The sequence below is a fragment of the Ostrinia nubilalis genome, chromosome 10 (assembly GCF_963855985.1).
Source record: "Ostrinia nubilalis chromosome 10, ilOstNubi1.1, whole genome shotgun sequence".
NCBI lineage: Eukaryota > Metazoa > Arthropoda > Insecta > Lepidoptera > Crambidae > Ostrinia > Ostrinia nubilalis.
In genome coordinates, this window is record NC_087097.1 from 11,087,018 (window position 1) to 11,219,657 (window position 132,640).

Sequence of the window (132,640 nt, forward strand, 5' to 3'; positions counted from 1 at the left end):
AGATTTCCTGTATTACATATTGAATGATTCTATTTGTCAGAATTATAGATACCGTAAACGATGATGAAAATTAATTTGACTCACGGAATTTCTTGTGGGTGATTTTTTTGTAAAATATGCATTGTAAAGTCAATTGTATTTTTTTTTTTAGTTTTGGGACAAACTTCCTAACTTATAATATACAAAACATCTTAGTAGTAACCCTTACTACTAAGATGTTTTGTATATTATTATGATATAATAAAAAGTAAAAAAACTAAAACCCAACTACGACAAAAAACGACGCTGAGGCAGTAGTCACACGTTACATATACCTACCTACCGTAGCACTTTGACAACGTGTGACTGCGGTTTTCCAAACATGAAAATTACTATGCAACTACATTAGCAACTTTGTTCAGTTCAGTATTCTAAAAATCTTGTTTTATACTTTTTCAGCGCCGTTTTTTGTCGTACCTAGTTGGGTTTTAGTTTTTTTACTTTTTATTATTTGTACTATTTTGGTGTTAAAGTGTAGGTATTTGTGGCGCATAATATTAACAAAAGTTAAATTGATGAACTAATAAGTAGTAAAGAAGCTATGAACGAAAATATGTGAATTATATGCAATCAGCCCATGAATACAGGTAAAGTCACAAGCAAATGCTAGTAATATATATATATATATATATATTCAAAATGTTCAAGTAAAGCGCTTTCAAATGATACCAAACACGGCATATTTATTTTCATGTTTGGAAAGGCGTAGTCACACGTTACATATACCTACCTACCGTAGCACTTTAACAACGTGTGACTGCGGTTTTCCAAACATGAAAATTACTATGCAACTACATTAGCAACTTTGTTCAGTTCAGTATTCTAAAAATCTTGTTTTATACTTTTTCAGCGTCGATTTTTGTCGTAGTTGGGTTTTTGGTACTAATATTAGGTTATAAGTGGTTTAGGAAAGACATGTTGCTATAAAGTGTTACATGCCTAAGGATATTAATGACCTATATGTTAATTAACCGGGACGTTAGTTGTCCTTAATAAACAACTTAAGATTTAAGATAGAAATCCCTCGTTTAGTACAATGACGTACAGCATTCCAACCGAATTTTCCTCAATAATGGGAAGCACGCATTTGTCAATTATTTAATGCTTATTACATTGTTTTGAATTTATTCGCAGATATTTCTATTACGTGTACTATTTATATTTCGTGTGGCTATAAAACGCATTTACAATAGGTACATTTAAGTACTCGTAGATATTGTCTACCTACATACAAGAGTGTAACTAGGTTAATTAATTTTTAAATGTTTTTAAGAGAGCTATGTCTCAAAAAAGGTTTCTTTTCCTGTCATATACATGGACTCTCGTAAACATGGAACATGATATGGCTGAAAACTAATGTTCACTTTAAATCATTTTTATGTAGCTTAGTATGCATAGAGCACTTCCCAGTATACTGTTTACATTGTTGTAAAGGACGAAATCTATAATTAAGTAGTTTAAAGTCATTGAACAAATAACAGGCGATAAATGCAAAGCATACACGGCAGCCCTCTTTGGCAATACAGGTAGGCACACGTGCAGCGTTAAACAACCTCTAAAACCATTAAGGTATATAACTCCTAATGTAGAGACCCACAATAGCACCACTTTGCAGCCAGTTAAGGCATTTCATTATAGCAAACATCAGAATATAAACGATTATCATAGTTTGGCGTGTTATGAAGTTTCTCTACATGTAAGTATCAAGCCATTATCTAGTTATGATTGAATTAATAAAGTCCATAATATTGCGGATAATGATTTTGAAAAGTGATTTTATTAAAGAGAAACCAAGGAGGATAAACGTACTTTCGCAGCAGTGAAGACTGAATGCATAGACTGGTTTTGGAAGGCTAAAATACTAGCACCTACTAAGTGCCTTAACCAGCAATGCCTCAATGTCATCCAAATAAACTAGCAAACTACAAACACCTGCTTCAGAAGTTTTGATTCCCCTAGGAGTATCACCTCATGCATACAGTAGCGGTAAAGGTACGCGACATTACCGGTGAGACTCCCTTAAGAAGAGTTACTTGTCTTTTAGACTCTCAAAAATCAATATTTTGTATAGACACTTAGACCTTTCATGAGACCTGCATTTTCACGAAATATAATCTGATGTCTCGTGTGAAGGCATACTTAAATTAGACGTATCATGATATCGCTGTGAACTAACTCTTTCGATTTGAGAAGTGAGTGCACTCGAGGTAAGATTATTGCAACTATAGCACTCTTAAAGAACAAAGTCACATAACACTTGATAGCAGTACATGGTGTCAGCTGAAAAGGAAGCGTACGTGTCTCGCTGCGCAGGCGCCGACGTGACTTTGACCCACGATCTGATGCCGTGCCGCAATTGTTTATGACACGACTAAGAAAGGCACACTCGCTACAGTGGCAACCTTTTAATTTAATTTTATTTATTTGGCTCGAAGGACCCTATTTTTAAAGTTTTCTAGAAGTTATGTAAAATAAAACAGGTTTTCTGGCAAGCTTTGTTTCCTTGAGCTTTCAATTATTATTTTCTCGGATAATCCTGGACACTGTGGTTTAGGAAATCATGTTACAGTAATGGGCGCCATCTATCTTTCTTTTTCTTTCTTTCTAATTTTACACGTTTTTTAATACACAATGTCTACATTATGTAGGTATATTATTAGTTTAATAACTCAGTATTTTCATTATCCCTTATTTATACAAGTTGTAGTTTACTATGACTAAAGGTAAACGACTTTCTCGTTTGCGTAAATAAATTAAGGAAAACCGCTGACTGTACTTGGAACGTTCTGCAAGAAAGGATTTTTTCCTGGCGGCTTGGTGACTGGAATTGAACCGCCACCGGTGCAGACTGAGAAGATGGTGAATTGTCTGCACGTGAAAAAGAGGTTGTCCGGCTTGCAGAAATTTATATAAGTTACCGTTCCTTGTGTGAAATTAGAAAATGTAAATAAAACAGCTCCCTCTCAATTGACACGGTTTATTTTTATCACGTATGCTCGTATATAGTTAACAATTACGATATTATAATAACTACTGTAATAGTGCCAATCTCAAGGGATTCAGGGTCGTTAATTAGGTTCGGTTTGGTGAATATTATTGCCACTACAAATTTCTTAAAACTCAGCCTAAATATTAAAAGACTCTAATAGTTAAGATAACTGCACGATGTCCGGTCGGAAAGACTCCTACTTGAAGGATGGAAAAGTGGGTACCTTGGAAGCCATGCGGTTATAAGCCGTTACCCTGAACGTTCCTCTCTTCTTCCGGGGTCCAACGGGTCTCGCACACTTTTAGGCTCCAAGCAGCGTCCTCCACGGCCTCAAGCGCGCAGTGCCAGATGAAGCTCTTGCATCTCTTCGACAGGTAAGCGTTCAAACTCTTGCAGAGACAGAGGTTTGATGACAAGGAGGAAATGCGAAGAGATCAGCAGTTTAGAAAGGACAAATATTTGATACGAAATGAAGAGAAATTAAAATATATGAAATATCAACATGTAAAATATGAAATCTATGAAATCCCGCATGAAGGCTGTTCACTAATTTGAGCTTCGCTCGCAGCCCTCAGCAACCCAATACCCTCATCCGAATAGAATTTAGGGAATCTCTGAAAGAAACGATCACATGAAATAACCACGTACTGGAATACGAAAAATATCAATCACGAAAAATAAATAAATTCTCCGACGGGAACTTACCTCATGTGTGTTATTTTTATTTATTCATCAAGAAATTATCGTGGATGCATTTTGCACCACCCGATTTGAAATAAAAGGAATTACATTCCCGAAAATAATCAAATTGCGGTTGCGCACGATCGACAAATTCCTAAGTCATTTGACAGCTCCACTGACAGCCGCTCTGTCATAGACATCGCGATACGTTTCGTTTCGCCGTTTGAAAAAGTAAATACTGTACTAATAAAACCATGATGAAAACAATTTCCAGAACACTGAAAATATTCTATTTGAAAAATAGAATAATCAATATAAAAACACTAGGAAATGTTTCATCAAAGTATATTTCAATTAACTGAGCAAAAAGCGCCATCTATTGCAAATTAATTCTAAATCACGCCAATAGATGTCGCTAGTGGTATCCAAAATCAGAATATTGAGAAGAAATATTAATTTGTGAAAAAACAGCAAACGGCAACGTTACAATACCCTCCCCCCTAGACATTCGCACGGAGAAAGAATCTGAGCTGCCCTCAGCGAACTACAAACTGAAAAAGAGAAAAAAAAATGTATCTTTACACCAGAAAGACCCCCAAAAAGTCCAATTGAGAAAAAAAACTAACTTACTAACTATAACTAAACTTTCACAAAAGCAATACCAAACCAAAATAATCCATCTACCAGGACTGATGTTCTACCAGCCAAAAAAAATCTCTCCTGTCCGAGCATCCAAAATTCCCCATAAAGTCCCAACTGTGAACCAGTGGTACTCGATTTCCCCAGTAAAGTAGAACTTGACATGCAATTCTACTCGTTCTTTTTCCAAAACGTTGTTAGGCTATTTCGGCCATAACTAACATTATTTGCTAAAATAAAATAAAAATGCCTGGGTTATAAACCGCAGAACAAAACGTCGCTGATCACAATATAATTGGACGTCATCGCAACAAAACACAACCACAGGGAATAGTGCTCAAAACACATGGAAACAAAAATCTGGACTATAAAGTCACAGAGAAAAAAACACGAGGCAAGTATACAGCAGATACTTGTCCACTCGAAAAAAGAAAAATAAATCGCATACCCTAAATGGGGCGATCACAAAAAAAAACTAACCTAAAGGTTTCCCTAAAAGGGAAAAGTAGCCTTGGCGTCATTGTTGGTAGAATACCAAACAACACTTGTGAAACAAGTCCTACGGCTGAGAACCCTGGCAAAAAAAACTATTCGGCGAACTGAGGGTGAAAACAAAAGACAAGGATTAAACCTTGATGTCCTTGATATGCCAAGTACCGAGAGGCTTGCCATTGTGAGCAATTAATTCGTAAACAAGCGGAGATAGTACCTTCTTGACAATGCACTTCTCGTACTTTGGGGCAAGCTTGGTAGCCTTGAACTTCTCAGCGTCACTCTGAATGTACGTTTTGCGCCACACCTCCTGACCCTCTGAAAGTTTGACGTTACGTCTTCTGAGGTTGTAGTACTTGGTGTTCGTAGCGTGGGCCTTCAGCAAATGCGAACGTACCTTCTCGAACACTTCCTTCAAGACGCCAAACTCCCCTGCATAGTCTTCTCTTGGCATAGCAACTTCATACTCGCAGTCGTCCGTTTGCTTATAAAAGGAGCCATTTATTATAGGTTCTCTGCCATGAACCAAAAAGAACGGTGTAAATCCGGTAGATTCGTTCACAGCACTGTTAAGTGCGAACTGAATCTTAAACAAATTGAGATCCCAGGTTCTATGATCTTCTTTCACGTACGAAGATACGGCAGTCATTACTGTTTTGTTATACCTTTCGACCAAGTTTATCTGTGGCGTGTATCTAGGACCGTAATGTACACGAGGGACGTTATATTTCTCCAACAGGCTACGAAACTCCGATCCCGTAAATTGAACCCCATTGTCGGTAATTACGGTTTCAGGAATTCCATGAGCCAGGAGAACATAGTTCTCGAACGCCTTTGCCACAGCTGCGCTAGTCGCGCGTCTCAAGGGAAATAGCATTGTATATTTTGAAAAACAGCAAGTGACCACTAACAGATGAATGTAACCTGATCGGGATCTAGGCAAAGGTCCGACTAAGTCTATCGACAAAGCTTGAAACGGTCTGAAACATTGCTTAGGCTGACCCATGAGTCCAGGTGTCAAGGTAGTCTTGTGTTTGTACGCGGAACAAGTTGTGCAATTTTTTACGAAGTCCATGACGTCGCGGTACATCCCCGGCCAATAATACCTCAGGCTCAATCTTCGGTGTGTTTTGAATACACCAAAGTGTGCTGAAGTCGGAGGTTCGTGGTTTTCGGCGATGACTGCTTTCCTCTTGGACTTGGACACAACTTCTTTCCAGTCAAACTCCTGTGTCAGGGTATATTTACCTTTACTAAGCCTGTACAGTTTCCCATTTTCAATGCGATAGTTGGGGTAGTTCTTTGGATAAGCCGTGCAACCATGTATCACTTTATTATACCACTCGTCATCAACGTCTACTGAAACTGAGGTATCTATAGCATCTACATTCAATAAACGCGAGAGAGCGTCTGGGACAACATTATCCTTCCCCCTACGATGCTCGATAGTAAAATTGTATTGGGACAGACGACATCCCCAACGAGCTAAACGACCTGTCGGGTTCTCTAAGTTCATGAACCATTTAAGGGAAGCATGATCCGTAATAACCTTAAATGGTCTGGTGCCTAGGTACGGTTCAAATTTCTCTACCGCAAAAACTACCGCTAGTGCTTCCCTTTCGGTTGCACTGTAGTTACGTTCATTCTTATTAAGTGATCTACTAATATATGCAATAGGATGGTCATTCCCGTCTACTGTCTGGGTTAGCATACCACCTATGCCGTAACTTGACGCATCGCAATGAACAGAAAAGGGCTTCTCAAAATCTGGGCATGCTAAAACTGGAGCAGAGACCAAACAATTTTTTAAAGATTCAAAAGCCTCTTGTGCAGCTGGGTTCCACAAAAATTTAGTCTTAGTACTGGTGAGGGCATTCAAAGGCGCAGCAATGGATGCAAAATTCCGGATGAACCGACGGTACCAAGAACAAGTGCCAATAAACATTTTAACCTCTTTCGAAGTTTTTGGTACCGGGAAATCAAGAATTGCACGCACTTTGTCTGGGTCTGTCCTCAAACCATACTCATCAACGATGTACCCTAAATATTTCAGCGACTGTCTAAAAAATTTACTTTTTTCGAAGTTAATCGTCAAATTTGCACTTTGGATACGTTGGTGCAGTCGCTGTAGTAATAATAAGTGCGTATTGAAATCCTCTGCAACTATTATGACGTCATCAACGTAACAAAAGATCATTCCCTTAGTTATGTCACTACAAAAGGGCGTTCCGAACAACATGTCCATTAATCTTTGCTGACGAGCAGGTGCTCCGCAAAGACCAAATGGCATTACCTTAAATTTGAACAAGCCTCTCCCTGGAACAGTGAAACTAGTTTTCTCTTGTGACTGTTCGTCTAATTTAATTTGCCAGAAACTAGATTTAAAATCCACAGAACTGATGTACTTAGCATTTCTAAGGCTGTCTAAAATTTGAGGTATGTACGGGATAGCGTAAGCATCACCTTTAGTGACTGCATTAAGTTTACGGCAGTCTAAACAAAATCGCCATGAACCGTCAGATTTAGGAACCATAAGTACGGGATTATTCCACGGACTTTCACTAGGTGTAATAACATCTAGCTCCAGCATCTTATCTACCTCCTTATGTAACTCCTTAGATTTCTCAGGTGACATGGGATATGGCCTACACTTAATCGGTGAAGCTTCGCCTGTGTTTATTGTGTGCTCAATAAGATCCGTCCTACCTAAGCCCTTGCTTTCAAAAGAAACACTATGAAACTGTTTGATCATCCTGTCTGCCAATTCACGTTGTTCCAAGTTTAAGTTTTCAAAAGATTGAATAAAATTAATAGGCTTGTCAATGTTAGCTGAAGTTTTAATAAAATTTTTAGGTGCCTCTACGTAACAAATATTTTGAAAAATCTCTGGCATTAATTTAAAATTTTTCCAAAAGTCTACTCCTAAAATGACATCAGAGACAATTGAAGGAATGACATAAAATGTAATTACCTTTGTGACGTCCTTAAATGTAATAGGTAATGTGATGGTTCCTATAGTGCTACAGAAAGACCCATCAGCAACAGTAACCGTTGATGCACACGACTCATCCAAAGAGTAACCCAGATCAATGAAACGTTGGTGTGCTCCGTTACCAATAATTGAAATTGCAGCTCCAGAATCCAATAATCCGCAAACAGTCATGTCTAAAATGTTCACGTTCAAATATGGCCGAACATCATTTATATTAGGTTTAAACAAAACCGAAGTAACGTTGTTGTTTTTGAAATAAGAATCAACAATGTCTAACCATTGTTTATTTTCAGAAGGTTCGACATCTTCTGAAATAACATCACTTCGGTTACCTGCTAGTTTTTTGAATTGGTAGCACTTTTACACTTAGCACAATTTTTAGTAGTGTACCCTACTTCACCACACTTAAAACATAGCAACCGTTTATCCGTACAGTATTTTGTACTATGTGTATTTGCCTTACACTTCAAACACAATAGTTTTTTGTTAGAAGTTGGTTTACTGTCAGAAAAGGGTGGTTGTGTGACAGCAGTAACAGGCTTTGGTGATTTACCCTTGTAAGTGTACTCCGGATTCATACACGGCTGTTTAGATGGTTCATTGAAGGTACTAGTTTGCTGACGTCTTACTTCAATTTTACGACATTTATCTTTGAGGTCAGCAACAGTGTCGAAGTCGTGTAAAGCTAACAATTCAGCATAGATAGGCCTAATATTATGTAACAAGATCTCAATCTTATCTTGTTCAGAAAATGGCCGTTTCAAACGCGAAAACATTCCATTCATGATAGCAAAATAAATGTGGGTAGGTTCATCCTGACCTTGTGTACGAGAACGAATTTCTCCTATCAACCTATAGTCATAATCTGCAGGTGCAAACTCCTCAACCAATAATTCACTTAGTTCCTTCCACGACGAGACCTGATCTTTGACACCTCTATACCATAAAAGTGTTTGATCATGGAAAAAACAAAACGCCGACTTAAATAAAACACTATCAGAAACACCAAAAGCTGTCGCGCGTTCATTAACTAATTCCAAAAAGGAATGCACACTGGAATCAACTGAAAACTTTATGTTCCAATTTAAAACATTTACCTTCGATGACTGGTCCACAACAACAGTTTCCCTACAATCGTCTGAGTATAAATTGGAACTAGATTCACCATCTGATTTGTTTGTGACGAAGCCTTCTAAAACTGAAAAGCACAAGTTCAACTTCTGTTTTAAGCTAGCATGAATAGCTGCGTCAACAGATTCCTTACACGCTGCTAGCCTATCCAGTCGGTGAAGCAAGTGGCAATACAAAGCCTTCGAACGAGTCAGCTGATACCGCTCCTTAGTCTTCTTGAAATTATCTAAGTGTGATTGTAATTCCTTTAACTTGCCAGAAATATTGGGCAATTCCACACTAGGTTTAAGTTCTTCATCAATAATTTCCTCAGGACTAAACTCAGAACACAATGACTTAAGTTGTTTTTTCATTTTGGGAACTGTATCTTCCGGAGACTCAGATCGAACAGTTATCTCATAAATAAGTTCGTCGCGTAATAATGAATGGTAGTAAACCGTTTTGGTATCCATTGTAAAAAGCTATGTGTAAAATAAACTAAGTGGCAAAAATATTATTTAAAAATTTTTGAATGAAAATGAATTTAAATTGTCAAATTTGTTGAGAATGGCACCTTACAAGATTGGATAAAACCTCTCACTTATGTTCTAAAACACACAATAACAACAATAATGTTATTGTTTAAAAAAAATACAAGTAATAAACAAGTATGTAAATAATTACCAAAAAAAAACAATGTACTAGGTAACTTCAAATTAATGTTATATGTCCGCAGTGACACAAAGGAAATTGTTACCTTAGTACAAAATAACAGGTAAATAGGTACTTTGTTATCCTATTACATAAACTAATTTTAAATTTCAACAAAAGTGTTTGTCCTTGAAAAATTAATTAAAATTAAAGTAAGTAACGGGTTATATGTTTACATAAAGAAACACAAAAGCAGTGTAGGTATACTAAATTGATAACCTAACAATAAAAATGTTACTTACTTGTCCCAACTATAAAACAAGTTTCAACTCAACAAAATAACCAAACATTATGTAGTTCCTCATAAATAAGAGTAAGTACGCTCTGTTATAAATAGGTTATAAGTTTATGTTGTTAACAAAATGTGGGCCACAAAAATAAAATACAGGACAAACACAACACACAACATGAGAAATTCCCTAATTACAATAATAAAATAACTAAATAAAAGTGTATGAGAGGATAGTCAGCAAACAATGTCGCTTCTTTTATTAACCATCCACCCATAAACCTTTTACAAAAAGGGTGGCAATAATAAACACCAAAGAGGGGCGCCACTGCAAGAAAGGATTTTTTCCTGGCGGCTTGGTGACTGGAATTGAACCGCCACCGGTGCAGACTGAGAAGATGGTGAATTGTCTGCACGTGAAAAAGAGGTTGTCCGGCTTGCAGAAATTTATATAAGTTACCGTTCCTTGTGTGAAATTAGAAAATGTAAATAAAACAGCTCCCTCTCAATTGACACGGTTTATTTTTATCACGTATGCTCGTATATAGTTAACAATTACGATATTATAATAACTACTGTAATAGTGCCAATCTCAAGGGATTCAGGGTCGTTAATTAGGTTCGGTTTGGTGAATATTATTGCCACTACAAATTTCTTAAAACTCAGCCTAAATATTAAAAGACTCTAATAGTTAAGATAACTGCACGATGTCCGGTCGGAAAGACTCCTACTTGAAGGATGGAAAAGTGGGTACCTTGGAAGCCATGCGGTTATAAGCCGTTACCCTGAACGTTCCTCTCTTCTTCCGGGGTCCAACGGGTCTCGCACACTTTTAGGCTCCAAGCAGCGTCCTCCACGGCCTCAAGCGCGCAGTGCCAGATGAAGCTCTTGCATCTCTTCGACAGGTAAGCGTTCAAACTCTTGCAGAGACAGAGGTTTGATGACAAGGAGGAAATGCGAAGAGATCAGCAGTTTAGAAAGGACAAATATTTGATACGAAATGAAGAGAAATTAAAATATATGAAATATCAACATGTAAAATATGAAATCTATGAAATCCCGCATGAAGGCTGTTCACTAATTTGAGCTTCGCTCGCAGCCCTCAGCAACCCAATACCCTCATCCGAATAGAATTTAGGGAATCTCTGAAAGAAACGATCACATGAAATAACCACGTACTGGAATACGAAAAATATCAATCACGAAAAATAAATAAATTCTCCGACGGGAACTTACCTCATGTGTGTTATTTTTATTTATTCATCAAGAAATTATCGTGGATGCATTTTGCACCACCCGATTTGAAATAAAAGGAATTACATTCCCGAAAATAATCAAATTGCGGTTGCGCACGATCGACAAATTCCTAAGTCATTTGACAGCTCCACTGACAGCCGCTCTGTCATAGACATCGCGATACGTTTCGTTTCGCCGTTTGAAAAAGTAAATACTGTACTAATAAAACCATGATGAAAACAATTTCCAGAACACTGAAAATATTCTATTTGAAAAATAGAATAATCAATATAAAAACACTAGGAAATGTTTCATCAAAGTATATTTCAATTAACTGAGCAAAAAGCGCCATCTATTGCAAATTAATTCTAAATCACGCCAATAGATGTCGCTAGTGGTATCCAAAATCAGAATATTGAGAAGAAATATTAATTTGTGAAAAAACAGCAAACGGCAACGTTACAGTTCCCACTGAGTGGATATTGGGAGAAACCTGGCTACTGTATCTAAAAACGTGACATGTCTACATAGACAAGGTGTAACAAAACAACCTTTTACGTTGAAACATGTTTCTAGAAGAACTTTTAAATAAAAATCGTAAAGAAACCAAACTGAGATCCTCCCCTCCTTTTAAAAAGGTTCGATTTAGCATTTTATAGATATAGAGCCTTCCTATAAAATTTATTTCAATCTGCAGTTCTGCACTGAATGTACTATTGTGCATTATCGACAATTTTATGATACCAAATTATACTTAACAATATGTTTTTTATTTAGTTACTAGCGGCCGTCCGCGACCTCGTACGCGTGGATCCTGTTTTACCCCTCTTAGGGGTGGAGTTTCGTAAAATCCGTTCTTAGCGGATGTCTATACTGTATACCTACCTGCCAAATTTAAAGTTGTAGGTGTGTTTCTGAGATTTCGTGATGAGTGACTGAGTCAGTGACTTTTCGCTTTTATATTATAAAAATATTTTAATAAATATTTAGTAGTTATGAGCGAAATATGCATCTAAACAACATTATTATTTCCATCCAAGCGGAGTAATGTAAAATGACATCCTGTAATTATTATGAATAAGTTATTTATCGTGAACCGTTGAGGAATGCTGTCATTGAACCTCCACTGTATCTGATTACTTATAAAACCATCGTAATTACTTATTAGTTAGGGATTACCGGGAATATCATAAAAAGCTATTATAAAAAAAACTGAAGTTTCCTTAACGTCTCGTCCCTGCAGGTGCAGTTCGTCATTAGTTCATCACAATATTGTCACAAATAATTCCATAGTTTTCTCTTCTGCAGTGTTCAAAAAGTTTCACTCACCGAAATCCGGTGAGTAATTTGGAATGTAGCAAGCAACGTATGAAAACCACAACTCTTACATACTTATGCCGAAAAGTGATTTAATTTTATGATTTAAATGTTATGTACATGTATCATATGGTTTCCAATTAGTCATTTGACCAAAAGCTCCCGCCCTATATTGCCTACGAGTTCATCAAGCTTTGGAATAAAAATCTTATGATCAACTTAAATCAAATCCTTATACTCATATTTTTTAAACTATGCAAGATTGCAATTGCAAGACAAATACACTAGGCCTACTACGCACTGTGAGCAAAGCTGTAAGCATAATGCACAAGAATTAAGTTAAATAAAAACAACACACCATCACATCCGAAACATTTCTCCCAAGTCATCGAGAGTCGGTAGTTTAAAATAAATCACTAATAACGTTTTTAATGTGCTCAAACGCGGTTTCTGTCAGCGTTCGCTAATTTCTGCGCCTGCGCTGACCTACATGCTGCTACCGTTACGTCGTGGTGACTAACACTTGGGCCGGGGGTCAACATTTTTTGCCGCGTCATTCACCTTTGAGGTCGAAGCGGATTTTTTGATATCAATCAATACGTGTTAAAGACAATGGAGGAGATGATCTTGAGTAGTACATTAATAAGGACATAACCTGCTCTACATTAGTTTTTCAAGGTTACCATTTCATAGTAAAATGGAAAATATCAAATCTGTGACGAGCAATTAGTTAGGTACGAGTATGTCCCACGATAGCTTTAATGCATTATATTAGATATACTTAAAATACTACAGTGTAAACGTTGATGCAGATGTAACACACATATTTTTATGTTGTCTGAGGTCCGAGGAGATGGCGACTTTTTTTGAAATATTTTTGAATAAAGCCCGATTGTTTGATACAGTCATATAATAAAAGAGAGTAGGGGAGACCGGGTATGGTTGTCTCACGGGTTGGTTGTCACAGCGGTCGTATCGGAAAACGGAACGATCGAATGATAGAATTGAACGGCGTCTCTGGAGTGTGGGAGCAGCACCTAGCCCCAGGGAGGTACTCCATACCCGGTCTTCCTCAGTTCAGTAAAAGTCTATAGATCAATAATTTTCAGCAATGGAAGTCATTGAGATCTCGACTGAAAAAAAAAACTGACAAAATCATTATCTATCTAAAAGAGAACTTGGCTTGAAGTAATAAAGAACAAATATCATTTTAATGCATCTCCCACATGTGTTCGGTCCTCGCGTGTTTCAATGTCAAAGCTAGCCTAATTGGTGCGTTAATTACATGATCGTTTTTGTTCATTTGGATATTGCGTGTAGACTGTAGACATCTCAAAAATATTATTATTTAATTAAATAAGTAGCCATTTTATGCTATTGGGTAAGCTTTACCATTATGTACACTTTTATTTTTCCGAAAAAAAAATGAAATCCGCTTTATTTTGACGGTTTTTGTTTAAACTCAACGAGGAAGCTCTTCGCCTGCATCTTAATCTATGATCAGGCCGAAGGTGAAAGCAAGCTTCGTCCGAAATCCTCAACACAGAGGAACTATCGGACTGACAGAACACAATAATACTGATAACATTGTTGCTATGGCTCAGACTTAGGCAAGATGGCAGATGGTAGTACAAGCCCTACCACCAACCAAACTTAATATGAATCTAATGACTGTTTTTATGAATTGACGTTTGTAGTTTGTACAGTGCGCCTCCTTAAATGGGGACACAGGATGAAGACTGTAAAACAACAGTTACTCGACGCACTTTTCGTAACCTTACCGTTGAGTACTTTGTCTCTTCAATCATCTGATTTGTGAGACAATGCCACTCAATATTCTTAACCTAACTGTAGCGACGCGTATCGATCTTTTCGATCATGGAGAACGGAAAATCACAAGCCTTCATAGTACATACATAACTTTTTATATTGGAACAGAAACACATAATAAACTCGTCATTTCACCCACTCTTTAATGTTTCATTACTGCATATTATTTCTACTTTAGTTCCTAGTGTAATAAACCGAACTTGAAGCCAACAGTAACGACTGATGTCTTAATGATGACATTCCCCATGCATCAAATTGGGAACCATAATCTCTCAAAAACAGCCCAACGCGTATCCCGTTGGACCCTACCTGACCCTACTGACGGATATCGCAACTTTTTTCCCGATGTCCGATGGGGGACTAATGGTGAGGGACAACGGGAATACTCACTAAACTCCAACGGTCGATAAGACTCTATGGTTTTTCCATTCACAAGGTCATAATACCATGATCGTGTAATCGAATCCTACGCACTCACGCGTGATTAGAGATTTATTTAGGCAAGTGACTAGTCAATTTTCCTTTTGGCTAGACAGACAATATTTTTGTGGGTGAACCTTACATTTATTTCTAGTATCACGCGAGATATTGCTAATTTCTTTGATCTGAAATGCTTCGTACATATTTGGTAATTTCAACAGGCCATTAGCTAATTGGTTGATGATCACAACTATCAGCTTAGCAGTGGTGGCGGGTTTGAGTCTCGCACAGTACATGGGTTCGTTAACGTTAGTAATCTGTTAATTCAGCGTTTTTTAACGTTATAATTGACCTCAACTACATCCTATTAGCCGTGATGGCAAGCGGGTTACTCATACTTATCGATTAGTAGGCTAAGTCCATAAGCCTCTTAGCCGCGAAAAGCAAAGTTATGGCAAATGCTGGTGACATAAAGACGAATTTTCTTCTGGTTTACACAAGGAAAAGAAAATGTTGATTAAATTGTAAAGCTACAGGAGCAAATCTCCCATTTCAAATTCTATAAAAGTGAAAATCAAATCAGTAACTTTTCGTAGCTAGGTGAATTTGGTTGATCATCATCATCATTTCAGCCACAGGACGTCCACTGCTGAACATAGGCCTCCACCAATGATTTCCACATCGCCCGGTTGGTAGCGGCCTGCATCCAGCGCTTTCCTGCTTGCTACCTTTAGTTTAGGAGGTCGTCGGCTTGGTAATTTACCAAAAAATATTTTTATAATTAAGTAGTGGAGGAAGATATTATGTACCTACGACGTACCATCCATCTAAGAGTGTGGGTGATTGACTATCTAAACTGAAATAGATTTTATTATTTGCATTATGATTTATAGTGACACTAGTGATAAAGCTTATTTACACTTGTGGGACAATACGCACCATTTATTACTACTGTATAAGTTTTCCTCATTGCCTCTTTCTTGAAGAAGCTAAACAAACATTTTTTTATGTTGAAAAACCTAGTCACGACTAATTGACATAAATGATGGAAAAACTGTATTCACTAATTGAAGTAGATGCAATACTGGAGTCATATGGGTCATTTAACAATCGAGGCGGCGTTTCCACATCTCTGACACTAACTCATGAGATCCAGCCCATATCATCCATCATGGTCTAGACAGCTAAATTAGACCTAATTGTAAGATCTCACGTTGCTTTATATTTTAAAACCCAGCATTCTTTATGCAGTTTGCTTATTCAGACTCTGATGTAGCATTTTGTTTAAGTGCTAATTTTATTAATTATAGAGTCACAATAGAGGTTTCTATAATAGTTTGATGCAGGTTTAATTGATAGTGCAGATAAATAAGGATACCCTCGTAACTCTTTGTAAGCTTTTTATAATTAAAAAAAAGTTTTTCAGCCACTTCATATTATTATTATTATAAGATATAACGTTAACACTTTACATGAGTGGTTTAAATCTATTCAACATTGGATAAAAACTTGCCGCCAGTAACATAACCGACTGAAGCTGGGAGGCATCTCTGAAAGGTCACCAACCCAACGGGAGCTCTTTGAGGTATTGATAGGGATGTCTGGTTATATTTCATCAAATTCCTTCACAAATTTTGTTATGGTTAACACCATCAAATTACCATCGTCAACGACTCTTCCATCTTCCGGCTCCCGTATTTCCGTATATCACGAGTATTAGGTAGTACGTTGTAACTATATGATGTAAAATTGCATATTCTTAAGCCTTTTTTTTATCCATTTTACAGCAAAAAATACCTGTGTTTTATTGTACGACTCCAACACCAAACTAAGTTCTAGGTTGTAACTTGGACCTTAAAGTAACTTTTTATTACATCTATTGTGTGTTGTGTTGTGACAGCCTTTTGTATCAAAAGTGCACCGCACAAAAGGAGCCCTGCATCATAAACAAAATGATACTACATAAAACCGATCATGCGGTATATCCTGCGGTGCATCGCGATGATTTTATCGACCCACAATTTAATTAAGACAATCGTTTATTAGCTGCATACTCCGTTATAAAACCTTTCAATTTCATTTCTCCGATGAAAGGTTGAATCACTGCAGTAATGTGGAACGCTTGGAGATATAGTAATTAATAATTGACATTACATCGCGTTATCAATGTGCAGGATGCGCCCGGGTCGACGTTCTGACGGCCGAAACTAATTGTTACAAATTGTACTGCATTATCAACTATTTATTATACAGAAAATATTGGTAGAGTCGGTCGTGGCATAATTAAACAGATTCAGAGATTGTGATTTAAAAACAAATGAGATATGGCTGGAGAGGTATTGCTCCAAGTCGAACTTCAAAAGTTCAAATTGTAAAACTACACTAAATACCTAGGTAACATTAATTTGGGAATATTAGTAAGTAATTTGTGTCGAAATGTTGAACTAAGAGATAGGGCTATTCTTTATTATCGGTTACTTTTATAGCAAGCTGTTAGGTACTCCGATATTCCTCAACCCAAGACCTCCTCGAGGAATAAGAATTGTTCCATAACGTTTTTAGAAAATTAATTTTTTTAACCAGCGCGGTTTTAGTAATTACTTAGGCCGGATGGTATCTGTTATTTGGCTGTAATTTCAGATCTTATTCTCATGTCAGTTTAGAGAAATTAATTTATTCAGTGAGCGGTAAACTATAGCGTCTACAGTCCAAAGTTTAAATAAAAGGCTACTTGTAACTAAAAAAATCTTCTTAGTTCAATGTCCTTTAAACTTTAATTCGTTGTTTTTGAATAATTATGGGAAAGGAAAATTGTTATAGCAAGTCAAAGCATAGGAAGTGGGTACTACGTTTTTCACTTAACCCAGATCCGGTGCCAGCAAAACAATGGTGTTGTAATTGTAATCCACTCCTCGGTAGGCGTGTACGTTTTTTATTTATTAGATGCGTATGTAAATAATTTAAATAACGGCTTTTGCTGTCTGAACACGCAAAATATTACTTATACCTACCTCCAAATATTATCAGACATCTTAAAGTTAAATATAAATGGTTAAAGAGGATAATAATATACGAGTAACAGACGTGTCATGGATGTAACTGTATGTATATTGATTGTCAAAAGTAGGTACTATGTAAGTAAAGTTCAAGTTTACAGTTCAACAAAGTGACCTCAGTAGGTAAACCAGACCCTTTATAAACAATTAAGATACAATAAGACACGTGTAAATGAGTCTACGCTAGTAAAAACTTCTGAGGTGGTATTTCTAGGTAAATTAACCACAACACTTAATGCCCCATTAGTACAGTTTTTTTATCATCGTGATTCATGGGAGACCGCCGCAGCGACGTCAATGATCGGCACCCAATGACTGTTATTATGAGAATACTTTGTAGGTCGCTTCCTTTCCTTTACGCTAACTGAGTAATACATACGCCAAACGTATATGCGTGTGTAACTTTGAGTTAGTGTGTAAGTAATTTTCATGCTTACAGGACTGGTTTCAATGCTGAAAATCCTGTAAACAAGGTTTACAGCTAGATACAAATAAAGTAAAGACAATAAGAGGAAAATGGTGTCTCGTAAATCGGTTTCGAGCCGAATTCCGAACTTGTCCTAACTAAACAAATTGACAATATATAATGTAAATATTTGTTCGTCCAATTTACTCGTAGGTAAATCACAGTGATTGATAGAACCTGTGTCTTTTCAGTCACCTAAAAAAGTGCATCAAAACGTGAATTTACAGTAATGAATCTCCGCCTTTTCAGTCAGCAAAAAAAAGAAAAAGCACACACCTACCTACTTTCACAATGCTCGTATATTAATAATAACTAAATGACCACTTAAAAGCTTGAACTTACGTATGTTGAGAACTACTAAATTAATTACTGGGAACATAAAAGCTTGTCGTCTTGACCATAAAAAGGGGTTGGACGACACGATATGTGAATATTGCACCGATGATACAGACTAATTTTATACCTATAGACTCCACTACTCGCGAAAGTGTAGCAAAACTTTGTTATGTAGGTATAAGACGTCGCTTGGACCAATGTAGCCAATCAACTATGAGGTTTCGTAGAGCCAAACACCTAGGTACTGACTGAAATCAGGCAAATGGTGGCTTCAAAGTTTGACATCAAGCTTTTGGCCATGAAGTGGAACATATCATAAGTTACCAAAATTTATTATTTTATCTAATGTGCTGTGATATCCTGATGATATCATTATTCACGGGCAGATAGGTGATTCAATTGGTTTAATCGGTGACAAACGCTAGAAACACATAAAAATATTTTTTTCACATCATCTGTAGTAGGGGTTGGTGACAAATGTATTTTTTTTTATGCATAACAAGGCAGGTATTTGACTACAATCGCACCTGATGTATCGTATTCTACTCTGCCGTCACCACACGGCTATTTTTTTCACAAATAAGTCATATTATTAAAAAATATGAAATAGGTATCTACACCATGTATTTAATTTACTTACGTTAAAAATTTGTGGATAGAAAACTATTCAAGTTAAAACAAATGGGGTGTCTCTTGTGCTGTGCTTGTGGTCTGTGGCACATGATCACCCAATAAGAAATTGACAAATACATATTAACCTCAGTTAGCATCCATTTGTCGAAGGCCGTGTTGCAGGTAATTGTGTAATGAAAACGGATGGCAGAAAACACAGCAGGATATTTTTTATCAATATACTGTATAACTCAGATTTTTTCATAAATTAAAGTTCTTCTTAAGTAAAAGGCAAAGTCAAAAAACACTCAGAGCGAACAGACACAGGATGTAATCCAAAAAGTTAGAGATATTTAGTAAATTAAGCTGTGTAAAAGTGTGCAAATAGGCTTTCAAAATGTGAAAGCCTATCTGCAGAAAATATGAGCTTTTAATAAATATTTTCTAAAAGCTAATAATTACTATATAACTAATTATTTCAGTTTTTTTTTATTCAAGTTAACTCGTAGGGCTGCACGAAGTGAACTAGTTATTAGAATCGGTGCACATTTCTTGAAATGTCACGCGACATTTATTTCTCACAAAATACTGACCTACAAAATCATGTAAAGTACCTCCCATTAAGTTCCTTTCCCCCTAATTTTATTGACGCGTTTGTGACTCACTGGAAAAACCGGATCGACCTGTAAAGTAACTCATTTTGCACTCAAAGTTATGTAAACAAATGTTACTATTAAATGAGTATTAAATGTGTCATTTTCGATAGGTACTGTACGAGTAGTATTACTACAACAATATTGATCAGACTATGTATTTAAAAATAACGGCTTTTTTAATCATTAGTTTTAAAATATTTCAATGAAAACACAAACGTACTTAATGATACTTACGATTAGGCAAAACGTTACAACAAGTAGGTACTTACATAGCTAAATACATGTTTCGACAGTAGGATGTAAGATAGCCAGTTCCTCTGTGGTTGAGGATTCCGGGTGAAGCTCGCTTCCATCTTCGGCCCGTTCATCGCTTTCCATCAGGTAAAGGCAGGCAAAGAGCTTCCTCGTTGTGAATAAAAAAGATTTAAAATAAAAAAAACATCAGTCAATCATAATTAAAGGAAAAGTAATTTGAAAAAGAGATCGCGTCACCAACACAAAAAGGGCCTTGTGTCCTTGTGACTATTTTTCAATTTACACGTGTTTATTTTACTATGTGTCTACATTATAGTAATTAATTACTACGCCTAACAAATTAATAATGTGATAAACATATGTGTCACACTTGTACTAAGTAAATAAACAATACAAAAAGCTTCCTGAATGAATTGGAACCGATCAACGATTAAGGAAAAGTCGTTTGCTTTATTTTTTTACCTGTTACAATAATAGGCGAGAAATCCCGGTGCGTAGAATTTCAGGATAATGTGCATCTTGCATCTTCAGTTATTATAAGAAATTGTTATTTATGTAATACGTAGGTCCCTCTATTCAGTCGCGGAAAACTGAATGAAATCTGAGTGGAGTCTAGGATTATTGTCACTAATTTACTTATCGATTTTCCTTATGAAAACATTTATTTACTTAAGTACTGAGAACAAAAAAAACCTAATGATGAATAAAAAAAACCGGCTTTACTTTTTTAACTTTAGTTGAAGTTAGTTTGTGCTTTACATTAAAGTCACACGGGTGCCAAGCCATGCTACGCCGCCACTGGTTCACAAATGCAGTCGGAGGCATCAATTACATATCACCAACAAAATAATTAGTCATTGATGCCTCCGACTGCATTTGTGAACACTAAGTCGTCTTGTTTTTATCTTTTTAGTTAATTTTTACGCAGTTGGGTTTTTTGACTACGAAAAGCTACAACTACCTACTCAATGCGGGACAATGCTGTATCGCAAGGTGTCCACACAGCATTGTCCAGCCAACCTCGCTTTCTAGGTATCAAATAAGTACATGAACAAAAAAATTGGATTACTTACGTCAAATATCATTCGTCACACCATAGACTGAATCAAATGTATTGTCTTGACCTATAGCCAAATACAGACCACTAAGGCAGAGTTGCAGCATCTTACTTTAACTTTAACAAACGTCAAAAATCTGTCAAACCCCATACAAAAAACACCGGTTATCGTTAAAGCTACCGTTAAAGTTAAGTGGTGCAACTCAGCCTAAGTCAAATGGGAATGAGCCTTACGCTAATGTTCGCCAGGCCTTATTCAACCTGGCGCCTTCCAGCGCATCTGCATTCAGCGTGCGCACGCGCGCGGGAGGAAGTGGCACGCAGCATGACAGTTAGCTTTTACTTGGCAACCACCACGACACGACACGACACGACCTGACCACATGCATTTTCTGTATTCAGTTTTTGACTATTCTACAGTGGTTTTATTGTTTTAGTGGCAATTAAATAATTTTATTATACTCGTATGTAGTTATACTACAAAATATCCTACATATTAATATTTGTTCTCATTCGTAGTGGCTGAAAATTACCTTCTGAATAGGTACAAGACTAACGCCCGTATTCACAAACGATGCTTGCTAAAGTGAAGTAGCAAACCGAACGCACAGCCTTGAATAGAGCCCTGTGATTGGTTCGCAGGTCACCCTGTGAGACCTCATAGTAATGTTTGTGATGCGTTACCACATAAATAATACATAAGTCTAGTAGATAAGTTAATTTCTGTAACACATTTGTTTGTAATTCCTAAAATAAATAAATAAATACGGGCATAAGATTTTTTAAAGTTACAGTTGGTATTTAATTTTAGGAAACTATATTCATTTTATAGCTGTGGTCGTCTGATGAATTCGAATTTATTTATGTAACGTCAATATGACGATATAATCTAGTCTGTAAAAATGTTTACCCTTTTTTCTGCAGGTGGATAAATAGAATGCTTTTGTTTAGAGCTAAGAAACAATTTCTAGGCTTATAAGATAAAATTTCGACATCCCGTCATAAGCCCGGCTAGCTCAGTCGGTAGAGCATGAGACTCTTAATCTCAGGGTCGTGGGTTCGAGCCCCACGTTGGGCGCAAACTCTTTTTGATTTTTTTCTCGTCAATATAAAATATAACATTACTTTTTTCTTATTATTTTTTATCTTGTGCGTAAATTAATTAAGGTTATTATGAAAAAGCTTTCGTCTGGAGTAACCAAATAGACTACACCGAGAATCTTTAAGCACCTAATAAACAACACGTAGGTACCTAATTAAATTATTTTAATTTCCAAATTGTCATGTAACTCCCACCTACTTACTTACTTGTTTACAATATTCTTTTATTTATAAATTATTTTATTATTGAATTTATTGGCCTTCTCTCGAATCTTTTCAGGAACTTTGTTTCGTGTCTCACTTCCTATAAGATCGGTTGGGGAAAATCTTTTTGTACTTTCTTCCTAGAAAAAAATAATAGCAATTATTAGTACCTACATGTATTTTATCATTATACATACATATTAGAAGAGTCATGCAGGATGTTGGTTCAACTTGCACTTGTCAATTTTTATTTATTGATACAATCAATAACATACCTACGGGTGCATGTGTCATTTCACTGACTCATCTCCGACAATGTCTGCCCGCTTTTATAAGTTATCTAATAAAAATGATAATAGAAATTATTGAACTTAAAATAATACACGAGTACTGACAGATAGTATAACTATAGGTTTACCTACATCTACTTAGGACCTACTCGTATTATTATTCCTACATTATGTAAAAATTACATTCAGGATTTGATGCCCGATTTACCAACTATTGTAAATAACTGTAAATAAATCAATAGAGACTCTTGTGAATCGTTAATAAGTAAGTAGATATCGGGAATAGGTAAATTAATTACCTTTCAAAGGAGTTCCATGCTTATTTATTCCTCCCTAAATTTTCGCCTAAGAATTCCAGGGAAACTTTCATTAAGTAAGACACCCGTAAATAAAACTAATCATGGCAGCATGTGAACTTACTTAAATGTCTGAAACTAATTTTCAGCGTCTTAATTAGGTACTCGTAAGTACTCGTAAAAGACTCTTAAAGTGTACACGGTATTAATTCTACCAAACAGAAACTTTACATTAATAACCCAATTAATAACCCATCAAGTTTAAAACGGACTTTTTCTGTGCAAACACTCCATTGTTATGGCTGGACTGGCGCCATCCCCTAATCCACACCCACACAACAAGCCTTGTTCATTTTGAATCTTCAAGTCATGGTCCTTTCTTCTGCAAGTAAACTTTGCAAGCGTCCTTTTTTCAAGTTTCTGAAACAAAACAAACCTTATAAGAGTCTATTATGAAATATGCATGAAAAAAAATACGAAATTAAGTTTCAATCACAAAATAACATTCCCGATAGGCTTTATTTTTACTAGGGTTCAAACCAAACTAAAAATAGCTTTATTTTGTCAAAAATATGCCTTTTTGTAGCAGTTGATGTCCTTTTACTGAAGTCTATGCGAAGCATATTCCTTTAGCTATGAACCTGGACCAAAGGGATTACAATCGACTCCCCAATTGGTTTAGTTGCAACAAACCAGAATTCTCCACATGTAACCCGGTCTATAGCTGGGTCGCAAACTAGCTTTGATCGCCTGATCAATCAAATTGTGCCGGTATTGGCTTAGGCTGAGTTGCACCACCTAACTTTGACCGTAACTTTGATGTTACCTAACCAGTGTTTTTTTGTATGGAGTTTGACAGATTTTTGACGTTTGTCAAAATTAAAGTAAGTAAGATAAATTAGTGCAACCCAGCCTAAGAAAAACAGCTTGCTTGGTAGGTAAAGCGGGCAATCACTACCGCGGGAAAATTATTTGTAAATACGTAGACCCTTTTCAGGGCACTTATGCACATTGAGCACAATATCCCGTTAACAACCAATAAATTAATTTAAAACTAAAGAGAACTGCAAAATTAAACTTATCAAATAAATTACTGCTGCCATCTAGTAAGTAATTTGTGAACCTTGTACTCTTGCAAGTTTCTATTTCGAGCATGCTAGTTGACCAGTTGATAGTACCAATAGCTTTCTATAGATGGCGTTATCATACATTCAAAAATTCCATGTAAACGCTAACTTATTTTTAAAAGAAGCCAAGATAAACTCATATTAATTGTAAAAAAATTTTTTCATTGAAGAAAAACAACCTTAATAACCGATTGTATTATCTATTATGCTTATTGCTGCCCCTACTATATGTCGGTAAAATTATTAAATTATTTAACAAACTTCCAGAATATATAAAAACTGAACCAAATGTTAAACGCTTCTCTAAAGCCCTTAGGCACTATTTAATATCCAAATGTTTTTATTCAATTAATGAATACCTAACAATAGACCATAAAAAATAATATAGTAACCAACTACCTACTATAGTCAATTAGTTATCAACCTTGATCCTACTTAGATTGTAGTTATCTTATAAGTTGTTTAATAATAATATTACTTATTATAGTTAATGAATATTAATACCATTAATGTTTAAATAGCCACCTACTCTATTGCGATACCACTCAGGTAACTAAGTTTTTAAGCTCCTGTATATTATGTAATTTACACCATTACAAATTGTCACTTAGTAAGCAATAAATATTTTGAATTTGAATTTGAATTTGTTTTATAATTTCGACCTCCCTCATATAGCCGAAATAGCTCAGTTGGGAGAGCGTTAGACTGAAGATCTAAAGGTCCCCGGTTCAATCCCGGGTTTCGGCAATCTATCTTTTTGCCAATTTAATTTTGTTAAAATTTATTCGAATGACCTTTCAGTCATTTGATCTTGTATTAGAATTTAATAATAACCTAAATCATTTTCGATAACTGGTAATGTTCAGCATTTCAAGTGCTTACTGAACTACATAATGAAATGACCGATTATTTTAATAAAAATGCTCACCATGCGTCAATTTGTGCAGTCTAAGATAATCGAAACAAATTGAAGTCCACCTACCCTCTCTAATGTTTGAAAATGGTATAAAAAACGGGGAAATTCTAGATAAAAAGAATCAAAAAGTTTCATGCATCGGCCGGGAATCGAACCCGGGCCGCCCGCGTGGCAGGCGAGCATTCTACCACTGAACCACCGATGCTTATGATTAATGTTTGAAAATACTGCACAGTTCCTAACACCTACTTTGTTTTTCTATCAGGCATGACAATAATTACACTGCACAACAGCATTTCTGATGATTGGGTTATGTTACATGATATTAGTCCAATTTTCAACCGACTTCAAAAAAAGGAGGAGGTTCTCAATTCGACCCGTATGTTTTTTTTTTTTTTTCTATGTTTGTTACGCGATAACTCCGCCAATTATGAACCGATTTGGACAAATCTTTTTTCGGCGTATAGGTAATACCTCAAGGGTGGTCCCATTTAAATTTAATAATAAAAAAAACAACCCCCAAGGGTGGAAAATTGGGGATGAACTTTTTTATACGCAATATCTCCGCCGATTATAAACCAATTTGAACGATTATTTTTTTGTTGAATAGGTATTATCAAAAGGGCGGTTTCATGCGAATTTGAAGAAAATATTTCACCCCCAAGGGTGGAAAATTGGGGATGAACTTTTTTATACGCAATATCTCCGCCGATTATGAACCAATTTGAACGATTATTTTTTTGTTGAATAGGTATTATTTGTGTTCACGCATTTGAAGTCGGTTTTATTTTTTTTTAAAGTTATTAATAACGAATTCAAATCTGTGATTGAAATGTCGGTATCAGCTCTGTTTAAAAAAAATATGACACTTGGGTGTTTTTGTAATAAAACACTCTTTTTTTAGAGATGATCCTATTTTATGAAGTTGTTAAGTTGTAAAAACTTTCTTTTATTTGACTTCCTTGCTGAAGCTGAAGGCAGACAGCTCTTCTGAATGCTTCAACAGCAGTCAGCCATCATGTGTGCATTCCAGTGGCCCTGATAGCGTCCCTCTATCGTACGAAGGCCCTGGTGGATTTGCTCGCCATGTTCTTCACTTAGATCCTTAAGAGTTGTGAGAAAATTGTTCAGGTGATTGCGAAGAGAGTGTAATTTGATGTTTATTTACATCCTACCAAAAAAACATGTTTATAAGTGACTCATACGTTGTTCGATGTGTAAGAATAGTAAGATTTTTTCGGATTTTCCAAAAATAAAATTAATATGCCAAAATAACTCATTCCATGTCTTTTCTGAAGACTTGAAGATCCTAAATCTCTGAAACGATCGTTTAAACCATCTTGGCTACATGGTTTTGAAATTTTCGGGTCACCATCAAAGTCTCTACCACAGTGCCAGTTTTCACCTCAAAATCCTCCTGTGAAGTATCAGTATGAGGTTCAAGTGACTTCTTAGGGTTGAAAAGACATCTAAATGCCAAACGTATGCAAGGAATTACCATTTAGTTCAATTTTTTTTGGTTAATATCATTTCTGTTCAAAAATAAAAATAACAGTCGTCGCGATGGTTCAAGGGTTCCTTTCAGATAATAGCGGTTTCGTACCTAAATCTACACATATTATTATTTGTTCACAAACGTAAAAACTCAACGCATCTTTTCCACGCCTTTTGCGGAATTCAAGGCTTATCTTTCATTTCCACTGGGTCCCCAAACTAATTTTTGTAAGCCAATTTTTCGAACTTGGTCACATTTAAACGGATTATTTAAACATATCCTCTGCGCAAATGAAACAAAATTGATTAAGATCATTCACACAAACACTTCTTAATGCTACCATATTAAATTATACAAAGAAATCATAGTATTTTTTGAACTGTCGGCGAATTAAGACTGAAATTTAACAATTTTTGAGTGAAAGCTATAACACGCAAACAAGAGCTGCTACAAAAAAATGGACGGCAGATTCAGAATCAGCGACGTCAAATTAGTAAACATCATGTAATGAAAGTCAATCATCAGCCAAAAGTTGCAATTTTGTTGTGCAGTGTTATTAATAATGGCTAAATACATTTTAAAAACTAATAAATAACATTGCTGAAAGTAATGACTATAATAATTAAGAACAGCAAAGATTTTTAGTGACGTAAGCAGTAAATAATATGTACAGTAGGTACCTACATATTACATAGTATCCCATGCAATATAAGTTATTTGTATGAAACTTATTTTTCAAATCAATTACAGCTTTTATGTTGCTACATAAAATTCATTTATTTGCAAATAGGCTTTTAAAAAGCGCTTTTATTATTACATATAGGTATAGGTAATAACTTATTATTATTATTTGAAAATATATGTTTTTAATTATAGTACTAATTATACTCTCGGGTATCTGACACGAATGGTGAATGCCCTTAGAATTGATAAGCTTAGCTAATAATATGAGTATCGAATAAATATTGTGATTAGAGACTGTGAAAAACAAATAAGTGGATTTTTTCCCTTTACTCGTATATGTATGTATGCTGTATAAATGTTACTGCAGCGTCTACGTCAAAGTGTATTTGATTAAAGGCAATTGACCTCTTTATTATCATCATCTTTTATTCCAGCATAGGTTTTATTTTAAGAGTAAAACGATCCAGCATTTTAAAATTAGAGGGTACGGACGTTGGCACGACAAGTTTAACAGTGGCGTCTTATGCAGTTGTTTTGTTATAGCTTCTTTTATCCAACAAAAATTAATTAATTGTACCTACTTGCTTGAATATCTTGCTCTTGTTTCTATTACCACAGATAATAGTTAGTCCTCAGATCATAGTATAATCTGAGGGTTAGTCTATGTTATAAATTGCTACGAAAAAATGTCGTAGTAAACTTTATCTCTTGTACGACATCAACGTCATCTCAAGAACAAAATATTACTTAATACTTGAAATATTTTTTCGCGACATTTGGATGGTATTAAGCTTAAAGAATAACATATCTGTTTTTGTGTAAAATATAACCTATTTAAATATAACAGGAAAATTTATTAGATTTTAAAAACCTATCATTATTCCCTGAACTTGTAATTTGTCACTTAGTTAGAAACCTATTGCATAAGATTATCCATTTATAACTAAAATATGTTTAGACAGTATTAAATTTGACTTTTAAAAGGGAATGTCGAGTACGCCGTGTAATTGTAACAAAGCCGTATTAAACTCATTCATACGAATCTGCTACTTTTCTCAATAGGATCGTAACCCGGCATCAATGCTTTGGTCATTGTGGTCAATGTCATCCGTGTCATTTGGGACAAAGCGTGAGACAAGGTCAGAATGTCAGAGGTCAGCTCAGCAGGCCGAGTCCTCATTGTGAGAGTTTACTTATAAATAATGCATTAAAATGAAGTCTGCGCCAATATAGGAACAAATAACAGGAATGACATTAGAGACTGAATGTTCCAACTATTTACTAAGGGCTGATTATTCAATCGTCGGATAACTTTCATCTAAATAATAAAATTAACATTTTGACATATTTCCCATACTGAAACTGTCAATTTTGCCAAACTTATTCTTCATTTAAAAGTTATCCGATAATTGAAAAATCAGCCCTAAGACAGTTAAATATTATGTTTGAGAAGATTTGATCACACTTCATTTATGAAACTGACCTCTTACTTTATCAAAATTATATTAAACAGAGCAATTATTAAGAAAGTCAAATTTTAATTAGGTAATTTAATTTCACCAAAGAAAAGCTGAGCTTTCATAAAACACAATTTTGTCTGTATGTTTTTTTCACGTAGCGCGTAGGTACCTACCTACTGTAATCTGTCGTAAGAAAATTCTTCCTTAAATTATAAAAATAACCTCGATATGAAACAAACATGATGTACAGCAAAATATAATTCATTTAACAATGTAGGTAGGGTGGGTAGTCGAACAGTGAACCAACCAGATACGCTGAACTGAACCACCGCCATATTTCAAAAAGTATGACGTTGCCAGTTCCACCGAACGAGTCACTACGTGTCTCGTGGATGCCCTTACCCTCTCCCGTAGTGCGCCGGCGACTGTGGCTAAGGTGTGAAGTGTGGCTGCGAATTCTTTGTTTCTCGACGACAAAAGATCGTTTTTTTAGTTATGCTTTACGATTTTTGTATATTTTGCTATTTATATTAAGTACGAAATCTATTTGGTATCAAAATTATTGTAGTTTTATCTGTATAATGAGCACATTCCGTGATGACCATTCCGCGGACTTCTTATTGTTTGTGAACTCATAAGTTGAATAGTGTATGTTTTGAACAGTGAACCAGGTTTTCAAAGTACACAGTGAACCGGTTGACTGTTTTTTTATTTAACCACCACAAACGGTTGATTAATCACCTAAAGGCTTTAAGAGGCAATTTTCAGTTATTTTTGTTTAAAGAAGGATTTTTCTTTTCAATTGTGTCTTGTGTTATTTTTGAGTTCTGTGATTTTTTAAATGAAGACTGTTTGTTTACCACCAAAAAGGTTGATTATTGATTACTTGAAGGCTTTATTAGACAATGTTTAGTTATTATTGTTAAAAGAAGCATTTTTCTTTTCATTTGGGTTTTGTGTGAGTTTCTTTGTTATTTTTGGATTCTGTGATTTTTTATGAAGACTGTTTGTTGAAATAATCATTTTATTTCCATTTGATTTTTGTGTTGTAAAAATAAAAGCTGATTATCTAAAATTATGTTGTTTATTTTCCAAAATCATAATTTTTACTCGTAATTAACTTTATGGTTCACTGTTGAAAATATGGGTGGTTCAGTGAAAACTACCCGTAGTACACAGGGAGCCAAATTTCATTTTTTTTTAAAACCTAATTTAAGTTACCTTTTTATTGCTGAGGCTAATTTTAAGCCTAAAAATTAGAAACCTTATTAAATTACCTGACTGATAAGACCATAATGACATTTCTAGCTTCATTTTCCAGCTAATTAGAGCATTTAGAAAAAAGGCCGGTTCACTGTTCAACGATGCACCCTATATCCATTGTTTCTTATAACTTACTTATTAATTTTTCAATCATTTTTATACCGATATAATTGTTTATTTGACGTAAGTATAAAATTATGAGCCATACTTAGGTGATAGTTAAACTTCATTAAGTACCTAGATACTTGTTAAGGATATCGGTAAGTTGGTCTATTCCACTTTGATCACCTGGCTTTGATCACCCAGGTGATCAAAGTGGACTTCCTTCCAGCGACAATGTCGACAGTGTCCTTTGATCACCCACGGATAAAATGTCCTGGGTGATCAAAGTGGACTCCAGTTAAATTATTATTTTAGTTCCCTTTCTTATCCGTGGGTGATCAAAGGACACTAAATTGTCGCTGGAAGTCCAGTTTGATCACCTGGGTGATCAAAGCCAGGTGATCAAAGTGGAATAGACCGGTAAGTTAAGTAGGTACTTACATAACGTACGAGGTAGATGACTATAATAAATAAATGACTGCTGTTATTCACACCTATTCAATTGCAATTAATACCCAAACGCAAACAGATATTAATTATAATCAGTGTATTACAGTGATTTTGTAACAATCATTATAATTGGGTGAATGAGGTATGTGACACAGTTTTATTTTTTAAATAGGTAGGTAGTAATTAACATTAAATAAAAAAAAATTAACATTAAATGACGTTCGTTATTATTATTATTTTTTATTAAGTACTACATAAAATCTCGATTTCCTTTTTTTACTCGTATAGTTTCAATCTAGTTGTGATGCCTCATGCAAACTATCAAACTTTTCGGGACAAATTTTAATTTTAGTCAAAATGAGCTACATATTACTTGTCAATTTTTAATTTAATTATACTTAGTGCATTCTTCTATAATAGTAAATTAATTTAGTGTGATACATAAATAAGGCTTTATACGAGAAGGTACATAATAATCATGATAAAATATTGCTTATTGTACAGCAGTTGTTTATTATGACACCTTAATGGGTATTAATTTATAGTTTTAAATTACGTGTCGAAAACTTTGATTATAAAATATTTCCTGTCATCGCTAGTAGAACATTATTTATAAAGAGCTATTAGAAGTTAGATAGCCGTTTACAATTTTATAAGTTTATTTTTTTAACAGAAGCATTCTGAAGCAAATAAATAATACAAACATACCCTAAACTACATGAAAGTCAATTCTTTATGACTATTTATTCTATTTTCCGTTACGCATGAAATATTTTAGCTGAAATTTCAAAACCTTCATAAATAAACATGATGGCATACCTACTGTAAATATTCAGAAATTGTTCAAACAAAACAGAAAGGTGTTGTCACAAGGCATTGAAATAACCATGTCAGATGTTAGTATGTCTTTAGGATTTAAGTATATTACAAGGTCCAAGTACAATAGAAAATAAGAGCTGAATAGAATGGGATAGATTTCATATTCTTACACATATTTCATATTCTTACTAAGATAACTTAATACCTTTCAACACTTCACTTACTCCCTTATCACAAAAAATTAAACGCGCGTTGAACACTAGTTTAAATTGGCATTTAGTAGGAAAATGACATTTTAAACAAGTGTTTAACAGATGTTTAACTTTTTTTGTGATAAAACCTTTTGGCTCTTATATACGAACATCATCATCATCATCTTTATTTCAGCCACAGGACGTCCACTGCTGAACAGGGGCCTCCCCCAAATACGAGCATATTTTGTATGCTACGTTTCTGTAATTTCATGTAATTGTCTTAAAAAATTAAATGAAAATAGAATAAATAGTAGGAAAATTGTCAAAGGAAAATCGGTGTCGAGCACCTGGCGGATATGCGTAATGCGTAAATGGGCATTCGCAATAGTACAGAATAATAGTAGGTACTAGAAACAATAGTTCAAGCTCGATAGTGGAGTGTAATAATTATTTATTCACCAAACTGGGAAATTTAAAATTTTGTTAATACAAAAAAGCATGTGATAGACAGAATTCCATAAGCTCTAACCCAAAATTAGTTTATGTAGAGTCGTAAAATGTTTATATTTTCTTAATACATTTTAAGTACCTACATTATAGGTATAAGCACACGAACACAAGTACACAAAGTAAATTCGCAAATTAAAGACAAATCGTATTTGGTATTACTGGTATTACCTACCTCTTTTAAAGACTTTGCGGACTGCATCTAATTTTCACATACCTACTAAATCCAACAACTCAGTTCTTCACAGTTGAAATGTTTTCCTTAAAATTACCAATGCTCACTGCCTTAATATTATCCAACTCCTTTATTGTTTCCTTAAATTAATTGACTAATTACTTAATTGAATAATGCGGATGTCAAATACTCTACCAAATCGTTTTAATTATGACGTGTTAGCATCATTGTTTTTCTGACATAATCGGTTACCTACCCACTTGTTTTTATCGCTGCACTGCAGCGGTGCAATGCAATCACGCCTTCGCTAGAAAGTGAATATTATACCCGACCACGCACAATTGTGTCTCTATCAAAGCGAGAATTACATGGCTTTGTGCGTGCTTAGATTTGGTTGGATTATGCCGGTGCGTTCCGATCATTGACAAGGATTTTTTTACATCCACCAGTCCGCCGACGCGTCTGGCGGAGACCGCGCTTGCGTTCTATTCTTAAATTTCGCGCCAAAACAATCGAGCATCGTATTGTATTTCAAATTGTACGTCTTATTTCTTGTCATTTTTATTGTAGCCCTATTTTAATTAACTTTAATGAAAATTATAGTCTTTGTTTATAAATGAGTCGGTGAATTAAGTGAGTGACAAAATACTCGTTACTCTACAGGAAACTATTTACCTAAAGTAAGTAAACATCGAAAATACGATTTAAGGTTTTTTTTACTTTCGCACTTCCTAATTATTTCTATATTCCATTCACATCAAATAACAGGACAAAGTGTTGAATCTTTATCATTGTTTGTTATTCTGACATAATAATGAATTCATCAGCAATATAAAACTTCTGTGACTCGTTCACTATCGTCAACACACGTTACGATAAGCGTAAGATTAAAATGAAGCAGTGACCCCTATTTGCCGTTAACGTTATTACTACTAATCATCAATCAACGATATTGTTTTAAACACCATGGTAACTACAAAATTAGTAACATAAAGAATTTTTATTGTAATTTGAAACAATAGCCCGATACAAAATGACAACAAAATTAATGTCAACAAAAACTTCATGAAGTTTGTGTCACGTTACGAAATGAGAGATGATTATGTTTTTTTACACAGAAATGTTTTAAAATATAACTTTTTGACCCCAATTCAATCTAAGTAGGAAAACAATGGGAAAGCGTCCTGAAAACCTGAAACTTATCGAAAATGAAAGTTCAGGTAATATTAATATTTAACGGCGGAAAGGAAACATCTTGTTTTACTATGAAATTTGGCATAAAATATGAGCATTAAGTATTTTATTTATGCCGATGTTTCACAATGTCTTTATTTGAATTAATTTTTAAAAGTAGTTTAGGCTTAATTAGATTAAAAAAAAAATATCACTCAACGCTTTTTAGCTCAGTAAGTATTTACTAAGCTCTTTACATAAAACTACACCACAACAGGCGCACCTTTCCCAACGAACATTTTCCAACTAACTAAAAAATGGTAATATTCCTCATTATATCCCTAATACTAGGGTTTGCGTAAATTCTGAATAGTTCGCAGATAGTCTAGATTTCACATGATTTATAGCTATTGCAGAACTTCCACATGCCCATGTCACTGATAAAATTGCAACCACGTGCTTGCCGGGATTCCTGCCAATCCCGGCATGCCGACTGCATTCCTTTAGCTTCAATGGGTATATAATCAAATGCATTATTGCAATGCTTAATAGGTGTTCACTAAAGTCTGTGAAAAAGTTTATACACGTAAAGCTAACGTCAGGAAAAAAGAAGCTTGGAGAGTTAGGTAAATACTACGCATATATTTTTAATATAAGATGTAATTAACAAATGGATGGTCAAATTCTATTCAAATTATTTGTTTGCAAATCATCTAATACATTTTTAAATAGGTATCCAATTTACTTCCATGCCTTTGCTTTTCTTAGTTCATCTTAAACTGTTCTATAATTAAGGAGCCCTTTCCTTCCACATTTATCTTATTTTATTTGTTCAGGATTGTTAATGTTAAAATTTAATTAAACTCATTAAGACATAACACTAACGTAGGAGTAAATTACTTATAAGGAAGTTCATATAATATTGAATTATGAAATAGTTACTGTATATGGACGACAGCACATCAAGGTAAACTGTTGAACCTTATGTAGTTCTATTACGAACTGTTTTGTAACAAAAATGTCTAGTTATATTGACTGTAGTTTAACTGAAGTTACGCGATACTTTATTTAATCTGTTATGCCCGATGTGTTAGTACTATAAAAACATTGTAAACCACATTACAGGATAATGTAACTTAGCTACCAAAGAATACTAAGTAGACGAAGCACTAGGCAAAGTGAGTGGTCATAGATTCATCCGTGACCTGGGTAAATTGAATCTAGAAATACACAATGTAAACTGAACGTATGAACTTTCATCCAGCTAATAATAGTTGAAATTATAAGTTAATTTGATAGAAAAATTGTGTAGTCAGGAAACAAACATAAACCGTCATAACTTTTATTTTAGATCTGTCATGATTTTTCTCTTTATGATACATTTAATGACGTATCTTGACTTTACATGAAATGTTGTTAAATATACCTACTTACTTTTACCTACTCCATTTACTTCTGGTAAATTCAAAAGAGTCGGATCTCCTGAAGGACCTCGACATGAGAGACTAAATGACCTGATGATACTCTCCCGCATATCCTTGTTCAATTAATTTTGTAACTGAAATATAAAATTCTGATAAACTACGGCTTAGTATAAACCTGTAAACAGAAGTAAAAGATTCATTTATTTTTGTTGACTTTACACATGCTAACATTTCATGTCCACTGCATATAATGTTTGGTCATAGTGCTCGTAAACCACATTAAAGCCTGATAAAGGCTGGAAGTGTGCGTGAACAAATATAAACTTCCAAACACAGGGCTGGCTCTGGAAAAAGTGAAAAACTGAATTCCAGTAGTGTAACATTTGGACGTTCAAATTCTGGTATTACTTATTGGAGAAAATTCCGATGTTTCCAAATACCAAAATTCCTTAGGATCGATAGCGCGAATATTAATACCTTAAATGGTACCTTCCACAGTCATAGGTAATATGATGATCACTTAACTACATGAAACATAGTAGAGTTTATTGATAAAATACTCTTTAGGGGAGACCAAGGAGAGTTGTGACAGAGGAGAGTTTAGCGAGCTAGTTGGTACCAGTGCGTGGGTCTCGAGTCTCGAGCTAACAATCAAAAGAAATACAAAATTGAATCGACACAATCCGGCCGTATCTGATGTAAACTAATCTCTTCCAGACAACTCAAGAAAAATCAGAAAATACAGTTCATTTTAGTACTTACTTACGCACAAACAATAGACTGTTGCAAATGTCCAGTAATCATTCTTCATCTCAGTCCATCCCTGTTGTCCGCATGGCCGGCATGGGTACGCCGTGTTTACCTTTGCCAAACTGGGTCGCACTTTGTTTCCCTAAAACACGTCAAAGAGTCAGTTTCCTTGTCAGCGCTCGCGATGCGTGACCACTCCGATAAAACGTACCCATTTTCATGATTTAACGCACAAATATTAATTATTAATTTAGCGAAACTGTAACGGTGAACCTTTACGTAGCATGCTAACAGAACGAAGCCAGCAATTAATAAACGTAGCTGAAACTAAACAATTGATTACGGTAGGTAACGTTTTAGGCAAATGACGTCCATTGCTGGACAAAGGCCTCCCCCAATAGTGGGTACCTTTCCCACTTTAATTTCCACATTGTCAATAGATAATAAAATTTTTTTCGCAATAAATGCAATTCCATACAATTTGTTCATAACAATTTATACCTATTCTAAAAAGTTAGTAAACACTTTCTCGTATTAGCATAATCAAACAGTCATTATATTATTTACGAACATTAATTATTTTTATTTATTACTTTTATGCAGATCTTTATTTTCTGATAATTATCCAGTTCGAGTCTCTACAAAGTCACATTTTAAATTATTCAAAGACTGATCAAAACATTAACAGTACTCATACAATAAGTTCATTAAGGCGAAGATAATTTTATGTGTTTACAATGACATAAAAACATCTTAGTGTGTTTGTTCTTAACTAGGTAATTATGAATCCATACTAATATTATAAATGGCAAAGTAACTCTGTCTGTTCGTCTGTCTGTTCGTCTGTCTGTCTGTCACGCTTTCACGTCAAAACTACTGAACCGATTTGAATGAAATTTGGTACACATATAGTCTAGAGCCTGAGAAAGGACATGGGCTACTTTTTATTGCTAAATAGGGTTTTAAGGGGTTGAAAAGGGGGATGAAATGTTGTATGAACCGATTTGAATGAAATTGTGTACACAGATAGTCTAGAGCCTGATAAAGGACATAGGCTTTGTTTTTAATGCGTAAAAAGGGTTGTAAGGGGTTGAAAAGAGGGATGAAAGGATGTATGAACCGATTTGAATGAAATTTGGTACACAGATAGTACAGAGTCTGAGAAAGGACATAAGCTATTTTTAATGCGAAAATGCGGTTGTAAGGGGTTAAAAGGGGGATGAAAGGTTAAATGAACCAATTAGAATCTTGAAACTTATTTTTCAGGCTGTTGATTAAATATAAATAAATATTGCCTTTAAAATTTGAAAAAATGTCACCCTCAAGGGGTTAATAAAAATAAGGGATGAAAGTTTGAGTGGAAAATCCTCATTTTTGAAGATAGTACGATGAAACTTTTTTCAATTTTTTTCCGATGGGGATACTCCCGATGTGATCCCATTGTCACCAAGTCAAGTCTGATGATGGGATCCTAGGGAAATCGCGGCAAATTGGGGAAATTTGTATGCTTGAGTGTTCTTACTCTAAAGGTTCGACCAAACCAACGCGCCATCGCCATCGCACACGCGGGCTGCACGCGTTGGTTTGGTCGAACCTTTAATTACGCATACGAATATTGATTTTTACCGCTGCAAATTCACTCACTCACTGTGAAATTAGTACTTACCTACTTGCAGATAATCTTTTCAACTTCAATCCCTGATCATCGTATGTGAGTACCTACCTACATGTGATATTATTTTTGTCTCTACTTATCCTACTTTTTTTATCTTTTTTTAAAAGGTTAAGACATCAAAGCTTAGTGATCACATTTAGTAATTTATCTGCAGGATGAACCTAACATTGTCTAGTTTCTTACCAAAGAAAGGAAATACTTAATAACCACACGTAATTAAGGCAATTGGTCTAATGAGACATTTCATTAGGTCCAGTTAACTGTTTAACTAGTTTAAAACCACACAAAGGGCCGACTAGGCTTCTTAGACCTTTGTGCTAAATTTTAACCGTTGCACTCGTTCAGAACAAAATTTTGACTTAATGAATTTTTAAAATACAGTTACTAGGTTAAGTGGTGCGCGTTTACCTTAATGTACTTTAATTGCAAACAATTTTCTTAACTAAAGCAATGTGTTCCAGTTGAAAATTAGTTTATAATATTTCCATTTGCGCCTATTTCTAACACTTAGCTATTATTTTAACATTATCAACCATAAGCAGTCCACTGCTGGAGATGGTGGCAAAAAAAGGTGACATTTTATCCTTTCGCACTTCGCCTCCTGAAAAAATGGCTAAGCCATTAAAGATATTAATTTATAATATTCTACCCATGTAATATTAATTAGGTAGTAAATAGCAGGAGTACCTAATATGAAATCGTAAAAAAGTGTTTTTAGAATTACACCTAAAATTATTTGATATTTAGTACTTCCTAATTGTTTTAAATAGTTAATTTTAACATGGATTGAAGTACGAATTTTTACAATTAGAATTTTAGATTCACGCGTGATAGTCTCAGAGCGGTCACACAACCAAACCGCATGAATATTCATAAATTGTTTGAAAAAGCGTAATAATAATGTTTGGACACGGAATTCACAGGTAAATGATATCTTGATCGTGCCGGCAAACAACCAAACGTTGTGACCTGGGATTGTGCCTATTCATGATTTGCTGCGAGTCTGATCGGACGATAAGTCCACTAAATGATGCCGCACCAGACCGCACTCGTACACTTCACGTCAAAATGAAATACTTAAGTACTTATCCGTGCCTTGTGTATCCGGCACAACAAGAAAAAATAATTGATATATCCATTTTTATTGGCAGGTGCGTATTATTAAAATAGAAATACATGCTCAAACTTGCAAATCAATTCAAGTGGCTAATGACTATGTATGCTCATAACTGGGACTTTTAAACCCATCCAGATTTTAATGTTTCGAGTGTATTATTACTTCCTGTGATATCATGTTGTAGCCAAGGCAAATCTAGTTTCATTGAAATCAATTTAACGCGTTATGCATCCTATTTAATCAATTATTCATAATGCGGGTATTACGTCCGATCCCAATTAGACAATGGATTTAGAAAACGGATATAAATAACTAGAACCTGCTATATAACAATCTTAATAACAACCATTTCATTTGAGTATGATTGATACCGTCAACAGCCGTCATGCATGCGTCAAGCAGAATTTACGCTTCATTCTCCAATTAATGCTATATTAAATGCCTAAGCAGTCCAATGGCCTAAACTAAACCTTAAAAAAATGTTTGCTATAGATAGCAATAATATCAAATGAAAATAATCCAACGGTCTTAGAAGTCCCACAAAGACTAGGTCCGCTCTATTTAGTATGAGGATATGAAATATTTCACTTCGACTACTAGATTAATTTGTAATTTATTTATTAATTTGAACACCAACAAGGTTACATTGTAGCATACACAAGAAAAACTTACAAACAAATAGGAGAAAGCAGCAGAAAGAGGCTTTAAATTGAAAAATAAAATAAGACGATAATTCCTGGTCCGCGATAAATTTATTCGATCGTCAGATTTTATATTAATTCAATCTAACGGTTAACACTTCTATTTGCGACTGCACCTCACGAGATCACCGATAAAGCATTCCTCAGGGCACAATGCGTGTATTCAACAGTAGGATGGAAGGATTGAGAATTTTAATAGGCGTGCAGATTACACCAAAGAACAGAATGCACCATTAACAATGTTATGCATTAACTTTGTACTACGTGTCATGGTCAAATCGTTACAAAATTGTACGAGTAATTCCGTAATTTTGATATTTTCTAGGGTATGAAGAAGTTGGTAAGCTTCACTTATAGTCTTTACTAAATACCTACTTAATTGCTGATTGACTTTTAATAATATTGCATATGAATCAAAGCTTTTAATACAAAATACTTTTCATTCGTCATTCTAAAGATAAAAATTACATCATAAACACACGCAGAGGCAAACGATGGCGGTGACCTTTTGATAGCTATTCGAGTTCCTTTTCTTAATCGACTTTTTTATGCTATAAGGCTAATGAACTTATTAGAAGGTTACCTCTTGGCCTGGAGTAACCCGTGGCAAAAACAAATGACCACCAGCTGGCCAAGCTTTTTAGTCAATTTATCACAACTTAGATTATAGTCCTGAGAATTGTCCCTGCGACGACCAAACCTCTCAAACGTGGAAGCACCTATTAACACAATGTCCCCGATTTGTAATACAACGACAAAATCGCGAAATTACTTCCTCCATGCTCAATGTCGAACCATACAATCTTACAGATTTAATTAAAAAAGAAGAGACCATCAAAAGCTTTCAAAAATTCATCACCTATATTGTAAATCACCTAAAAGAATTCAACAAATAGAAATGTAATCCAACTTATATCCAAAAAATAGCACACCGTCTTGCAACTGGAGTAATCCAATAGCACCTTTTGCAAGGCATAACAAATGATCATTTATAAAATAAAAAAAAAGTAAACTATGCAAAAAACATTACAACATTACCTACATTACATAAAAGCTCTCTTTTCCAGAAGAGAGCTTTTACAAGTACCTATCGTACCTAAGTGCATTCCAATTAAACAAGAATTAATATGTAGGTACTGTAAAGGAAATATATGATGGATTTGAAAAAGCTACTTGTTAGACTAATTACATATTCTACGTGATACTAGACTTGCCTAACGTGTTGTTCGCTGTTAAGTCACATAGCTGTATCCATGTTAACTTAAACCTATTAATTTAAATTTGCAAACAGTTCTGCCAACAGGAAAAATGTTATCACGATACAGGTGAAGTTCCTTAACATCCTTATTTACAAAATGTGTTGAAACAATATAATTGCACTGATAAACATTGTAATCGATACGATCCTAATTATATTCGGGGCAAAAGCCCATGACTCATTACTGTAGCTTATTTTAGATTTTCAACAATTACATTAATTTAATACAAATTAAGCTTTAACATTGGTTATCGATTAAGGAAATAGATTAGTGCTATTAACAGACCAACGCTAAAATAATTCACATAAGAATCATAAGATATTAAATATGATAAAGGTGCTGAAACCGATGATCATTTTGCAAAATAATCTTTCTTTTCACGAACGAAACCAGATAAAAGATTGTACCTAAGCAAGAAAGTAATCACAGAGCAAAATGGATAAACCCATTGAAGTGGTAGGTATCTTTAAGGACATACCAAGTGGTACAGCATACATCCAAAATATAAATTTATCATCACATGACCAATCCTGTCTACTGGACGCGGTAATCGGCGCGCCAGTATCTAGACAAATACTTACTTATTTTTGTTTTAAGTACTTAGATAAGTATTTGGTTTGGCTACACATGCCATCTAGGAATAAATATATATAGGTCTAAACTAATTCATCTAAAAATATTTTTATAGGGATGATCAATTGAGAATTATTGATTGATAATGTAAGCTTCAATTTTTGACCGGGTTTTCAAAACGAATCTTTAGGAAAAGGTTCTCAATTAATACTTATTATTTTATTACTCGCATCTGAATAAAATGTTACTTTTAATGCATTAATACAAAATAAAATTACACAACACTAATGAAACTATAAATACTTACCTAAGCTTTCAGGAATAATCGAATCAGTTTCCCTGAAACCATACCGTTATTACGACGCGTACCTACTACTTACCCTAATTTATTGAAAACGAAGTGAACAGTTGAATTTTCATTAATTAATATTTCATACTTCAATTTTTATTATTAGTTAATTAACAAAGGTAACATAATAATACAGTTATGCTGCAGATGTTTTTTGTCGGAAGGATTATTAATTATTTAATTGCACTTAGTTACATTTCACTTCATATTTACTTATTTCAATCAGTTAACAAATTATTTTTAAACTTAGAAGGTGACTGAATGTTTTACTTAAAGTATTTGTAAGTAAAATTGACTTTTAAAATGTTTGGAAAAGTATAAAGTGCCCAATTTTAAGTGTGATTAAACATGATTATAAAACGTTATCCGTTATAGTTTTCCTTATAAATCGTTTTAAATTTTAACGATGGATCAACAGGCTTTAATAAGAAGTCTAAGCTGTAAAAACACATGCCGGAATACTTCTGGATTTCAGGTAAAAAATCCAAAAATGTTGATTTGTTTGGTCAATTATTTAAATTAAATTTTACAATTTTAACACCGCTTTGTTGTCTGTTCACGCTAGCTGGTTTTGTAATATCGCAAAATGCTTAGTTACAATAGGAACCATAAAATCTGTGCGCACGATCTGCCAGTGTCGACGCATCATCAACTGTTACACAATGACGTCATGATTTTAATATTTTAACTTATTTTGTGTTTTTCATACTTGTGTCAGACAGACACAGAAAATGCATAAGCGATTGAGTGAGTATCATATTGAAAGGACATGATTAAAATTGGTTCTTAACACTATTTTCATGAAGTTTTTGAAAGTTGATTTCAAGCTAGCAAAAGACTAGGTAGTATCCTGCACTTTATTATTTACTAGCGGCCGCCCGCGACATCGTACGCGTGGATCCCGTTTTACCCCCTTCATCTATCTTACGCGGTTTAGATTTTTTCATACAAATGTTTTTTCCCGCTAACTCCCGTTCCCGTGGGAATTTTGCAACATCCTGTTGTAACTAAGCTTTGAGTTTACTAAGGTACCTGCATGCCAAATTTCAAGCGTCTAACTTAAGCGGTTTAGATTTTTCATACAAATGTTTTTTCCCGCTAACTCCCGTTCCCGTGGGAATTTTGCAATATCCTGTTGTAACTAAGCTTTAAGTTTACTAAGGTACCTGCATGCCAAATTTCAAGCGTCTAACTTAAGCAGTTTAGATTTTTCATACAAAAGGATTTTCCCGCTAATTCCCGTGCCCGTGGGAATTCCTAAGTATCCTATAACCTGCCCAGGAGTACGAAGAATAATTGTACCAAGTTTCGTTAAAATCCGTCAAGTAGTTTTTGTTTCTATAAGGAACAGACAGACAGACAGACAGACAGACAGACAGACAGACAGACAAAAATTTTACTGATTGCATTTTTGGCATCAGTATCGATCACTAATCACCCCCTGATAGTTATTTTGAAAATATATTTCATGTACAGAATTGACCTCTCTACAGATTTATTATAAGTATAGATAGATTATTTCATTTGATGCTTTTCTTGGTCCAGGGTTATCCCCAATTATATTTTTATTATGTCTATTTACTTATTTGTATTTTTCCCGGAAATTCATACATACATACATTTCTTTCACTCTCCAATGTAGGTACACAACATACTGCTTCCGTAGTGCCAGTGTCACAGTGATTAATTTATTAGTTCGGAAAGTAGGTAGGTATATCAATTGTACATTAATGTAATACATCGATTGTTAATATAAACACAGTTAATATAATGCAATACAGGTAGTGCAAATTGGTTAAAAATAGCCAATACTAACTGTTAAAGTACTTGTCAAGTGCCCACCCCAGAAAATCGTAGAGACATAGGTATATCTGTACATAATAAAAATTTGTGATACTAATTGCTGCTTCACGCCAGGGTCCGGTCCCCCCTGAACAATAATCCTGGATACGTCAATGGAAGAAGCGCAATAAACTCATCTACTATTTGATTGTCAGTCTGTTTTTCAAAGATATACTAAGCTAAGCGGACGTCATTATTTTATTTTGCGTGTGTGCATAAGTTATTATTTGAAAAATAAATAATTATTAATTAATTTCTCTATCTTGACTTAATAGTTCAATTTATCATCTATTTCACCTCTTTTCAACCGACTTCAAAAAAGGAGGAGGTTCTCAATTCGACCCGTATGTTTTTTTTTTTTTTTTTTTCTATATTTGTTACGCGATAACTCCGCCAATTATGAACCGATTTGAACAAATCTTTTTTCTGCGTATAGGTAATACCTCAAGGGTGGTCCCATTTAAATTTAATAATAGAAAAAACAATCCCCAAGGGTGGAAAATTGGGGATGAACTTTTTTATACGCAATATCTCCGCCGATTATAAATCAATTTGAACGATTATTTTTTTGTTGAATAGGTATTATCAAAAGGGTGGTTTCATGCGAATTTGAAGAAAATATTTCACCCCCAAGGGTGGAAAATTGGGGATGAACTTTTTTATACGCAATATTTTCAATTTTTAGTTTTTTTTTGTGTTCACGCATTTGAAGTCGGTTTTATTTTTTTTAAAAGTTAATTATGTTCTGTAGCCTCTATGTGATGCTAAAGGAACATCAAATCTATTCCTATACTAATCTGAAATCCATCAATATTTATTTAACGCTACGAAGCTCACAAAAAAAAACAGATTTAGTAACGCAATTTAATATGTTTAATGTGCCTGTAGATCTTCAAAACAAAACGAGGAAATTTTTGCTGTGACCTCGAGATTGTTAGCTCGTTAGGATATCTTAGGTTATTAAGAGTCAAAACGCCGGCCGTAAACTTGATGTTTAAAACCTGTATCCCGAGTGCAATTTCGACACTCTTTTGCCAAGTATGTTGATTTATATGTATCAGTGAGTCCGTCGGAATCCGACGCAGAATTTTGATCAGTGCATTCTATAGCTTTGTTTACCGCATGCGCTAGAAAGCACGTTTTGTAACAACTCACCAATGCGTACGATTTACATAGCCATTATGTAGTGCATATTTTTAGCGTAACATTATGGTAACATAATACTTTATTATTATGTTAACGGGTTAACAGTTCGCGCACGATGGGTTAAAGTGGCCGTTTGTGTAGGTACCTTTATGTAATGTCGTGTACTATGTACAATACTTAAGAATACTAAGAACCTGTGCAAAGAAGCAATAGATAGATACCTAAATGAATAGATTTCATATCACTTTGCACATCAGAACTGTACTATACCACTCATGACTGCCTACTACTTTGTTGGTTTACCTAATATGAATTTCAATAGCAAGGTTGGAAACTGGAATAGGTAATTTAAATCTGATAGAAGGTAATACACCACACTAAATACAAGTTAGCCTAAGAGTAGGCGCACACCGTTGATTTTTCGTCGGCCGATAGTTTAGTCGGGCAGTTGATCAGTATGGGAGTGCGCACACTACGCCGATTCGATTTGGCCGATTCTTCATACAAATTAAAATCGGGCACAACTATCGGCCAACTAAAAATCAACGGTGTGCGCCTACTCTAAATGTAGTGATCATCGTAGCCCTGATACACCTCCGTCAGGATCATTGGTAGATTTTGGCACACTAAAATACCTAAACAAAAAACAACGATGACCAAGGGCTAAATAAATATAGGCATTAGGATCTCAAGAATACCCCCATGGGTAGTCGCGAAGTATTTAGGACTACTTAACTATCGATCGAATGGGTGATGAATTTTATTATGAGAAGTACCAACCTGGATGGAAGCAGCGCAGGATCGGTCATTGTAGAATCCTTGGACGAGGCCTTTGTCGTGGACGTTATTCCACTGAAACGATCGAACTATCGCGTTTCATCCTTTTCTTCTGATTTGTCATCAATGTAGTTTCCAATTTTCCACTCACGATCGAAAGTACTTTACACATCGGTACCTTGACCGCTGTTCCATATCGCGCTGCAGAGCACAAAAAGTAAAGCATCAGTTTTTCAACGCTAACGATTTTTCAGTACAACAACATATTAGATAATTAGTTAATTATATGATTTAGTAGAAACAATAGAGGCTAAGTTGTTAAAAAAATTGGGCTACTTGGATTTTTTTTGGTTTTTAAATAAGCTGATTTGTGTGAGCTCTACATTGATTATTTTTCTAATGCTTAGTTGTGAATGATGTATGCTGCTTACTTATTTTATTTGTCACATTAATGAGTATCTTTGATTCCTACAATAAGACTTGTTACTAGCAACTAAGTAAGTGTCACTTTCTTGCTTCACGAGCCGATCATCTTTCATAACATTATGAAACACGAGTGATGGAAAACATAATCCTCATTAAGATGGGAATGAGTCCGTGATTGAATGAATCGATCACCCAAGTTAAAAAACAGCACATGCGATATTAAGCTGACACGTCCGCCTTGGACGCATCTTAAATAGGTTTCACTGGCATAATTTACACTTGTACACACATCATTTTGTTAAACACATGGCTCAAGCGAGTCAGGAATATTCTTTCTTACTAATTGCTAATTTATTGTATTCGTGTCTTACAATCTTGTAGGTCAATTGACTTTAGAATTGTAGATTAAAGGAAAAGGATGTAGCATGTAGGTCCTTAAAGTTATTTCTATTGTTTTTAACTTGGAAAAGGCTCTATCTAGCGTTGAAATCCTCTACATATACCAAGAAATTTAGTGTAGGTATTCGATTATGATTACGAGTAGGTATCGGTTAAGATTCACGACCTAAAGTGGTTTTAAATACTATCAGATACCGAATTAATGATTTCTTTCGTAGCTGATGTATACCCGAGTATCAAGTTATAATAAGTAGGTATGAACTTTTTTTTTTTTTTTTTTATGTGATAGGAGGCAAACGAGCAGACGGATCACCTGATGGTAAGTGATTACCGTCGCCCATAGACACCCGCAGACCCAGGGGCGTTACAGGTGCGTTGCCGGCCTTTAAGGTAAAGATACGCTCTCCTCTTGAAAGCTTGCAGGTCGTATCCGTCCGGAAACACCGCAGTCGACAGTCCATTCCACAGTTTGGTTGTACGGGGCAGGAAGTTTCTAGAGAAACGTACTGTTGTGGACTGCCAACCATCTAAGTGATGGGGGTGGAAGTGCTGTCGGGTAGATCGGTGGCGAAAAGTGGCGGCAGGAATAAGTCCGGATAATTCTTCGGAGCACTCCCCGTGATAAATGCGATAGAAGATGCACAGTGAGGATACATCTCTACGCAGTGCCAAGGGGTCAAGCCGATCCGAAATGTCCTGGCAGTCAACGATTCGAGCTGCTCTCCGTTCAATGCGGTCCAGAGGGAGAAGCTGGTACTGGGGCGCACCTGCCCAAATATGAGAACTGTATTCCATATGAGGCCGAACCTGCGCCTTGTAAAGTTGCAGACGATGGGCTGGAGTGAAATACCGTCTCGATCTATTGAGCACACCAAGCTTCTTCGAGGCTAATTTAGCCTTACCCTCTAAATGACCACGGAACTGGACTTCGCTCGATATGTCGACACCAAGGATTCCGATATTGGCTGAGGCAGTTAGGGGAGTGCTCTCGAAACAGCGGGATACGACAAACGGCAACCTTTTGGCGGTGAACGCGCAAACTTGTGTCTTTGTAGGGTTAAATTGGACCAAATTGCGTCGACCCCAGTCTGAGACCTCCTTCAAGGAGGTTTCAATTTCGGACACAAGTTTGTTACGGCTCTCAATGACGTTCTCCCGAGAGATATTTGCGCGGCCGGTATAAGCGGCATCAACCGTGCTGTCATCCGCATAGCAATGAATGCCGCTAATTTGCAGCATATCATTGATATGCAGAAGGAAGAGCGTAGCCGATAGCACACAGCCTTGGGGGACACCAGCATTCACAGACATAGAGTCTGAGCATTTGCTGTCGACAACGACCTTAATGCTTCTGTCTGCTAAAAAGCTGGCGACCCATCCGCATAATTTCTCGGGAAGCCCATAGGAAGGGAGCTTCGAAATAAGCGCTTTGTGCCAAACCCGATCGAAGGCCTTCGCCATGTCCAAACTGACCGCCAATGCTTCCCCCTTAGTCTCGATCGCCTGTGCCCAACAATGTGTCAAGTAGACCAGAAGATCACCAGCCGAGCGACCTCCACGGAAACCGTACTGTCGGTCACTTAGTAAATAAATGAACATCTCTTGACTTACTTGACTTATGGTCCTATGTCCCCTAGATGGGGCAGAGGGCGTCCACAACAGTCCTCCATCTCGTTCGGTCTTGAGCTTCTCGCTTGATCTCGCTCCAGGTCTTGCCGATCTTCTTCGCCTCGTCCGCTACAGTGCGCCGCCAAGTTTGCCTGGGTCGACCACGTTTGCGTTTTCCTTGGGGATTCCAATCCAGAGCCTGCTTAGGGATGTGATCGGGGTCCCTTCGGAGAGTGTGGCCAATCCAGTTCCACTTGCGGCGCTTGATCTGCTGGTCGATCGGAATTTCGTGGCAGCGTTCCAATAGCTCGACGTTGGAGATTTTCTCGGGCCAGTATATGCCCAGAATTCGGCGAAGGCAGCGGTTGATGAAGACCTGCAGCTGGTGCGAGATAACCTTGGTGACCTTCCACGTTTCACACCCATAGAGCAGAACGGATTTAACGTTAGACCCGATTATTTTGATCTTGACCCTTCGGGTCAATTTCCGTGACTGCCATATGGGGCGAAGTTGTGCGAAGGTAGCTCTGGCCTTGGCAATGCGCGAAGTGATGTCCATCAGAAATGAACATCTCTTAATCCTTCATAATTTGTCCACAGACAATGCTACGGCTATCCCCACTGCTGCTCGTCTTGGGGACCGTTGTAACCTTAGTATGTGCCATAGTCCCCGTGACCACCAACGAGAATGGCATCCAACCGGTGGTCAAACGGATCAACAAGCACGTCGGGGGTGCGCTCTACCCCCGCGCTACGGAGACCAGGGACCTGAGGACCTTGGACGGGATATGGAACTTCAGGAGGTCCCCGCCAAACCCACTGTATGGGTACTTGAACGGGTGGCAGGAGCAGGATTTGTTTAAGGTTAGTATTTTAGAAAAGTTATCTTACTTTCACATCTGCGTAGTTTGTTGTCCCAAAACGTTGCAACATTTAAAACTCGTAGTCTGTATAACACAACAAAAAACTAAAACTACTTAGCGATTTTTACTGTGCCTATTTTAATCATCGTTGATTTAGTTAAAAATGTCGGCACTAAAAGTATGTGAATTAGGAACTTCCGGTGTTTGAAACATTAATTAAAACAATAATAGTACTTGAGTCTTCAATTGGGATCTGACGTAGTTTAGATGAAACAATTTTACAATTGAAATATAATCTCTCATTTTCCGTGTTTTAGAACTTTGTTCAGTAAAACTAATATTGTAACAGATTATCTACGATGGCCCAGTTAACTTGACACCTCATTTGTGTTAAAATAATTTAGCACCTATTATCTCATTTACCTACTCTAGTTGACCAAACAACTGGAACCAAAAGCGTTTGAATTTTAATTATTTTGTGTAATTAATAGATTAATTGTGGTAATAAGATGCTGTAATCTTAGTTGCTCTACCTACTTCCCTCATCATATTTTTATGGCTTTTATAGAGCAAAGGTAACTGCAATTACAGATTATCTAGATTAATAGTGAAAGGAAAGCATGTAGACACGCTAAAAAAGCAATAATTATGTAGCAATTTAAATAAATCAATAATACACATTTTACATGCAACAAACGATATTAATAGAATAAATAAAGGATCCTTGTAGTCCAGATGTTATGGTTAGTGTAAATAAAAACGATAAATAGCCAAGATCACCTTCAAAGATCCCGGGTCCGATTCTTAGTGGGACAATACTTTCTGTTCGTTTGTCTTGTTCTAAGTCGGCTTGGTTACCACCATCTGTCGTTTGTGGTGGATTCCGGGTGAACTTCATACATTGGGCCTGCCTGATTATTACTCTCCATTAAGTGCGATGCAGGCCAAGAGCTGCCCCGTTCTGGGTAAAAAAAGTTAGTCACTTACAAACTTCATTTATATTTCAGACAGGCCCAGTCATCCCGATGCCAGTGCCATCGTCTTACAACGACGTAGGGGAAGACGCGTCGTTGCGTGACCACCAGGGGGTGGTGTGGTACGACCGACGGTTCTTCGTGCCCCGGGGCTGGACTGACCAGCGGGTCTGGCTGAGGTTCAGCAGCGTGCACTATAACGCCAAAGTGGTAAGTTGCATAACTGAAAAAAAGGAGCCTAAATTGGTAAAAATGAGGGGTACGAAGTTTTCGATAAAATAGCTACTTAGCTGAGATTCATCCGAAAATTTTTGTCACCTTGAAGGTAAAAAACTTTCTCAGTAAAAAAACTACTTATATTGAAGTCCTAATATAAAAAAACATCGGGCACCACACCTGTTCGATGTCTTTTATTTTTAGCTTGTAAAAAATAAACACGGATTTATCGTTATTAATTTGAAATGAAACGAGTTTGTCCAGTCAATGTTTTTTGTTATTAATATTTAGATTTCTTCCAAAACTAGTATTTCTTGGCAGTTTTATAAAACAGAAATCGTGTTGTCAGCTTTTCGATCCTCATCATCATCATCATTTCTGCCATGGGACGTCCAACTGCTGAACATAGGCCTCCCCCAATGATAACCGGTTGGTAGCGCCCTTCCAATCCTCACTAAGAAATAATTAGTTGATCATGTTTGTATTAAACTGAGCTCTTGTTTGGACAAGAGTCAATTACTTAGTAACTGGTTACTAAGTAGTTGATAATGTGTATTAATTAGACTGGGGATACTGCAGTATCCCATGAGATGATGTCCAATTTCATGTCCAATTACTATACCCACCTGTTGATCATGTATATTAGACTGGGATGATGTCCAATTACTTTACTGGGTCGATAGTACCTATTCATAGAAATGCAAACGAGTTAGTTTAAGGAAATGGAACTAGGTTTAAGTATCAAGTTACACTCCAATAATGTTTGCGACGAAGGGCGTCGAACCTCGAGGTGTCCAGTGGGACAGTCGCAATTGCTTGATTGTCGCGGCCTATTTCCGCACTCGTAGCACTTTATATGGGTACAGAAGTATCATGGTGCAGGTCATGATGGTACTTCAGAAAATTGTTATTGAAGATACCTAACAAATCAATTTCCTAGTCTACTCGTAGTAGAGCTTTATCTGCAATCTATCTCACCATATTTGAAAACAACTTGTACTCTAATTAATATAGTTCTAGGAGTCTGTAAATCACGTACCTACTGTTTTATTTTTCTCTCATTCAAACATCAATACCAAAAATTAAAAACAATTCCGAGTTTCCAGAATGGGTTCTTTCGTTCATTTCAGCCAAATGACGTCTCTGCTGGACAAGTAAAGAAGTGTATGTACAAACATTTTAACCTCTTTAAATATTTGTAGACACTCAAATTATCATCAACTAACAAAGCAATTATGCATGTCAATACTCACAGCTACAATCATAAGCTGTGCAATAAATAGGCAGTACCTATACAGCGTCAGTCTAGTGCAATTGCATAGGCTAAGGGGCGAAGCGCTGACCTCGTGCAGTCGTGTTACCCAATGTTACTATCCACAGCCTATACAGCTCACATAATGACCAATAATCATACCGACCGAATCATATTTATTGGCTATTAATATTGTTTGATTATATTCAACACGTTTTAAGTGTGTAAAGGAATACTCGTATTATCGGAACTTGTTTTCTGCTGTGATACAGCAAACATGGCTCTTCCAATATTATTATCGATTTGAAGAATAATAATATTGTGTTACCTAGGTATATCATTGCATTTTAAGTGCATGGTAAATAAAGTTTTTTACTAAATGAAGAAGCATTAAGTAAGTCTTCACTTTACGCGTTTGCATTAGGTATACCGTCTTTTCTTCTGAAATCAAATTGGTATGTTATTCAAATTAAACTTTAAAAAATAGACCCAGTTTCGAAAATACCGAGTTAACCAAGATTTATAGGAGTAGGGAGGGGGAGTACCTCTTTATAATACTTGCATACTCAAGAACTTTTAACTTCTTGTAAATAGGTAGATATATGTAGTTAGTAGGTATGTAAGTAATGCTACACCTAGTTAACCTACATAGATTTCATGCTTAACATTTAGCTAAGTAAGTAGGTGTGTCACGTTTTTAAGCTAGCCATTACTTTGGCAAATAAGCCTACAATCTATGATGGTTTTATCGGCTTTAAGACGTGGGGTATTGGTGCTAAATACATAGAAATGTTTAGTACATTTAGATAGCCTCACGCTGTGGTAGATAAACTTAGAAGTTTCGAAACCGAATGTGGAATTGCAAACTGCAAAGATAAACTAACTATTCGATGTCACGTCAGCTACAGTGAAGATTACATAAACTTAAGTTGAAAAAATCGAAATGCCTTAGGTGGGAATCAAACCCACGATCCCACACGACCCATCGCTTACCGCGACTATTCTGATCATCTGAGCTACTTAGACATTGGGAAAACCCACCGTTCAAATGTAATACACTGTTACTGCCAAGGTTGTATCACCAATGCTGGATAGTACGAGTACTAGTGTGCCCTGGAAAGGGCCTGTGCACTGAATAAAATATTTGAATTTGAAGTAGTTACTTAGAGATAAAATAGAATAGATAGGTTTGGATAGTTAGAATAGAATAGATAGGTTCCGTTCCCACCTCAGCTCAGGCAATTCCTTTTTCTTTTTCAAGTTATTAAATGTAACTCTTAACGCTAAAGATTTTAATAACATTGTTTCAGTTTGTCAACGGCATGGAGGTGGCTTCCCACGAGATTGGCCACTTGCCTTTCGAGGCCGAGATCACAGACTTCGTCAGCCTGAACTCAAGCAACCTTCTCACTGTGGTGGTGGATAATCTGCTCACTAGGAACACGATACCACAAGAGAATGGGTAAGTCGATTAGAATCCTCGGGACCAATCACTGTGGGGCTATTCTGAAAAACGTAGAAGTTCGTATAGGTACTTCCATCCCTCTCACACAATGCGAGGTACCTACCAGGTGTATTGGATCCAATATTATAACTTGGAGTGTTGTATCGCCAATATGTGACGCCAGCATCAAAGTGAATTTTGTGATTACTTAGATCTTCCAATGTCAAAATTCATTTTGATAAAACATAACCACCTTGAGATTAGCATCCTGATTTGACGTGATTTGATATTTATGTCTAGAATCAAAATCAAATCTAGAGAAGAGCTAGATTAGATTTCAAAAGACAAATTGATGTAATCGCCCGAGAGACCACTATGTCATGTTGTCACAAATAAATAATATGTATTATTAAACACTCTTGAGCTGATTTATTTACCTATTGGGCTGCACTTTCCACTATACAAAGAAGTAATCTAGAGCTCTATAACTAGGCCTAACCAATATAGCGTGTTCCGATAAATTGAAATCGTTAACTATGGGTTATAACTTATTCAAGGGCTAAACCTAAAAAGAAAATAATAAATCTCCATCAGCAAAAAAGGCTAGGAATTAATCCTTTAACAAGTAAAATTTTCAATAGGAAACTATAAAGTGGGATCGTATAATCTCTTCCAGATACGACTTCTTCAACTACGCGGGTATACATCGAACGGTCTACATATACTCGACGCCACAAACTTACATAGAAGATATAGTGACACAAACTGATATACAAGGATATACAGGTAACAAAGGAAAACCCAAACGTGCTATAGACCAATACCTGCTCACTTATCAATAGTACAGTTCTTGCAAATACATCAAAATCACGATGTACTATTGGCTAGACTTTTAATAAACTTATCGATAGTGGAAATATCAATTACTGTAAGGGACAAAACACGACTTTTCAGGAGAGCCAAAAAACGAATTTTTTTTTCTTTATACCTCAATATCTTTTTATGTGATGTTACGATTTAAATAGTTTCTATGGCAAAGTTTCTTAGAATTTTCTGTTCTTTCATAATATAAACGCCAAATTTTCGAAAAATGGGTAGTTTAAAAGATAGCATGTCCCTTACATTAAAAAAACGAGCTTGACTGTACCTTACAATGTTGAAATTTCACAGTATGGAATGTCATGTATGTTGTAAGGTACATTTAAGAATAAACACGACAGTAATATTATTGTAACTTGACAATTTTTACATTGAAACCTGATGTAAGTAGAGGTTGCATTCGAGTATTCATTAACAAAACGAAGAGAAGAGATAGAAACAAGACAACTTAGTGTTCACAAATGCAGTTGGAGGCATCAAATACACATCACCAACAAAACATTTAGTCACTGATGATGCCTACGTCTGCATTTGTGAACAAGTTGTCTTTTCTATCTTTTTCTGTTCATTTTTACGCAGTTAGGTTTTTTTTTTCAATCATCGCTCGTTCGTTTTAGCCGAATGACGTCCACTGCTGGACAAAGGTCTTCCCCCAAGGATTTCCGCAACAACCGGTCCTGCGCCGGCCGCATCCAGGCACCTCCTACAACCTTCACCAGATCGTCGGTCGACCTAGTGGGGGTCTGCAGCAGATTACGTCTTCCAGCTCGTGGTCGCCACTCAAGAATTTTTCTGCCCCAGCGGCCATCAGCTTTGCAAGCTACGAGCTCCATCCACTGCCACTTGATTTTAGCGATTCTGCGGACTATGTCAGTCACTTTGGTTCTCCTGCGGATCACGTCATTTCTGGTTTAATCACTACGAGCATAGCACGCTCCATCGCCTTTGACCTTGAGTCTTCTTATGAGGCCCACAGTAAGCGACCACGTCTCAGATCCATAAGTTATCAAAGACTTTTGTCTTGAGACAGTGCGATATTTCAGACGTGAGAATATCACGAAGCTTCCTGAACGTTGCCAGCCGAGTTGGATTCGACGATTGACCTCTTCCTCGAAGTTAGACCTACCTAAGGCTGGTTTTAGTGTCACGCAGACCGTCAGTGCGGATCGCTCCGCACAGCCAATCTGTATGAACTGATAGGGAGCGAGCGATTCCTGCGGACCGCATTACTCTAAAACGCTTCCTCGAAGTTTACAGATCGGCTGTGTGAAGTGGATCCGCACTGGACGGTCCGCGTGACACTATAACCAGCCTAACTGGACTGTTTGTACTAGGTATATATAAGTGTCAACAACTGCCGAGTGTAGAGTATCCAACCTTTAGAGGAGTGGGTGCAACACGGACATTTGACATGATTTTGTCTTGTCCATGTTTCATTTTAAGACCCCCTTGTTGAGAGGCTCGACTGAGGCCATTGTGCATTGTGCCTAGATCTTCCACGGTCTCAGCCATGGCTATGATATCGTTTGCGAATCGAAGGTGGGTTATTTACTCACCGTTGATATTTATGCCGAATCCGTTCCAGTCCAGAAACAGTTTCGGAGTTTTCAGTTCCCCCTGTCTGCTGCTGCAACTGGTTTCGAGTCTTGATCCTGGAGACGGAACGACATTGTGGCGTTTTCGTACAAGCCTTTCAACATTTCGATGTATCGATATAGGTAGTCAATTTGACACCGTTGGAGAAACTGTAGTAGGTACTGCCCAGGTCTCGATCGAAGCTTTCTCATAGTCCACAAACGCCAGGCAAAGTGACAGACTATACTCCTCGGTCTTCTGTATAATCTGCCGTGGCGTATGTATGTGGTGTACTAAAGCGATTGAGAGATTGAGAGGCTGGAAGTCATCGAGCTTACGAGCGAGACGATTCGTAATGACTCTCGAAAACAGCTTGTAGACATGGCTCGGAAGTGAGATGGGTCTATAATTCTTCAACAAGGTTTTGTCGCCTTTTTTGAAGAAGAGTGTCACCACACTTCTGTGACATACCGTAGGCGTTTTTCCTTCGAGGATGACGGAATTGAACAGCTTCTGAAGAGCCTTCAGCCCCTCGGTCAAAAACCCAACTGCGTAAAAATGAACAGAAAAAAGATAGAAACAAGACAACTTAGTGTTCATAAGTGTAGTAGGAGTGGGAGGCATTAAATGCATATCACCACCAAAAAAAGTAATTGATATCCTATATGCATATTAACGTAAGGGCCTAATTATAATAAATCAAAAAGTTTTAAATGAAGTAAGGTTCAATGAGTTCAAAAGTTAAAACCAACAGTTTAGGGTAAGGGCTGAATTGTATTATTAAAAGGAATTTACGTCCTTTAAATCATTTGTTTCCCCAAAAGTCGTATTCAGACGACTAAAAATGTTTAAGGTAAGGGACATTTTTTTAAAGATATCAACATTTCAAGTATACCAATCGATAGAGCCGAAAATTCTGAATGCGTTGGTATATATAACTCATTTTGGCCAAAATGTCCCTTACATTAATTGATACTTCCACTATCGTTATGTTATTGTTCCATTAGGCTTAGTGACATACAACGTGACCTACAAAGGAGGTAGAAACGACGTGGACTGCTTGATAGAGATCTATGACAAGAACGAGACCAAAGTGGGCTCTCTGCTGAGCTGCGTCGGAGTGGTAGACATAGCCAACGCGAACCTATGGTGGCCATACTTGATGCACCCGAACCCTGGATACTTGTATACCTTCAAGGTAAATAGAAAAGAATATTTAGGTTTACTTAGTTAAATGTGAATGTTGCGGAAAGCGTCTAAACGCGATCAATGCAGGACCGGCTGTTGTGTTTTCTACCAGTGGACAAAGCGTTTTCCTGAAACGAACTTATAGATCCATTTTATTAGGAAATGTCTATAACCTAGGATAACAATCTGACGGTCAGCTTGTGGCTTACCTTTCATTTTACGAGTATTCACAGTATTCTATTATCTTTTGTAGGTATGTTTAGTTGGAAGTGATGGGGACTTTTTGGACACGTACAGCGAAAAAATCGGCATTCGAGTTGTTAACTGGACGACGAAATCGGTGTACCTGAATGGGAAGCCACTTTATCTAAGAGGATTTGGAATGCACGAAGATTCTGATGTAAGTACTACATTGCACAATACTTGGAAACTTGGACTAGCTCGTGGAGTGATTTGTGTCCCTTTCACAAATGAGCCAACCAAAAACCGATCTTAAGGTAAAAAATTAATGACATAATCTAAAAATTTCAGCTTCGAGGCAAAGGCTGGGATCCCGTGCTATGGGTGAAGAACTTCAATCTTATCAAGTGGATAGGTGCTAACGCCTTCCGCACCTCGCACTACCCATACGCCGAAGAAATCTACCAATTGGCGGATGAACAAGGCATCATGATTGTGGGAGAGTGTCCTAGTGTCAACGCTTTGTAAGTATCACCAGTGAACCCCACAACCAATTAATAAAGATACTTAATAGTTGAAGGATTTATAGCTATTTCTCTGTAGGATCGGCTCTCAATCCAACAATGTCTTCGAAATTTTGCAGTACTTTATAGGGTAAGAAATTGAATAAATGAGCTTGCTTTTTGGAATTGCATGGTTCATTTATTTAACCCCTATAAAATTAAAATAATATCAACTTGTACTAAACTCCACCCTGACCTGATCAACCATGACCATGAGTACCTCGCTCATACAAAAGACGTTCATGCAGACCCAAAATAGGTTGTAGGTATGTGTAACTACTATTTACACACCTGGAAATATGTGTTAATTAAAGCTACAATTAAAATACAGCATACTTAAGTAATGTTGCATGAATCATTGTGTGTCCCATTTCGTTGTTTCTTAAGAAGTATTTTTTGCAAAATACGCTCCATTCTAGCCTCTACACTGACGAGCTGTTGAGAAAGCACAAGCAGTCGCTGACGGAGATGATCCGGCGCGACCGCAACCACCCCAGCGTCATCATGTGGTCCGTCGCCAACGAGCCCCAGCAGTGTGGCAGCAACAAGAACTGCGATTATTACTATAGGTACATACTGAAAACCATTTTGATTGTCACTGCACTTCACTGCAGCCTCTAGATCTACCCCGGTGAATAGGTATGGTCTTGACTGATTGAGTTGTAACGCGATATACTTCTTAGCAGACTGCATCTAATAGCCTTATCCAGGTTTAATTGACATGACCAAAATATTACCAATTCAAGCTTTAAAGCCATTTTTCATTCTAATCTCATATTTAATTCAAGCATTAAGAGATGTGTACCTATTCCAATTTTTGATACACGGATTATTCAGAAAACTGTTTTTAATTTTCAGCCAAATTGTTGGTCACGTGAAAGATCTCGACCGGTCCAGAGCAGTCACCTTTGCACTCGCAGACCCCAACGACCAAATAGTAAGTTCTTCTAAGATTCTTTCTTTTTGAGTCATATATTCCACTTCTTCTACAACATTGGTTTTATAGTCGTCTCAACATAGATTAGTCCCAAGTACCAGGTAAGATTAATCTTGTAAAAAGACAATGGTAGACTGGGATCGGTACTAGACCTAGGTCTAGTTAGAGCATTGATTCCCAAAGTGGGGGGCGCAAAGACCTCTGAAGGGGGGCGCGGGCCATCTGTGTACTTAAGTATAAAAACCTGCGACCGCTGAGAGAATGCATTCCAGACTGCTCGATACGACCAATAAATTTTTTGTTTTGTATGGTCGAAAGGGGGCGCGACTCAAATAAGTTTGGGAACCAATGAGTTAGAGAAAAAAGATAATCCAAAGCCATAACCATTTTTTTCTAACCAGGGAAAATTCATGGACGTGATCAGTTTCAACCGGTATAACGGTTGGTACGCAGAAACTGGATCGCTCCTGCACATCACGCAAAGAGTGATGAACGAAAGCACGCAGTGGCATCTCAAGTACAACAAGCCGGTCCTCATGTCTGAGTACGGTGCTGACACCATCGCGGGAATGCACACCGTGAGTAGACAATGATGTGTTTTGTTAAGTCACAATCTTTTCGTTATGGTGGTACCTACTAAACCCCGGTCCGTGAGCACGTAGAATTTTGTCCAATGACCCCTAGCTACCCATCCTTATCGCTCGCGCGTAATTATATTGCTTTCGCGACTGTGCGACTGGCACCCGCAGTGAGTGTGCGAGCGCGATAGCAACATAATTACGCGCCATGAGCACGTAGAATTTTGTCCAATGACAAAATTCTACGTGCTCACGGACCAGACTATATAATATTATTATATTTATAACATATTATAAATATCTTTGGACAATCTCACACAGCGCCATCTAGCCCCAAAGTAAGCAATTAATATGCTTGTGTTATGGGTGCTAGCTTAACGGATATACTACTTATACAGGGTGTTAGGTAAATGGGTATATGAGCCGACACTAGCCCATGTTAACATGGTCATATAAATGGTATGGTGAAGTCAGAAATTTGATATCATTTTAATTTTTTTAATTTTCATACAAAATAAATATTATTAAATCCGATTTGTATGAAAATTAAAATAATTAAAATGAAGTTATCAATTTTCTGACTTCACCATACCATTTATATGACTATGTTAACATGGGCTAGTGTCGGCTAATATACCCATTTACCTAACACCCTGTATACTTTTTTTTTAAATACATACATATTATACATAGTAACACCCAGACCCGTCACAGAAATTAAAATTCATCATTTCAATTTCTGCCCGGCCGGGAATCGAACCCGGGACCTCTCGGCATAGTAGTCCGTTCTGAACCACTACACCAAACGGCCGACTAGCTTTATGTATATAGACTATAGCAGGTACTACTAACTACAAATCGAACTCATAATTATTTTCCCCGAATTTATAGTGATGCCAACAAAAGAGCAAGATCTTTTTTTTGCTTTACCGACAGACAATCAATGTAACTTTGATAAATAGCTAAGGGCATTAATCTTTATGATGTTTCAAAGCGCGAAAAAATTACCATACTTTTCGTTTTTCCAGAAACCTGAGTTCGTCTTTTCGGAAGACTACCAAGTGGCGCTCATGTCTGAACATTTCAAGGCATTCGACAAATTGCGACAAGAAGGATTTTTCATGGGTGAATTCATATGGAATTTTGCTGACTTCGCAACCAGACAAGGTACGTAATGGAACAACCTCGTTCATATGACCAAGGCATATTGATGATAAATAAATGCTTTTTAGAAAAAAAATTATAACAAGCTTTAGTAAGCTTACAACAAGTTTTTTGGCATGCGTTCTGAATACCAAATATAGAAAAAAGTTAATATTCCTCCAGTAATCTTGGAACACCACAATAGCAGATTATTCCCTTTCCTTGTAGAAAATAGCGAGAAACTCTAGTCTACTCTCTCAAAGAAATATTTTTTCTGGGCAAATCGAAACCGAATGAAAACTATAGTCTAGTCCGGGAGCACGTAGAATTTTGTCCAATGACCCCAAGCTACCCATCCTTATCGCTCGCGCATAATTATGTTGCTGTCACGCTCGCACACTCACTGCGGGCGCCCGTCCCACAGTCGCGACAGCAATACAGTGTGTCCGGGCATGTAGTGATCAAACTTTAAGGGCGTAATCTATGGACAATTTTATCGATGAAAATACTTCAAATTTGGGGCCTGACCCATTTCTCGAAAAATTACATCGATTGAAGTTTTTAATTTTTAGTTTACACCTCTTCTTTAAAAAACAAGTGAAAGCGTGGGTAGCTTAACATTAATAGGCAAATATTTTATATCATGCGATAGCCAATAAAATTATCTATTAGTAGAAGAAGAAAGCAGACACAAGTTTCATACATTTTATTGGAGTAAGAATGGATTTAATTAGAAAAATACATTACTTTTTTCACTTCTTTTTCAATTATTTTCCAACACAAGAAAAACCAGGTCGTTAAGGTATGTTTTATTTGCATTGTATTTTTAGTATTTGAGCTATTCTACAAAACGAATGTAAATTTATTCGTCTACGTCTATTAGTTTCGACGTAATTGTTGAACAAAGATACCCCTTCCCAGCGGTTTTCATAGTAATCGGAATAGGTTGTGTGAATTCTTTCAGGCAGTGTATTTTCGCATGTCGCGTGCGCTATGGAAACCGCTGGGAAGGGGTATCTTTGTTCAACAATTACGTCGAAACTAATAGACGTAGACTAATAAATTTACATTCGTTTTGTAGAATAGCTCAAATACTAATAATACAATGCAAATAAAACATACCTTAACGACCTGGTTTTTCTTGTGTTGGAAAATAACTGAAAAAGAAGTGAAAAAAGTAATCTATTTTTCTAATTAAATCCATTCTTACGCCCATAAAATGCATGAAACTTGTGTCTGCTTTCTTCTTCTACTAATAGATAATTTTATTGCTATTGATATAAAATATTTGCCTATTAATGTTAAGCTACCCACGCTTTCACTTGTTTTTTAAAGAAGAGGTGTAAACTAAAAATTAAAAACTTAAATCGATGTAATTTTTCGAGAAATAGGTCAGGCCCCAAATTTGAAGTATTTTCATCGATAAAATTGACCATAGATTACGCCCTTAAAGTTTGATCACTACATGCCCGGACACACTGTATAATTACGCGCGAGCGATAAGGATGGGTAGCTTGGGGTCATTGGACAAAATTCTACGTGCTCACGGACCAGACTATAGTCAAATATACCAGCTTGACAAAAAGTATATTATCTCACAACAATACTTTTTTTACAGGTATAACCCGAGTAGAAGGCAACAAGAAGGGTATATTCACGCGCGCGCGCCAGCCCAAAGCGAGCGCGCACCACCTACGCGCGCGTTACCTCGCGCTCGCCGCCGCCGACGCGGGCGCTCAACCGCCGCCGCCGGAATACTACGTCGCCGACCACGCCCCCGCCTACCATGAAGAACTTTAAACGTTTCTATAGTGATGCAAAGGTGTTCTGCTCTCGGGAACATTGGGGAATATTGCCGGCAACGCTCCATAGTATTTCTTGTCACAGGGAAAATTTAATTTGGTGACCGATTCCGGAACTATTTCCCGATGTTAACTGTTTCGGGAACGCGAACGGTAACGTACGTCTACACAGGAATTAGTTTCTTAATATTTTTCCGTTGACTCAGATGTATCAAGAGATGGCGCTGCCTGTTCAATAGATTTCGGTGACGCGAATAACGCATTTCTGGTTAATAATTAAAAAATGTTGAGGGACTAAATTCTGTGACATCTGTTAGATAATAAATGGAGAGAAGAAGAGATCGATTTATGTGGAAGATTATTATTTGAGATATTAACTCCGAATGAAGGGATGTAATGTGTCGCAATGAACCCGCCTACCACGAAGTACTTTAGTCATTTAGATATATCGATCGTGTGACTTGACTGTGTTAATTTAAATAAAGGATGAATAAATTGACCACTAAATGAAAAATAACAAGTGATTACCACAACAAGACAAAACGTCCAACACCCACGATTTAAGCTGTGCGCACTTTAGCACATAAAAAAGACATGACTACATGAATTTATTGCACAAAGAAAAAGAAAATCTTCCACTAAAATTATAAGTTACTCGAACTAAACACGATAAATTACTACAAATTACAATTATACATCGTATCATTTGCATACAAATCGACTCTCCTTTTTTCATACCTAACGACTTGGCCATGCATGGACAATAGTGAAATTAAAATAGTTGTTTGTGTAACAACGCTAGAAGTACACCAAATTATATTAGGTAGATTAAATTATCTTAAATTTTAATATAAGCGATGTGCCTCATATCAATATCTAGTATTATATTATCTGTGTCAATATATTAGAAAATATTAATATAGAAGTACATTTTATGTACAGTCACATCAAAAATATCTTTACAGCTATCTACGCCCTATGATGGTAGATGATGTAGGTACTTTATATTTTGAGCACTTACACTGTAAAGATATTTTTGATGTCAACTGTACTGTACCTACTAAATTGATGAAATCATTTTTTCTTTGGCGAACATGAACATGGCTTTTATAGTGCAACTAAGTAAGCACTTCGTTTTTAACAGTATTACTTACCACAATGATCTTGTTTGATTTGATACCACTTTTCTCAGATAAACTTACACCTTCGGCACCCAGAGTGTTACTTACACCCGTTTAGATTTTTTACAAAGTACAATAATTTCTAATAACATGCTGTAATTTGTATGTGTTACGAGTTATGATGATGAATGTTAATCTGAAAAGATTGAAAATAGTGCTATGTAATGATAAGTAATAAAATAAAAAACACACAAAACACATTAAAAAAACTTTGTTTTACTACCTAGTACCTACTCCCACCCCCACCCGTTCCGGCAAGGCGTCAGTTTATGAAAAACCGACTAGGTACATATTTGGTTTAACGCTCAATGTTAACGCCAACCATCAAAATTATTCATCAAGCAAATATAAAGGGACACAAAAGCACAGAACTTGAAGACCCAGTACAGCCACCAAGGCAACTTCGAGAACATGCTTTATAGTTGTATTCGTTGAACTACCCACACGCTTGTCACGTGATAATAGGACTGTAAATATAATATTTAAAAGACATAATTAAATAAAAGCTGGATTATTATTGGCCTCCGGCTTATCTCTCGTGCTAGTCTAAGATGGTGCTAGTATGAATCACAGGTTTGAATGAAGCAGTAACGATACGATATACAACCTATCAACGTGTAGGCTGTATAAAATTGCGTCGTTGCCTCTCTTTACTCGTCTGTCAATGTCATCACGTCTTGTCATTACTGTCATTATCACATGGTAGCAATTTGTCATTTTGTGCAAGTGTAAATAAAAATCAGGGTCCGTCTCGCGAGTGTCAGTGGCTACACGTGTTTCAGGAAAACAATTAGTTTCGGTGTAATTACTAGTGTAATCTTTTACAGAAAACCAATTTTAAGCTAAATTATTACTAAAACAAGGGTGGTGGTACATAAGTTTATTTATTCTCGGTAAGTTCTAACAAAAATGGACCCTAGTCCTCCCGACCCACCTGATCCTCCAGATCAGACGGATACAATGGAGGTCTCCCAACCCTTATTCTCCCAAACGGCAACTAAACGCCGCCTAGATACGGAGGTTGACTCCGAGCCCGCCAAGAGGACAAACACAGACGGATCTTCACAAAATCATCAATCGGTGTACACACATCCCTCTCTTGTGATTGCTCCTAAAATATACAGCGACCAGGACAAAGGCCCCTTTATCGTTCACGTTTCCCATGTGGAAAATGAACCTTCTTCCCCAGCTTTTATACAACCCATGAGATTTGGCAAATTTCTGGTCACTAACAAGATACAGGGAATTATTTTAGACGGAGTCAAAAAAATTGGCAGAAACAGGATTTCTGTCGAATTTCTTTCATCCACTGCTGCTAACAATTTCCTTAATAATGAAATTTTGTCCATGTACAAATATGTAGCTTCCATCCCAACTTATAACGTGACCCGCATGGGCCTCATTCGAAATATCCCTACAGACTGGACCATGGAGGAACTCGCAGAATCCTTGACTACCCCAGACGGCTGCGGTATCCTTTTAAAGGCGCGCCGTCTCAATAGGAAACTAGTTCAAGATAATCAAACTTCCTGGGTCCCCACACAAACAGTCGTAGTCACATTTAAGGGTCAAGTTCTCCCGGAAAGAGTATTTTGCTTCCACAACTCATTACCAGTTGAAACGTACCAGCTTCCAACTATCCAATGCATGAACTGCTGTCGTTTTGGCCACGTCAAGTCTCAATGCCGATCCAAGCCAAGATGCTACCGATGCACACAACCACACTCTGCTGAAGAATGCCAAGTTACGGAAGACAAAGCTACTTGTATCAACTGTCAGGGCCCCCATTTTGCATTAAACAGGTCCTGCCCAGAGCACTCTCGGCAGAAGGCAATCAAGATCACCATGTCTCAGGACAATATCTCCTACTCCCAGGCCTCCTCCCAATTTGCACCAGTTCGTAGGTCATATGCAGACATTGCTAAATCCCCATCACCCCAAAAATCCAACCCCACCCCTCAATCTTCCTACCCCCAATCCTCCCCCTCCACTCAATCCAGCTCTTACAGAAAGTCCATCCCACGCCCATCCCGTCCTCATACGCCATTGAATAAAGGGTATGACAAACAGGCACACCAAGCCATAATAGGCAACTGTGCCTCCACCCTCCCCAATGGCTGCGCTTTAGGCGATGACTCTTTTTCCTCCTTAGGAGAGGAGAACCTTCTGGACCTGGTTCTCTCTCTTATCCTCCAAATTGTTTCTGGCCGTAAAAACACCTTACCGTCCAACGTTGCGCAAAAGCTTTCCCAAATCTCGCAGTTAACTTGCAATAATAATGTCGACAGAGGTAGTCCAATGGAACTGCAAAAGCATTAGACGTAAAAAACACGATTTAACTTTTTTGATTAATAAATATTCTCCATCGGTCCTAGCCATCTCGGAGACGTGGCTGGTGCCTGGTTCACACTTTCGTGTATCAGGTTACTCGTGCCTCCGGGATGATAGGACCGATGGTTACGCGGGAAGTGCCTTACTTGTAAGGCGCTCTCTCCGCTATACCCAACTCCCTCTCCCCTCGCACAGTCAAGACATTAATGTCGTGGCCGTGCGAGTATTTGACATATCCTTTCTATCCGCTTATATTCCTCGTCCTAACTCTTCCTCTATTAATGAATTACGCTCTGCCATTATATCCCTTCCTCCTCCTGTCCTCATTATGGGTGACTTAAATGCCCATCACGTCTCATGGGGCTCATATCACTCTGACTCCCCTGGATCATTGCTTTTGGATCTTTTGGATGATTTGGACCTCTGCATTTTGAACAATGGCTGTCCAACGAGAAGATGCTCGCCGTCTCAAAACCCAGCGTCTGCCGTGGATGTTTCGTTTTGTTCACCTAATTTGAGCTCAATTCTTTCCTGGAGCGTTCTTAAGAGCACGTTTGGCAGTGATCATTTTCCAATTTTAATTACTCTACCGAATATTAATTCTCCAATAAATCGCCTCCCTCCTCTCTTAAAATATAAATTAAATAACGCTGATTGGTCAGGCTATTATGCGTCGGTTAGAGAAAAACTGAAGGACCTACCTAACGTCACTAACGAGAACGCTCTCGACGTGTACTCGGAGTTTGTGAATACCCTGCTGACATCAGCTGATGCTCATATTCCCACAAAAAACCCTTCTAGGAAGGTATCACCACCCTGGTGGGATGCAGAGTGTACTGCTAGTGTCCAAAATCGTAAAGAGGCTGAAAAAAGATACAATCGTTCAATGTCCACGGAGAACTACATCTACTACCAAAAAACTGCTGCGCAAACCAGAAAATTTCTTGCCAAAAAGAAGAGAAAGGGCTGGATTAAGTTCTGCGAGACTATGTCTCCAAGAACTCCTTCCTCAATAGTTTGGAAGCATATCAAAAGATACCGTAGGTCTTTATTACCAATTAATGCTCCATCAAATGATCCCTCAGCATGGTTAAATGCTTTCGCTGACAAATTGGCCCCTCCTTTTGTTCCTTTCATGGATAGCTTCCCTTCTCCCAGTAGTTTTCTTCCTCATACAAACAACCTCGATAGGCCCTTTTCATTTGAAGAGCTGTCATTGGCTCTTGACGGTTTAAAGGATTCTTCCCCAGGGGTAGATGGAATCCCATACTCTTTTATAATAAAATCCCCCGAAAAAGCCAAACATTACTTTCTCGACACCATTAACTCTTTTCATGATCTAGGTTCTCTTCCGGAATCTTGGAAACAACAGATAGTTATTCCAATCCCCAAGCCAGGAAAAGAACCTTCAGACCACAATTCCTACCGTCCTATAGCTCTTTCTTCCGTCCTTCTCAAAATAATGGAGCATATGGTTAAAAACCGCCTAGAATGGTTCTTAGAATCCAGCAACATCTTGCCTAAGTCCCAATTTGGCTTCCGTAAAGGGCTGAGCACTCTTGATAGTTTGAGCATCTTGACAACCGATATCCGAGTAGCTTTCCAAAATAAAGAGTTCCTTGTTGGTGTTTTCCTGGACATAGCCTCCGCGTATGATAATGTTTTGCTCCCATTGCTCAGGCAAAAATTGCACTTGCTGAGTATCCCGGAGAAACTGGTACGTCTCATCTGTAACACATTGATGTCTAGATCAATAACGGTGAGATGCCAAGACTCTTCTGTTCCCCGTTTAATATGGAAAGGCCTCCCTCAAGGGTCTGTGCTTAGTCCCCTACTCTATAGCGTTTATACATACGACCTAAACAGAACAGTTGACTCATTCTGCAGCATACTGCAGTACGCGGATGATATATCCCTGTATTACTCCTCCAAATCTATCAACGAAGCAAGCTCTCGTCTAAACTCAGCATTAGATTATCTTAACTCTTGGATGACAGACCATGGACTCTCAATTTCTGTTCAAAAATGTAGTTGCGTTGTCTTCACCAGAAAACGTTCCATTCCAAATTTAGATATATCATTGAACGGCGATAGCATTCCCTGCAACAATCAAGTAAAGTTTTTGGGATTAGTTCTTGACACCCGGTTGTCAGGTATCCCGCATTTCAACTATATCCTTGGAAAGGCAGAAAAAGGGTTAAATATTCTTCGAGCCCTCTCGGGTGCCTGGTGGGGTGCTCACCCTTATTCCCAAAAGCTACTATATAATGCTATCGTTCGTAGCCATTTTGACTATGCTTCATTTCTGTTAGACCCGTGTAACAAATCCGTCCTCGATAAGCTTACTAAAACCCAATCTAAATGTCTTCGCATAATACTGGGAGCTATGAAATCCTCGCCTATCAACGGTTTACAAGTTGAAAGCGTGGAACCTCCCCTTTATTTGCGGAGACAATACCTCAGTGACAGATTTTACCTAAAAGTTTCTCAAAATTCAACTCACCCATTAAATGACAAATTAATCCTCCTCTCTTCACTGATCAACAATGACCCCTCCCGGAGTTTGCCATGTATCTTGTCAAGTTACCAGAAATTTAACCGTCTCCCCACTCCGATCGAAAAAATTACATTGAATCCCCTTTTCTCCAACAGCTTTGAATCTCTACTTTACCATCCCCCGATTATTTTAAACTTTGGTATAACTAAAGATTCATGTTCTGCAGGCCAAGAATTTATCAATATTGTCTCCGAACACTGGCAAGGCTGGCTCAAGATATATACTGATGCTTCTAAGCTGGACGAAGGTGGATGCACAGGTGCTGCAGTATGGATTCCAGCATACAAAATAACTTTGAATTTTAAGTGTCCTCCTGTTACATCAGTGTTCACCGGAGAATCTGTTGCTATACTTGAAGCTATTCGCTATATTATCTCTCATCAACTCAATAACACTCTGATTTTCACCGATTCTCTAAGCTGTCTTCAATCCATTTTAGCCAATCCCTTCAAATCCAAATCCAAATTTCCAATAATTTTCAAAATTCGAGAAGCCCTATATCAGTGTAATCAGCTGAATTTAAAAGTCGTTTTGGCCTGGATCCCAAGTCATCGAGGAATTCCTGGTAATGAAACAGTAGACTCATCCGCCAAAATTGCTATAACCACTGGCTCGTTGGAACATTACAAGTTATATGCGCATGACGCTTCCTCCCTGCCACGCAGTCACCTCTACAAATCATGGAACACTCATTGGGAAAAGTCTAAACGATTGGCTGGTAGATATTATGCAGACATCCAACAGAGCATTCCCACAAGACCCTGGTTCTTTAAATATCACCACTTATCTAAAAGGACTGTTTCCATTATCTGTCGCTTGCGTCTTGGTCATGCTTGTACCCCGGTTCACCTTGCAAAAATGCGGATTAAAGATAATTCCCTATGTGAGTGCGGCTTAGATGAGGGATCAACCAATCATATATTTTTCAATTGTCCCAAAATTGGCTCCTCCTTGTTTGATTTTCTTCCCAAAAAATTCCCACTCCCTACTAACATTAAGTGTGTACTTAATTGTAATAACCCTTCCACTTTAAAATCCCTTGTTAAATTCATTAACTTAAACAAAATTTATTTGTAGGTAGATGGTACTGTTTGGCAATCGTTTTTAAATTACCCCTCTGAATGACAAAATTTTTTTTTTTTCCCATTTGTTTCCTGCAACAACAACATCCCTTTTTTGTCTCCCTTAATTGTTTGTTATTTTTATATTTTATTTTCACGTATTGTGTTGTCTTATTTGTGATGTCTGTTTGTTTTAGGTATATAAGTTTGCTTAGATTGCAGCTACAAAATTATTTATTTTCATAACATCCTCCGTGTAAAAGCTGCGCACGTGACATTGGCGGAATAGTGTGCCCTCAGTGGCGAAAAAACACAAGTTCATCGCCATAAACCAAAGAAGAAGAAGAATAAAAATCAGTGTTTCTTCTCCTGTTGTTATTTCGTTAGGTACTATAAGTGCACAAAATGAATGCCTGTATCCAATGCAATGAAGCTTCTTCGTATAAATGTCCAATTTGCAGAAAGCCATAGTAAGTTTTATCAGTTTTAATACAAAAGTTTAACATCGAAAAACACAAACACAAACAAAATTATCTATTTTAGTTGTTCAGTAGCATGCTGCAAGCTTCACCGAGAGACCCCGTGCACGGCACCCGAAATACCAAAGGTGGAACCGCCTAAGGAACCCATGACCTTCGATTTCCCTACTGAAGACACTGTACCAATAGAGAAATTGGAACTACTTAGTGAGTATCAGGAACCACTTTTTGCACATCAATTATGGTAACAGAGACCATGAGTTTTACATACTTTAAATATTTAATTTTGTTGTGTATTATACAGTGGCGGCGTAGCATAGGTTGGCACCCCCCCCCCCCCCCCCCCCACCCCCCACCCCCCCGTCATAATAATATACAAAACAAAGCTATAGGTCTAGAGCATAACCCAGTCAGTGCCTGAGGTATGGGAACGTCACGGGAGGGGTGAAATTGACATTTATGACGTCATAAATGGAAAACATATGAAGTTTTGATGACATTTCAAAAACACCCTCCCATGCCACTCCCATACCTCAGGCACTGACTCAGTTAACGCTAGGCCTGTAGCACTTCAAACAAAAAATTGCACCATTAATATGCAATGATTGTCGGCCGTTTGGTGTAGTGGTTCAGAACGGACTACTATGCCGAGAGGTCCCGGGTTCGATTCCCGGCCGGGCAGAAATTGAAATGATGAATTTTAATTTCTGTGACGGGTCTGGGTGTTACTATGTATAATATGTATGTATTTTAAAAAAAAGTATATAAGTAGTATATCCGTTAAGCTAGCACCCATAACACAAGCATATTAATTGCTTACTTTGGGGCTAGATGGCGCTGTGTGAGATTGTCCAAAGATATTTATATTGTAGCGTTTCGCTTGATCAACAAATTTTAATATACAGGTGTACATAACCAACTTCTCCTTTTCCCAGAACAATCATCAGAAGTGAAAGCATGTTTAGACAATCCACATGTCAGAACAATACTGGAGCTCCTTGATAAGTCGCCACATCCAGATCAACTAATACAAGAGTACATGCAAGAACCAATATTTACCGAATTCGTCGATGCTTGCCTAAAAGTTGTACAGCCTCCAGAAAATGATGAATAATAAAATGATTGTTTCTGTGTCTTTTTTTACATAATTATTGCTAGTCTTCTAACTTTGATGTTAAAACCTAAAGCCTAAAAAATAAAGCAATTGAATATTAATTTATCAAATATGTCGGTGTCTTTTTTTAATTTCAATTTTAGTTAACCCTTTCAGTTTTAATTTTGGTGAAATAGACAAGATCTAAGATATGGAAGGAACTAATCATTTCTCAAGTGTAGGAAAGGATCAACCCCATTTTGTAAAAAAAATATATTATCTAGCAATAGTTCCAAAATCACATCTACAAAACGGTACAAAGAATTACATGATAAGGTTACTAAAATCTATACTAATATTATAAATGCCAAAGTAACTCTGTCTCTTTCACGCCTAAACCACTGAACCGATTTTGATGAAATTTGACATAGAGATAGTTTGAGTCCCGGGAAAGAACATAGGATAGTTTTTATCCCGGTTTTTTAAACAGGGACGAGCGCGATAAAGTTTTTCTGTGACAGACAAAATTCCACGCTGGCGGAAAGCTAGTATAAAATAATACCATTTCATGGAAATATAATCAATTTAATCAACAATATTTTAAATTACAAAAATATGACATCACAAAAAGTACATGGATCAATACAATTTATACTTTACTACACATCAGACAAAGCAAGCCTTAGCAAGTTCTCAAGTTCCATAGACTTTTTCCTTTCATCCTCAATCTGTTGTTCTAACTGTTTAACAGCTTCAGAACAATTATTGTACCTAGAAATACTTTCATCAGTAGCTTTAATATTTTCTTCTACTATTGTACTATCTTTATCTTCTAACATCAAATACTCCATTGAATCCACAGCAATCTTCCGTCGTTTAGCTTCAATCAATATATCAATATCATCATCGCTTTCTTCAGGTTTATGTTTCAGGTTCGCAATAATATCTATGCTGTGCAGCCAATGAGAGTTGCGATAGTCATCTAGTGTTGATCTATCATATATGGCGTATCGGTTTTCAAAAGTATTAAGTCCATTTATTTTTTCGTACACTATAATATTTAAGATATCTATGAGATCATAATGGGCAAAGAGCATATTGAACTGGTCACGAGGCATGGCGAGGTCTGCGAACTGATTTGGCAACAGCGCCACGACTTTACACACTACTTGCTCTGGGTTCTCGAACCAACCAATCTGGTTGCAATATTTACGGATTTCCTGCTGCATACTGCACACACTCGTAGGATAAAACTGGGACGAGGGATAAGGCAGTTTTAGCCGATTCATCAAGTTTCTGATTGCCGTAACATTTTCCGAGGTCTTGGCGCTACTGGGAATGAATTCGTAGGGCTTTGGATATGGAGAATTTTCGTCTAAGTAAACTTTGAATTCCAGCGGAAATGAGGAATAATTAAACAAATCTTCATTTGTAATTAAAGCTGTCAACTTATCTACAGCTATATTATAGCACTGGACTAGTTTTTGTAGATCTCTGAGAATCATTTTGACACGGCCATCACTCTCCGTTTTCAAACGGCACCATATTTCATTTCCCAGATATCTCTGGCAAATAGACTTCAGAAAGTCTATTTCGAGAGGTGGGTTTGGTGGGTACTTCTTAGCCAGCCATTTCATGGCTGACTTAGTTGCTATATTTAATGACTCCGAGATATTTGTATGATCTATTACAAATATTTTAAATGCAGATATGACATTGTTTTGGATTAGGCGTGTCAGCGACGATTCAAGTACATTGTATTCACGCATTTCCTCTAATTTTGGCATAATAATAGCAACTGGCACAATCTGATATGGATGCTTGTTTTTCAATGTAACTTCTACTTTTCCTGAAAAATTACTAAACTGAAAATCTTTTTCTGTAGCATAGAACAACAGGCCGTTAGTACCTTCAATAGCTTCAGTACTACAGTTATTTTTCTCAGCGTTTATCAAGCTAACTGAAATAGCGAAATCCATCAAATTATTCCATGATTGTTTCCCAACTTGCACCAGATTATCTGAGGCATGTTTCTTTTTATCACTAAACGCATCTAACAACCACTTTTCGATTTCAATTTTTTTGTAAAGCCATTTCATAGCACCAGGTGATACTAATGTAAGTTTCCAAAAGAAACATTTATCGTATGGGTAATTGATTTGTTTCATACGCTTTAATAAAGGTGATTTTATGATCTCCATTAAGTTAAATGGTTCTGGTGGAGGCAGTTGCTTCAGTTCTCCAGAGAACTTGTAGCCCCTGTGAATTGAGTTCATGTTTTTAAGAGCAGCATTTTCTACAAATCGGCGAAGACTCTGCGCCTCTTCCAGTGGAGTCCTGTCAGTTAACCATACAGGCGTGTCCTCCAGAAGACTTCTTCTTTTAAGATTAATCCTCAGTTGTTTCCGCCATACGTGAAACCATTTCTTCATTAGTTTATCAGTCCAAAACTTTTCAGCTTTCATTTCCGAATGGCACATTTCATCACACAAATTCGATAATACTTCTTCAGTTACATCATCAGCATAAGACATTAAGTTATCAAACTTTTCTTTCTCTTCTTTCATTACGACTAATATAGTTTCATCATTAATTTCGTTGATCAATTCATTTGTGACTTCTGATGATTCCTTTTCCACTCTTTCTTTAAATTTGCGTTCTTCCTCTAATCTCTTCAATTCAGCTTTCTTTTCCTCTTCAATCTTTCTTCGAAGTTCTTCTTGCTTCCTCCGTTCTTCTTCCTTTCTGCGTTTCTCTTCGAGCTGTCTCTGTTCTTCTTGTTTCCGTCGCATTTCTTCTTTACGCCTCTCTTCCTCTTTCCGCCTCTCCTCCTCTTTTCGCCTTTCTTCTTCTTTTCGCCTTACTTCCTCTTGCCGTTTAATTGCTTCAATTCTCTCCTCTTCTTGTTTTCTGAGTTGTTCTTGAATCATCATTTCGGCCTCTTTTAATCTCTTATCGTTTTCTATTTGCTGTTGGTCACCTTGACCTTCATCTTCTTTAAAATCATAAACCGAGCTTTGTTCATTTGCATTTGCAACTGATTGAAATATATTCGCTGCCACTGATGGGCCTTTATTTTTGGTTGGAAATATAGAATAAAGCTTGCTATCTGTTGTACCATTTTGGGGATTTAATGCACTCTTGAATAAACTGCCTGGCGACAATTTGTTATTGGGCACATCACCGTTAGTTGAGAATAAAGATTTTTTCATGCCAAAACCATCTGCACTGGAAAAAATATTTTTGTCGGCAGCCATGAACGTGTTAGATTTGACGACACTTTTGAAAATATTTTTTGGATCATTTTCAGACTCTTTATTTGCAAACGGTTTTCCGAATATACTAGCATTGTTGGATTCCACCGTGCTGTCTGGTTGGTCAAATGGAATGCTGTCTTTTGCTTTGGCAAAAATGCTTTCTGCAGACTTATTTTGTTTCGGTAATTGTCCAAACACAGACTTAGCATTTTCTGGTTGCTTAAATATATTAGATGCATCAGACTTGCTTTCTGGTACTTTAAATACATTTTGACTAATCTTGAATGGATTATTGTTATCATTGACTGCATCACTTTTAGCAAAAAGAGATTTATTTTCAACCTTTTGTTCGAATACACTGCGCCCTTCTGGCGGTTTAAATAGATTAGCAGAATTATTGCTTGAAAATAAACCAGAACCTGCAGACTCTTGAGGCTTTGAAAATGAGAATACATTTTTTGCATTATTCTGAAATATCTTTTCCGGTGAATTCTTGATTATGTCCGTAGACGCAACAGGTATTGCAGGCTTGAATGAGAATACTTTAGGCGGAGATTTAACTTCTGCAGGAGCAATAAATGTACTCAAAGATTTACCAGGACTCAACGTCTTAGATTCTGGTTTAATAAATAGGTGCACTTTAGTTGGCTGTTCTGTATTTATCTCGCCTTTTCTGGTTTGAGATAGTCTTCTGATTTCTTCCTTTAAAGAATTGATATCTTTGTTGCTGTCGTTCATAGTATTATAACCTTGTTCTTCAGCAAGTAACGCGGATTCTTTTAATTTTCCATCTCTTGTAAAACTTGTGTATAGGACATGGTTTTTGTAGTCTGCACTCGGGAGTTGACCGCCAGCAATAACTTCTCCCACCTTGCAGTTCCGTTTGGACTCGATCAGCGATATGGCTCTCGACATAGGATATGGATCGCTATCTTCTATGAAATGGTTTCTGTTTAGAAGTATCGAAAGTTCCTCATCGCGAGAGAAACTTAATCCGTAATGGTTTATGAAACACTTCATGCTCTCGACAGATTCGAAAGCCAGCGCGTTCATCATGTCTTCAGCGGGGTATTTCGAGGTGCCTCGCGGGGCGTACGCTTTGACTATCCTTGCGAGAGCCCTAGCCCGTACATCGTTGAAATATCTCAACAAAATGCAAGCTTGTAAGTAGGTGGCCTTTTCATGGACGAGCCGGAAAAATCTGACATAGTTATTGTTGTCAATAGCATTGAACACTTGCGTGGCAAACGCTAACGGCTCCGACTTCTGGATGTGGCGGGGCAGCTGTTTTATCTGTAAAGAAAACATTGAATTTGTAAGAAGTTTGATTGTTGTTGTTTGTATCTTAAGGCGATTAGAGTCCTCAATCCGCGTCAAATGGGCATTTTGTAAAGCCTACTCCTCTTTTACTGCTAGACAGAAATAGTTGAAAAAAATATATGTTATACAACAGTTCAAGGACTACATTTGTGACGTTTGAATTTTCGCTACGTCTCTTTGTTTTGGATTAAAAAAATAAATACGGGACATCGATTTTTTACTTAAATTCCCTACTCCTCCAAAACGGCTATGTTAATTTAAAAGATTTTTGCACGAATAGATTAGGAATTCTTTAATCTTTAAATGACACGTTGCGTTTTTCAATGGAACATTACTTTCATTCATAAATTTTACTTTTGATAAATTCCGAACGTTTTGCTGTTGAGGGGGCCTTCGCGGGGTGCGGGCGGCAGTCGGCCGCTGGCCTTCAGACGGGGAGGTTGTGTCAGTCGCTGCAAACTGACATTAGCGATCAAAATGAATTTTTTCTTTGGCTGAGTTGCACCACCTGACGTGACCTAACTTTGACCGTAGCTTTGGCGATAACCGGTGTTTTTTTGTATGGAGTTTGACAGATTTTTGACTTTTGTCAAATTTAAAATAAGATGGTGCAACCTAGTCTTTGTTTGACAATAGTTTTTATGTCAGAGTTGTTCATAGAGCACGTTCAGTCAGACGATACGATTGAATTAAGGCATGCTCGGACACTATTATCTACCTAAATAGAATCTATTAGTGTAAAAAAATCGACTCCAAAAAAAACGGCACTAGATAAGTAAAAGTTGAAAATATATTCCGTTATTTATTTACTAGGCCTTTGCAATCAGTATCCAAATTAGGAGCGAGTCAGAATCAGTAACTTAATCGATTTACGTGAAGAAAAAAATTTATATTTTTCATACTTAGGCTCGGCGCAAATGGGCCATTTAGAATTAGATTTTCAATATGTTTCTTCGCGAAAATACCACAGTTAAAAAAATAAGATAAAGTGGTATTGATAAATTGTTCTATAGAGCTTATTAAAAAATGTGGATACTGATTACAAATTCCCGTATATCATGATTGATATTTTCGGAGTCGGTGACAGCCTACCTTTTGGTGATTCGTTTTGGAGTTGGTTTTAATTTTTGGTGAAAATTAATTTAGTTCATGCCTTTAGTAGACTATAGGTACTCAATAGACCTTGTTGTTGCCACTGAAGGTGCATAGGTACACAGTACATTGATACCATATTTTTCATGTTAAGTGCAAATAAACTTCCCTAAATTACCTGACCATGAAACGTACCTATAGGCTATACTTAACTAACTAACTACTAACTTTTTAATTATAAAAAGTCTCGTCGGTAAAAACTGAAATCCTCGTATAAGATGATGAATTTTGGGAGCATGTCATGAAACTAAAATTATTAGCATACAAAAACTTGTTTAAAAAAAAAGGTTTTTTTCTTTTAATTAATTTTATTATTTATGATACGGAATTTGCTGCGGCGTAGTAGCAAAGATTTTTCGTTATGTAGCTCGTAATAATTTCGAAGAATAGGGATGTTTCCTGGGTAAAGCAAGAGTTTGAATTAGTCCGTCGGTCAACTTACCAAAAAAATACTTTAAATGTATTTTTCACTTTTTTAAACTTATGAAAATTTAAAGAGATAAAGCGCGCCAAAGTTCAGAAGAGGCACTTGACGTTAAGGCGTGCTTAAAATTGTTGCGATTTGTGACGTCACGCGGAATTTCATCGCATCATAACTTCGTAATTACTTGTTTGTTGACAAATAAAAATATCCCGTGTCCAATATTTTTTGATAGTGTAATTGACAGACTAAAAGTGTTTTTTTAAGAAACTAGCCTATTCCTACGGCCACATTCCAGCTCCATCATCAGACCCTGTTTGCCTTTGAGAATTGAAGTAGGTAGGTACTCGTGATTTTTAAAGTAGTTTACTTACATAATATTACTTACTTATATTTATATAAATAAATAAATACAAATCAAACGAGCCTAAACTCGATGGAATCGTTTAATCCCGGAGTTGGGGGCCACTGGCATTCTAGCTCTATCATCAGATCGACTCCATGTCATCACAATATTGCATTGTCATCCGAATTACATGTATATCCAAAATTTTAACTTAATCAGTTGTTAAAGGATTTCTAATAAAAAGACGAGATTAAACACTTTATTCTTCATAAGTGACACAAAGAGAATGACAATAGACAAAAGAAGAAACATTTGCTTTTTTAAACCATAGACAATATCTACTACTATGTGTTCCAATACCTACAGTTGTCGTCAGGAAGTTGGTCTAACAAATTCAGCTTGCAAGATTCCACCCGAAGTTACCTACATATTACATGTTCAAATTTCGAGAACGGCTGAACCGACAAAAACATTAGAAAATTTACGAAAAAAAAATATCCCGTACAAAATGTTCATGGAATGTGTTATTTTTATTAAATACCTTTACGCCTGAGTTAAATGACACCGACATCAAGGTTCATCAATTCAAGTTTAAAATAATAGGCAGTAATGTAATGAAAAAAGAGCTTCTATTCTGTATCTACCTATGCCCGTGTAATTTTGATCGGTGTCAAATCGGAGTTTTCGTGCGGGGTGCGCGGGTGTTTCGCGTGGCGTGAAGGTCAAACGCCCAAGGTCATTGAGGACTCTAATCGCCTTAATCTAGACAGTAGCTAAAATATAGTCTGCAAATGATTTCAAATTCCGCAGGAGGTACATTGTCGTAGTGAGTGAAATAAACAAGGTGGCAAATGATGAAACTAACATTATAAGTTATTACTGACCTCCCACCAGAAATTTGCATCGCCCAAGTTAAGTAGCGCGATATATCCTCTGAACTCGGCTTCATTGGGCTTGCTTTCAGGACCCACGTCGGCATACATATGTTTGAGGGTCTGCAGACACTTGGTTAAGTTGTCGGTGTTCAGTTTCTGGTCGAACTGCGTGTGTTCCAAGTCTGCCAGACTGGCGGCGCAATGCGCGTGGAAACGGGCGCACATTTCCACCAGGTTTATTGATACTGGAAATTAGTTTTAATACACTATTAAAATAGGGATTATTTTTGCAGAATAATGTACTTAATTTTATGAGCCGTCAAATTCGAACTAAAATACACATTATACCTAATAATTGCATATTGTATTCGTTTTTTACCTGCACAACACAATGCCTGTTGAGTGATATCCTTCCGAATCCCTCGAAACCGATCCCACATGAAATGAAACCAATCGGCCAGTGACACCTGAAACAATATTTTTATTTAGCAACATCGCCACATCATAGAACACAATATACTTGTCGATTAGAGTAGGCGCAAACCGTTGATTTTTCGTCGGCCGATAGTTTAGTCGGGCAGTTGATCAGTATGGGCATGTATGGGAGTGCGCACACTACGCCGATTCGATTTGGCCGATTCTTCATACAAATTAAAATCGGGCACAACTATCGGCCAACTAAAAATCAACGGTGTGCGCCTACTCTTAGTGTCAGCGATCTCGTGCAGAAGCGCACGCGCGTGCTAGTACGGGCGCAGGGCACAGCTTGTAACACACGGGAATCGGATCGGATCCAGAATAAGAATGACTCAACGCCCCTCCTCCAACACGGCTTCAGAATTAAGAAGCCTTAACTCACCTGCCGCTTAGTATCAGCGATCTCGTGCAGAAGGTAAGCGCACGTGCGTGCTAGTACGGACGCGGGACGTAGCTCGTAGCACATGGGGATCTCCTGGTCGGCCGAGCTGCGGCTATAGGTACTGACTCCAGTTCCAGAATAAAGAACTCACGTACCTGCCGCTTAGTATCGGCGATCTCGTGTAGAAGGTAAGCGCACGTGCGTGCTTGTACAGACGCAGGGCGCAGCTCATAGCACATGGGGATCTCCTGATCGGCCGAGCAGCGGCTATAGGTACTGACTCCAGTTCCAGAATAAAGAACTCACGTACCTGCCGCTTAGTATCAGCGATCTCGTGCAGCAGGTAAGCGCACGTGCGTGCTAGTACCGACGCAGGACGTAGCTCGTAGCACATGGGGATCTCCTGGTCGGCCGAGCTGCGGCTGTACTGCTTCACGGCGCGCCAGGCCTCCAGCTGCCCGTCCGAGTCTACCACGGTTTCTAGGGTCATGACCTGGGGAAAGAAAGAAATAGATGGCATCAGATCAGAGAAATGTGGCAATGGTAGAAGATAAGGGAGAAACTATGATTGCATGATCAATAGACTATTTAAGTAGGACAGACCCTGACAGACCAAAATAATATTAGTTTTAACTAACATATAGCTTATGCATAGTTTTACGAAACGGCTTCTTCACATGTCATGATTAACATCTTTATTTTGTATTCACAAACATCGCATATTTGGACTAAACTTGGACTTTACCTGGCGTTCAGCTTGTCTGTGTAGCAATTCTTTCTCTGGACACATGTCCTGACATGTCCCAATAGTAGCGCCGCCTACTTTAACGCGGGAACCAGCGCCGCCCCATCCTCTCAAAATTCTATAAAAAAATATCACTGTATTTAAAAACAATAAATTGTTTTCTAATGAAATGGCACATCATTGATGTTCAATGGCACTTCAGTTTCTTAACAAATGAAATATTTTACTAATAAATAGCTTAGTTTTACAGATAAATTTTAATGTATTAAAATTAAGTCATGAAATTTCTAACCTGTCCCTAGCTTCCAATGTCCGCCATTGATCGTCTGGGGTTAATGAGACTCGGGACCTCAGCTGATGCAGTTCAGATGCTGCTTCCAAAGTGCTTAGGCTGCTCTGAATGGAAGGCATTGGGATGGGTGACTCAGTCCCACTAGCTGGTTGCATCCTGTCATCAAAATAATGTGTCAATTATTATTATTATTATAGCTTTATAAATCCACAGTTGTTACAGTTTCATTTAAAATTAATTAAGTATTTCTCTTGATTGTGGCCCCACTTGGGTAAAAGCCTCCTCCATCATTTTGATGGAGGGTGGTGGTCTACTTCCCCCACGGTGACCAGCCGTATTGGGAGAGAGTTTTTGTTGTGTAAGATGTTGTTGTCGTTTACTGTAGTTAAATTTTCGTTTCCGGTGTGATGAGTTGCATTGGTTGTATTCGTTCCTGGTTTCGTTTGAGGCGGAGTTCGGTCTAGCTCGAAATGTATCGAATCTCTTGTTAAGTTTTTTTGGAGGGGCAGCTGTTATATTTTTAGTGTCTTTCTGATTTTCTTTTGGTGACTTAGATGGTGATCTTTTCCTTTTAGCTTCATCCACATCCCTATGCTTGACTATAAGTTTGTCGTATCTTATAAACGCTATCTTCCCTTGCCTTTCTTCTTGCTCTTTTTTCTCTTTTAGTTCTTTCCTTTTTTTAAGGACATCCCTTGGGTAGTCTTCAGTAGCATATATGTCAGATGGAAAGTTTTTATTGTTTTTCAGGACTTCGTACTTTCGCCATGTCAGTGTAAGAGTTATGAGTATTGGTCTCTTTTTCTCGGTATTTTTCTTCCCAAGTCTTCTCACATTGCTGATTTCCCACTTGTCCCAGTCTTGCATTCCTTCCACTTTTTGGGAGATTTTATTTAACATCTCTATTACTTTATTCCTGAGGTCACTATCGTTTGCTTCATTTTCAGGAACTCCGTGTAATATAATGTTGTTTTTCCTAGTTTCCCTTTCCAAGACTTGTACTCGCGATTGTAGGTTTTGAACTTCTTCTTTTAATTTTATATTCTCCTCCAAAAGTGGTTTCAGCTTTTCATCTATAGTTTTTGAGAGGCTTGTGTTGAAACTTTCAACTAATTTTACATTTTGCATCTTGAAGTCTGTTTTCATTTCTTCCATTTTTGCTAGTATCACTTTCAAGTCCATTTCTACTATTTGGTAGATTTCTTTTGTTTCTGGCAATAGTTTTGCTGTGGCAACACTGACCCAGTCACAGTTAGCCGGAAATCGTTCACCGCTCTTTATTTTGTTTGGCGTTTAGTGGGTTAGTTAATGTGTCAATTATCTTTATCAAATAATTTTTGTCCTGTTCCATTTGTGGTCGTCAAGTCTGGCCTGACGTCTATGATATGATGTTAGTTTGATAAAAAGAATACTTACATGGATGGATGCTTTTTCACAACTGGAATCTTCGGTGTTGTTTTAGGTGATCTCATGATTATTTTGGGCTTGATTGCACCTGATAAAATAATTACTTTTGGTTAACATTGCTAAAACTAAGAACCTGATTTTGAATAAAATATTATGTATTTTACTTTGCTTCCTCAATTCGTATGTTGGAGCTCCACCCATTGCTGACAATTCTTCCTCTACTTCAGAATCGGGAACCCAATCTGGATCGTCATCCTTCTTAACACTCTTTCTTCTCCTGTAATAAGGGAATTTATTACCATTTCAAATAGACATTGTAAGAATAATCATAGCATTAATGTTAGTAAAAAGTACGTACACTCTGACTTTTGTGCGTGTGACATCAAACATAAACCCATCGAAGGCTCCGGCATTAAGCACTGCTCGTTCCGCAGCACTAGGCTGGTCATACTCAACCATACACATTTGCCTCTTCGGAAATAGTCGGATTTGCTGCACACGGCCAAATTTAAGGAAGTGCTTCTTTGCTGCACTTGTTTCGAACAATCCTTCAGGGACATTGGTACACCTAGAATGTAGATTGATAGATATTTACAAACTCTTTCAAAGAACGAAACATGGATACGTAGTTAGACGCTTTTCTATCCAGAATATGCTCATTACAACGCAGAATTGGTCAAAAGAGATCGAATTTCAATAGAACAGCCATAAATAGGGGGTAAACTTGATCACAAGATTTTTGAATTACTGAACAACACTCACGTCACCGATGTTTTGGAGTTTACATTTTCTGCAGCCGGGCTCTTCAACTTTTTCCGAGGGCTTTTTGCCAGCTCCATCGTTGAGCTGATGTTGTGATGGAAATAGGAATTACGACGTTCACAAGCACCAAACAAACATCACGAGGTCAAATGCACAAGATTATAGAAGGAGGTTATTACTAATTTACATCATAAAGAGATTATTTAAGTACTGATTAAGCGAAGCACTGGAAAATGAAAACAGACTTAATTTTGTACTAGGAACGAATAATCACCACAAAACTATGAGCGTGGTTTTTTTTAGAAGCCATCGATTGCAACAATTTTGACAATTCTCGACTCCAGGACAATGGGAATGACATTAATGACAGTTGGCAGTTTAAATGTCCGAAACAATCATAATCATTTCAATCAACCTCAGTCCAGTATTAAAACATTTAAATAATTTTTGTTTTAACCACTGTTATAAACTTATGAACTTATTATCTTGTACTAAATTAATAAAATTTCAAATGGCTTTATAAAAAAAATATTTCATCTTTTTTAAATAAAAAAGAAGAAAAGAAAGGAACTTCCGTTTCGGAACGTATGAAACATTTTTTTATTTGCTTTGTTGGCAATAGGAATCTTTTATTCATCTTAGAAAATTTGGAATGAAAAATATTTATTCAGTTAGGAGAAGGGATGGCATTATTATAATAAGAAATCTGTTCATAATTTCTAGTGGCCACATTATTAAACAAAATTAAGAATTTGTAAGAAAACCATAATGATAATTTTCCTTCGAAAAGGTATTTAACTTTATGGAGAAATCAAATATTTATCTTGTATCCTCTCTCTACTAAGGTCTCTACTGAGCATTTCTTTAACATTTCTAGTATCCTAAGATCTCGTAGTAGATTAATCAGGTCTACAATTTATAGGATGTTGGATGTAGGGTAGATTAGAACTTCGAATGCTTTAAAATATAGTCACTACGACTTAGTATGTTTATGTAAGTAATAACCCGATTGTGCCCAATAACAATCAGCATTCCGTTAATATTATTGGAACCCCGATCCACTCTACTCCTAAAGATCGCTTTTCATTTTTGGTTTTCTCAGGACTTCAGACCTTAAGCCTTGTACCAAGATATGCTCTGGTTACCAGCCAACTAGATCTGCTAAAAGCCTATATGGGTCAGTAAGAGCTAGAAGACGGCAATAGGCCATAGTAACAATTAAAAAAAGCAAATGCCGATGACGACAATCTGGCTGCGCCCGCGATGATGTAAGCGGCAGCCGCCCAGTTCCGGCAGTACTTGCCGGATGTGCGTGTCACTTTCTAACGCACTTTAGTCACTTCACATTTGAACATCCGTAAGGCTAATGTCTTATGTGAATCAGGTTGATCGAATCTTCGTGATGAATGGTCTAAGAAGCTGTACCTAATCATCATGTACCAGTTGATTGTTAAGCGATAAGTTTTTAAGCTGTGGGTTCCTGCAAATTTTTCGTAGCACTACCTACAGTAAGTAGGTAGGTATAGCCTATGGTTTCGGAGAGTTACATCTGCATATTTTTTTTAACAAATACGTTAGGCACTGCTGAATCAGCAGCCCGACATCAGATGTCGACGATGTCGTCATCAGCAGCAGCTTAAAGAATTCTGTAAAAAGTAATGATGATACAAAAGCTCTAATCGTGAGTGACGCTACTTAATGTTCTGTGGTGAAGCCTTCAGTCTGGTCTGTGGTCTGGTCCATTGCACAAAACCATATTCAAGACTTTAGTCCCTGCCAAAGAGAGAATATATTGCTAAACATGATCTGTTTCATCGTGTTGTTAGATAAAGATGCTAACATGAGGTCCAAAGCTGTTTCGGGAACGCCGCGGCGCAAGAATGCTTGCCTGAGACTATTGCGGCACCCAGGGTAAGTGGATTCCTGTAACAAGATTAAATGAAACCATCTCTTTACCACCTGAGAAACGTCAGAAAATCACGGACTTGACCAGAAAATTCTCTAATGTACAAAAGTGTACAATAAGAGAATTCGCCCAACTTATCGGGAGGAAAGAACAGGCAATAAATAACTACGTGGAAAAGCGTTCATCGTTAGTAATCTCAAGTTCGTATAAGTAATTGTAAGCTTTAAATAATTTGCGAAGATTTTTTAACTAGTACCTAAACAAAATTTTCTCCATCGCATAAGTACATAATCATAATAGGATTATGTTCAAATAGTTTTATGGATTTGATTCATTGCGCTGGAGCCTTAGAATCTTCTAGCAATAGCAAACTTACAGTTTCAGTTCATGGTTTCAGGAATTCTAAGGCTCCAGCGCAATGAATCAAATCCATAAAACTATTTGAACATAATCCTATTATGATTATGTATGCGATGGAGAAAATTTTGTTTACTAGTTAAAAAATCTTCGCAAATTATTTAAAGCTTACAATTACTTATACGAACTTGAGATTACTAACGATGAACGCTTTTCCACGTCGCGTAGTTATTTATTGCCTGTTCTTTCCTCGCAGTAAGTGTAAAGATTTTTACTGTTTATTGCCCGTAAAACGGTTGAGTTAGCAATAAGCAAACTACAAGACTATAAGCAGATTGGTCTCTTCGATCCCGTGACATTGGCGACTAGTTTATTTCATGGCTGTATGTAAATCCTAGGAGCGGGTGGCATCGGTGAATCACGCGTGACGTCACCGCTATAAATTTGGGTGTCGCATTCCGGTCGCGAGCGCGGTTATATAAAAGAAAGTGGCGCGGCCGCGGCGCGACCTTGCTCGGTGAAAGGCGTGTCGCAAGTGGCACAGCCGGAACTGCCTCTTCCCACGGCGAGATCCCGCGCCTCTCGCCTGTAGGGTTGCCAAGCGAAAAGGCAATACTGCCTGGCTCTACCCAAAACGAAGACTAGGTATAGAAAAGTCGATTAGGTATCTGGTAGGTACTTTGTAGCCCAGAGCGCTGACTGGGTTACATGTAAGTATCTATCTTCAAAGGGCATCTTTGTACCTATACTTAGTGGAATATCATCATCTTCTTCTTGCCTGAAACTACTTACATACTATTATATTTCTTCTGGCGTAACTGTTCTACTAAGTAGCTGGAAAAGGAAGTTTTAGCCCTAGGAGGAAGTCTGTTCTAATGTAAATTAAATAGCTATGGAGACATGGTAAAATCAAAAAGTTCATGCACTAAGTAATATCACCAGTCATTAACAGCTTCATCTTCAACAGATGTAGAGATTTTACTCACAAGAAGGTTCTGCTGCCAACCCTAAGTCTCACCATGCTATTCCGTTACGCGTCCGCGCAACTTTCGGTAACCAGTTCGGAGTTGGCGAAAAATGCACTAGCCTCGATTGGAGCATTGCCAGCTCGTTCCATCGCGGACGTTATTGCGGAATTCTACCTGTTTTAGTCTATGATTTGTTAACTCTACTTTTATGCCGCTCTATAGAACATTGCTGGAGTCCGACTGATCTAACAATGTAATCTTTTTATTGCCAGCCTACGCCTTCCTTCACTGTCAATGGCCGTTGCAATGATTCATAATTGGATACTGTCTTTGATGTCTGTGTTTTATTTTTAGACGAAGATGTTTTTAATATCCTTTATTTGGTAACATTTGGTAAAAACCACCTAATCAATACCTACTTCTCATTCAAATAAGTAACACATGTGGGTACGTTACCAATACGTGGCCAATAGATCATAATACCGCTACGCTGAAAGAAAAAGCTAAGTGAAAAAGCTATTAGAAAATTGTTAATTTAATTGAGGTGCGCCTTTACACCAAATAAGGTAGAACTTATAGGTATGTAATAAGTACTACTTCATAGTCATACATTTACCAACTATGGGAAAGTGTATTTTCTCATAATGAAAACAGAGCTTTAAAAGTTCTTATGTTCAAAAGAATACAAAAATTGAATTTATCGCTGCTCTGCTTAACTATTCATACCTACTTCTGTAAAAAGATACCAATTTATAACAGAAATAGAGTTAGAATTGATCGTGGGCATATTGTAGCCGTCACCAGGTTTATCCGACAGTCGCTTTCCCCGGGCAGCCGATAAATCGAACCAGAGATAACTACACAATGTATCGGAGAAACTGCGCGAGATACGGCCTAAAATATTTATTGCCTTATTCTTGGCTGATAATACTTTCACAGTCATATCCGACTGTCATTCAATACTTTGACGAGTGACCGTAATCTTAATAGCACGAAAACCAGCTACTTAAAGTGTCAAAACTTTTATTCGGCCAATATTTATTTTATATCTTCAATCGCGGTAATTATATGCATTGTGTAGCACAGGAAAATACATTTACTTTATGATAGAGTTATCCTAGTATGATACAATGACACTGGTCACTTATCTACACGCATTTCAAGAAGCAAACTTTTAATGGCTGGTATAAAGATAGAGCCGATCGCCGAACACTAATAAAATGCCAATAAAATGTTGAGTCGTTGATAAAGCAATAACGCAAGACTTTTCTAGGATTTGACTTTTACATCCTGTTAGTACCTCGCGATTGCTATCGAAATGAGAATAGCTTTCGTCGTTACATCACTCATGACCGTGCGAAAAACTAAGAAAGAATTACTAACTATCGACCACGAAACTTTGATCCGGAGCAAGTCAACTAGCGTTTTGACAGATGGCACTTTAACGCATAAAATGTTGCGCTTGCACAGTTATTTGAGGCAGTGCGAGCGGGATAGAGTCATGATGGCCTAGAATTTAGACAATTTCCGATTGCCACGGGCGCGCGAGCGCATAGCAACAGCCCCTCTCCGCGGCTCGTGAGGAAAATTGTTTGAAACTTCGGCTCACTTAGCATACAATGAGCTTTGGTATCGTTATCACAGCTCGCCGCACGTTTTGCTCATTTCATTGAATTTTGAAATGCTTGATTTGAATGATATTTGTAATTAATGACTCGAACGTAGTTACGAAGCTATAGCTAAACTAAGCCTAAATAATAAAAAAACCTGGTTGCCAATTTCTGGAAAATCTGGAAATCCGTCCACTGCTTTAGGCTTGGTTTTCTAGTTAAGCCTCTTAAATTGATAAAAAATCTAAAGTGAGAGGTCCACCTGCACTAGCTGACAATAGCTGCGGCTGCGGCGCGTGCGGCGTTCGCGAACCCGGATGCGACCGAGTGACGTAACGCAGCCTTCGCCCCCCCGCGCGCTGCCTTACACCCCCGCGCTCTCTTGGCGTCTGGCCGCCCGTCTGTGCCGGTTCGATCGTACCTCCATGCCTTCGGTTAAATTAAACCCTTATACTGCTTCAAAGACTCTGAAAGCTGCAACATTGTTGCAGCGAATGGCAGGTGAAATGCGTGAGGAGAGGCGGGTTCCAAATCGCTCTAACGGTTTATAAGGTATTATCTTATATCTCTTTGGTTTCTGCCATTAAAGCTTTAGAACTTCTGTACATAAAGGTATTTACATTGACTTTCTGGCACATAGAACTTTGAAATATTGTAACCAACTTTCATAAACTTACCTACACAAAATAGTCTGAACAGGCAACTTATGTTTTACTTATTAGGTTCACTATTGAACAATATATCAATCAAAGTATTTCAATATTCAAATTGATTGAATTTACGCAGCCTAATCATTGAAAACTGTATAACAGTACCGTATCGTACCATTCTCGAATGGAATGAGTGATCTCTACCGTCACCATTCTAGAAAAGTCTCACCTGTTAATCAAAGCATAAGCTCATTCATAGCGTCAAGATATTATTCAGTTATTTAAGAGTGCATTACCGCAGCAAAATTTTTATAAATGTTGTGCTTTAGAGAGTCGAGAGTATAGCAGATAATTAGTCCATCGTGAGCAGAAATTTGTCCACTAATAGCAAAATTCGTTCAAATTATAGTTTTAAAGTTATTAGGAAAAAACAGATTTTGCTGGGGTAATGTTTGAAACGTTACCCCAGCAAAATTTTTTTTTGAAAGTCGTTCTATCCCGGAACCAAATACATGGATAGATAGCTTTTGTTGCGTAGTAATTTGTCCACGAATAGCAAAATTTGTTCGTGTTCCGGTTTTCAAGTTATTCAAAATTTTGCTGGGGTAATGTTTTGTGATGTCCCAGATCTCGTAAATGGCTCAACGCAGAAGTTTGAAAAAAATACCAATGATAGACCTTGATATGTCCAAATTAGTTCAAGCATTAGTCATTGATTTGAATGATAAACACCAGTGTAATTAAATGATTTCGAAAATCAGATAAAACGGATTTGTGAGTAAACCAGTACTCTTACAATCGAATAAAAAGGTGTAGCATGTACCCTTGGTACACCTTTATAACCACAGTAAATATAAATGATGTGGCTTTGCGCAAAAGAGAGATTTCAAGAAATTTAATTTATTTTAACAGTCTTACTTTCGTGGCCGAATACGCAATTCCCTTATAACAAGGGAACATGGCATACAATGGACAAATTAAAATGTTCTTTGAATAAGCTATCCTGTTAATTTCAGCTTTATATTACGGCTTATAAGAAAGTTATCGGACTGCAAAAAAATATCAGGAATTCTTCTATAAGCCGACCAAATTATAAAGGTCACTAAAAAGCGACCGTTCCATACATAAGGCTTGCCATCTTAAATCAACGGTATGATATCGAGCTTTCGTCAGTACAGTTGCGAACAAAGGTGTTGTGTTGAGTTGAGAGGTCAGATTATTGAATTAATAAAACGAACATTTTATTTTTTAAATACATTTTAAAAATAATTTACATATAACAATGAGAGGATGACATTGCAAGGTGGTGCCAGTCCAGTCTTAAATCCGTTGACATCTGCTGCATCTGCCATCTTTTTGGCTAGAAGATTCTTCCATCTTGCAGCGTAGACCTTTACCTACAGACCTTAGACAGTATTTTTGTGAAAATTCTTACGCATGGTGGAGGAAGGGACGCTCTAGACACTCAAGTCTACAAGGAGTCACATGAACTCCAGTTTTAAATCCGTTGACATCTGCTGCATCTGCCATCTTTTTGGCTAGAAGATTCTTCCATCTTGCAGCGTAGACCTTTAGCTACAGACCTTAGACAGTATTTTTGTGAAAATTCTTACGCATGGTGGAGGAAGGGACGCTCTAGACACTCAAGTCTACAATGAGTCACATGAACTCCAGTTTTAAATCCGTTGACATCTGCTGCATCTGCCATCTTTTTGGTTAGAAGATTCTTCCATCTTGCAGCGTAGACCTTTAGCTACAGACTTTAGACATTATTTTTGAAAAAAAAACACATGGTGGAAGGACGATGGAGACTGATTAGAAATTTAATATTTAAAAATCGTTTGCACGAATTACAATCCCAACTAATATTATAAATGCGAAAGTAACTCTGTCTGTCTGTCTGTCTGTCTGTCTGTTACGCTTTCCCGCTTAAACCTCGCAACCGATTTTAATGAAATTTGGCATAGAGATAGTTTGAGTCCCGGGAAAGAACATAGGATAGTTTTTATCCCGGTTTTTGAAACAGGGACGCGCGCGATAAAGTTTTTCTGTGACAGACAAAATTCCACGCGGGCGAAGCCGCGGGCGGAAAGCTAGTATCCCAATCCCAACTTATAATATTATAAATGCGAAAGTAACTCTGTCTGTCTGTCTGTCTGTCTGTTACGCTTTCCCGCTTAAACCTCGCAACCGATTTTGATGAAATTTGGCATAGAGATAGTTTGAGTCCCGGGAAAGAACATAGGATAGTTTTTATCCCGGTTTTTGAAACAGGGACGCGCGCGATAAAGTTTTTCTGTGACAGACAAAATTCCACGCGGGCGAAGCCGCGGGCGGAAAGCTAGTATTCCACATAACTGTACAAAACATTGACAGCTAAGCTACTAATTTGCGAAGTATACCTGTATGTATGGAGTGATCGCTTTTCTGTAACCTTTATAATTTGGTTGGCTTATAGAAGAATTCCTGATATTTTTTGCAGTTCAATAACTTTCTTTTCAGTCGTAATATAAAGCTGAAATTAACAGGATAGCTTATTCAAGGAACATTTTAATTTGTCCATTGTATGCCATGTTCCCTTGTTATAAGGGAATTGCGTATTCGGTCACGAAAGTAAGACTGTTAAAATAAATTAATTTTCTTGAAATCTCTCTTTTGCGCAAAGCCACATCATTTATATTTACTGTGGTTATAAAGGTGTACCAAGGGTACATGCTACACCTTTTTATTCGATTGTAAGAGTACTGGTTTACTCACAAATCCGTTTTATCTGATTTTCGAAATCATTTAATTACACTGGTGTTTATCATTCAAATCAATGACTAATGCTTGAACTAATTTGGACATATCAAGGTCTATCATTGGTATTTTTTTCAAACTTCTGCGTTGAGCCATTTACGAGATCTGGAACATCACAAAACATTACCCCAGCAAAATTCTGAATAACTTGAAAACCGGAACACGAACAAATTTTGCTATTCGTGGACAAATTACTACGCAACAAAAGCTATCTATCCATGTATTTGGTTCCGGGATAGAACGACTTTCAAAAAAAAATTTTGCCAGGGTAATGTTTCAAACATTACCCCAGCAAAATCTGTTTTTTCCTAATAACTTTAAAACTATAATTTGAACGAATTTTGCTATTAGTGGACAAATTTCTGCTCACGATGGACTAATTATCTGCTATACTCTCGACTCTCTAAAGCACAACATTTATAAAAATTTTGCTGCGGTAATGCACTCGTTATTTAATTAGCCCCTGCAGTCTGCTTGGAGATAATTATTATTTGAAATTAAAACGCCGCCGCTGCCCGTCACGCTCTGTGGTGGGCCATTGACGCTGCCCCTGCTTTAATTTGGTGCCTAATGCTCTACCTTCCATCCAGTTCATATCCATAGTAACACTTATTACTTACATTACTTTGTAAACTTTGGACTTTAGTATTTTATTTGAACTAGGTGCAATTGTTTTCGCTCTAACAGTCAGTCAGCTCTTACAAAAAACATGTTACGAGAGACGCAATAGTTTTTTCACTGGCACAATCAAAAGATTTTATTAGAAGATATAGAATAATTAATAAACTATATTCAATTTGCCGGGCTTTAGGTAACACTAGGTTTCCTAATAGAGCTATAGAAAGAGTTTCAATTCTCAATAATAACTTACTTATAACTAATATTGCGCTCACTACTAATATAATGCTCATAGCTATTAGAAAATACTAAAATGTGCGAGCATTGTAATAAGTAAGTCCATTTTAAAATGAATAACGAGCTTTTCTCTACTTAAAATATTCAAATACTTAGAAAGGTACACTAATAATTAAAACCCATGAAATCATAAATTCCTATTCTGAAACTCATTTATTTTGATGGGTAATTAACGTCGTAGGAATTATAATTCGCGGAACATTGCCGTAAATTGAATACTAACTAAAAATATTATATAGTTTTCAAATCAAATCAAATTATGAGAATTTAGACAGCTGGGTATTACTCAAATTGATTGAGAAATTTATATTACTGTAAGACTTACAGTATATCTAATAATTTCTCAATCTAAGTACAGTGTAAGTACTCAAATATTGTAATGTAGAGACAGTAGGTAACTCTACCAACCGACTTTCAGGTTTAGGTTGTCATGCGGTGAAAAAGAAAATAATGTAGGTAGGTAAGTAGGTAAGTTGTATGTATTGTCACATAAGTTATGATAACAAATTAATTTATAGTCACAATAAACAAATGAAGATATTTTCAGTTTAATGTTTTAGGTGGCTCGTCAAAAACAACACACATTTTATTAAACGGACCCAAAAGATAAAACAACCTCGTTCGAATTGAAGGGAATTGTGACGAATGGTGATTATGAACCACGAATTTTTTGCGTTTCATTCTGACCTTTATGTTTATCGGGATAAGGTCACCGTCACCGTGGTTATTGCGCATCACGAGGTGAATCATTAGCTCTCTTGAGGTGAGTCAAACTCTGGGAATTGCATCACTATCTGGTTTGCGACAACATCGTGTTTCTTTGTCAGGCACAGGCTGAAAGTGAATCAAAATTACTCAATTTGACACAAAGGAAAATAATATTGTCTTTGTTTTAAAAAGTACCTACCTAATTACTTCAACATTTAAGTTCTATACAGCACGTATCAATCAACGTTTTAACACTGACTGGCACCTTATTGTATTAAAGGCGATTTTACAACAATCATTTTTACAGTTTGATGTGCTGTCGACTCAACAAAAGTGGGGCAACTTTATTCATACATTTTATCGATGAATTCGAAATCAATATGCCCTATAACTTAAAGAGTAGAGTGACTATTACAGATGTGAACTCAATGAGGCCAACTCGAGACAGTACAGTGAGATGTAATAGTATAATAGTACTTATTATTATTCTGTGGTATAAGTTACTGCTGTGTCGGCTTCAGCCGTCGACACTTAAAAGATATTTATTTACTTTTTATCAGAATTATTATTATTCATTTTGTTAATTAAGTAGACTTACAACAATAAGCTATATAATTGGCTGTAATTTATAAACACATTTTGTGTAATATATCTCACGAACCCGCGATTATCTGGCTTGATAAAGTAGCGGGGTATTCTAAGATGATTCGCTTCAATAACTTTATTGCGGGCTGGCTTATAGTTTGTACACCTTTTTCAATTTTGAATTGTTTATTGTGTGGCCAAAGATCGTCGTTTAGGTATTCCAATTAACTATGGGACTAGCAACACGCCTATGATTACACTGCGAGATGAAATCCGAGATAGAGTCGCATAGCGAGCGCGAGCGCTGTGAAATTCGTAGGCTAAGGGACAACTGCCTTGCTCTATTATTAAATAGTAGCGTTCTTAGAAAGTTTTCCCAATAAGCGATAGCGCAAAAATAAATTGATATCACTGAACTATTTGCATTTCTTGCCAATTGATGAATCTTCAACTGTGAAATTGTAGCTAGAGATGAAATGAAATATCTTTGTTTACTATATCTGTCTTTGTATCCTTAACAACTGTAAAAAATAATAGCTATAGTCTATCCAATATAGCTTGATTAGAATGACAGCTGCCATCAAAAGTAACGACATAACTTTGTAGTAGCGATCAATGAGAGCTAAATATTGGCGGACAAGAAATAATTCACGTCTGACCTACAAACAATATTTTCGACGACAGTGCTTCCAATAAAAATGTTAATTTCGTGTAAATGCAGCGTTAAATTACACCAATAAGTAGTAATTCGAAATTATAAAAATCAAGCTAGAGTATTAACGACGTCTCTACAAGGTTATCTCGAGTTACAAAAATGTTAGTGTTGGGACATATCGACAAATGTCATATTAAATTAAAACTAATTTTTTAACTATTTAACAATTTTTTTTCTAACAAATTTTTTAACATATTTAAGTCAAGTTATACGTTTTTCATTTAAAAACCAAAAAACATTTCATTCTTAAATAATCAAACATCGGAAATCAATCACCGGTAATTTTTTGGGTATTCATAGCACCGTTGCTCTAGAAGAGATGCCCACCGCCCTCTAGCGAGAGGAAAAAACCACTGAAGAACACTGATGATAATGACTACGACTTAGTTTGTACACCCTTGACATGAATTTTAAATTTTACTGTCTTTAAATTTAAATCATAATTGACATTTATATGAATAAGGATATGAAGAAAAATTGGGTGCATTTTTTTATATATTTTTTTCGAAAACTTATCGATACATCTATGTGAACCGTACGAAACATACACAGCACTAGTCACATTCGTTTGACAGCCGTCATTCTAATCAAGCTATATTGGATAGACTATAATTTATGAGTTTTCTTAGTACCAAAAAGTCTCCATTTTCACATTCTATTCTTAGTTTAAAATAAAATGATCCCATCTCCAGAGCTATGCCGAGCTGATTGCGGGCTGAGCACTGAGCAGACGGCTCATACAATGTGCGACGGCATTCCTCAAGGCCGGTCATTCAATCCATCTTCTCAACTAGTCGGCTCTACATCGACAATTCGTGGACCTAGCATGCAATATTAAAGTTCGCGCCAACGTTTAGTTTTAGAAGCTAGAATATTCCTTAATGAACACAACTTAAAATAAAAAATAAATAAAAAAATTAAAATGAGAGAAATGCAAAATTGAAAAGAAAATTTGTAGATACTTAATACTCAATACTCAATATTTATAGCATCCATTATGTACTTAAAATTAGAACATTATGGGCCCTGTAGGGTCCTGCAATTAGGAGAGAGGAGGACCACCCCAGTCCCCAGATCAACCGAAAGATGTATCAGAAGTTAGAGCCTAGTAATTTATCATTGAGATACTCGCTTAAAGCATAATAGTGTTTGGAAATTAAAAGTTCTTTAAGATTATTCTTAAGATACGATTAAATTGTATTGACACTGGAAAAGATAGTATAAGGTGACGGTCGAACGTGATCCGATGATCTAATAAAGGTCGTGGAAGCAGCAGCAGCGTGGACCGGTCGTTATGGAAATCCGTGGGGAGCAATTGTCCCGCAGTGGACTCATTTGGTTGAAACGACGAAAATGTATTGAAAGGGCCCGTATAAATTTATCTTCACAATCAATAAATCTGGGTTTATGAACATTATACTAAGAGCATATACTATAGTAGGTAATTGGTAAGTATCAATATTATAGTAAATCGTATTTGTTTAATTTACTTTACTGTTTGCTTTCATTGGTAGCCACGCAATAGATCCTTGATTTGAGTGGAGCATCAGGAAGCAGGAGTCCTACAAATCTAATTTGAAAATACTAACCTATATAGCCCACACTTGTTGGCCCATGGCTTGTTCATTTCGTATGGTGAAGTGTGATTGTACAAGTAGTTATTATCCACACATTTGCATTTTTTAAAATCCACAACAATTTAAAAATACCGATTTTAAACACCAAGCATTCACATGTGCGTTCCCTTCGAGAGGCCACTGTGGAAAACGAAGGTTTCGTATACATAAATATTTAGCAGAACCTCTAAAACAAATGTAGCCAGAATGATAAATTTGTAGGTGTTGTAAGTTGGATGCTACAACCCGCCGAATGTGGTCCCTCAGATGAACTATGTCAAATACCAAATTACTGAATCTGACCAAATAAGATGATTTTCATGAATGGTAATATTTAGGAGGTAAATCGTAGGGCTACATACGAAAATAAGAGCTCTGGATAGTTACTGCAAATAAAGAAAATCCAATCAGACGATGGGCCCTCAGTTCACCAGTGCACAAAATGTACTTTAATGCTGCAAATTGGAACTTGAGACTAAGTTCCTTTGGTAAGGTTTTAATTTTAGCAGAAGTAGCCACAACGCTACCCTGAGAGTACAGGGCTTATATATTCTACTAGTACAGAATAAAAGCTCTAGTAAAGTGAGCCCTCGGGCCACACGTTTCAGAAAATAGTTATCATATTTAGAGACAAGGTAGAAGGTGTATTAATTTACACATAATAATATAAAAACGTAGTCATTTCGTAGTACAAACTTGAGTATCTGTGTGGTGTGTAAATATTTCCTTTCTTGAAATAAAACGGACTCATTTATGTGTGAACAAAATATTCGTATTAGGGTAACCACACATCAGAAAATTAATGGATAACTAGAAAAAGTGTCCCTACACAACCTATACCATGAATAAAAAAATTCAAGATAAAGTTGTACTGTTAAACATTTCTATAGATAGAGCATAATAAAAAAAAGTATACTGAACAAAATCACCATGTATACACAGGGCGATTTTTACTCAATCGTCGAATTCAACTCGGCTGGGCAGCGTCCGCCGGGAAGCTTCGCGACATTCTCACGTCCGAAATACCGCAGTGTCTTAAGAACTGTGCCACAGCGTACTGAAGGAGATAGCCGAAAGTGGGGATTGTCCACTGATCGGCCACATGCTCCGCAGGACGAGGTCGGTTTTAGAAATAAGATACTAACATTAGCCTAAGTTTTTACTAACATTTATGGATCTCTGTTATCTGAATTACCTAAATACTTTTATTTTATTTATTTAAGACTGACCAGTGTGTGTTGCAGTGATGGTATACGGATCTGAGACGTGGTCGTTTACTATGGGCCTCATGAAGGCTCAAGGTCACCCAAAGGGCCATGGAGCGAGCTATGCTCGGAGTTTCCCTACGTGATCGAATCAGAAATGAGGAGATTCGTAGGAGAACCAAAGTGACTGACATAGCCCGCAGAATAGCTAAAATCAAGTGGCAGCTTGGGCTAGGCACATAGCTCGTAGAGCTGATGGCCGCTGGGGCAGGAAAGTTCTTGAGTGGCGACGACGAGCCGGAAGACGTGGCGTGGACCGACGTTTTGGTGAAGGTCGCGGGAGGTACCTGGATGCGAGCGGCTCAGGACCGGCCATTGTGGAAATCTTTGGGGGAGGCCTTTGACCAGCAGTGGACGTCTTTTGGCTGAAACGAACGAACGATTCACTGCTATTGATTAATGAACCGCGGCATTAATCGATTTTGTTGTATCACAGCTCTAAATCTATTCCGTATCTCACAATGCGTACCTAGGTACTTTAAATAAAATTATTTTTACGTTGTACTTACCTATTAATTTAAAATAAAATCAATAGACTCGGATTTATCTCAAAATACCTCTTAGGCAATAGTACAGAATACCTACTTATACTTTAGTTTTGAGTTTCCTAAAAAAATCGACAATGTGGTTAACATACACAAAATCATTACGGAGAATTTAAGAAGCAAGATATTTCTTTAAATACTTTATACAGCAATAATATTTGAATACAATTTTAAACTGCAAATTTTGTACATAAAATGGTGTAAACTATTTTTATCAAACAATGAGTTGGGCGAGATATTTATCGTGGAATTGGTTTTTAGCGTGTGTTCGGAGGGCTCACTTTACTAGAGCTTTTATTCTGTACTAGTAGAATATATAAGCCCTGTACTCTCAGGGTAGCGTTGTGGCTACTTCTGCTAAAATTAAAACCTTACCAAAGGAACTTAGTCTCAAGTTCCAATTTGTAGCATTGAAGTAAATTTTGTGCACTGGTGAACTGAGGGCCCATCGTCTGATTGGATTTTCTTTATTTGCAGTAACTATCCAGAGCTCTTATTTTCGTATGTAGTCCTACGATTTACCTCCTAAATATTACCATTCATGAAAATCATCTTATTTGGTCAGATTCAGTAATTTGGTATTTGACATAGTTCATCTGAGGGACCACATTCGGCGGGTTGTAGCGTCCAACTTATAACACCTACAAATTTATCATTCTGGCTACATTTGTTTTAGAGGTTCTGCTAAATATTTATGTATACGAAACCTTCGTTTTCCACAGTGGCCTCTCGAAGGAAACGCACATAGCATTCACTGATTACTGCCTACTTAACGAGAAATGCGCTGCTCGTGTTGTTCAGTCGCCAAAAACCTATACTTAAGAGAAACTCAAATTGACCAAAATGTTGTTGGCTCTCAGTAAATGTAAGCTCACCAAAATGTTTCCTGTAACTGACGATTGAATATTATTATGAGAAATGCTAAATATCAGAAATACACCTGATATTTTATCATATTTGTCGGCTCGTCAGGGATTCGAACCTCAGATATTGTGGGCGAAATAGGGTATCGTGCAATGAGAATAAGACTTGTGTTCAAACACTTTTAATAATCGTCAAACAGAGTTCAAAATCAGCACTTAGTTCTTAGTACTACAATCTAGACTTCGTCGAGCGATAAAATAGGCACTAGGTGAAACGTGGGACAGTTCCGTGACGATGTCTTCTCTTGTCGGCGTCCGGAGCGAAAGTGAGTTCGTTCCGTCCCGCCGTGACCGTTACGACTCTGTCGAAGCGTGCCAAAGCGGTGTTGCGCCGATTCGCCGCTAGGTGGCGCACTTGCGTTTCACTTTAGTGTCCGTACTCATGACCGTCTGCGACACGGCCATCCTGCGTGTCACACGTCCTCGTGTGATCATCTGAAAAAAACCAAAAGAACAGCACAGTATCCGCTCGGCCAATCCTATTTCAAGCAACTTATGTGCTTTCAGAAATGAGGAAACTAAACTTTCAGTACTACTGGATACTCTTTCTACAACTACTAGTTACTCTTTCTACAACTACTAGTTACTCTTTCTACAACTACTAGTTACTCTTTCTACAACTACTAGTTACTCTTTCTACTACTACTAGTTACTCTTTCTACTACTACTAGTTACTCTTTCTACTACTACTAGTTACTCTTTCTACTACTACTAGTTACTCTTTCTACTACTACTAGTTACTCTTTCTACTACTACTAGTTACTCTTTCTACTACTACTAGTTACTCTTTCTACTACTACTAGTTACTCTTTCTACTACTACTAGTTACTCTTTCTACTACTACTAGTTACTCTTTCTACTACTAGTTTACTATACTCTATCCACTCTTCCAAATAAAAGCCATCCAAGTAGATGTCTAGTGTTTCTAACTAGTAACCATAGCTATCTATTAGAAACTACCTAGCTTTTAGGAATCCAATCACTACTATTCACAATTCCTAATAATTGCTACTTTGAAGTCACTAAGACCATGTGGTAAATCATCATTATCAAAAATTACTTCAAAAATTTAATGAGTCCCAGGTATCACAATCGCGGTCCACATTTTGCTACCCTACCTCGGGAGCCTAAGTCAATCAACCAATGACTTTATGATCTTAGCTACACACTGCCAGATCCTACTGCACCACCCAGAACTATCGCACTACCGAATTCCCACGGACTACTCAGAGCAGATACCAGTTTCTAATAGGCTACGGCTACGGCATCCTGGTACAATTTCCGACCAAACAATTGAGAAACCTGTGCTTGTAATTAATTAGATGGAACTTAGTCATCCAACTCGTTTCCCTCACAATCTCAATAGGTACTGGGCCTTCAGGGGTCTTCCTAACACGATCATGTGAATACTCAATACACGTTTGTTAATTAGGGATCTTAAAACATAACGGTCACCATCATAGATTTCCACAATTTGAAACGAACGTAGATGGGTTGACTCATTATAAAGTGGGTCTGACATGGCGGGAAAACTCGAAATATTCGTCTCTATTTGCAGTATAGACGTCTATTCCCACAATCAATTAGAATTGAATACGAAATAATCAACGATCAGTTAGATTTTAACGGATGACTATTCAGAAACACGTACGCTACTATCTACCTAGCGATCGCTTGATACATTATCAAAACACAATAGAGATTAAGGTCCATCAAAACTCAATAAACTACATCATCATAATAACTAAGGTCAGCAAAGCAGTAAACAATACTCTTCATCTCCATCCGATTGTTTCTTACACCATATCACAAACATGGGCTACCTCCATCCGGTACCCGGATACAACACATCATGGGCCACTTTCATCCAGTATCCAAATACAACACAATCATGGGCTACCTCCCTCCGGTACCCGAATACAAACAATCCGGTGGACTCACAGCGATCGTTTACACCTCCCCGCCAAACGCAGTCATGGCCGCACTGCTACGGGAAATCAGGCCCGATTTACGCTTACGACTACGAATGCACGGGAGATGCAAGCAATCTGAGCGACTTGCATACTACGATACTGAGAAAAGTAACTTTAAAATAATTGAGTTTTGATCGACTAATCCTACAACTGGTTTAAGGTCCATGTCCATTTATGAATGTAAGGGATTCATATCATCCACGAAAAAGCAATGTACCTTCATCAAGTACACTCATCTACCAAATACTTTATCTAGCATTTTTGTACTACATTAGACACGTCTACCTCAGGCGTTCTAATTTCATTGCAATCCAATGTTCATAATTACACTACCAATCGCTACCACAATCACTGCTATTAAAACATGAAAGTAAACTAACTCAATTCTAATTATTTTCTAAAATCGACACTCAACATTCAAGAACATAGAAGTAGCCAGGGCTATGTAACATGATCATTAACTTCAACACTTCAATAATGTTAGTCACTAATAAATTCGTAGGACACTCGAGTATCTCCATATGCCACAGTAATCACCATTACTGAAACTGTACCATTAAGTACCATCACAACACTGTGTGCATCACCCACGGACTACACACTACGGTCTACCAAGACCACGTCCTCTGCCACCGTGTGCATCACTCACCGACTACACACCACGATTTACGGCTCAAGAGCAAACTCGAGTTCCCATTACAGAAAAAATAATCATCATCACCACAACCGTGATCAGCACGTACCTCGACTTCAACTTTAGACTGGTACCTACATAACCCTATGGCATTCTTCTCAATTGATCATGAATAGTAGGTACGCAAGTGCAAAGTGGCAGGGCTGCTTGCTACTTTCCTAAGATGAAATCTTATTTTAAGCTCACCGCCCGTATTCTACTAAACGAGTACCTACAAGGTAAACCGACAAGGAATTCAGGAAGTCTATTTAAGCAATTCTAATAGTTTTAGTCTATTTACATCCGTCACGTACGTCCGTATCGATAATATTCACATCAGTGGTGAACCTACCACCTAGGAATGAAATAATTTCCAATAACATCTTCATTCAATGTAAACTCAGCTGAGGTCACGCGTAATTGAGCACGTGACGTAATTTATTGCATGTTCTTAACGGCCCCTTTTTTTGATACCATTTGTACCACTGAGCCAAACCAAAAATTATTTTGAATTAAGATTAAATTATCACTTGATTGGACGTAATACTAATTTGCAAACAACTACCTTTTACCAGATGGTAAAACATGAAAATTCATTAACTGAAAACTACCTTTGTCCTATAAAACGTACTTTAACGAAAATACTAGAGAAAAGCCAAAAAGTACAAGTGCCGTTCAGTCAAATATAAAGAAAGTATCATGAATAGTAGGTATGTAAGTGCCACAACTTTGAAAGCCATCCCTGTGACTCTCAAAATAAGTGAATGATATCCCTGTAACAATCACTTTCACTAGTAATCATCCCTGTGACTACTATTGCAATTATCCCTGTAATTGCACAAACACCCCAAGTCATCCCTGTGACTATAGGTTTCAAAATAAAGTAATCATCCCTGTGACTACTATTGCAATTATCCCTGTAACTGCACACTACACCCCAAGTCATCCCTGTGACTATAGGTTTCAAAATAAAGTAATCATCCCTGTGACTACTATTGCAATTATCCCTGTAACTGCACACTACACCCCAAGTCATCCCTGTGACTATAGGTTTCAAAATAATGTAATCATCCCTGTGACTACATTACTAATCGCAATCATCCCTGTGATCACGATATCGTCATAAGTCGAAAGTCTATGGTCCGTCATCAAGTCAAAATTATGTAATCATCCCTGTGATTACGAACATAGTGGTAGTCATCCCTGTGACTATCACTCAGTGGCCTCTACATCACTAATATCATTACTCAAATCATCGTTATTACTAATCAATCGGCACTCGACTGATGGGCATCCCTCCAATCCGATCGTTAATCATTACACAACATAAAATGTATTCTGTGCTGACTACTTGTGTTTGACCTATACCGGTCATTACTGTAACATTATTGAAACGTCTGCCACTCAATCTTGGCGATAATCTTTAACCAAGAACAACAAGTATTCAGCACCAGAATCAAATGAAAAACAATATCGCTCACCCTTGTGATCCAAAGTACTCGCGGGCAACCTCGTTCGCGCCGCGCCGGTCCAATGTTCTCCACTTGACCGCCGCCGCCGTCCATTGCTGTGAGCTTGACCACCACTCCGCGCCAGTCCAATGCTGTGAGCTTGACCGCCGTTCTGCACCGGTTCAACGCTGTGGAGCTTGACCGCCGTCTCGCGCCGGTCCAACGCTGTGAGCTTGACCGTCGCCCCGCGTCATCTATCCTGATTCTTCATTCTTCTGGCCAGTTATATTCCGGGCATACCCTCAGCTCGACTTTGACACCACTGTTCCGCCCTCAGCGCGGTACTAGCCCACCGGGTGAGACGACATTGGTCGAGGCCCAGTGAACGACCAGCGAGCAAGCGGTTCCTGGATGCCAAAGGAGCTTGCCGGTAGTAGGTAGGTATGTTCTTATTTTGTTGGTCCAAATTAGCACGTCGCAAATGTTGGCCTCTTCATTAGCGTGTTGGTTCCAATATCGTTGAAAGTGATCTCAATTGCACGATTCGATCCCAATTCTGATGTCGGCTCGTCAGGGATTCGAACCTCAGATATTGTGGGCGAAATAGGGTATCGTGCAATGAGAATAAGACTTGTGTTCAAACACTTTTAATAATCGTCAAACAGAGTTCAAAATCAGCACTTAGTTCTTAGTACTACAATCTAGACTTCGTCGAGCGATAAAATAGGCACTAGGTGAAACGTGGGACAGTTCCGTGACGATGTCTTCTCTTGTCGGCGTCCGGAGCGAAAGTGAGTTCGTTCCGTCCCGCCGTGACCGTTACGACTCTGTCGAAGCGTGCCAAAGCGGTGTTGCGCCGATTCGCCGCTAGGTGGCGCACTTGCGTTTCACTTTAGTGTCCGTACTCATGACCGTCTGCGACATATTCAATATCTCGTGAAATACCTTGACTTCCTTTTGTTTTATCTTCTTTGAAATCGTTTTAAGCAGGGGTCTAGTCAACCAAAGTCTGTTATCTTTTTAATAATAACTGCTTAAAGGTCTTTTAAAGTATAAATAACAGTATAAAGGTCATGCCACTCGTACATTTCAGGATCTCCATTACTTACTGTAAGAAAACCAATCTATTTCTACATCTCATTATTCAAGTCATAGAATTGCTATGAATATAGCAAATGTGAAATCACAAACGCAATGTTAGAGCATACCGGGCGGCCATGTACCAGGCCTGAGACAGAGCGTGCTAGCCTTTATGAATGCTATTGGCATCAGATGAATCGTGCTACTCAGGGTTGTCACCAAAAGTTATCAGTTATGTTCGTTCGTTCCAGCCTAATGACATCCACTGCTGGACAAAGATCTCCCCTAATGATTTTCCCAAAGACCGGTCCAGCGTTGCCCGTATCCAGGAAAACTTAATCAAAATTATAATATCTGAAAAGAAAGAGATCTAGATAGAATCCACTAAATCCGATATTTCCCGAAGGAAATCTATCAGCTGAAAAAGTACAAAAGCTATGTTATGGTTTTGCAAACTCTGATACAACTACTTAATTATTGTTGTTTGTTGTCTAATTAGATTAAATGCCTATTTAATTAGAATTAGACTGACCGATATTAGACGTCGATTTGAAAGCAATAAACTAATCTTATCTATAATGAAGTGTTAATCTCGCATGTCGACGTCGTCAGTGCTGATAAGTTATTTAAATTACTTTCTTTTTATCCGATTAGCTACTTTTCAGATAAGGTCTAATCAACGATAATAAACAGGGGTAAATTAGGTACCCGTGTTTAGAATTAAATGATGGCCTATATTACTATTTCTTTTCGTGGAATAATCAAAGTGGGTAATAAGGTCTTCAGATAATAGTAGTAGTAGACAGTAACTACAATATGGATTATCTTATTTTTGGTAGATTATTATCGAAGGAGTAAAGGTCAAACATTACCCATTTTGCACATTAGATGTGTGGTGGTGGATATTTCTAATATCTTTATCATTGAGTTGGAGAGTTGGAATTTCTTGACACAGAGCACCTTTGTGCTGGGTTTGATTCCCAAATGGAACACAAATTCAAAAGTCGCTTTAGATTTTAACCGTTTTAGGTATTCTTATTGGTTAAGGATATTGCAGGTGTGAAGATCATCTAAAAATAAATTATTTTCAAAGAAGGGAAAGAAATTGAGCTACATTTAAGTCAGATGCCTATGGTATGGCCTACAAAGTCGGGCACCAAACTTGTGACCTTTGGACACATTGTAAAGAATGTTGTGTCATTTGGCAACCCTGCACGTGTCCAGCGCAAAGACAGAGAAAACGGTACTAGGCCTCGACGCGGTTAAGGGCGAGCTCTGAATGCCGTCCGACTAGTTTCTCCCTTCGAGGAATGTCGCCTAAATGCTATACATCAAAGGTTCAATCTATGATGTGTTAACAACGCCCTTTTATGTCATTATTACCACAATCCCAAGGCACTTTGCGGTTTAACAATGACTGATTACACTAATTATGTCAGTGTTAAAAATTGAAAATACAGCCTAATTATTTAATTTTATAAGTTTAAGTGACTTGATTAAGTACAGGTAGAGACAATAATTTTCAAATCTCCTTACTAGACTAGCACTAGCCGAGAAAGCTCGTAGAAAAAACGCTAAGTTCTACCTGAGATCAGGGTAGCAACAGGCCATATATTCGTTTCCAACTGCAAAAACTTAGATAACTTTCAATCTATTCAAAAAAGTGGCCTTAATGGACTACAGTCGAACTATTAATCACATTCATTAATTAGAGTGATAGTCGGAACCATTTAATTAAATCATTACAGATCTGTTATAAGAGAATCATCCTAAAAGTCATTGAATGTAGAAGTACATTTCACATAATGATCATGCTTTCAATGAATGAATAATGCAAAAGCAGTCTTCACAAAAATGAAAATACAATAACAAATATTTATATTTCATAAAAGCACCAATACACCGTTTAATTATAGTAGCTCATTAAGTAATTAACTAGTTTTCTGTAAAGAGCTGTTGCTCTCTCACGAATAAGTTTCCCGCCACAAAATGAAGTGAATACGTTCTGTTTTTTCCCACGTGGTTCATTAATGAACCTATTTTAATCTCCTAAAGGTAGAGTTATGTAACTTTGCATGTCAACTTGACAATAAGGAGATAAGGCCTGTCTTTGCTATTACAATTTCCTAATTTGGCATGTTATGCCATCAATTGAATGATGCTGGCAAGTTTGCGCAGAAGACATAATGCGCGCGCGCCGTGACGAATCCAAGATGGCGGATTGGCGCGGTTTGGCGGTCATTCACCCGCACCCGGTCGAAGGCCCGGATCCGCGACCAGCGCCGCAACATTTAGACAATCCACAGATGAAGGTAAATTCAATTCAAAAATTCACATGTGATGTTATTGAAGTAACGAGATTGGCTAAAAAAATTTTCCACTAAGACTTCCATCACAGCCTTCTGATCGATTCCCAATACTTAAATTGAAACTTGATTTATTAAAGCTTTTGATTTAATTCGACCTTTTCACCCATGATTTTATTAATCTCTGATAAAAATCGACGACATGAATAAAACCAATCACATGACGTAAACAAATGAAGTCTAAAAATAAATGACTGACGAATGGTCGTTTTCGCTGTTCATTTTGTTTTTATTTTTCTATCGAGTTGGAAACACAAACACTGGATTTCTTGGAAGGAATGTGGCGGGGGGCGGGTTGTCGAGCTGGCCGGGACCAATGCGAGGTCCTCGTGGTGACGTCAGCAGCAGGAGCCGCCGAGTGAGTCACGCGCATGATTCGAAAGTCGGGCCGAGGCGAAGGTTGCCGAGTGGACCTGCAGCAGCGAGCAACGGTACAGCAGACGGTCGTTGCTTTTATAATTTTAATGCGCGGAGATGATTGGATCGTTAGGTGATGTGCGAGTTTTAATGTTAAAACACTTTTAACTGATGCCTTTAAGCACAATCACCACCATTTTTTCCAAAAAAAATATCCTAAAAATAATAACACATGAAAAAGTACAGAAACATTTCAATTACAAAAAATAATAACATGTTAAATACTCGTAGCTACTCGTATATAGAGACGTAAAAATCCTTATATCGTAGTTAGGCATTTACTAACTTTATAAATGTAAGACTTTTAAACTAATAGTACAGTATTTAATGGTATGTTATAAAGCAAGTTATAACAGTAATAATACTTATGTAAGACTCAAAATTTTAAAGTTATTTTGCAGATAAGAAACCCCATGTAAAAGACATCAACGACATTATGAAGCCATCATTTATGGCCTATGTTTTTCAATTAATTAAAAAAAGGTTTTGTAAGTAAAGACCAAGTAAATCATGATCCTAGATACTGTATGAGTACTCAGTGAGTTTGAATGAGGGAAATATTTTTTAAAGCGAAGAATCTGCAATAAAAACGAATTTAATTTTGAACATGAAAGAAAATCATCTTGAAGTAATATGATATCTGCCTAGGCCCAGAAAGCCTTTTAGGTCTCTACTAGGTTACCTAGAATGAATAAAGTAAAATCATTATATTTATTTTCCCGCCAATTGTGCTATGGATTTTCTATGGAAACGTAGTTCAAATATCGTGGGATGTTTTTCGACCTCATTAAATTATCACATTCTTTCCAAAGCCTTCAATGTCATGGTTACGTGATCCAATCTAGTGAGCCGTCGATAGCACATAAAATCACCGCATCTATTCATGCTTTCTTTTGAATTGTCATATCAAACATATCAAGTAACTCTTCGATGTATTCAAAAGTAACATTAGTACTCGTAGCGATATGTTAGTTATAAGATTCAAAAAGACGGATCTTCAAAACTAGATTTCTATTTCTATCAGCTATTATAAATATTATAATATTATAAATATAACATAATCTATGCCATGTCCTAATATTGATGAATATAGTTTATTTTTTTTTATTTTAATGAATATAACGATGGCCTTAATATTTTTATTTATCTCTTTACCTTGAGTATGAGCACAAGTGTTTTTTAAATAAATCATAACACAAAAGTCTTGGAGTGTGTTTTTGATTTGTCGCTTCCATAGTTATTAATTTTATTAATAAAATCTAAAAAAACCTTTTCACATAAATACACGAACGTCGTCGCTTGTAAATCGCCTCAAAGTATTATCACGTTTTTATAATAAGACCGGCATAGCAACACAGTCTTATGAATATCTCTCCGATAAGAAACTCATTTGCTACAAGTAAGTACTGTACGCAATACTGGGTCCTTTGTTTCGCAACAATTGTTATCAATTTGCTATATTTACCTAAGCCAGTGTCGTGTGGAGAAAATATGAAATAAGTATTATAATGTGACCGTGTGATTCCAAAGCACTAACGTATTAGAATGAAAAGTTACAAAACAATTTACTGAATGAACAAAACGGTGAAAATTTGGTGAGTTAATTGACTGTCTCTTGAGATTACATCTTAAGAGTCAGATTCGTATTGAAAGAGGATAATTTTGGTTAGTTGCCAATGAATAACGACAGCGGTCTCTGGGTCCTAAGACTGCGCAGCGCGGGCGCAGCGCTGAGTCAGTGGGGCGGTGCCAAGGGCGCTACGCCCTGTTCCGCCCCCCGCCCCGCCCAGCCATGATTTTGCCGCGCTTTTTTTCGAGCGCGTCACTCTCAATATGTTGCCAAACAGTGTATAGTCGGATCGATAAGTCGAGTGAAAAACAAGCGATCACAGCCACAGACTCGTGATGCCTCTATTTGTCTGGCTTTTTTACGTGGAAAAAACTAGTTTCGACGACTGTTTGGGAGTTGTTTGCACCGTGTTTGAGGAGCCCGATGCCGCTTCTGACATGCCAAGGTGTTAACATAGCCTGGTAAGTGCCTCTGTCATTATTTCAGGAGCTTGTGTAGATCGTGTGTGTAAGATCAGTTTTGTTAGCTATTTACTAACTGTTAACAATTTATAATATCTTTTGAGTCATTTATTACATTATTCATGATAAGGCGATTATGTTTTTTCGATAATGTAAATAGGCCTAAAACATTTTTTTTAATATCTGACACTAATTATTGCTACAGATATTAAATGAACGTAAAATACTAAGACATTAAATCTTTCAACATACGGTCTGTGATACCTATTTTCTCATTAAAATGTATATTAATATTATATACCATAATACTTCCAACATTTTAAATTTCAATATTCAAATTCAAACATGAACACATTCAAGAGTCATAAATGTAGAGTAAGTAAAAAGATGAATAAAATTTTATGTAAGCTCGGACAAGGAAAATCCTTGCTGCTTATTCTTTGTCCATATCACATCAAATTATTCCTGAATATAATAAGTAACTACCACGATCAAGATACAATTGTTCATTACAAAATGCAGATTCTTATTTATACGATAGGTGTACGTAGTTGGTGCATATAAATGAAACTGAAAATGTTTTATTTTTTAGTACACACCTACAAAAGTTACAAATATGGGCCAGGAAATATATCACACTATTATTGAACATTAATCAAACAAACTTTAACTTTAACATGTAAAACATATAAATTAATTATTTTGCAAATCTATAAAACGAAATGCACCGTAAATACTTACATGTTTTAAAAACTAACAAACTAAAACTTTCTATGTAAGTTTCATCCAATTTCACGGTAATTGCCACATTCTTACAACTTGTTAGCAAGCCGTCATTATAATAAAGTTATTATTTACTAGAGATATCTTAAAAAGCCTTCGTTAGCGTGATCGTATGCAGCGAGGTAATTTCTCAAGACTGCACTAGACTAGAGAGATTTAAATACTTTGTTTCTTCACCCGGCTTCACACCATTGTGATTATGTTTACCCCGAGATTATTTTTTATTTAAAGTTTAAATCTACGACATATTTGTTTTATGGTGAGTTCTTTGCAATTTGTGGTAGAGATTGTAGCTACAAAGTCTTCACTTCATAATTAGATTTAACTCTCTAAAATACATTTGCTAGAGCAAGGTACACAGAATCAAAATCATAAAAACCATGAATATCATATTGTGTGATAATGATTTATCATTTCAAAGATGAAAGTATATGCACGTAGCTTATCCTTCATCATATAATCATCTCTCCAATTATTATTTTTTCAGAAAATGAAATCTTCAGACAATACTTTTCAACTGTGCTAGTTTTTACAAGAAATATTGTAATTTGTATGCTCTCCTATGTATTTTGATATAAATTACCAATTTGTGCACAGAATGTAGATCATTATTCTGCTGTAATTTTTTAAAAAATACATACGATTTATTGTACCATATTTAAAAGGGGCGTTCACTATGATTGAACTTTTTCCGAAGTTATAGGCCTATAAATATAATAAAACGTTTTTGCTTTTTAACCCAAAAAAGGAATTACAAGAAACGAAAGTTACGATAAAAATGTAAAAAAGGCAAATTAAGGTGGCTCAGCATGAGCTGCCAAGGACTACCTGCCCTAGACAGCGCTTGTTAACAGCCACCACCACTTCTCTTGAGGGAGAAAAGATACAGTGTGAGTCACGCACGATAAAGTGCACATATGAAAATAGGTGAAACTAGACCTATTTTCATCGAAGTATAACACGTCAAAAAATATCTGAGACTTTTTTGAAAATAAGAATTTTAATTAAAATTAAAATTGTCTCTACCTGAGGCAGAGAATAATGTGGTGGCAATGGCAAGGCCTTTGTTCAAACGCTCATTGCAAACGTTGTGATAGGGATTGAGACATGAAATTTTTGGTTTTACCAAGGTAATACAATGAAGATTAACACAAAGAAATAAAAATTACCTGTAATATGGGCATTATTTGGAGAAATTTATGAAATAACCAAAAAAACACTAAAAGTATCATTTTTTTATTAGTTGTTGCCATTTTCTGGGTATTTTATTAGTATTGCCTGTTATTTAGCATTATTACTGTTTTTATTTCATCAGGATATATCTCTTCGTTCAAAAGTTATGACGTTTTCTTTACAATAAGTAATTGAAAGAAAAAAAAATTATATATATTTTTTTTAAATCTCAGATATTTTTTGACATGTTTTCCTTCGATTAAAATAGGTCTAGTTTCACCTATTTTCATATGTGCACTTTATCGTGACTCACACTGTATAATTTTAGATAATCAGTCACTTGTAAGTGGCACGATCATGATGACATCAATAAATCAAACTGACTTACCTTTTATGACTACCAAAATTCGATGTTGCTCATACACTGCAAATGCAAAGCTACTGATCATCATCATTTCACAGGACGTCCACTCCTGAACATAGGCCTCCCCCAATGATTTTCAGATTGGCCGGTTGGTAGTGGTCTGGAAGCAATCCTTGGAAAACAATCCGTTTTTTATTTGTATAAGATTTGTTTAGGCTTGTAGTAAATAGTTATCATGAGAACTGGCGTCGTTAATACTGATTCGATTTAGCTGTAAAAGCTTAACATTTATTTTTTACATCTGGGTGTACTCCTGGTTTAAGGTTTACCCCTAATAAAATTCAAATTGAAATCAGAGCTTACTACCCGCTTTATTACGATTACCCTTTGTTCCTGCTTAACCTTTCATACAAATAACTCATAGTTACAGTAACAAGATAAGAACTTTTAGTTAAAAGCTTCTCGATTTAATAACCATTGAACCTCATTCAAAATCACCAATCAGTTTCGTGAGTACATTCGAATAGACGTCAAATTAACTAGCGTTACTTTTACCAAGGCCATGAGGCATATGTAAAAGAGATAGCTGATCTGGAATGTAAACTTTCACGGCCACCCAGCCCGCTCCCGCCAGACGCGCGGGCGCCGCCACATGAATGACCATAGACAATTCTTTCATACCTCGAATCAATGGACGGACAGTCATGAAGGTTGTTAGCCTGCAGTAATTGCTTGTTCTACTTTCTTGTCGCTAGCTACATGTTGCTCAAATTGGTTATTAATAGTATTCTACTTAGAAATGCTTCATATACCTCGTATAGTGGACTAAATAGGACATTACACAGGGTGGAATTTTGTAATGCTACTCTTACGGTACTCTTAATAGAAAATTCAGAGAAAACATTACTTTATCCGTGTACCGTTTGAAACAGCTCGTGAAGCACTTTCAAGATCAGTAACCAGTTTTTCGATATACCTACTCATTGTATAGTTAAAAATAAAGTGACAAATAATTGTGGGATCCAAGACAGCCTGCCTGAACTGAGCTTGTGTTCATTAAGCTTGTTACATTTGTCAACTATGTAAGCCTACTAATTTAGTTGATTGCGAGCAAGTGAGAAGAGAAGGAGAATGCCAAGACCCCCGTTAAGGTTGCAATCGACAAAATAATATAATATCGTTTAATCAGACCAATAAAATGTTTTCATTATTTACCAATTTGTGAAATTCTTTTACGTATGTACTAATTTAAGTTATTTCATGCAAAATATTGTGTTCAATATTAATACTAGGCCGCCACTTTGACATATTGACAACTTTACAAACATCTTGTAAAGTTGCAAGGCTTTTCGCTTCATTCACTTTAGTAGAGACTCATAATAACCTAAGAAAATAAATGAATTCTAAAATAATTAAATCACGATTATTATTTGGTGCCGTACCGACTCTATAAAAATCGAATAGGAATCTAAATAATAAGGGAAAAAATAATAATTTCAACGTTGTTTCGGTAAAACTGCATAATACGACACGTTACTTCATTATTATTTTAGATTCAAGCAAAGTCGATTAGTAAATATCCCAAAAATAATGTCGGTAATTTTTAGGTCTTATTTTTGCTCCTTCATTTTCATCATAGGCCTCCCCCAATGACTTCCACAATAGCCGGTTGGTGGCGGCCTGCATCCAGCGCCTTCCTGCTACCTTTATGAGGTTGTCGGTCCACCTTGTTGTCGGTCTATGATAAGTACCAACTAACTATACTTTTCTTTCAACATTATACATAGAGTCAAATGGCACCAGGTAGAGTAACATGCAGAATAGGCTTTAGCAGTGCTAGCCTTCTACCGATTGAAAATCATTGGTCTGTTTGGCAGCTCAATAAGAATAATGAGCATCATCCAAATGCTGTGCATCAGTCACCAATTTCGAAATGAGTTCATTTGCAATCCATCGCGTCATTCTCACGAGCTCTGTCACATCCGCTTACCAACATTATGTGGTTGGATTGCGGATACCTACCGACGGATGTGGTGTTAGATAACTTTCGGAGCCGATTCCAAATTGTGTTTGGTGCACACTCAGTATATGGTTTTAGACAACCAACGATATTGAGTTATGTTAATTAAGTTAAGAAATCTGTCAAACTCCATATAAAAAGCTCTGGTTATCGTTATAGTTACCTTTAACGTTAGGTGGTGCAACTCAGCCTAAATTGTTGTGTTGTTGATAAGCTATAGCCTATAATTTTCTATGATCGGACAGCTCTACATGGCATCAATTATCTGTGGCATCACTATAAGGTTGCCTTAATTTAAGTTGTCATAAATATTGTTGAAATAAAGCAGCGAAACCTTATTTACAAAACTTATTTAGATCACCTAAAGATTGATGTAGCACACTAATGAAATAAATAAAAAAAAAATGTTTTTTAGAAAACCCACTAAACATATAAAGTTTCTTGGCAAATAATTTCCGTGCATTATGCAAATGAATTCGACTCTACATAGATTTTCCGTAGTTTTCTCCGTACCTACCGGAAGTTTTCAGGAAAATAAATTTTCACGCCTAATGACGCACAAATAGTCTGCATAATGTAAGCAAGTAAAAGTGAATTATTATATCAAATGAAATGATTTTCTTATTAAAATCTATTTGCAAAAATGTAAGGTAGCATTGGCAGCCATGTCGTGTAGTCGGTGAAAACCCGCTATTTCATTAACTCTACAGCGCTCCTAAATATCTGTCCGGTGAAGGTAATGGCATCTGTGGTGACGAGACGCACTCGGTACACCTAGAGACATTCATCAGTCCAGTCGCGGACAGCGAGTCAAACGGTAAAGTCGCGGAGTGCCGTCGACCGCCGAAAGTGACGCGGGTGAGCGGCGCCGCGGGCCCGGGATTGGTGCATATCGCGGGGAAAACGCCCGCATCGATGAAACATATTCGCGAGACGCAAATTTTTCAGAGGCGAGTTGGCGAACGTGTGTCCCCCACCACAGACTGACAGTGACCCAAATGGTGCGCCGGCGCAGTCAGTTCCGCGAGCTCGCGACGGGCGCACGCCCGCGCCGCCGCGACCGCCGCTCTCGGGAGCCTATTCGCTGTCGTTTTGGTGTGATTTACGATCGGATATTACTGTGCACAATGCAGTGAGTGAACATCGGTTAAAACATCTTTTTATGGCGCATTATTATGACGCATGTGGATGACCGCCACCTACGTAGAGGTAAGTAATGTGAAAAATTTGGCAATGCGAATAAATGACAGAATGTTTCAGTGGTAGAGTTTGAATGTAGAGCAGCAAGCAGCAAACGGCGTCGGTGAACGTGGTGATGAGTCAGCGGCGTCTCGAATTTTCCTTTTGTACGAATAGTGTCACTGCCATGAGGGGTGTCGGCGGGCGGCGGCGCCGGCCCGGCAACAGGCGCGTGCAGAGCCGGAGCCGGCACGGGCCGGAGCGCCGCCGCCGGCTCTCGCGATCTAACGGAATCGGATTCCTCTCGGCCGAAATTCCGCCGCGGACGTTCACGCCGCGACCGACTGAAATAAATCGCTCGTTTAACACAAATAGCACGACATTGTCGCCGCATTGACAGACGGACGAGCATTTCCGCTTCTTTTTATCTCTTACTCTTCAGAACCTTAACATTAGCTCCGCCTATGACGTAACAATGTTTCCATCAATCGATCAGTAGCACTACAACTCGCGAAAGAGATTCAGGATTGATTCATACCCACGAAATGTTATAAAACTGTTTAGCAACGAAGCGAATGAATGTAATTTGACTCTCATATGAGGTGACTTCGTAACCAGTTCAATGTATTCAATGTCGTAAAATTGAACTGTAATGTAATGTAAGCGTCTAATTACGTTTCAGCATTTCAGCACATGTTGCTAAAACTTATTAACACGTGGCTGTCGACAAAGATGGCAAGAGATTTGAGCACATGGTTCACCAAATGGGAGATTTCCTAGGCAAAGTGGCGGAGGTCAGGTGTTATCGCGTGGCAACACGGGTGTTTGCTAGAGACAGATGGCTAGTATCGTGACCTTTCCATGAAACAATCGGCGGCACATATACCTACACTCGCGCGATAAGGAATGTATCTATCATGCGTGACGTCAGATGCCGCCGGCCGCGCCGCCCGCGCACCGATCGGTGAACTTTGCGACATTGCCTGTGATAACTACAATTTATTAACTAATTTCAAGCTTCATGACATGATTAATGCTAATTAATTACACGGCTCGGCAAATTCTATTATCACTTTGAAATATTTAAATCCGCTGTTGTAAACCTTGTAAATTTTGTAAAAATAATATTTTCAGTCAGTTACATAACCATTAGAAGTGAGTCTCTATATCCATATATGCGCGCGCTTGCCTACATACTCGTACATTCTTTCTTTTCTTTTCTATCCCAACCTTGCCTGAATTACAATTTGTCTCACCTCACTTATTTTGACTCTACATAGTTTTTTCGTCGATTTTCCGGGAGCGGTTCTACGAAATGATAATACCCAGCCACTAAAACGATACCGCTATCGGATGTTTACTAGCTATTAGCGCCCTCGTAGCAATGAAACTAAACATAAATAATTGGTGTCATTTGACAACCTTCAGTTGAATTTGGTATCACGATGTTAATTGTAAGATCATAAAATTATGTTACATTATTATTTTTAGTCGTCGAGATACCACCACTGGGGTTAACGATAACATTATAAAAACGAATCCTCAATGAAAAGTCTTTGCTCTCATCCAATGTAGAGTTGACCAGGCTCATTACGTCACAAAACAGCAAAGGGGCCAGTTGCAACAAGTTCCAACATGTACAGAGGGGAAGTGGACGAAATGTGATAGCGACGTGTTAATTGAAATACATTATTTACAAATAGACGCAAACTTTCCTTTACATGTTTTGTTTCTATTCAGGTTGAGGAAAATATATCTCTAAAACTCTGAACTCTATGCCCTAGTGTTCAAAAGAAAATTTTCCTTGTTATTTTGAAATTACTCAACTCAATTTATGGTACTTATACTCATACTTTATTTTCAATACAGTAAATTCAATTTTCAGTTTTCTTCCCAAATGCGAAATTTTCTCATTTTCTTAGAAACATTTTTTGGTACTTTAAAGAAGTAAATATTATATCATTTCTTAATATTCTTATTCTGCTTCAAAGTACGGATTTGAAAGATATAACGTGTATAAATGAGCAAAGGTTATCGGCAAGAGCCAGGCTGGAGGGCGATCGCCTTAAAACGTCTTGTCGAGACCTGTCGCGGCCGCGTCGCTGCAAACGACCTTACGATTCATACAACGTTTTACCCCCAGAAAACATACTAGTTTTCATTGATAACAATATTGCATCAATTTTCCATCACATTCACAGTTAGTTTTCCGACTCGATTAACTTTACTTCTGTTTTATTGATTTTCATAAAATAAGAGAATAACCGTACGTTTACAAAATATTTTGATAAGCCTGCTAAAGAATAGTCTTCTAAGTCTTCCAAGCTCAATCAAAGATTCAGAATAGTTCAAACTTTCATAAGTTTACAGCAGTTACCCTGAAAATTTTGTGAAAAATTGAGTTTTTGTAGAGTCAATGTTTTCTGTGTAATGTTATGTCAAAATAAGGTAAACATGCCGAATAACATTTGTTATTGTTACACGTTTGTTTTCTACATGATTCAGATCGTGTAGGTTTTGTAGGCGGGCGTTGTAGAGTTGCAACAACGCAGCCAGGCCATAGCGACCAACAATGACTCACGCGGCCGGTTCCACCGCCTCTGACCAGCTCGCCTTTGCACATTACCTACACGCCACATAACTACAGAAAACTAGATAAAAAGGCAAAGAATTAACCCACACTGAAGGATTGTTAGTATTTTAAAAAAAACCTAGGTAATGTAACTTTTGAAAAGAAATAAAAGTGGCATTACCTAACTTTTAAATAGATTACAACTAAAGATCAAGTAATATTCTTAATGTATTCTTATTGAGAATGAATTTAGCATATTTATATTAGCTAATACTAAATTATATGGTTTTCAAAATAATTTCGCCTAGGTTGTTTTAATATTAATAGGACAGGATTAGATGGCATTTTTATGAACGTGACTTTCAAAAAATATATTTTTAATATAATCTCATGAAACCTCATCATAATTTATATAAATCACATACTTAATTAATAAACTTATATAGCTTATACCGGTGTCAGTTCGCGAGTTGTAAAACTTTCCTGTTAAAGTAGGAAAAATACGTGCCGCTAGCAGTCCAGTACCTATTATCAGTATGATTTATTAATATACATGATATTATTGAACTTTGATTTCCTATAATCATTTATCAGCACATATGACACTGGGTATCATTATTGAAAAACTTTCGTTTGAATAATCATTTAAAAAATTGGTTAAGAGCGGTAAAAATGATGTTTCTGAGAAGGTAGAGCTATAATTTGATTGTAGTGTCTTTTAATTTAAATTTAACAAAACATTTTGATTTATAACGCTATTTGTTGCTGGACTTTATCAGATAATACACTTTTACATGTTTGTTGCCCGATGTAAATGCACTGTATGAAAGAAAACATTTATTTATTTAAGTGATAAGCATACATAAATAATCACAAAGCCTTCTACTTTGTAGTTTATTCGTGATAGATACAAAATATAAATGCTATCACTCATTATAGTTACACTAGCTTTCGGCCAGCGGCTTCGCCCGCGTGAAATTTTGTCTGTCACAGAAAAACTTTATCGCGCGCGTCCCTGTTTCAAAAACCGGGAAAGAAACTATACTATGTCCTTTCCCGGGACTCAAACTATCTCTATGCCTTTCATCAAAATCGGTTCAGTGGTTTAGGCGTGAAAGCAAGACAGACAGACAGACAGAGTTACTTTTGCATTTATAATAAGATAGAAGTATAGATAGATATAGATTAATCAATGTTCAGGGCATTGGCCTTTTGTTATCAATTTCATCGGTAAAATCATATTCTGCGACAGGTATAAAATTATTTATAAAGATTCTGTACGTTTCCACTTTTCACATCCACTTTTAATTATTATCAAGACCACATCGAAAATCTTTCCAATTAAACATTTCTCATATTTGTCCGTTTTGTGTGGTGTGCAATAAAGAGACCTATCTTTCTACCGAAATACAATTGTATAATACGTATCGTCAACTAGATCGTGTTGATTACGAACGAATTTTAGCAATACCTTTCGAGTTATTTTTCAAAAATAACTTTGCTTGCGACTCTATAAAAAGGGCATTGGTTACAGTCTAGTGGCTCGCTGCTGAGCAACACACGCCTAATGAAAAATAATAGTCTCGAATCGCGTGAGATATCCGATGCCAATAACGCCCGTGAATAGGCAAAAAACGTCTTTATTCAGTCGCTTAGACAAAATGGCGGCGAACGACGACACCTAGCTAAATGCTGTTTCATTACGCCTGTTGAGCTAAATATGTCTACTGCTTTATTTGCGGTGAAGATAAATCTGTTATACCTACTTGTAGATTTATTTGCACTGATATAAAAGAAAAAGGTAAGTTTGTGACTTTGTACGAACTAATCTGGAGAACTAAACAACAGATTTGGATTTTTCTTCACAGCTACATTATTCCTGAGTTTGACAGACCGTAAACGCTATTAATAATCCGTATGTGTACTTATTTTTAATTCAATCTCAATGCCATCAAAATTGGCAGGAGGCAAGTGGGAACGATTACCACGTTTGATATATTTAAAAACATGGCACCCAACACATAAACAAGGTGATTCATTTTGCTGGGGCGTTGATCCCTTCGAATAGGGCAGTGTGATGTGACGTCTTCTTGTGAATGATGTAGAGTTATCAAGCTATCTGATGCCTGTAGGCCTAAGATGCGCGCCGTGATAGGCGGTTTTCACGCCATTTTATCGATTTTGCCCATACAAATTGACGTCGATAAAAGTTATCACGGCGCGCATCTTAGGCCTACTGGTATTAAATTCTTGATAAACTTACTCAAATTACATGTAACATGCTTATTGTTGATTCAATGCACCTTATATGAATCAGTTCTTTGATAATTGCTTAACATAATGTTTAACTCCTGTTGTATTTAAGAACAGAAACTATTGTGTTTTTAAAGGAGATTTCGACCACTTATTTTAGCATTAACATCAGGCCATTTGATCTCCACTACAGGTACAATAACCCTTTCCAATTCACCAGACGAAAATGTAGAGTTTGGCCAAAACTCCCCACGCGCTGGCCAGATGGGTTGAGGAGGCCAGATGTTCGCATTTCTCCTTAGTCGCTTTAAGACATCCACGTGCAGAGATAGACCTCTTTAGTTGATGATTAAAAAATCGTGTAAGCCTAGAATTAGAATGTAAAATAGCGCGGAAGCTAGAGCGTGCGGGCGGGTGAGGCGTGCGCGTGATTCAGATCTGACGTGGGCCGCGCTGCGTCAAAGCGCGTCACTATCCTCTGACAGCGCCGTCACACGTATATTTAGCCGGGGAATGGAATGGAATGTGGAAAAATGTTTATCACACACATACATTAGGGCTTCCGGAAAAATCTGGCGGGACTCCAAGCTATCAGAAAACGAGGAGTTTGTCACATAACAAAACATTATTCATTCGGATACGGGAGATGCGGTTAACAGTAATGTTGTGGCAATTTATGTTTATGTCTCACTGAGGAAGCGTTATCAAATAGATGTTGAAATGTTTAATATAAGAGTTAGATCACTGTAGCAAAAATGAACACACGTTTTTTTACTATGTCATTTTGTTTCAACTAATTTCAGTTAGTAGCAACTATTCAATTATAATTACAATTTCAATAGTATAATATTACGTGTAATAACTGTATTTATTTCTAAGAAAAAACAGGTAGTCTGTTGAATAATTCATGTAATTATTGGTGGAAAAAAATATAAAGTTTTAGTTGCGCCTCTGCTGTATAAATATCGAGCAGTAAAAGCGAGTTTGCGTTTAAAATTCATATAATTAACATACCCCCTGGCAAGGTCACCCCAAACCAACAAGGTCGCTTTAATTTCTGATAATAATCATCATTTAGTTTGACAAAGGCATTACCGGCTTCAATTAACTTAAGCATCCTATAAAAATATGATTCTATGCTTGCATAATATTTGTATTTATCTTCTCCAAGTCTCCTATTGATCCATAAATCACATAAGGTCTATCCGGGTAAAGAAAATATCTTTAAAATGCCCATTTGAATCCTCATAATTATTGCAAAGAGCAAGCCACTGGTAAGTGGAGGTGAATGTGCAAGCATTCGCTTAATTAAGACAAAAGTAGTCATAAAATTACAAATTTTAATTTATGACGGCGGGTTTATTTTAATTAGCTTCATACTCCATACGCGTCGCTCTGCTGTACATTTTATGTTTAAAGTAAACTCATGAATAACACTCATAATTTAAGTGTTCCGCTGTGGTATATTTCAGTATCATTTTAATTGTAATGGTGGAATAAATAAACAAGCCCCGTTAATGGCTGCATTTTAGTGTGCTCTTAATGACGTCGATTCTACTTAAAATCAATCCACAACCTTTCTTCTCAGTCACAATAGTCTGGCTCGTGTTACGAAATGACATTAAAGTATGAAATGCACTCAAAATTAATTTCTGGGCCGTGATTTGTTTATAAACCAATCATAGTTTTGAATATGTACTTGAATTTATGCATGGTATAAAATATAAACTTAAAATAATCTCTCTCGTAGTCACAATTTAAGCGTAATGTTAAATTGATTTAAATCAAAATTAAATTTAAATTAAAGTGTTTATTACAGTTCCTGAGGGACGCGCGTTGATGTCTTTTGAGTTCCGCACGAGTGAAGTCGCGCTATAACGTTAGTTCATTATTTATCGTTTAAGAAAATAGCTTTAGTTTCACCTCACGAAGGTTTTTTCAAATTATAATCTGAACATAAACAACCAACACTGTAATGGCATTTTAGTACCTCCACAGTTGGCACTTTATTACAAGCAACTTTGTCAATGCCCTGGCTAGAACTGAAATTCTATATTCTTCGTGCTATATCATGAATAATTATAATACAAATTCAGAAACTTTTGTCACAGTTTACAGTTTTACGCAAGAATTCGCGCTGACAATCCCACGTATTCGCGGTGAAACCGACTTAAAATCCGTCAATTTCTGTTTCATGCGGCCAGCGACAATGTTTAATACAGATTTTACTATTAGGTAAGTATAATAACGCGGTGAAATTCACCAGCGGTGCCGGACTGGCCGCAATCTAATCAGTTAACGAACTGTGACGAGCCGCAGACAAGAATTCCTTAATTAGGACTTTAAACTATGAGCCAGAAACCTCGGCGTGGCCTCTGACAAAAATATCACCAGTAATGAGACCTGCAAGTCACAGTTTAATTTATTCGATAGCCTATTAGCCGCGATGTTCGCGAAAAGCGGCCAAGAGCATCCCGCATCATCGTAATTATCTACCTGATAAATGTACAGTCAAGCACATGGAACAATTTTTTTGTTACAAAATAACTCCTATTGCAGCTACATAAATTCCACAATGTTTCGCTGAATGTGCTGTCGGCTATTAAACGAATACACGTGCAAGTAGGTACCTAACCAACAAAATTATCAATGACGATTTTCGGTGGAAAACAGAATGCGTATGAGTTTTCAAACAGTCACTTATCACAAAATGAAATAACAACCGAAATACCGTATTTTCATACATTAGATTAATAAAAAAATGGTGATGTTGTAAATTATATAAGTAACTAGCTTTCCGCCCGCGGCTTCGCGCGCGTGGACCACTAAACCCTATGTTTTTCCAAAATAAAATTTAGCCTATGTTACTCGTGGATAATGTAGCTTTCGAATGGAGAAAGAATTTTAAAAAACGGGCCAGTAGTTTTTGAGCCTATTCATTACAACCAAACAAACAAAGTTTTCCTCTTTATAATACAGTGTGAGTCACGTTAAAGTGTACATATGAAAATAGATAAAACTAGACCTATTTTTATCGACAAAAAAGAGGTCAAAAATTTTTCGACATTTTTTTTAAATTTTTTAAAGAATTTTTTTTCTTTTAATTACTTATTGTAAAGAAAACGTAATAACTTTTAAACTAAGCGGTATATCCTGATAAAATAAAAACAGTAATAATGCTAAATAACAGGCGATACTGAAAAAATACATAAAATACCCAGAAAATGCCAACAAATAATAAAAAATTAGACTTTTTGAAAAAAATCTGCTTAAAAATTCGTATTTTTTTGGTTATTTGATAAATTTCTCAAAAAAATGCCCCTATAACAGGTGGTTTTTATTACTTTGTATTATTCTCTATCGTATTATCTTTGTAAAACCAAAAATCGCATGTCTTTATCCCTATCACAACATTTGCTATGATCGTTTGAACAAAGGCCTGCCACAACATTATTCTCCGCTACAGGTAGAAACAATTTTAATTTTAACTAAAATGCTTATTTTACTTCGAAATCTTTTGTTTTTATTTGAAATCTAACTTGTCTTTATCAAAATTACAAATCTAGAGCCATTTTCAGTTTCGTTCTTAACGAAGCGTTGAATGGCGCGCCCTGAGAGGCTTAGTTCAAACAATCATTGCAAACGTTGTGATAGGGATAGAGACATGCGATTTTTGGTTTTACGAAGGTAATACGATAGAGAATAATACAAAGTAATAAAAACCACCGGTTATAGGGGCATTTTTTGGAGAAATTTATCAAATAACCAAAAAAAACACGAATTTTTAAGCAGTTTTTTTTCAAAAAGTATCATTTTTTATTATTTGTTGGCATTTTTTGTGTATTTTATGTATTTTTTTAGTATCGCCTGTTATTTGGCATTATTACAGTTTTTATTTTATCAGGATATACCGCTTAGTTTAAAAGTTATTACGTTTTCTTTACAATAAGTAATTGGAAGAAAAAAAATTCGATAAAAAATTAAAAAAAAATCTCAAAATTTTTTTGACCTCTTTTTTGTCGATAAAAATAGGTCTAGTTTCATCTATTTTCATATGTACACTTTAACGTGACTCACACTGTATTAGTGTAGATGTGTTAGTAGGGTTGATAAAAACTTAAAAATTGAGTTAAGAGCATTAAGAGCATGATAGATTTGAATATTATTGGATTTTCTTTGAAAATTAATTACTGAATTGACCTAATTATCTTTCAGGAGCGCAAAAAACGTTTTAAATAATTTCAGACACAGACAATAATGTTTATTTTGAGATAGTGACTTAACATGATTTTTTGGCCGATCTATCTCTTAATAAACTCTGTAGGCTTAAGTTTAAAATGTTTCTTTTTTCGTGTAACTGTTGATTTTTAAACGTAGTAATTATTGCGTTTAAAAACTTCATTGAGCAAGTGTAGCCTAAGGCGAACCGACCAAAGATAAAATTAACGCACGACGCTGTATAAAAATACATAATTAATTCAACATTTAAAATACGCAGTATTATCAAACACACGCGCTATTTAAAAGTAGGTAATTGGCAAAGCATTGAATCAACGGATTCACAACGTTGGGACAAAAGATAGGTGATAGATATAAACAACAGGCGGGCCGAAAGCACACCGCCACAATAATAGCCTAGGATTGACTCCGGAATCGCCTGGCCCTGGCGCCAACTCGCTACCCACTCACCACTGTTTGTGCCACTGTTGACATCTTGAACGATTATACAGGATGTCAACTTTAACAGTGAAGTCAGATAAGTGTCCCGAAACTATATCATTAGCTTTTTTCTGGCAGTGAAAGCCGGACTTGTTTTATTTCTTTTCATTTGGGACAAATATGCGAACATCAGTCTTCACCAACACTTCTGGCCAGTATTGTATGCCAAAACCTCTATTGAAATTAGAGATACCTATTGTAAATTACTTAGAGCAGGTCATACTCCTGGAGAGTAAATTACTGATGATGATGATAGTCACATTTTATTAACTACGAACGAAATAAGTTTTATTGTTACCCTTTATTTATGACTGTATTAAGTTTTATAGTCGACTGCACCTAAGATACCACAGTATTTAGCTTGGGGTTTTAGCTTGATGTGCTGTCTTCTGTGCATGCCATTACTAATTTATTTTCCACAAAGGAGCTGGCGCTTGCCATATGAATATTTTTTCAATGCAAAAACTGTAAAGAGGAATGTAAGCCCACGCTCCGCATCATTACCTACATTGTTGCTAAATTGCAGTACACTTATAAGGGTGCAATTAAAAAGTAATTTAAACACATTGAAATCGGTAAATTACAAGTACGTAAGTACCTAGCATGATCATTTGTGTTTTAAATACATACAAAGTGACATTATCTGAGTAATGTAATAATAATCTGAAAAATATAAATCAGAATGTGTACTAATATGCCAATTTATCACTGCCGATATACTTTGAGGTCAACACCCAGATAGCAAGTAAGACGATATACGACATGCACTTTTAAATTCGTGTGCAAGCTCACACGAATTCTGGCAGCATTTCGCAGTAATGATAATGTCCATAAAACATATTCAGCCTCGCGCAGCATTCTGCATAGCAATTAGAGCTGTAAGTAGATAATAATAGAACCGCGCAGCCGCGCACTTGCTCCGAGACTGGTAATTAGGTTTTTTCGAGTCGGCGCGGGCGTTCCCTCAGGAATGCAGTCCGGACCCGTCCAACAGCTGAGCGTGATGTAACGATAACCGTTCTTATCGCCTGAATGGACGTCACACGTATAGATAACTCGCAGAGATAGCGACCGATTAACGCTAGATTTTGGTAGAGTCAGGTTTGTGTCAAAACAACGTTGTTTTTGTAGATCTATTTGCAAGCCAAAATACCTCGAGTAGGCACTTTATGTACTTAAATACATAAATGACTCTTGCACAATTGCCAATGCTCAAAAAATATTTGCCTCTATGCGAAATGGTATCTGCATTTAGCACAAAAACATTTTTGATTGGCGCCTAGTCAATGGATAGGTTTTAAGAGACATTTTCCTAGCAGCATCATTGAGCAACTACCACAACCACAGCTGAAATGTTTACCATGAGATTTTTTATACTTTACCCTGTATGTTTTAGAGCGTATTAAGTCATATACTTAATTACGCGACGATCAGGTCTTCCCAACCTGTCTGGTCAGCGTGGGGAGCGCATGCCAAATCCTCCAATTGTCGATATCAGGGAGGGTTATGCTCCTACAGTGGAAACTAATTGACCTGATGATGATCATAATGATTACGCGCTTGTAGTGCTGTATTAAAATCAATCTCACTCTGTTTGAGGTCAAGCGCTTAACTCATTCGTTATAAAATTTAACAATTAATTAATTACTTACTTGGCTTTGTCGTCATCTTGATTGTCCTACAAACTTGTACTGATGTCAGCTGCCACGACATTGACACAGATAGAAATGTTGTCACAGAGATAGCGGAGCCGTTATAATAAATCTTGTTGTCTGATAATACAAATATCTGAAACAAATCAATAAGTAGGTAAAATGGACTTACAAAGTTATTAAGGTACTATTATAACCACTGCTTATTGAGGATTTAACAGATACGGAATTAACACGTGGTTGTTAAAATGACATTAAACTGAAAAAGTTAAGATCGCAAGCTCTTCAGATTTAAGTGCAATGTTTGATTTAAGGGTGCCTTAATAACCATATAAACATTAAACTATGACTATACAATCCATACTGATATACCCTAGATGATTATTACACGAAAGTAGGTAATCTGAAATTTTTATTTTAACAGCAGTCGAATAATGTTTCAAACACTACAGTGTTACCAAACAAGTTACTAGCGTACGACGACTCAGTTTTATTACTCACACACACATTTTGCACGGTTAACTACGAGGTTAAGTAATTACAAATTCAACATTAGTAAGTTCAAATTCCCATTTGCCTGAAAACAGCGAGGAAAACGACGTTTGAGTCAGTTGGTGACATCACGCGCGATGCGTGAATAAATTCACACAGCAGAAACCGTGCTAATAGAAACTAGCAATTTTACTAACTAGCCGATTTGAGTAAATCTTATCTTTGATGAAAAGCCAAAAAAATATTTAGGATTTTTTTTATAACTATTCTTGGACATTTTACACTACGCCTCTAGTCCCAAACTAAGCAAAGCTTGTACTATGGGTAATAAACAACGGATATAAACATACTTAAATACCTTTTTTTTTGTAAATACATACATATACCTACATATTATTATTGAAAGAGTAAAATCTCCGTTTGAGTCAATTTTTACCCCACTGAAAACAATTTCATGGCAAATGTGACCAAGATTGGATTTTACATGAGGTAGAGCCAAGCTTCTAACCCCCTAACTTCACAAACTCTACAACCCAGTCAAAATATGTAAATTAGCCGTTTCGTTACTTCAAGAACTATTGTAATATGTAAACTACAAAATTACCAGTGTCTATTGCCGCGGACTCTACATGTGCGTTTCTAAGAACTTGATGACTATTCAGTAGTTTACACTTTTACACTTACAAAAGTTTTTATTTATTTAAAAACTTTAATGCCAAAATTTTTAACATAAGGCGAACTTAATGCCGTAAGGCATTCTCATCCAGACCATCAATTACAGAAGTTTTTAAGTTTCTGTTTCTTTTATCCTTGTGGTTATTGTTTATTTTCTTAAATAATTAATTTATGGTTTATAGAAATTATAAATTGCCTATAGAGGCATCGTTCTGGCGGTACAGTCAAATTTTAACTGTAATGATACGGGTACACAAGATATTACAGTATCTAATATTTCCTTTTTATTTGTTCCAGATCAATTCTGCTGAGACCAGACATCTCATTGTGGTGTTATAGTTAGTGCTACAGAAAAATAAGTCAGTACGGTAATACTTATAACTTTAACTAACACTGGTACAGTCAGCGTCAAATAGTTCGTGACACCCCAAGTGGCCAAAAAGTTGACCACACAATTTTATTCCAATGAGAGCTATCGTTTTTATACTTAACAGTTGGCACCCCTGGCGATTGACAGGACCTTACTCTACAGTGGCGCCATCTTGATGAGTGCAAATTCGATAGTCCTCCTACCACTTTAACGCTCACAAGTTGGCGCCACTGTCTTCGCTACTAGCAAGTGACAGGACCTTACTCTACAGTGGCGCTAACTGGTGAGCGCTAAAACGATAGCCCTCATTGTAACAAAGACGTTGCGAACTTTTTGGTTACTTTGGGTATCACTAACTATTTGATGCTGACTGTGCACGTTTATAACAGATTATTAATTCTTTTTTTTTAATTTAACAGCCGTAGGTCATAAGGATCTCTGCTGGCTAATTAATATTGAAAGTTTAACTCTCGCAATCAATAATTTACTTTACAAAACATGACCATTTGACAGACAAACTGACGAAATAGCCATTTAAATTGATAATCCAATAACAGTCACCACCGGGCCGCGTTCTGAATACCAACAACTTAAATGTAAGGACGGAAGGACTTGCCTATTATAAACGAAGTTCAATGTTCCCAATGACGTTATAAAAAGACCAATTTCCAAGTAACTTTTGAATAATTTAGTGTGCCGAAAGTCAATTGCGTATTCAAGTTGAATAAACATTTTATAGGCTTGATTAAGTTCACACAAAAAAATGTATTAGGTCCTCGAGATTAATTTTTAAGGCTTATGGTCAGGGACTATTTTTTGAAAAAAATCTGTTGCACCTATGTAATCAGGATAACAAAATAGTTATTTATGAGTCTAGTAGGTACTCTTAATACAAGCTTTGCTTAGTTTGGAACTAGAGGCGCAGTATAAAATGTCAAAGGATATTTTAAAAGTATTAATGGTAATGTTATTAGTAGGCTAGAGCTCCCCATCCAAAACTTCAAGATATCTTGATATCGGTGATTCTCACCATTGCTTTCCTCAATATGAATTATGGCATATCTAACGAATAATAATTAATTGTGTGTATAATAAATAAGTCATATAAAAATATTAAAATAATAATGTTTCGATGTTAATTTAAATTAATAATATACTAATTGATTACAAATAGCGAAAACGTAGGCTTATTTTACAGTAGAGTTACACTGTTTCATTAAAGTCGTATTGTGATAATTTTAATTTGTGCACTTCAAATATGAATACCAATACGTTTTTAATCAATCGAGTCGATGGCTTGACATACAAATAGGCTTACTTAATAACGTGTGTGTCCGATATCTTACGGGCAGCCTTGATTGTCTCAATCTGTGGTTGCTGACTCACATTCCCGGATGCATGCTTAATAAATATTTATAATATTTTTTCCAAGGCTCTACGTGTCTGCCACTAATAAAATATCTTGTCTAAACAAAGTCACCCATCCATGACTTTTTTAACGAGACGGTAAAAGAGCTCGTTCGTCATAGCGCGAGCCACATGGAGATACATAATTTCTTTTCTTGAAGTTGCCGCCGATCCTGCTAGAGATAAAATTCCAACTGTATTTCATCCAGTATTAGTAAGAATGTAAATGTATCCGTTTAATTGGCGCTGCATCGCCGCATCTGCATGAAACAATAATCAAGCAAAGTCCTAATCATCGAGCGTTTAATGCTCGTTTCATTTTATAGAAATAAATATTATATTTGTCAATAAATAAGTATTGTGCACCGGCTACAGCAAGATGAAACGTGATAAATTGTATGATGTGACCATAAAAACCACTTTCCAATCACGAGAGTCAGACACGTCAGGTCATTCCGTCGAGATTTGAGCCGAGCTGATACGATAAAAACTCCGTAAAATGGCCGCCTAGCTATTGTGATGACGCGCAGCATCGGGTGAACGACACCTGACTCACGTCCTGCAAGCACTCTTTTCAACACACTCGTACAATGACAACAGAACCGAAAATACAAGTTCACAGCATTTTGCATAACCTCCAAATTCGTCCCTGAACGGAATATTTATTATAATAAATCATTTAAATAGCCCAATTGTAGAGTCGACAAAACCAGATCACACAAGCTAAACTAGTTCTATCATCCGTCGAATTATATTCATAGCGGCTACATTAATGCTTGTCGTTTATTTATTTTAATATAGATAATCTCAAACGACCTTCTCGGGGAAAGTTGTAGAACTGGTTAAACAGACGTCGAAACAATGATAACGTTATGACCGCTAAATAAAATAATAACGTAGCCAAGCTGTTTGGATTGCAGCTCTATCTTGTGCTTGAATGCTACGTCTAACTAGTATTTAGTACATAAATAAACTGTGATTCGCCTTTCCAGTACTACTGTTTACCTACAGCAAAAAACAAACATGTTTTAAAAGGGGAAAAGAAAACAATCTCGTAAAATGATACATCATTTTACCTTAATTTCACAAACACAAAGAACATTCATTGTCTCTCTCTACTGACTCATTTTACAGCGCCTGATTGTTATGACTCTTACTTTGAATCACATTTTTGTAAATTCGATCACAAAGTTCATAACTTAAATGTTAAAAAATAATCTTCATTGTGATACCAACGTGATTATGCCACTTAATATATTATAGTTTGAAAGAGCTTTTCAAAACTCAATAATGATACCCGTTGGCAAACCTCGCCAAAAAGACTACGGCCATAAATACGATTTCCAAGATAACATTAATTAGGGTTCTAAACACCGCCTTCGAATATTATAAATCCACTGGTTGGGTTGACGGAGGCCGTATTAGGGCAGCGCTTGCGCATCCAACGCGTTTGATTAATGCATCCTGGCAAAAAACTGCATAAATAATGAAACCTAACAATGAGTTTTGTGGTCGGATCTCGGATTTACGTCTCGGAATGAAAGCCACTAATGATGATTGTAAGAATTAGCAGACCAAGTTCACTAACAATTAGCTACTCTCCCTGATATCGGCACCTTCAGAGAGTTTTAAAAACCGATACATTACTTAGGCAAGGTACTTAATGAAGTTTATTCGCTATCTAGGTAGGTACTTAGTTTGCATTTTTTTGCACTAATCAAACAATGTGAGTTTCGCTTTAATTGCAATACGGTATCAAGAGATTTGTACTACAATGTAAAAACGTGCTAAGGTCTATCACCAATTATTATAAAACTAGCTTTCCGCCCGCGGCTTCGCCCGCGTGGAATTTTGTCTGTCACAGAAAAACTTTATCGCGCGCGTCCCTGTTTCAAAAACCGGGATAAAAACTATCCTATGTTCTTTCCCGGGACTCAAACTATCTCTATGCCAAATTTCATCAAAATCGGTTGCGAGGTTTAAGCGGGAAAGCGTAACAGACAGACAGACAGACAGACAGACAGAGTTACTTTCGCATTTATAATATTAGTTGGGATTGTTGGTTTTCTGTATTCTATAAAGTACTTATTTTCATTTAGCTTAGATGTAAATGCATTCAATTTTATTTTTAAAATGTTATTAATATTTAAACAAAGTGACTATTGCCTCCATAGATTCATAATGAAACAAAAATAAAATTACGGCGGTAAATTATGATTACGGAATCTAAGCATTTCATTAAACTTATCATTTATAACATAATACATATATTCAAAACTAATTGACATTTACAATAGTAATTCTTTACCAAACTCAAAAAAAGCTTGTATCAAAGCTTATTTCCTATTCGATCATAGAGTAAACATCGAAATGCATACTGGGAGTAATGCTACGCCGTAGCAGACTACGATGCTTAAATGCGGTGTTATTATGGGATCTACTACGGCTGCGTTACGGCGTAGCACCATAGCAACTTGCATTATACGTTCTTAACACCATGATTATAATATCTTTTTAATGTACAGACATATTAATTGCGTGTGCGTTTAGTATTGATTTATAGTAAATTTTAAATTCCTGGCTCGTTGCTAGAGGGATAACTACAAATAAGAACATACAAAAAATTATAATTATCTTTTTAAATAACAGTAAATAAAGCATAGTAATAACAGTTTATGGTAGGTACTGCCGTTATTGTATCTCTTATGAATTGAAAGGAACTCACATTTTAATTTGCAAAATGTAATGTGCAAATCTAAAAGCATTTACGTTGGGTTCCAAATCTACATTTGATTTTGGCTGCACTGCATCGTTAAGCCATCCCACGCAAATATTCTTTGAATCTGGCGGTACTCATTCTTTGATAATTTTATTTTATGAAAATCCGGTTAAATAAGCTAAAGAAAGAAACACGATTTCGCTTTGTTACTTTAAAATAAAACCGTTTAAAAAGTGTTTTTACTTTCCGATATTTTTCATGTTATTTGTTTTCTTGATTGCACTAATATTCCTTGATACAACATCAATATTTTGCACGAAACTGCTTTATTGGTACTGTTAAATATTAATTCGTGAAAAAAGTTAAGTTGTGCAGGCTAATACTCATTATCTAATTCCAAGAACCAGCGGGTAGCGCCCGCGCCGCGACGACGCTCGCTGACGCGATGCATCCGCCATTTTGTGCCCAATAAAGTTCTTTTAATTTCATTTTCATGTAAGTAGTTTGTATAATATAATAATAGTGATATAATTTTGCTGTCTTCGTTCATATAATGTATTTTTATGACTCTAATTGAAATTGGTTACAAGAAAAAAGGTATAATTTTAAGATTAAAAACATAATATTAATATTCAACACGCACTGTTAAAGTGATGACGTTATTCGTATACTCGATTTCAGCCGACTCTACATGTATGCGAAACCCTATTTGGAGTTAAATATAGCTTTAGGTAACAAAAACAACGAGTATCGCATATCAGAATTTGCACACTAAACAACTGACGGCGGCCCACATGCCCGTATTTTATTAAACAATCAAACAAGGCTAAAGGAAAGGTCGTCAGTCGTAATCGTCACGCTGAAATCCGTGTGGACGCGACGCTCGCGCCGCACTCGGGCCACGCGCACGACTCGTTCCCGCCAAAACGGGCGCAGGCTATGGCGCGAAGGCTCGCGATTGGCCGCCGCGTGCGGCAGCGGCGCTCGCGCAAGGCCGCCGGTTTTCCCGCGAACAATGCCAAATGGTGCATTTGTCAAGGTGAGTTCGTTCACCGCCGACGCTCGGCGCCGCACGCCGCTCGCCGCGCGCTCCTCAAGCAATTCGTTCACTAGCTCACTTAGCCGATCGAAGGTCGACAGAAGTCAGCCAACCGAGCACCTACTCCGCGCTGAATCTACATTCATTAGCATCAGCCGTGTATTACAGGTGAAAATTATCATCGATTTACTATTTTACTTGGTAACAGGGCAGTGCTCTAGCGATTTCATTTATTTATTATCTGCGTATCTAGCGATATATCGCGTATTTGCTAAAAAACTATATTAGACATTTTACCGATGAGTCATTGTGATATAATTTATTTGTGTAACATGTTTTTCTTTTTTGCTAGTTTACATTATAACTTAACAGGTAAAAACTTTTATTTATTTTTGTGTAATAACAGTCTGTTGAGCTGTACTTTTATAAATTTTTTACGTCATTTAAATTTTTTTTCTTAAGTCTTAGATATAATCTAGTAGTATAATTTAGTAGCTCAGCGACAATCACTAAATATCGCCGGCAACAGAAGAAGAACACAAGAGAAGAAAGAAGAACAGTATCAAGTGCTACGCCCGGACGAACTTCCCAGTTCGGCCGACATACACGGGTCGGTGGGATCTTCGTCCGTTTGTATCGCTTATACGTATGTTCCACATTCACCGGCTGCTGAAGACAGTCTAGAAGTCAACGCGACGCAACAGTCACGTCCCTGAAGAATTACGCGATAAAGCAAGAATCTCGTCACTGGGTGGAGGTCTGAATCACCGGACTAAAAACTTGTCTGCTTTAATCATTTCATGTTTATTCCGATCGAAGTACATTTAGATATTATGTAAATCATTGTTAATTTATGGAATACCTGTGTTTTAAATTTAATGTCTCAGGAATTTGCGATTACGCAAGAATCATATTATTATTGAATTTGAAATAGATGTTTTTACTAAAGGTGTAAATTCTTTCTCTCATAATTAGCATTGCATTGCGATTATTTATAAAGGGATTTTTATATTCAATTATTTAAGCATAACCACATTATTGTTACCAAAATAAGCTAAAACACCTGTAAGATAGAGTTAACTTACACAGGGTGCAATAAAGTTGCTAATATGTATCTATCTATGTTCATGCACTGTTATTAATGTAATATCTATGATTGTTAAACTGTTGTTAAGATAAGTGTATTTTAGTTGCTAAATAAGGACCCTAAATTGCAATTTGTAACATGATTTAAATTTTATTACATTTTAATTGTTTAAATTGAATAAATAAATGAAAGCCTTAGTATTTTGGGAAGCTTAACAAGAAGGTAGAGCAAACCAATGGCTTTTTCTTAGTATCGAATAGGTACATATTTTATGACGTATTGAAATAAACAAAATGTCTTAGGTAAAATCAGACTCCGAACAACGATGTATATTACTTACTTAAACTACGTGTATGAAAGAAAGCCTAAATTAAAATTTGTAAATCAGTTTTCATGAAGAGATTTTAATCTTTCCTCAAAAAGAAAATGTCTTAGAAGATACATAGAATAAATTAATACAAGAGGTACTTACATAAGAATTTCATGAAGATTAAAGGCGACTTCATAAAGGTAGCAGGAAGGCGCTGTGCAGGCCACTACCAACCGGCCAATCTGGATATCATTGGGAGGAGGCATATGTTCAGCAGTGGACGGCCTGTGGCTGATGATGATGATGCTCGAATTCTGCAAATTAAAACAAATTAATTAACAAAAAGATAAAATCAAATAAAATTAATACTTAGATACATTTAAGTAAAGACAATGAAATGACATACATTGAACTTCATAGGAAATATCAATTTAGAAACCTTACCTCGGACGGGCAGTTCATCAGCCTTTGCTCAGGTTGACACTTCATTTTGGCCCTTCGAGCACAAATGCTTCGCCATTCGCAGCATACATATTATGTAGGCATATAGATTTTTTTCCTTCTGATTGTATCATTATAACATTAAAGATGTTCAAGATAAGCAGTGTTAAAACTTAAAAGTAACACGCGAATCGTCTTCTTCCTCTGTTTAATCTCTTGACTCATTTTTAGGTTCGCTTTCACTTTAAAGCCACGGTTACACTAGGGGACAAAATCGAGCAAGTTGCAGAACAAATTCATGCCGCGCTGTGATGTTCCCGGGGACAATGTTGCGGGACTTTGCAGTCGTGTTGCAGGGATGTTACCATCATGTCCCGGGTAACGTATAACGTTGCACGAAGCACTGACGGACAGTTTGGGACAGTTTGAGAACGTTACTGCCACACGTAGAATCTGAGTTGCACATTTTGCCCCCTAGTGTATCCGTGCCTTAAAAGATTTAAATGTATTTTATCAGCATCTGATTATAAATATTTTTGGATATGTAAACACTAAAATATAATTTAATAAAATTATAACTTACATGGTTACAACCACATCCTGACAATATCACACTCTGGTATCCGACTCATAACAGGAAAATCTGACCCCTTTAGATATTGGTAGAACCCCCGA

General features: G+C 36.9%; 3 protein-coding genes and 3 non-coding genes across 8 annotated transcripts; 4 read left to right on the forward strand and 2 right to left on the reverse strand.

Annotated features, from left to right (window-relative positions):
* The first annotated feature begins 22,128 nt into the window (after nt 1-22,128).
* Trnak-cuu (transfer RNA lysine (anticodon CUU)) lies at nt 22,129-22,201 on the forward strand. Its single transcript has one exon. It is a non-coding gene; the product is annotated as a tRNA-Lys (tRNA).
* Nucleotides 22,202-24,815: 2,614 nt separating this feature from the next.
* On the forward strand, nt 24,816-24,888 carry Trnaf-gaa (transfer RNA phenylalanine (anticodon GAA)). Its single transcript has one exon. It is a non-coding gene; the product is annotated as a tRNA-Phe (tRNA).
* A 303-nt stretch (nt 24,889-25,191) lies between these two features.
* Trnag-gcc (transfer RNA glycine (anticodon GCC)) lies at nt 25,192-25,262 on the reverse strand. Its single transcript has one exon. It is a non-coding gene; the product is annotated as a tRNA-Gly (tRNA).
* Nucleotides 25,263-32,641: 7,379 nt separating this feature from the next.
* LOC135075229 (beta-glucuronidase) lies at nt 32,642-62,409 on the forward strand. Of its 3 annotated transcripts, none has more exons than XM_063969600.1 (13): nt 32,642-32,886; nt 48,026-48,289; nt 49,296-49,472; nt 52,041-52,192; nt 52,851-52,960; nt 55,636-55,826; nt 56,070-56,216; nt 56,348-56,520; nt 56,979-57,128; nt 57,418-57,496; nt 57,898-58,074; nt 59,103-59,241; nt 60,836-62,409. In XM_063969600.1, exons 2-13 carry the CDS (start codon nt 48,029-48,031, stop codon nt 61,015-61,017), a joined length of 1,938 nt encoding a protein of 645 aa, XP_063825670.1. In that variant the 5' UTR covers nt 32,642-32,886; nt 48,026-48,028; the 3' UTR covers nt 61,018-62,409. The 3 variants fall into 3 exon arrangements, with proteins under 3 accessions (XP_063825670.1, XP_063825669.1, XP_063825668.1); XM_063969599.1 differs by lacking the exon at nt 32,642-32,886 and adding an exon at nt 35,808-35,897; XM_063969598.1 differs by lacking the exon at nt 32,642-32,886 and adding an exon at nt 41,619-41,702.
* A 503-nt stretch (nt 62,410-62,912) lies between these two features.
* On the forward strand, nt 62,913-69,854 carry LOC135075227 (zinc finger HIT domain-containing protein 3). Its single transcript, XM_063969596.1, has 4 exons — nt 62,913-62,931; nt 68,496-68,619; nt 68,693-68,835; nt 69,564-69,854. Exons 2-4 carry the CDS (start codon nt 68,555-68,557, stop codon nt 69,740-69,742), a joined length of 387 nt encoding a protein of 128 aa, XP_063825666.1. The 5' UTR covers nt 62,913-62,931; nt 68,496-68,554; the 3' UTR covers nt 69,743-69,854.
* A 431-nt stretch (nt 69,855-70,285) lies between these two features.
* LOC135075228 (uncharacterized) lies at nt 70,286-81,501 on the reverse strand. The gene is made up of 10 exons (XM_063969597.1): nt 81,158-81,501; nt 80,754-80,963; nt 80,560-80,672; nt 80,405-80,483; nt 78,989-79,144; nt 78,697-78,814; nt 78,262-78,444; nt 77,472-77,559; nt 77,102-77,337; nt 70,286-74,271 (listed from the first exon to the last, which is right to left on the reverse strand). Exons 1-10 carry the CDS (start codon nt 81,232-81,234, stop codon nt 70,381-70,383), a joined length of 5,151 nt encoding a protein of 1,716 aa, XP_063825667.1. The 5' UTR covers nt 81,235-81,501; the 3' UTR covers nt 70,286-70,380.
* Between the last annotated feature and the right edge of the window lie 51,139 nt (nt 81,502-132,640).

Bases quoted from the DNA above. Each gene is read 5' to 3' on its own strand.
- LOC135075229 (XM_063969598.1), top strand. From the start codon at position 41,634: ATGGATCAACAGGCTTTAATAAGAAGTCTAAGCTGTAAAAACACATGC. The intron at 55,827-56,069 runs GTAAATAGAAAA...TATCTTTTGTAG, and splicing joins GATACTTGTATACCTTCAAG to GTATGTTTAGTTGGAAGTGA. The intron at 57,129-57,417 runs GTACATACTGAA...TTTAATTTTCAG, and splicing joins AACTGCGATTATTACTATAG to CCAAATTGTTGGTCACGTGA.
- LOC135075228 (XM_063969597.1), bottom strand. From the start codon at position 81,234: ATGGAGCTGGCAAAAAGCCCTCGGAAAAAGTTGAAGAGCCCGGCTGCA. The intron at 78,445-78,696 runs GTAAAGTCCAAG...TTCTTTCCCCAG, and splicing joins ACAGACAAGCTGAACGCCAG to GTCATGACCCTAGAAACCGT. The intron at 74,272-77,101 runs GTCAGTAATAAC...TTTTCTTTACAG, and splicing joins ATGCAAATTTCTGGTGGGAG to ATAAAACAGCTGCCCCGCCA.
- LOC135075227 (XM_063969596.1), top strand. From the start codon at position 68,555: ATGAATGCCTGTATCCAATGCAATGAAGCTTCTTCGTATAAATGTCCA. The intron at 68,620-68,692 runs GTAAGTTTTATC...TATCTATTTTAG, and splicing joins CCAATTTGCAGAAAGCCATA to TTGTTCAGTAGCATGCTGCA. The intron at 68,836-69,563 runs GTGAGTATCAGG...TCCTTTTCCCAG, and splicing joins AGAGAAATTGGAACTACTTA to AACAATCATCAGAAGTGAAA.